This window comes from Thermobia domestica, chromosome 2, assembly GCF_964235325.1.
Source record: "Thermobia domestica chromosome 2, izTheDome1.hap1.1, whole genome shotgun sequence".
In the NCBI taxonomy this organism is placed as follows: domain Eukaryota; kingdom Metazoa; phylum Arthropoda; class Insecta; order Zygentoma; family Lepismatidae; genus Thermobia; species Thermobia domestica.
In genome coordinates, this window is record NC_137455.1 from 49,927,257 (window position 1) to 50,071,435 (window position 144,179).

General features: G+C 35.7%; 2 protein-coding genes across 2 annotated transcripts; both read left to right on the top strand.

Moving 5' to 3' along the window:
* The first annotated feature begins 15,294 nt into the window (after positions 1-15,294).
* On the top strand, positions 15,295-65,387 carry Hel25E (ATP-dependent RNA helicase 25E). The gene is made up of 10 exons (XM_081741171.1): positions 15,295-15,447; positions 28,124-28,341; positions 29,252-29,472; positions 40,395-40,578; positions 43,410-43,528; positions 45,397-45,528; positions 53,097-53,243; positions 55,672-55,809; positions 56,853-56,970; positions 64,754-65,387. The coding sequence occupies exons 2-10, from the start codon at positions 28,137-28,139 to the stop codon at positions 64,765-64,767; spliced, it is 1,278 nt and encodes a 425-aa protein (XP_081597297.1). The 5' UTR covers positions 15,295-15,447; positions 28,124-28,136; the 3' UTR covers positions 64,768-65,387.
* Positions 65,388-112,845: 47,458 nt separating this feature from the next.
* On the top strand, positions 112,846-136,378 carry LOC145671991 (MORN repeat-containing protein 3-like). The gene is made up of 5 exons (XM_081741176.1): positions 112,846-113,175; positions 120,764-120,918; positions 125,575-125,734; positions 131,779-131,966; positions 134,460-136,378. Exons 1-5 carry the CDS (start codon positions 113,031-113,033, stop codon positions 134,556-134,558), a joined length of 747 nt encoding a protein of 248 aa, XP_081597302.1. The 5' UTR covers positions 112,846-113,030; the 3' UTR covers positions 134,559-136,378.
* The last annotated feature ends 7,801 nt before the right edge of the window (positions 136,379-144,179 follow it).

The window sequence follows — 144,179 nt, forward strand, 5'->3', positions numbered from 1 at the left end:
TTTCCTTCTGTTGATTTTTTTTTTTTTTTTTTTTTTACATATAATAGAAGCATCTTTTGTTGTTATGCTACGATAAATTTTTATCAAGCTGCTTGGATAGATAATTGCAACAGCCAAAATAAATTTTATATATTCTTTTACAAATTAGAGCTGTTTTCAAGAAGCTTATTTTGGACTTTTTGTTAAACTTGACGAAACAACCTTTGGTTGGTAAACAGATCTATTTGGAGAACAGTGATGGAAGTGCTTTTAAAATGTTCGAAATAGATGACAGCATTAATTTCCAATAATAACTGTAAACTTTTGAAATTTTATTCTGTATATGACCACACAAATAGCATTTTAATTTCGATTCGTTTACGGTAATAAAGCATTTTGTGAAATGTAACGGAAATACAGAAGGTGTCTTCTTTGCGAATTTCTCAACATTGATCTATACAGCTGGGTTTAATGTTTGTGTTTAAAACCCGAAATATAGTTTGGGTACTATATATAATTGAAATTACAGTAATTTCTTAATTTCTTACTAAATGAAAGTTCTTTATTTAAGGTTACTTAATATTAATTAACATATTAAAATACACTAATACTATATAATGTGTGTATATGTTGTATATATATTGGTAGATAAAAACATCACACAACTTGATACGAATACACGCACACACACACACACACACACACACACACATGCAAAAAAAATCCTGGCGATACAAGTAGTTGACGGAGAAATGATCTCAATAAATTCCTTCAGATTGGAAGCATTTCATACATTAATGGAATAATAAAAATATCAATAGTGTGGTCACACTCAATTATTAATTATTATTATTATCAATTATTATCAATTATTTAAGTATAGTTTGGCTTAAAATTGTATCAAAATAAAATCAAGTTTTAAATTTGAGAAAAAATAAAGAAAAATGTAAACAGTAACATGTAATAGACTATTGCACATGAATTTGTTATTGTTTTAATGTAACACCGTCCAGACACAAGTCTGCAATATGTTGTAAATAGAGAGTTAAAAAAATCAAGTAAGCTTAAAATTAAAAAATGATATTTTGTAAAATCAGCTTGTCAACAAAAAAAAAAAAACACAATTTAGGATATGACATAATATGCAAATTGGCAAAAATAACTGTCTAAAAATTTTGGTCATAGCATGACAATAAAAAAACAAACGTTTTCCAATAGCTGAGGCAACTGACGTCAACCCAAACATAAAATAAATTCCATCGTCTAAAACACCATAATAAAAACCAAATCTTTGTTAAATTAAAATCAAAAGTCAACTAAAAAAGTCGCGGTCATAGGATCAAGACCAAACGGTCGCAAGTAATTAGCTTATAATCAAATAGCAGTCAATGAGCCAAGCATTCTAAATACTTAAAAAATCTTCCAATGGCTATTACTAAGTTCCACAATCACCAGCTATAAACTATACGTTAAACGTTCCAATTCAATTCCAAAAGGTGGTTCAGCTCATTGTCCATGTTCCAACCTAAAATCAGCTCCAAATATGTGTTCCTCAGCTATATTATTGCCTATAGCTAAATACTCCAAAGTTTAAATACTAAAATCTAAAAGTGTCCATTCCTTACACATCACACATTACACGTTATTAACTAATCTAAATACATAACTTCATTTAACTAATAAAGTGTTTGTTATTCAATCAACAATTCTCGCAAAACTAATATAAAAATTGGTTTCCAAGCCTGTCCATTCCAAATAATGGGCAGAAGCAACTTTCTTGCATCACCACGCAAAACATCCCCAAATTAAAGGCACAATACAAGCAGGTTAACAATAGTAATGATTCTGAATCTGAAATGGAATAATTTAAATAATGAATCTGAAAAAGATGCAATTCATTGGGTTAAGCTCTGACGGCTTAAACCCCTATTACAACTGTTTGAAGTTTGAAAATGTTATTCTCCTTCTTTATCTACATTTTTAATATTCCCGCAGAAACAGCAGCTTGTATGTGTCTCTTCATTAGTCTCATTTTCATACCTTCATTGTCACCATCGTGATTGATTCGATTAGGTAGAAAAGCGGGATTAACTAACCAAACTTATCACCATCAAAACGTCAAACAAGTACTTCAGACTTTGACCGGTTTTGAATTTGAAAGTGTTCCTACGTATATAGTAAGTCACTACTCGGTACCTTCTATATCACATTGTCATTAAGAAATCATATTGTAATGATTTTATAGGTAGAGACAAAATAACGGTCCGAGCGAGTCTTTTCCCTTTCACCAATTTATTATAAAAATTCCTAAGTACAATGTCTTCGTGTAACGTGGGTTCCTGTCACCACGGCATGACGCGTCCTCAGGTTGCGGATCGAGGAGAAGACCTCTAGATATACAGGTACTGAATAAGCAATCGCGGACAGACTACAAGGAGTGGCCCTCCAGCTTGGGGATTTGGGTAAGGCTAACAACCTCATCCTGTAAAAAAAGAAATTTGTTCAGAAACATTCACAAAAGCCTCGGACAAGGACTGATAACTTGGCACGACCTCAGCAAAAGAAAATGGACATGAAATTTGAAACATGGAATATTAGAAGTCTTTATAGGGCAGGCGCGTTAAAATCCGTAACATGCGAGTTAGAGAAGTACAGGACGGACCTAGTAGGAGTTCAGGAAGTTAGGTGGGAAGGAAATGGATCAGTGAATTCCGAAAATTTTATGTTCTTTTACGGAGAAGGAAATAAAAATCACCAATTAGGAACAGTGTTTTTCGTTCACAAACGAATATTACCAGCAATTAAGCGGGTTGAATTTGTTTCTAACAGACTTTCTTTTATTACTCTCAAGGGTCGGTGGTGTGATATTATTGTTTTAAATGTACATGCCCTAATAGAAGATAAGGATGGCGATATATAAAATACAGTTTTTATGAAAAAGTGGAACAGATATTTGACCATCTCCCGTGATATCATATGAAAATTCTATTAGGTGATTTCAATGCGAAGGTAGGACGAGAGGATATTTTCAAACCGATTATAGGGAAAGTAACGACAACGGTGTTAGACTCGTGAACTTTGCAACATCCAAAAACCTAATCGTGAAGTGTACAAAATTCTCGCATCTCGATGTTCATAAATACACTTGGACCTCACCAGACGAAAAAACACATTATCAAATTGATCACTTTTTAGTAGATAGAAGAAGGCAATCTAGCATAATTAATGTCCGGTCGTTTATAGGGGCTGATTGTGACACTGATCACTACCTGGTAGCAGCGATAATACGAGAGAGATTATCGTTGAATAAAGGTAACATTCATTGTCCGAAAACGGAGAGATTCAATTTAAAGAAATTAGAAGAGAGATAGGTAAGAGATGAATACCAGATTGAATTTTCGAATAGATTTTCGGCTTAGAAGATTCGGAGTGCACTAGTGTTGAGGATACTTGGATTGAAATTAGAGATAACATTAAAAGTTCAGCAAAAGAAAAATTGTGACACGCGGAAACCAATCCTGCCGAAGCATGATTATATGCTGGAGAATACTTATAGATGAAATCATACTTCTGCGCTAAATGTTGCAAACGAGCCGCTCCATGTACTGGATGTTGATCCCAATATAATGTTGTAAATGCTCCGATTTTTAGAATGATGTCGTGTTCTAAAAAAATCTCTATATTTTCGGCATTGATTGCGTCCACTGTCTTTGCAATAACATAACGTTTAGCTAATTCTTTGTATGTATTTATTTCGTCCCTCTTTGCTTGGGAATGGCCACAGTTCATCATATACCCATGTTGCTACATCTCCTACAGGGTGATGCCTGTTTCTTTTCTGGTAGCTTTTTTAATCTTTGACAATCTGGGCACGTGCGTATTTTGTGAGCAAGGTAGTTCTTAAGGTGCGGGATATAAAATTTCTTTATAGCGGTTTTATATGTTTTTGTGAACCCAAAGTGAGGACTCGTTGTTTGGCGGTGGAAGGCTGTAAACCACAAGTAGGCTAGCAACTTGAGTATACATAAAAAATGTAATAAACCATAATCATGATGATTTTGTTTTCTGTATAATATGCCGTCTTTGAGACAAAAATCTTGCCGATTTAACTGTGGAAATCTTGTCAGATTCCTTTCTCTCTCAGACAGAGATGTCCTTGTAATTGTCGTCCTTACATTGTTCTCTTGCTATTTTTGGTAGAAGGTTGTTATTTTCTACTTGTAAGGTATTGACTTGAAGACTATTTGATCTGAAGGTATGATAATCTTCACCTTTTTCTTCGCTATTTTCTTCATTCTCTTCTTCCTTCATGATGTCTTTTGTTTGTTCAAGCCTACTAATTATGTCTGTGGGATGTTTAGACCCTGGTAAATACTGTATGTTGAAATCATAATCGGCTAGAAATAATTTGTATCTAGTATACTTCCCAATTTATCGGTTTGTGTATTCAACGTAGCTATACATTTGGCATCCACATAGAGATTGAATTTTCTATTTAGTAAAATGTAACGAAATATCCGCAAGGTATATATGAGCGCGTATAATTCTTTTTGTCTTTCTGTTCTGTTTTGGTCAATCTCCTAGAACAGTAGGCAACTACCTTCTCTGTGTCAGTTTTTGGGTCATAACAAGCGAGTATTCTTCCTATTTGAATCTGGTTCGAGTCAGAGTGCACGCATATTTCTAGAGAATCGTCGAAGTGAGAGAGTGAAGGAGCTTGTAGTATGTCTTTTTTCAATTGTTCAAAGAGGGCATCATGCTCCTTTGTCCATTTAAACTTAGATTTGGAAGTTACTAATTGCTGAAATGGTTCGATTTTTATTCTGAAATCTTTATATGTGCTCAAGATATTAACAAAACCCAAAGAAACTTTTGAGAATCAGTTTTGTAGTTGGCTTTTTGAAATTTCTTATTTTCCTTGCTATTTTAGCTTATATATTAATAGCGTCTCCACTCACGAGACGTCCTAATACGTGAAGCTCTTGGTAACATAAGTGTGTCTTCTTGGGGGATGCACGAAAATCATGTTTTCTAAGCTTCTTAAATAGTAATTCTAAATCCTGTAACTGCTGTGGAAAACTGTAAGCGCTACAAATCACATCATCCGCAAACCTGGTAGTCCTATTGGGCAGATCATCCAAAATCATCCTTGTTACGATACTGAGCTCTTGGCTTGAGGTCCGATGACCCATCGTGCACCTCAAAAATTCGTATGACTTTCAGGCGTGATTCAGCTCGAAGATCATATATTTACGACCCTTAGGATGCAGCAATATTTGGTGATAAGAACTAGAAAGATCGATACTTGCTATGAATGTTTTTCCCTTTAGAGAGCTTAAATTGTCTTCTGTAGATTGAAATGAAATGGAGAGATACTTGGTATACATGTTACATTTCTGTAAATTCAGAACTATCCGAAATTCTTGTGTGTTAGGTTTGCGGAGCACCAGGAGTCGAGAACAGAATTCATTGTTGTCTTTGGGTCTAATTATTTTTGCATTAATGAGTTCTTGAATTTGCTTGTATACCTGGTTCCGTATATGCAGTGGAATTGTTGGGAAATGGTCATGAAATACAGCCAACTTAGAAAGCCTTATCTTACGGACATATCCCCTAAAATATCGTCAGGAGCATATGTAAAAACATCCCTATATTTGAACAATAATTAATAAACTGCTTGGTTTTGCCTTTGTCTAAGTTGTGGTTAACGTCAAAGAGCTCTTTATTGCAAAGTTGTTCCGTGTGTTTTAACCGTTCTTCAGTCTCTTCTTTTGTTGTAAATTGATATGCTTTTTCTAGAAAATTTGATGTTTCTAGAGCGTTAAAAGATATTTCATGCCCTTCCACTAGAACCGCCACTGGGGTATTCCTCTTTATAGTGACACTGTTACTATTAGGATTTGAGATTAAAATCGTCATTTTGGTTACGTCTATGTTTTGGTCCAGAGCATTTAGTCTGTGTTTCTCGAGTACTCCAGGAAGCAATGATGCATACAGGAATTCTGCATCAGCTGTTTTTTCGCTGCCACTTGAATGTATGTGTGTGAACGTGGAGGAAGTATTATCTGCTTAGTCACGTATAAACAGTCTTGGTATGGTTGCATTACAATGCGAGTTGTAAAAGCTGACAATGTATCTTCCTTGTTTTCAGCTGGTAATTGATGCTTCCGTGGACGTTTACAGCAAGAAATTATATTCTTAAGTCAATGGTGGAATGCGTACGTTGGAGAGAGTCAATTCCTAAAATTATTGGCATCGTCCTATCAACTATACGAAAGTAATGACTAAATGTTGTTTGTCCTAATTTAAATGTTATTAGTGCTATTTGTTTTAAACAAATATTTCTTCCTCAAATTCCTTTCACTGTTCCGGTTGGCAAGGATTCTAAAGGCCATACCGAAATCGTACTTCCGGTGTCAATTATTGCGTTTTGGGTTCCTGATTTAGTTTTAATTGTTATGTTCGATCTATTATTGTCGTCTTCTAGAGTGATGTTTTCGCGTCTTTCTGCTAATTGTTCTGATTGTTTTTCTATCACAGGGATTTCGTAAGTTATGTCATTGTGATCACTAATTTCTATTTGCTCTTCCTCATGTTTGAGATGATGTTGGCTGTCGGCCCCCTTGCCAAGGGGCGGCCTTACAGTTTTTTGGACGTCTATAACAAATGGAGGTTCCATGCCCGCGTTTTCCACATATCGAGCATACTAATATTTGATCCTCTGCTGGTGTGGTCTGCTGACTGTTCTGGATTTGTCCCTGTTTCTTTCTGTATTAGGGTATTGATTATTTCCCTTCTTATATTCGTGATTTCTATTCTTTGGTTGATTGCCATAGCTTGACTGCGCTATCACTAGTGATAATTCTACCGTTTTATTGGCCAAGGTCATGTTGTGGAGGATTTTGCTTGTGGTGGGGAACTGTTTTCGGTTCTTGACTCGTATTCTGATATTCTTGAGGATTAGGTGCTGATGGTTGAGAGGTCTTTAAAGATCGATTCGATTGATAAGTTTTAAATTGCTGTTGGGATGCAGGTACACAACTGTGCATTGGTTGCAAAACAGGTTGCGTCTGTATAGGATAGGTATGATGATATGGTTGTTGTATAGGATATGTTATTTTTGGTTCAGTTGGTAATACATATGATAGATTCTGTGGGTTAGGTATAGGGTTTTGGACGTATAGCGTGTGCAGTGTTTGTGATAGCTCTGCATGTTCTCTTTTCCGCAAAAGGTCATTGGCAGCTTCTAAAGTGTTCAGTTTTGTTTGCAAAGCGTCTACTGTTTCAAATCTCTCTAATGCGACTTTGTTAAGAAAATCCCTTTGTAGTCCTAAAGATAAACTATGCATCTTTAGTTCTTCTGACGCATCCGGTTTTAACTGCCTAGTTGCTCGGAGTTTACGCAGAAAATATGAATCTATGGCCTCATCTGTTCCTTGTTGGACTTGGAATAGTTCCTGTTCCGCCTTGTATGATGGAATCTTCGGCCTACTTAGTGCAACTAATTTAGATTTTAAAGTATCATAAGACATTGTTCCGATTTGATTTAGGTTCTTAAGTTGTAACACTTAGTCTAACGCTGTGTCCTGTAGGTATATAGGCAAAATTTCCTTCTTTTTGGCTGGTGACCGTGATTGCGTGGTTGCCATGTGATCGAACAACATGAACCCTCTGTCATGTTTGTATTATTTCCTCCTAATTTTCGCAATATTATTGTCACGAATCAACACATTTCTTGCTGCTAAATCACGATGAATAAATTGCTTTCTTCGAGTTATTCCATGCCACTTGCAATCTGAGCTGCAATGTTTATCGGATCACCAAATGGTAAATTTCGACCTTCTTCATTTCGTAAATAATCTAACAAGTTTCTTTCATTCATATATTCTTGGACAATATAAATAGGTTCCTCTTTCGAACACACATCATATAATGCAACCAAGCGATCATGACGGAATTTCTTCATGATGGCGGGTTCTTGGAGGAATGCTTGAGTTGACATAGTCCCCTTCCTAAGAGTTTTCACTGCCACTTCTGTGTTATTCCTCAATTTACCATACCAAACTTCACCGAAATTTCCCTGTCCTAATTTCCTTTGAAGTTGAACCTCTGATCGGTCTATCTCCCACTGATCTCTCAACTCGGGAGACAAATCCCATATTTGTGGCTGTGGCTTTGTTTACCAGACCTCGTGTCCGGTATAAAATCGCACTCAGGAAAGGTAAATTATAAAAGGGAAATTGAGACAATGAAATTTAGATAAATTTTGATACTGACATTTTTAGTTTTGTGCCTGATAAAAGTTAATAAAAAGAGCGCCCCGTATAAAACTCCGGTGCCTATCACCATGTAATGATTTTATAGGTAGAGACAAAATAACGGTCCGGGCGGATCTCTTCCCGTTCATCAATTTATTATAAAAATTCCTAAGTACAATGTCTTTGATTTACAAAGAATAAATTGTGTATTTTCTTCTTATTGACCAAATGAAGGCGATCGGTGTTTTGCACGGTGCTCCTTCTCTCAAAGCAGTCTCCAAGGCACCTGCAAGGTTTTGGAGAGTCTTGAAGGAAAAACCCCTCATCCCAAGGCAGCTTCATGAGGTTTGGCTGTGGTGAGGATCTCTAGTCCATTGCGACCTCAGATTAAGGAAAGGTGTACCCCTAGTCCAATGCGACCTCGGAGCAGGTGTTGGTTAGTTGATCAGTGGTCAGACTGATAGTTGGTTCTCCTCAGGCTGCGCTTTTATAGAAGGCCTCTTGGTGGTTCATTTCTTCTCGGGCTCCGCCGTGTTGATTTCGTGTCTTCCGTATTGACATCTCATCTGCTTCATTGATTGTAATCAGTAACACGTGTTGTATTGACATGTGCTTCTGCTGAAGGTGGGAATCCTTTCAATACATAATAACTTTTTTTTTTTTTAAAAAAAAGTAATAGGTAAAAAGTTGTTGTGACTCTTACTAAAACGTTCGAGTTGCGAGCCGAGCGAGCAAGAAAATTGTTTCCAAATCTATTTCTTTGCAAACTGACAGTAGTATTGATTTAATAGAGCGCCAATACTTTACGTTCGTTCCACAATTCAGGGGCAGGCCCATGCTGGGGTACTGACGAGGGCGGTGGACAACTCTACCGAAAGGGCGCCATACAAACGTGAATGCGAACATTATATATATTACCTGGTGTATATATACCTGGTGTAACTTAATTAATGTAGTAAATGTTGGGAGGTGATTTTTGTCCCCGTGATAAAACGAAATGTATAGACCAACCTGCGTGTAGAAATGTCTCGCAGCTATGATCACCCAAAAATTTTCGGGAAAGTGCACAAACAGCAATACTCGACAACAAAATCGACTCGATCAAAATCGGACAAAAGTGAATGTCCATTATTTTTAGTCGTAAATTCCCTTGGTGTACAATTGGATGTAATGCAGTGGCGGTGCAAGGGTGACTCCCAAAGAAACTGGAGTATTCCTTCTAATAGTTTATCAAATGTTGAATGAGGAAAGTGAACAACAATCAAGTACAAGATCTCAACAATCAAAATAATAGTACATCGTTCAAATTAGAACACTTAGAATTCCAAAGAAAGAGAGATACACATGCATGATTGTTCTACTTTGTCTCAGCATAGAATAAACTCTCGGAAGAAGAATTTAAATGAAACGAAGTCTTTAACGTATCACAGTTATATCTTGTAGGCTAATGGTAACGGATGTTAAATGAACAGCTTCCTGTCCAAGTTACGAGTGTGTGAAAATGAAAAGAAAATAACTTTGATCCAAGTAAGGTTTAAAATGACTGTGCATAGGACAGTCAGGCGGCAAAGATCACGTACGATGAACGAGATTACAAAAGACTCTTCACATGACAACAGTGATTCCCATAAATTATGTAAATCTGATTTGGGCGAAAGTAAGCTGCATAGAAAGGTTTCCTCCTCGTAATGCCATGAAAGATAATAATTCCGAGCACAGATGCAATGAAACTCGAGGAAACACAAACTGTTGTGCATGTTGCACAATGATACAAAGAAATATAGTTTCAAACTACCGATTTATTCTGTTTCGTACAAAGTAGGATAACTGTGAAGTACTCAGAGGTACCTTTATAGTTCAGTATTTGTGGAGTGCAGTATGTGTGTACGAGACAGCTGTGAAGAATAACAGTTCACAGTCTGATTTCGGAGATGACTGCCACAGCTATATTAATTCGAGCAATAAGTTCTTCGGCTGTCATGGCTGGTATTGCATGTAAAAGCCGTTTCATACCCACCAAAGAAAAAAAGAATAAATCAAGGGGCGTGAGGTAGGGTGAATGAGGTGGTCATGACACTGATCCTTCTTTCCCAATCCAACGATCTGGAAATGTTTTATTTAGGTAGGCCTGCATATTCCTGTCAAAATGTGAAGGTGCATTGTCATGCTAGGATTTCTTCTGCAGTCTTATGTTCAAGGGCACATGTTCTTACAATTTTGGGAGAACATTACGTAAAAATAAAAGATACATACTCCCAGACAGTCGGGTCGGTAATATATTTATATAGATCTTACCACAAAATTATCCACTACCGCACCGCACGCTCACACTAAATCTCTGCTGCTGATCGTTCACTAGGGTTGCATGTGGATTTTTACGCCCTAAACATGGCTACTGTTAGTTTCAGGATGGTCTTTCATCATTCCAACTACGTTGTCTTCAAATCCACATGGTGCGATTTCCTCCGATTTCACGTAGAGGAAGAGCTCCTTGACTAAGCGGTAGGCGTACACGCCTTTGGCGTAGAAGACCAGGGTTCGAGTCCCGGATGGAGCTCATGTGGTTTGGATTCCACGTTAATCAATAGCCTCGCTGCTGAAAGAGATGTTTCACTAATGGAATCAACTCAACTTCACGTAGGGGAAATTGAAGAGACCCTATTTCCTGAAAGCGAATATGGAGGCGTGGAAAGAATACACGGAAAGTTACTATCCTTTAAGGGCGACGTCACGATATAAATGCCTCGGCTCTGGGCTATTTCTTCTTAGCCTCTCCATAAATGAGGTGCATATCTGCCAACTGGTGGACAGGGTAACTTGCCACTGCGCAGGCACGTATAGATTAATACAATTAATTTTGCTTAAACACTAACGTCTATACTTTTACATAAACGTGAATACCTGGACACAACCCTCTACCGTTGAACGCAATACTTCTATGCTATTGTACAGCAACTCCACACGTAACACCATAGCATCGGTCTATGTATATCACTCACAAGTTGCGTAGATACCTACTGCAACAAAGCGAAAGTAATTGACGCCATTCCACATCAAAACTGCAAGACAGCCTTTTGCGAGTTAGGCTAGTTTTAGACGGAAGCATTTCTCGTAGCAAAAATCGTATCATCGATATCCTACCGTGTAAAGTAGCAAATGCTATAGCATTTCTCATGCCATGGCATATTCTATGGCATTTCTTGTCGATAGAACCTGCTCTATTTCGTAGCATTTTCCCTAGCATTTCTGGTCCGATTGCAGCGCCGTGGTGTGTTAAAAAGAAGCAAAAGATTTTGTCAAATATCCATGCTCTTTGTTTTGTGTGGGAAATTGAATTGTAGTAAAGAAAAATGAGTTGGAGCAGGGTTACTATTATTATGTTGATTAAAAAATATGAGGAACATCCTTGTTTGTACAAAGTTAAAAGCGTGCAGTTTCACTATACGGATCCACACAGAAATTCATTTAAATAATCTTTCTCATTTCATTTATTGTACCTTCAGCAATCATTTTTGAGGTGTGCTCTTGCATTCTCCGGTGCAGGTTCACTTTAACAGGTCTGCTGCAAGACAGCTGACAACGTGTAGTTTTATTATACTGATCCATAGTATAAGTGGTAGTAGGAGGAGGAGTAAGTAGTAGTAGGTGTAGTAGTAGTAGTAGTAGTAGTAAGTAATAGTAGTAGAAGTAAGTAGTAGTAGGTGTAAGAGTAGAAGGAGTATATAGTAGTAAGAGTAGAAGTAGGAGTACTTAGTAATTGTAACAGTAGGAGCAGGTGTAGGAGTAGGAACGGGTAGTAGTAGTAGTAGTTGAAATGGCAGTAGGAGTAGTAGAGGTAGTAGTAGTAGTAGCAGTAGTGGGAACGAGTTACAAGCCCCGAAGGGGTTGATTGGATTCTGTTCTCGATACAAAAAGGGGAAATTACAGACTTGCCAAAATTTTATGGCACCTTATTGAAGATTACGTGCATTTCATGTTCGACTTTAATTTTGTATATTTCCACGTAAATACGCATCTCAGATGTAAGTGCACACCATATTTCCATTACTTATACACTACTCTATTAAAATATTAGAAATTTCTTCTGTAAATTTTAAAATCTATGGATCTGTATAGTGTAACTGCACCGTTAAAAGTCCTTTTTATCATAATAAGCATATGCAAAAAGTGCTTTAGAAGAAATAGTGACTGAAATATCTGTTTTTAGATTTGGAGCCATAAATGCGCTCTTCTCCAGTGGTTTGTTTGTTACGTCACGACAAAATGCTTATCAAAATGCTACCGTGTAAAAGCACAATATACTTTTGATGCCATAGAATATTATACGAGATTTTTGGCAGCATATCTGCTACGAGAAATGCTACGATAAATGTTTTCGTCTAAAACTAGCCTTACTCACAATTAGCATACAAGGGACAATAGTTCCGCAGTGTACAACCAAAGCATCATGCTCTTAGTCAAAGTACTATGAGCTGCGCACGTGCTGCTACAGGTATGCAAATGTGCCATACTATCTTTCCTCCTGTACTTTCCTCGTCCAGCTCCGAGGTACATCCGAAGGTTGAGAAAAGATTTTTCCCTCATTTTTTGGATGTAATTCCTACGAGCTTTCTTCTAGAAAATTTATCCAGCAGTGACAAAATCAACATATAAGTGGGCTACACTAGAACGCTTATTTTGGTATATTAACAATAGCAATATAGTTTTTCGTAGCTCAGGGGTAAGGGGCGCTTTGCCAGCTCCAAGGGAGGGGGAAAAACCCTTGAAAGTTTCCTGGAAGAAGATCCACCTAACGGATAAATCAAGTGTACTATCCCAGCGCATTTCTTTTTATCGTTATGCAACGTATACATCTCGTGTTTCGTCCATTCTTGTTGCTTCTGTGCACAGAAGTATCATATTCCACGGAATTACATATTACTATTATAAAACTCTTTAATGCAGCTTACTTTTGCCCAATATGTATTCACGCAATATTTGGGAATCCTTGTGTCATGTGGAGAATCCCTTGTATACTCGCTCATCACATATGATCTTTGCATTTTTGGATACTATATTTTATTTTTCTTTATGCCTCCTGACTGTCCTATGCACAGTCGTTTTAAACCGAATCCGAATAAAATTTATCTTTTACATTTTTACACACTCGTAAGTTGGACAGGAAGCCGTTCTTTTATCATCCGTTACCACTGTGATACGTTAGAGTTCGTTTCATTTAAATTCTTCCTACGAGAATTTATTCTAGGCTGAGACAAAATTGATCAATCACACATGTTTCTCTCTCTTTTTTTCGTATTCTAAGTGTTCTAATTTGAACAATGTACTATTATTTCTATTGTTGAAATCTTGTACTTGATTGTTTTTAATTTCCCTAATTAAACGTTTGATAAAATACTTAAAGGAATATCCCAGTTTCTTTAGGAGTCACCTTGAGCTGCCACTGCATTACATCCAATTGTACACTAATGGAATTTACGACTAAAAATAATGGACATTTTCTTTTACCCGACTTCGATCCGACGTTTTGTTTTTGAGTTATGGAAAATGTTTTATATTTTTCCGATAATTTTTCTGGTGATCAAGGTGCCGAATCGAGAATTTTACACCCAGGTTAGTGTATATTTTTTATTTTATCTCGCTGTCAAGAATGACCTCTCGACGTTTGTTATATTAATTAAGTTACACCCTTATATATACGGGGCGCCATTTTATGTATTAAAACAAAACAGGGATGCACACCCTGGGCGAGTAGTTATTTGCACCCCTGTATTAAAACCACCGAATAGAACTACATGTTCTAATTGCTTCACTGGTTTTATACATACTTTTTTGTGATTGTAATTGTACTCTTTTTTTTTTTCCTATTCACTGCCAATAGCAACTGTATGAATGTATAACATAAATCTGGTATACAGAAGAATTTTTTAAAAAATATTTATAATGTGAGATTTCGCAGCCCACCTTTTATAAGGGCGCACTGTACCTTTCACAGGATCTTTGCCAACAGCCACTGTATGAAATTACTATACTGAACTGGTATGCAGAAGCAGTGGTGCCCACCCCCCTCATGTCCATGACGCACCCCCCTCAATTGTCTATCCGTAGGTGTTCTTCCATGAAAAAAAAATCTTTTCGATTAATTTTTACATCCCCTCAAACATATTTATATAGATTTTTAACCCCCCCAAATATTTCAATGACGCAGTTTGCGTCATAGCCCCCTTGTGGGCACCCCTGTGCAGAAGAACAAATAAAACGACTGATCTATAATGTGATGTTCCGCAGGGCACTCTATGCGCAGGGCGTACTGTATCCTTCACGGGTTCATTATCAATAGTAACAGTCAGTGGCGTATTTAGGGGGGGTCTTCCGGGTTTAAGCCCCCCCCGAAATCTTACTTATTATAGTAAATTATATGAAATATCTTGCAGAATTTTCACATTTTCAGGCAAAGCCCCCCCCGAAAGTTAGCAAAGCCCCTCCCGAAACAAAATCGTAAATACGCCACTGGTAACAGTATAATATTCATTGAACAAAACTGTACTATACAGAAGAATAAATAAAACCGTTTATCTTTGATGTGGTTTAGCAAGAGCTCCTTATGTAAAGAGCGCATTGTACTTTATCACGGGTTCTTTAACAATAACAACTATAAGAATTTATTATTTTTAAAAAAAACTTGTACCTTTATTTATAATATGATGTTTCGGAGGGCGCACCGGAATATGTCCGGGTGTCTCGGTGGGCTAGCACGGGCCTGTTCAGGGGTATGAAAGCAAAACCAGTTTAATCTATTTTTATATTTTGTCAGGGAACGAAACATAAGTTGCTCCTGTATGCTTCAGCATTGTTGTTTTTTTTTTGTTTTTGTTTTTGTTTTGTGGTCACTACTTAATGTAGGTGAGTAAAATCTACCACTAAAGAAAAGCAATTGTTCAACAATCCTGAAACATAAGGGAGTCACTTTTATTTCGTTTCCTGACAAAATTGAAAAATGAATTTAGCAGGTTTTGCTTTTATAGCCCTGAATTGAATGCGGTATTATCTATTGTCTTCGTATCTTGTCCTGATTTGAGCATACTCGCCAACTTTTGGGACAATTCTTTGATAATGGAGTGGTATCACTGCTTCCGCTTCGCATCCATCTTGACGTGTAAGGTGAATAAGCGTGAAGTTGTGCAATCTTCGAGGAGGAAACTGTACTTAGTAGGTAAGTAAATATATCCAAATATTTTTATTGCAATCCATGTGTATTTTGTAAAACTTTTGTTAATTAATATTGACTGTTAAATTAGGTTGGGGACTGTTCAATATTGAGACATATTTGATGCATATTTAATGTTAAATAGAGTTAGCGTCATGCCATTTTGGTATATGATGCTACATAAGTTGTTGCAGAAATGTGGAGGAGGGTTATTTCTGATATATTTGTTGAAAGTATGTTTGGGAGAAAATATGCTCTTATAGAGAATGGTATATAAATAGTAAAATAGTAATAGTATAGTATATAAATAGTATATAAAACATTCATTTTGGAGTAATGTGTTCTTCTGTTCAAGACTGGACATGAAATTTCGAATCTGAATCTAAATACAATTCGAACGTAAAGGAAATAAAGCCAAATACATAGCGCTAAAACAAACTGACATGGCCGAAGATTCGTAACTTTTTTTTTTTTTTTTTTTTTTGTGAATTAAGAGTAAACAACTTGGAGAGTAGAAAACTCTATTTTTGTTGAACAGCCAGTTGAAGAAGGTAGCTAGCTAGCTAACAACGGATTTTGTGCATGTCTTTTACATACTTTTCCTCACACGTAAAATTATAAGAAAGTTTGATTTACCGGGAAAATGGTGTTTTATTTGGATATAGTATACATGAAGCTGCATCAGTTCCCGAAGGAGCAGGATATCATACTTTTAGGGATTATTCATTGAGTATGTACGAACTTACAAAGGGGGTTACAAAGCGACTTTTATTTACTTATCGACTGATACGAAAATAAAAAAGAACGTACCTGTACTTTATATCTGCATGTGTAGTGCCCTTGTATTTTATCTATGGCTATGTGTATGTGGGGGGGGGGGGAATTTAACGCATATCGCATGTCTTGTGCACATGGATGCTTACTATTACACTACGTAGAAAATTTATGGTATTTCATGTAGAAGTGGTAATAGAACACAAGAAGCGCAGATCAGGGGTTCTCATGTATACTATTACCTTTTATTTTTTTGTTTGAAAGATTTTTTCTTTTGTTTTATTGTGGAAGTGGGGAAATTATTCCGAGAATTAGACCGCCAAACAAGAGGACTGGGACTATTCTTTTAGGTCTTATTGTGCTTCTGTCAACATGAAGTTCGTGGAAAGTGTAATAATGAAATTGAGTAGGCGAATACGAACTTTCGTGCAGATTGATAGTACGGATCCGTACATTATGAAATACTCCTGTGTTTGGAACATTTTACAATTTGATTTGAGCTTTTCCACGAGCAAATCCGTGTCGGCCGTAAAAACACAAGGTGCTTCGATTATTCACATACTGGTCTATTAGATTATTACTAATTTATTCTGTAAATTTTAGAAATTTTGCATCCACAACTACAGGTACTTACCATATGGGCGAATACGTTCATACTAGCTTCGACGGTAATTGTTAAGCTTTGGGGAGCCAAAAGTAACAAAATACAGGATGATTTACAGGGGAAATGAGTTGATACTGGTGTTCAAGTAGTCAGAAAAGTATCGTACACAATTTTTTGAAGGCAGCAGGGGACCTGTGCGATCCGTAAAGATAACGAAGTGATTGCTCATTTTATATCGAGAACAGAACCCTACGAACCCCTGCGGGGCTTCTAACCCTACTATTACTACTACTACGTATGTTATGGATCCTAATTTAACGTACGGAACCTAAGACTACTGAATCGGAATAGAATATCGCAGAAAAGTAGATGAAAAAGCTGGCCCCCAAAGCTAAACAGTAGCCTACACTACTGTATTAAAATATTACGTATTTCTTCTGTAAATTTTACAAATCCGTGCATCCGTATAGTTAATCTATACCCGAACTATGGCTAAGCAAACATGACCGTGAACATAAAGGTACTGCCCCAAAATGGGATCACTCATTATTATCGTTATTATAATCTTCAGTTATCGATTCTGCTCTCGTTAGATAACAAGAGTGGAAATATTCCAGTTTTGAAAATTTGTATGCAGACATTGACTCAGTTGTAAGGGGACACCCTTATTTGTTGCCAGGTCATGTGAGTTTGTACTTTGCAATGGGCAATATCGCGGCCGTGAGTTTTCTAATGGCTTCCTAGTTTCGTGCACGTTCTCATTCTGGGTTAAGTTCCGTAGGTGGCCTCCAAAACTGATAGAATTACTCGAAATTAAAGCATGAGAATTGAAGAAGGCAATAACGATTATTTATACGGTGGCAAATTACGGAGAAAAATTAACTTTAGTCTTGAAATATATGAGGGCACGTAATGAGGACATATTAGGTAAACACAATAGAGCACCACTTCATAATATCACTGTTCAAAACAGCTAGTTTAAAAAAAAAAAAAAGTTAAAGTATAAGTGTTCGTAAAATCTTGATGAACACACATTTGTGAGTTATCACGTTTCACACTATATTATTCGTATTATATTCAGACCTAATTTTCCGTCATTACTCAGATTTAATACAGAAGCAACTTATCAGTTTATGAATGTTTCTTTTGTAATTTTTTCAGGGTGGATTGATTTAAATCAGTCTGATTTAAATCACTTGATTTTTTAAATAAAAATCGTTGGTTTAAATCGAATTCCGAAATAATTAAAGTGAAAATGAGTAAAATCCCGTTTCTGTTCTGTTATTTCGATTATGGAAATTAATAATCATAATACAATGAGACTCAAATGTACAGTATAGTATGAAAACAAGTGTCATGCAGAGGATGATTGGGGAAAATTCCGTTTTGAACAGGTAACGGAGCAATCCTACTTTCTTTTCGTAACATTGTGTTTGGGTTTTAAAATCGTTTATTCCAACGGGGAAATCACCATCGACATTTAAGACTAAAATTGTTTTTCAGGTGTGTCTGTTTCCGGATAATAGGGCGTATTTGGAGGGGTCCTATCCCCTCCATTTTTTTTTTTTTAATTTTATAACGAGGCGAAATTTATGTATTTCATGCCGCAAGCTAGTTCTGAGTTTTTATAAATAGGCCCCTGCCAAATATCTGTAACTTTTGTGAAAAAAAGTGTCATTTTGGTAAACGTTGCTGTACTTTTTCCGTAATGCTTAAGCTTTTAAATTATATCACCTAATTTTACATTTTGCATTCAGAAGACTGAAATTTTGCACACTCGTTCAATGCACCCGTTAACAATTTTCAGATCTCTGCGTGGAAACAGCGGGGCCTAGAGGGGCAAAAATGTTTAAAAAAAATATTTTTAACGAAAAGCTTTTTTCGTGATTTTCCCGCCTCAGATGGAGACATGAATGATACCGTTTGAAAGGCTATTCTGTATTCTGAAGAAAATGATGTACATACTATGCTCCTAGGATAAATAGGATGTCTCAGGAAAGTGTTAACCTGAGATCCTGTTTTATAAGGGAATCGGGTATTTGGGGAATATTATTTTTCGCATGCTTACTTTTGCTTCTACAAGATGAAATTTTGCACATTTACTCAGTGCACCCTTAGTATTTTTCAGATTTGTTTCAGATCTCTCCCTTAAAACAGAGGAAGGGGTCCGCAGAGGTAAAAATTTAAAAAGAGAGATTTTAACAGAGAATTCCTTTTTTCGTGATTTACCCGCCCCAGATATATGATGGAGACATTTGAGGGGTACCGTTTGAAAATTTGTTTTATTCTGAAGAAAATAATGTACAAATCATGATCCTAGGATAAATAGGGATGTCTGAGGAAATTTTTATATTACATCTGGGGCATTGTGGGAATATTCTTAGCTCATTGTTAAATAGTTTCCTCACCCTTACTACTCAAGATAGAAGCTTGAAATTTTGTATACACATGTAGTATACCCCTTAGTATTTCCCAGTTGATTTGAGATCTGTGCGTTGACGGGAATCCAGAGGGGATCAAAATTAAAAAAAAAAAAATGTTTAAGAAACGCAGATTACTTTCAAAACTTCCCGCTTCAGGGACATGATAGGGTAATGTGAATATTACCGTTACAAAAGCTGTTCTATTCTAAAGGGAGTGATGTATGTACCATGATCCTAGGATAAATAGGGATGATGCTGTAGCTGCTTGATTAAAAGTCTATAATTTACCTTTAAAAAGAGCCATAATTTAAAAGGGGTTAAGAAACATTGTTTGGGATTGATGTAGGTACGATTGGGGATAATTCAAAATTCAAACCCAATACTTTCACTTAAATTGCATAATTAGCATTTAATACTAATTCCTAATGATTTTTATTCAGTTCACGACTTGTATTATACGAGGAAAATGATTTAAATAAAAATCAGCAAAAATTATTTTTTTTAACATGATTTTTTTCCACCCTGGATTTTTTGTAGTTTGTTATTATGTAGTTGCAATCAAAAGAAAATTCTAAGTATTGTTTCGTTTTAATAATGTTTACTATTGATAAAATACATCGAAATGCCGTACTTTTTTTTTTTTTTGGGGGGGTGTCATACAAATCCTACTAGAGGCATTTATTGAAATCAGAAATATCTTTTGTATCTATTTATGTATAAATGGTCAGAGCCAAAGTGGACTCAAATAATTTGTATCTTGATTCACCTTTCTTACTCATATACAAATTAAGTCGTCGTATTTCTTTAACTTGGACTAATAAAAGTCGTGGTGAACTAACTTGAACTAAATTATTTCTTCTGTACTCTGCAGTATTTTGAAATATTCTATATGTAATTCTGTATAATGGTTTCACTTGTGCAACTGATTATCTTTTTTGCTTCTGAATTGACTCTTGGCAGTTATATTAAGTATGTAAAAATTAGTACAACGTATTTTTATCAGGAGTCCTTTGTGAGAGTCAGCAGACTATCGCATTTGTGACCAATTAGTCCCGGTTCCGAGTTCAAACGGAGGATAATTTCTCTCGGATGTAAGCCGAGAAGCGGTTTGGATTCCTGGGCTTATGTGACCCCCTCTAGCATAACCCGGTTGTTGCATAAGAACACCAAGGCGAAACAATCTTATTTCTGTCCATATGTAATAAAAATACAGAAAGCAAATTATTTAAACCAAGAAAGCCGGGTTTAAAACAAAAAACAGAATTTTTGTTTTTTTCAATAAAAAACATATTTTTTGCCAACTTAGTTCAAACCCACCGTCTTAGTAACTAACCTAGATAGTGTGAGAGCATATAAGTACTGCCAAGTTATCACACGTAATGCGTGTGTTTTTATGCCGTATGAAGTTTTTCACTATCGTTTATGCGTATACTCACCATCGCTGACGTGCCTGCTCCATACAGACGTGCTTCCGCACGGGTTTCCCAGTTGCGTTCCTGTACTGACTGTTAGAAATTGTTCATGATTTCTTAGTGGTCATCCAGCATGAATTGGTTTGTGTTATGACATATTGCCACTGCTTTCGACAGTTCTGAATGTGACAGAGTATGCAACATTGAACATTTGAAAGGTGCTACTTTTTCGCAGTATTACAATATGGATGCATATCTAGTTAGTGAAGAATAAACAGTGCAGAAATCAACAAATACTTGCGAAATAAAGTTAAAACTGAAGTAGGGAAACGAAACAGGAATGATTGAATAGGGTATATTAACAATAAGTAAATAGTAAAATTAACGTTTAAAACCGTTTTATGATGCTCCTATGACGGGGGAACCTTTAGCAGAACCTTAGCCCTTATTCTGATACCAGTTCCTTCATAATGGTTCACTTTCGTTAATAATTTCATATTTGGAAAGTTGATCAGTATTGTGATATTGTCGTAAATGACAGTTTCATATAAAATTGTGGTTTCGAGGTAAAAGTCGCGAAAATGGGTTACAAGAGATTTCTAATATTTTTCAGTAGTTATATTTGTATTATGAAATGTATCTGGGTGTGTGTCGGTAGAGTGAGCGAGCTTGATTCCACTTGTTATTCACCTATCTTGGTTCCACTTGTTATTTACCTACCTTGGTTCCACGTGTTCTGTGTGAAATTTTGATTTTCACTCAATTTGTCTGTCAAACGATTACAAACCAAGATCATGTTATTGCTTTAATATTCCACAATGCAAATAGCCCAATAAAATTAATTAAAAAAAGATAAGAAAAAAGCAAAACTAAAAAATTCTGATTAAAGTGAATTTTTGTTGAGACCTTAATGTTTTTAGCAGATCCTGATAAGTTCGGTATCTTAATTTGAGGCTTTTTTTTTTTTTTTTTTTTTTGTAAGGGGTGGGAATGAGTGAGAAGCTAGTTTTGTTAACATTTCGTAAATTTATATATATATATATATATATATATATATATATATATATATATATATATATATATAGATAGCCTATAATTTCTTTCTTTCAGAGAGTAGCATTGGTTTAGGTTTAATAAACAGACGTCCCGCTTTTTTCTCTTCTTTCGACCTCAGCTGTTTCACTATTTCTGAAATCTTTTTTTTTTTTTAGCCATAGTTCTTGTGCAGAAAACATCATCACGTGGCTTCAGGTGCTTTTAATTTTTACGAGCCTTCTAAACTGCCAAATTTTGTACAGTAGTGTTTGATTGCTGCATTTAAGAGCTTGAAAATCGCTTTCATAGATACCCAAACATTAACCTGCCTTAAATGTTTCATGAAAGACCAGTATTTCGGCTTTAAAGTAGAACAAACAGCAACTTTCTATCTTTTGAAGTAACAGTACAGCAGAATGTCTTCTACACCAATGCAAACATTAATTTTGACGTGCGACAGTGAAGAAAAGAATAATCTAAATCTTAGATGGCAAGAGATGAAAAATCTATTTCTCTGTACATGTAATCACGGTAAAACCTTGAAAATGTTAGAAAAACACCTGATAATCGATCCTCTCTTTTCCCGTTGATGATTTAACGTGGATTAGCTCTAACATCTTTGTCAAATAAGTGAAAGAGGTCGGATAGCTTCTAAGGTACCATGGGTGTGTACCACGGAGAGATGCAGCCGAAAAAATGCTTGGTGTATGATATGCGAGCTAATATGATTACCACAGAACACTGCACCTACCTGTAGTACTATGGACGACATATCTAAAATTATCTGAATCCACACCAAACGCACAGCTATCGTGCACGCCATCTACCACGAGTCAAGGAAATGTTTTAAGAATGGTACTGTTTATCGCTGATTTATTTTGGAATCAACGTAGAGGCTTCCTATTGAAACTAGTGAAACATAGGAAAGAAACTAGTTTTCACTTATTACAGCGCCATCTATTATAAATTGAAGAACGTGTTTCTAATAGAATGTGCTTTTCTCTGTAGAATCCAAATTTACAATATGAAATTGGAATCTCCATTTAAGGTTTCAAAGGTTTCTGCCGTGAGCGGGTTAATTTTATCACGTAAACTTTCCTTCCGAACTTTTTACTTCGAATATTTTGTCTGTCGGATGCTAATTTTTGCAGATACAATATTTTGCAGTCTCCAAATTAAACCTACAGTTTTCCTCGTTGGTAAATTTTCGAGATACTTGACGAAAAACTAGAACTCCTCTCCTCTTCTTTCTATAAAACAAATATCCACGGCTGAAATTCAGGGTATTTTTCAATATATGCTGAAGACATCAAAGTTGAAGTCTTCACAGAAATCCGACTTGGTCGGAATTTTTTCAGAGTCGGTCTAATAGTACTGGGCCACAACACCAACTATAGTTGAAAATACCTTACCAAGGATTACACTGGTTTGGATTTCTCATCTTCACTGTATTTTTTTTTTTTTTTTTTGAGGGGAAGGGAGAGAGTAATGTGCGTTATTTTTAGGTTTTCTTGAAGTCGCAGTACTCATGTCGTCATATTTAGTACAGCAGTAACGAAATAGTATTACTAAAGGCATAAAAAGTATGTTCTCTCTAATACGAGAAGCTAAGCAAGTTGTTTCCTATTTATTGAGATTATTCCATTGGAAATCGCACGATTTACCACAAATTGGTTGCATGGCTTTTTTTCCTGATTATTTGCAGTTCAATTGGGAAAACCCACGCCCAGTGTATGTCCAATACAAAGCCCTTTTGGCATTGGAACCGAACCACAAGAGGTTATTGTTTTAACGTTGAAACACCAAGGTCTCAAAAGAAAAAGCTTTCTTTGCTATGACAGTTAATTATTTTAAATTGTTCTTCAGAAAAAAAATCCATCCCACTAAAATCTGATGGCCACATCTAAAGCTTCAACACACGCCTTGTTCTACCAATAACAGTTTTATCAGTACCAGACGTGTAACTAGTGAAAAGTGATTTTGGAAATGTAACCAGGCTTCCTTCAAGAAAAGGTTTACAGAAGAAAAAGATGTTAAGGAGATGCAGTGGACACTATACAGTGCAGTGCCCTTCACAAGAATGACATGTAATCGCAGTTTAATTTATGTTTGCTTCGTGAGAGAGAATGTGGCAATCTTCGGAAAGGTTTCTCTCCCCTACTCGGAAGCGTGCCTAGAAAAAAATTCGTTCATTGCAGTGTAATGAAGTGGACATTCCGCAAATGTGGTCTGAAGCTAAAGAGTCGAAGGAACGGTCAAGGAAGTGAATGATGAAAAAAACTTCATTGCAAAGGTAGAAGGAATTGAAGAACTCTTAGAAAACCCTCATATACCATGTTGTCCATCACATACATACATGCCATGGCCTAGAATCGAACCAGTGAATCTTGGATTCTGAAGTGAGCAATTTATCATTAGACTCTCTACTTCTATTATCACAAGGGTAGGCACATCATCAGAATGTACACTTCATGGTTATCGCTAGTTGTCCACGAAATGAGATGAGAGTTTAGTTTTATCGCGAAAAGTATAGTGAAAATACAATATTATCTCGAAAAGGCGTATTTGTTTCTGTGGATGAATTCTCTCCTTTCTCGTCTCGTAGGCAATACTGTTTTGCACACAGTAGCATTACATACACGCAAGGTGATCTATAATTATGGTGTCTGGATACGCTGTTATGTGTGAAAATTTAACATTACTGTCGGGGCCGGTGGCAGGAGGCGATCGGAACTTTTGCGGCCACTTGTGAGGGAGTCCCACCACAGGTCACGAACATAAAAAGAGATTATTAACGATGCTATCTCTACCGAAGGTTGCCCGAATCAAACTAAAAGAATAATTAATAAAGGACCACGAAAGGTCTCAAGAATATCACTGACATTAAAAATGTAATGTCTTAGAGAGTTGGCTGACATTAAAAATGTAATGGAGCTAAGCAGTCTCTTGGCTCAACAGTTAATCATTAAGGTAAAGAGGAGGTCCGTCCTGTTCAAACAAGGTCCGACCAACAAGGCTGTCGGCAAGGTGGTTTGATAGAGAGAGGAACAGGATAATTTGAATGCCTACGTATGACAATAACATCATCAACTAATCACAAAGTTCAAGCACGAGTTTACGAGATTATAAGGGAGCCTTGATTCAAGAATGTCCCGCAGGTAATTGCCAGCACTTTAGGGCAGTGGCGGCTCCAAAGGGGGTCACTAGTTAACGTGAAGCCCACACAACAACGAGATTAATTAGCATACCAAAATAATAGACAACTAGGACTCGTGCAAAGAAATAAATATTTGTAGCGGGACGACAACTTATAATTAGGCACGTATTATACAACAATGAATTAAAATAAAGCTAATGCAATGTAAACAAGATTATTAACACAATTAATGGACCTCAAATACATAAACTTCACAAGACAAGGTCAGGCTTGGCTATACTTAAATAATTCAGCCTAGTAACAATTTAATCGATAAAACAATAAAGTGGAAGAGAAAGTTGCCGCTAACAACCTTAGTTGTAGAATCACTTTATAAAAACACAAACATTGAAATCAGATATTGGGTGCACAGAAGTAGACGTGATTCTGAGTCGAAGCGAGGAATCAAGATGCACAATTAAGATCACTAAAACAATTTAAATCACTCACCTCGCAATTGAACACCTACGAAGATGAAAGAGTTCCAAGTGGCCTCTGGAGATATCGTCGAGTCTTGTATAAGTCCAGTTGAGCTTAGCTTGGCAACAAGATGTTCGCTGCGACCAAGAATTCCCAGAAGGTGTCTGTATTGGTTCGAGCGGTAAAACCAACAAGATGCTTTCACTTCCTACGGAGAGTGAAGTCCTTTCTCCAATCGGAATTCTCACGGACGAATGCAGAGATGGTACGGTGGTCACAACACACAGGAGGGTGATGGGTCACCCAACTTCCCAATCCACAGAAGATGGAGTTCAGTCCTCAACAGGCGTGACTGGTGTAGTGGTTCACGTAGGATCAAGAGAACAAGAGAGATGTGATAATAATAGACTTCGATGAACGGCTTCTTCGGAGGTACTTTCTGAGATAGTGTGAGAGTAGGTGAGATCGTACTTTGAAAACTTTAGATAGGCGTTTTAAATGACTGGAACGCCAAGTTAGAAGTAGTATGAGTTTTATTGTATGTTGCTTTTGTACAGCACAGAAGAGTTGATAAGCAATAAGTTGTTATACAGCAGAGGTAACGTTAGATGACGTTAATTCCAGTGGCGTATGCGTGAAATTTGAGGGGTCAGAATATGACCGATGTTAGAAGAGAAATAAGGGCAGTTCAACGACGAGATCGAATTACGACTGCCTGCATGTAGTAGTAGTAAACTTACTAGAAACAAAGTTCAGCACAATAACAAAGTTCTTGCTGTATTGCACACACACGAAATAATTGTTGAGATGGTCCTTGGTAGGAGAACGGAGATGACGGAGTTCTCCACAACACAGTGTAGTAACACTAGTTCGTACCGTCTCGAATAGGCGCCGAGCTACGATCAAAGCAACAAGTAACAATGTTCTTAGAGTAAGAGCGAGAGCCCCATACAATAAGTATGCGTTGGAGCGAAGAGTAGCTGACTCGTCAAGCTCGCGCTAAGTCGACGGAGAGGTCCCTCAAAGGGACGTCGAACAGCAAGACGGCGACACAGTGAATTTTTCCCCCAGAGAACAGCTTGTAAAGCTATTTTGTATTCAGGGAGTTTTTTCACACGTTACGTACGTGGGAGTATAGTAGGGTGATATCTTTCCAAAAGGGCGGATGCTCGTGTGCAATGAAATTAGTCTTTACGTTTAGATTGGATACTGATAATCTAAATGACTATTTAGGGTGTTAACTAGAATAGTCACGCATGCGCGTTATTACAAACAGTATAAGGCTTTAGCGTCATATAGTACATAATATCCAAATTAAAAGTCAAAGGTTAATTTGATATTATAAAGGAAATCAGGCTTTATCAGGATTTTACAGGTTTCTTAATAGTCTCACAATAATACCAAAAATACAAGTGTTCCCAAAACTACGGTGTCAAAATAGACATATTTAGTATTTTTGAAGTGTCAACTTCGGCGCCAAAATGTTAGTTATACATCTACCATGTTTTTGAAAACATCTGGGCTTAAACAGAGAACAATGAGAGTATTCAGAAAATAACATCAGACTCTCAGATAAGACACAAGGGTTGGATATTCCCTTGCACGTGCAGCGAATCGAAGGTTATAGGTTACCAATTTAGATCTGTTTCTCAAGATGCAAAGAGGGGAGAAAAGATATGAGTTTCCTCTTACGAGACAACAGCTAACTTTAAGTATTCGTCTGGCTTAGTTATTCCACAGAAAGAACAAAAATATAAAGAAAGAAATTTAACATTGAATAATACCTGCAGTAATTAGATGAGACTAGAGCAATTAAACGGTTTTTAAATACTAATTATGAATTTGATAACAATAAGAAAAGCAAAAAATTAGATCGGCCCGAAGGCGCCACAGGTCGGACGCTACATTACGTATACTTTGGGTCATAGAGAGCTCTTTTTCCAAGAATTCTGAAAACCCTGCTCACCCCTCTAAACTTTCCGCTTCTAGTCTTCGCGACACGTGGTAGAGATTTATGATTCCTTGTGACTAAAAACCAATGTTGCCTCAATTCCTTTCCTCCTTTTCTTTTTCATAGTTGAAATATTTATTATTTATTTATTTATTTTTGTTAACTGAAAATAGGAAGGAAAGCTTTTTCCTTATTTTGCCGGACTTAACTACACAAGTGGATCAGAGGTACGGCAACACTGAGAGCAGGAGCTCATATGCTCGCGTGGACTAACCGAGGGTTGTGGGGGTGAAAAGAAGCAGTGGTTGAGGAAAGAGCCCTTTAAAGCTGTCCCGATGTATATTATTATTATTTGAAACTTGTTTTATTCACAGCTACCATTAGTTTGAAGATACGAAGCGTTATCTCGCACAGAACGAAATTTCTGCTTTGTATTTTATTTATTTATTTATTTATTTATTTATTTATTTATTATTATTATTATTATTATTATTATTATTATTATTATTATTATTATTATATACTCTACATGAAAAGTGGTACATTAATAGCTGGGATTGATACATACATTTTTAGAGTGAATTTGTTGAAAATGAAAAATCCACTTGCCAGTGGCGAGTACTTTCTTACGTTTGGCGAGTAGTGTGTGTAAACACTGTGCAGAATGGTGTGGCTAGTAGATTTTTTGGCTGACTAGTACTTGCAAGATTTTTCAAGCCCTGTATTTTTTTTTTTTTAAAGTGATTTTTGTGGATAGTATCATGTAAGTAAAAAGAACTTTAAACTAAAAGCAAGATTGTTATGTAGTAAATTAGTAGTACAAGGATAGGAATGTGCTGAAAGTAAAATACATGCTTTCCCTTTCAGACACGAGAATAAAATGGCAGATAACGACGATCTTCTTGACTATGAAGATGAGGATCAGCCAGAACAAACAGTAGTAGATGGCTCTAGTGATGCTACTACAAAGAAAGAAGTAAAGGGAACCTATGTTTCCATTCATAGCTCTGGATTCCGTGATTTTCTTCTGAAACCAGAAATACTACGTGCTATTGTAGATTGTGGTTTCGAGCATCCATCAGAAGGTAAGAATTGTGACAAACGCAACGTTTTTATAGTTTTTGTGGTCTTATGATGAGGGTTATTACCGTTCATGCTATTACTCTCTCCTGTCTTGGTTATGATTGTGGGAGAACGACTGTAGACATTGTCCGTTTGAATAAGCTTTTAATTTATAATGGATATCTTAAAATGGTTGTTAACTTTTTCATAGGTAAGTCGCTGAGTATCTGATCAAGGTTTCTTCAAGCACAGTGATGCTTTTAACTAACACGAATATGGTGACTGAGAAAGGTATTCCCCCACTGAGTGTTTGAAGAATTACGAGGATATTTTTCGTTCTGTATGCATAGTCTTCGTGATCGTATTGTCCCTCTGTCGACATGTTTGTATTTTTTTAAATTATTATTTTGGATTGCATTCTTTAGACTGCAGCTAAAAGTATTATTTGTTTTTTTTTAATACCCTTCTTAATTCTCAGCATAGTATGTTTCAAGTGTATGCTCAGTTTGTGTATTTAGCTTGACTCTTTGAAATATAATTTTTGTTGATATCAAGAATTTTCAGAACGGCACAGTTCAGTGATTCATATGATGCAGTACATGATTTTCAGTATTTAATGAACAGGATACGATTCACAAACGATTACGTTTTCCATTTTTTTTTAAAAATATTTGATATGTTAGGAGGATAGGTTAGTGATTAGATAGGATAGGATGTGGGTAGGTTAGTAATTTGATGGATATCCCTGAACTGTACGATAAATACCTTGAATTTGTTTGTTCAGTCATGTCATCCGAAATTGCGTTCCAAGATAGGGTGGTGAAAAAAAAAAAATTACTGTTAATATGTGTAAGAATGTTTTTTTTTACTCTATACTAAATAGATCACGTTCTTGACATAGGAGGCGACGTAATCTTTTTTCTTGCATTTCAGTTCAACACGAATGTATACCACAAGCTGTCTTGGGAATGGATATTTTATGTCAGGCGAAATCAGGAATGGGGAAAACAGCGGTCTTTGTTTTGGCAACTCTTCAGCAGCTTGAACCGACAGAGAATCAAGTATACGTGTTAGTTATGTGTCACACGAGAGAACTTGCATTCCAGATCAGCAAAGAATATGAAAGATTTTCTAAATATATGCCACAAATTAAGGTAAGTAGTCCTTGGTGGTTGAAATTTATGTTCAGTTAGAATTGGAGCTATTTCTGCTTTAAAGTCTCAGTCAATATTCATGCCTTTTGGTAGAATACTTGTTAAAATCTGCCTCTCGCCATTCCCCAAAAAGCCTTATTTTATGGTAGAAATGCGCTTGACTATAACAGATTGAAAATCTTGGTAGTTTTGTTCGTGGTACAGTTGCTAACAGAAGTGTATAACTACAACATAAAATGTATGTCAGAATTTAACAATAATTGACAAAATCCTTTCTAACCATATTCCGTGACACACGCGATCGTGTCATTCCTCCCGAGCTTAGATTTATTTTCTTTATTGTCTGCATAACGTAAGTTGGCCCATCGAACTCAGTAGTTTGGACCGATTTGTTGGATGGAGGGACACAAGTGCGTTCGAGAAAAGTCTGTCCTACGGCCAGATTACAGGTCCGAGGCCAAAGGCAGAGATTCATGGAAGGCCGCCACTGAGTTTATCACCATAGACGAGAAAGCAATATGTTGGAGAAGCGAAGATTCAAGTATCCAAAGCCGCCTGGCTAAGCGAAGTCGTCACTTGCAGTAAGGAATCTGAGATACAGCCTAGTGTGCGCGTCCATAAGAGGACATACCGAGTGCCGTTCAGCTGCCTCTCCTTCCATAACTCGGGCCGAGATTTCAGCTCTAGCAACCAAAAGATAAGGACATCAAGGAAGACACCAGTGTTATACAAAGTACTGTGCTCGAGTTTCCTATTCTAAAGTCAGTCCTTTCATTCTTCACCCTTTTTTACTTTCCCCCATACATATTGTAATTGCTGGTTTTATTTATGCATACCTGGTCGTAAGTTAGTCAAGGTAAAGTCCTGGGCAGTTTTGTCAACCAAATCCCCCGACACCCGTGTGAATTGCGATTTGAGACTAACTGCTGTTTTGACAGCCTTATAAGCGTGCGATATTGTATTTTTTTTTCTGATTCTGTTGGAAGCAAATGAGCCCAACATTTACACATTATCTTTGAAAAATAATGTCTCTCTCTTAGGTTAGGGAATGAAATCAGGAAATGAACATTTTTGTCGGGAAATATTCAAAACTTCCCTCTGATATTTCCGGTCTTCGGAAGTATTCAAAATACAATTCCACCAACAGAAAGACTACTTACTTGCAGTTCAAATGATGTATAAGTTATATTTTTACTTTAATTAGGACTTGAGTTATATGGGTGTAAGTCTACCACTGCGCCACGAGAAAAATCTTATAAAGGGTGAAAGTCACAAATATAATTTTCTGCCAAATCAATATTGATTGAGATGTGAAATTTTGCATGGGCACTTATTTTATAATAAAAACAAAGATTTTTTTTTTTTTTTTTTTTTAAATCCACATTCGTACGTTTGCTTGTAAGAAACACCCTGTTTGCCACGCATAATTCAACCTTAAACATGGATTTTAGATCCTCGCCTCGGTTTATATTCATGTAAACATGTTCAGATGTTTAAAGAGAGAAACTTGATTTATAGAACTGGATTCACACTTGAAAAGATAGTACAGATCGTAATTTTAAAGGTTAAGTAGATGCCGAGGTCATCTGATATAGGTTCGGATTTTGATCGCAGGTGCTGGTTAATTTTTCTCTTTTCATAACATTTGTCAAGGTGCAGCTTGAAAAAAGAGTGGAAAGTAAAATAAAATGAATATTAAATTAGAATCTTCTGTCTCTTTGGAGACCATGGTTGAAATTACCAAATCTCATTAGGTACAGCGGCCTTTCTCATCCTTACATATAGCTCGTTTACATATTTCTTTGTATTTCATTTTATCTTTGACATAATATTGGCACTTGTAAGTGAACTTGGCTCTAAAGGTGATTGTGAGCTCAGTGATGATTTCTATTGGAGTGAATATTTTCAGTGATCATGTCGTTTACAGAGCTGAGAGCACATTATCACCATATAAAAAAATACGTAGTAAAATGTAGTTTCACTTTTTTTTTCTTCTTTCTTGCTAGTCTTAATTCTCACATGCGTTTATGATCATGAAGGTGTCTATCTTGGAACTTGGTAACAATGAAGCAGTGTTATTCGTATGCTGCTAATGTTAAATTTACATATATCCTGTGTATTTTGGGCACCAAAACATTTGACAGTACACGTGATTATCTTACATTTTTTTGTAAACTCTTATAAAGACGACATTTACTGTTGTTTTGGAAGGTCAACAGGGTTTGAAAAAACCCAACCCACCTGGGCCCATGTGGGTTTTTCGGGTTTTATTGGGTTTTTTCGGGTTTAATTGGGTTTTATCGAAATATTTCAATCTCTTTGGGGTAAAAATGTTAAAATATGATTTACATTTCATGAGTATCATTGTCACAACTTGCAACAACTTTCTATTCACTGCTGTTTTGAAAAAATTGCCGCCATTTTGAAATTTTATATTGGATCGCCAAAAAAATCTATACATCGAATTTAGAATGTGTTGTGCTTCTACTCTCAAAATATCAACTTAAAAAGTCCGAAAATTGCACCTTGTAGCATGGATAACCGCTATTTTGAAAAATGGACGCCATTTTGAAATTTTATGCCGCCAAAATATATACAGCTAATTTAGTCTCTCGTGCTTCTACTTTGAAAATTTCAACTTGAAAGACCTAAAATTGCGCTTTGTAGCGTGGATATCAGCAGCGGCGCAAATTTGTCTTCAACATTGGGGGGACGGGTAAGATATATGCATGCGATGTACAAAATATTTATGAAGACGAAAAACAATGCTGAGGAGGATTACCAATGTCGGTCCCGGCGTCCTCTACATGGGACATAAAATATGACGACATTATTATTGCTTTATAACTTTAAAATCCGACCGGCAACATTGAAAACTATTCACAAGGGATGATCCAAATATGATCATTCCCTGTAAACAATTCTCAATGTTGCCAGTCTGATTTTAGAGTTGTAAAGCAATAATAATGTCGTCATATTTTATGTCCCCTGTGTGGGACTCCGGGACAACATGGGTAGGGGAGCAGAGCTGTCTTCAACATTGGGAGGCGGTCAAATTTGAGGCTTATTCTGGGAGGTATCAATTTCATCTCACTTTCCTTTGTGACAGTTGGACACAAATCATCACATTTCTTCCTAAAAGACACATATCCAATCGGATTATTGAGGGGGACATTCCAAGATTGTAGGGGATATGTCCCCATCATCCCCCCGGGATTTTCGCCAGTGGATATCTGCTACTTTTTTAAAAAAAGCGCGCCATTTTGTAATTTTACGTTGGTATGCTGCCAAAATCTAAACAGAAAATTTAGTGTCTCTGGTTTGTATCCTGAAAATTTAAAAGTCCGAAAGTTGAACATTGTGTGGTAAAGGCAGACAAACTAACAAATGTAGATCGAGTCATCCTAGGAGCCTCAGTGACGTTCGCCAAATATGAATACCAAATAGAAATATTAATTTAAAACAAAGTCATAATTCATCAAAATGTCTTAAATATTTTTCAACGTAAAATAAATGGTCTTTCGATGCTTTGTGCATTCAATTACGGGAATCACCCGAGCACTTGTTGCAAGACCGTTCTTTTCCGAAAATTAATTTAAAATAATTAACAAAGTTAGGCCTAAAATTCATATTTTATAAAGTAAATGTTTCAAAATGTCTAAAATGAAATGAAATATCCTCCAGCGTAAAATAAATAAATTTATTGTTGAAGTATTCACTTTCGATGCTTTGTGGGTTCAATTGCGGGCATTTCCCGAACACTTCCTTCACGATGGGTTTTCCCTGAAAATGCAGCTTGCTTTAATGTACATCAAAACTTCCATTAATACTGAAGTTTGAATGCAGCACTTGAAATAGTAAGCATTACGTAGTCTTTGGAGCTCCGAGCATTAAGCTTCTTAATTCTGACAAGAATTTTTACGATATTGCTGGTGTTGATTCTACAGAATGCTTATTTGAAGGCTAGCAACAAATGACTGAACTTAACTGTTGTTGGAAAACCAAATTTTACTGTATACTTTTGTTACCATCCAAAGGTAAGAAATAATACTAATAGTTTTACTAATGTATTTACATATTTACTGTTAGTACCGGCACCTATGACCATAAACCCGTCAACGCATGAGGGATAACGTCCCTCGGCGGCGCCGAGTCAGAAAACACACTATTCACGGAGAGTATTTTCTAAAATATACAATCGCTTACTTTACTTCAAATAGGCTATAAGCATAATCCGCACATTAATTTGTTCCATAATTATCACAAGCTAAGGTGAGGTTATTTATTTATTTATTCAGTGCATTTAGAGCTTTATAAAGGTCTTATGTTGAATATTGTTGTCTATCTTAACATGAAAGCATATAATTCGCCCAAAGAAAGTTTAAAATCTGATAAAAATAACTTTCAATGTGATCACCTTAGTTGTACGAATAATACAATAACAAAAAAGTCAAATACCCAGGTGGGTTTTAAGATGGGTTTTTTCAGGTGGGTCCAACCCGAAAAAACCCGGTGGGTTTTTTCGGGCTGGGCCCACTTGGGCAAACCCTGAAGGTCAATGAACCTAAGTAAAAACTGATTCTCTCTTGTACTTTTAAGCTAATAGATAAAATTCAATGAAATTTTGCAGCATGCAAATATCGATAGGTGGACGTTATTTGACATTCCACAATACCACTTGATTAACAGCGTTGCCAGCCATCATATATATATACTAGCATCAATTACCCGCTTCGCTGGGTTAAATTAAGAAAAAATAGAAATAGATTTCGTTAGTCAGTCACTTTTTTACTATTACTAAAGCGCTCCTTGATATTGATCATTTTCGATGATTGTTATAGATCCACTCTCTTCCCCATGTTGCGGGCCACGGCATCGAAAGTATCATTGTTTATCTCAGCTACCCCGAAAAGTATGAATTCGATACTGATATTGTCATTTTGATTTATATATATATATATCCCCTCCTTTAAGTAACAACGTCAAAGTGTAGTGATATGAAAATCATCTCATGTTCGAACTTCATCTAGGTTGAAAATTTGATCGAGATCGGTCAAGTGGTTCAAGAGTGAAATCACAGTCAGTTAACGTTGAACCGTCAAAGTTAAATCATCCCAAGCCCGAACGTCATCTATGTTGAAAATTTGATCGAGATCGGTTGGGTAGTCCAAGAGTTAAGTTTTATTTATTTTTATATATGCCCCCTCCCCTTTATTTATTTTTATATATGCCCCCTCCCCTAAGTTCTATCGTCAAAGTGATATAAAAAAACGCTCCAGGTCCGAACTTCATCCATATTGAAAATTTGACTAAGATCGGTCCTGTGGTTAAAAGCGTGATGAAGTCACGAAGACAGTCACTTTTATTTTTACTTTTATATATATATATATATATATCCCCTTCCCCTCCCCTTCGTTGCACTGTAAAAGCGAAGTGAAGAAAACATTCCAGGCCCGAACCTTATCTATGTTGAAAGTTTGATCGAGATCGGTCGGGTGGTCGGGTTCAAGTTACTAACAGTAAGTTTTATTCATTTTCATATATCTTCCCCCTCCCCTAAGATTTTATTCATTTTCATATATCTCTCCCTCCCCTAAGATCTGTCAAAGTGAAATGATAAAAAACTTTCCAGGTTTGAACTAGATATATGTTGAAAATTTGATTGAGATCGATCGAGTGGTTCAAAAGTAATTAATTCACGAACATAGTCATTTTTATTTTTATATTTATTAATTTTTGTATATCCCCCTTCACCCCCTCCCCTACGTTGCTCCGTGAAAGTGAAATAATAAAAATCATCCTCATCTGCATAGAAAATTTGACCCAAGTTCGGTCGGGCGGTTCACGAGTTAAGTTTTATTATTTTTTTCTGTCCCCTCCTCCCCCATCCCTAAGTTCTACGTCAAAGTATATAGCTGAAAACACTCCCAGACAGAACCGCATCTACGTTGAAAATTTGATCGAGAGCGGTCGAGCGGTTCAAGAGATTGAGTAACAAACATAGTCACTTTCAATTTAATAATATAGATTTAATGGCACTAGCTGGTTGTTACATAATTTCAAATTTGTGGAAACGAAAGTTACAATATCACGTATTATTCATTGTTAACGACGGATGCTAGAGCACCACAAACATCCGTAAGTATCAGTTTTGGGAGCCTCTACAACAATAATAGTGCAACGGAGACAGACATATTAATGATGCACATCTGAAGCACCTTATTGTCTGTTACTATTACCATTAACAAGTAGGAACAAAGTCTCAAGGGATTGAAAATTTGACTTTGTTTAGTAAGTTTTAGTTCGGAAAACTTCTTAAGTATCACATCCAGTCAGATGATGACGTACAACACAGATCATAGTGCAGTTTACAGCAGTTTTGATCTCAATCTGTTTTAAAGATATGAAAATTGTTAAAGTTCGCAGCATTTTTAAAATTATGAAATTGCGAGAACTCGTTTAAATTAACTAAAATTATTGCTGTAATGCTACAGAACCAGACGAAGAAAACATTTTAAAAGGATTTCTCACAACTACGCAATTTTAAGCAGTATGGATCAGGGTGGATTGATTTAAATCACTTGATTTTTTAAATAAAAATCATTGATTTAAATCGAATTCCGAAATAAATTAATTTAAAGTGAAAATAAGTAAAATCCCATTTCTGTTCTGTTATTTCGATTATGGAAGTTAATAATCATAATACAATGAGACTTAAATGTACAGTATAGTATGAAAACAAGTGTCATGCAGAGGATGATTAGGGAATGATTAGGAATGACTAGGGATGATTAGGGAAAATGCCGTTTTGAACAGGTAACGGAGCAATCCTGAACATTTAAGACAAAAATTCTTTTTTGTGCGTGCCTGTTTGTTCCCAGATAATAGAGCGTATTTAGAGGGGTCATATACCCCCTCCATTTTTTTTTTAAATTTTATAACTTTAGGCGAAATTTATGTATTTCATGCCGCAAGCTAGTTCTGAGTTTTTAAAAATAGGCCCCTGCCAAATATCAGTAACTTGTGAAAAAAAAGTGTCATTTTGATAAACGTTTCTGTACTTTTTCCTTAATGCTTAACCTTTTAAATTATGTCACCTATTTTTAGGTGATGGGTAGAATCTTCATTAGTCGATTAAAAGAGTACCAATAAGGCTTTTTACTTCGTTTTCTTCAAGACTCGAAACATTTTAGAACACGTTACATGCTTTCACGCCTTTCTGCGTTGAGGCATAGTGTGTGATGACGTCATAAATTTAAAAACATATTTTTTGTTATGCGTATTATTATTATTATTATTTTTTGGCGGGTTACATTTTGCATTCATAAGACTGAATTTTGCACACTCGTTCAGTGCACCCCTTAATAATTTTCAGATGTTTTCAGATCTCTGCGTGGAAACAGCGGGGTCCAGAGGGCAAAAATGTTTTAAAAAACTGATATATTTAACAAAAAATAGTTTTTTTTCGTGATTTTCCCGCCTCAGATGGAGACACATGAATAGTACCGTTTGTAAGGCTGTTCTATTCTGAAGAAAATGATGTACGTACTATGCTCCTAGGATAAATAGGGATGTCTCAGGAAACTGTTACCTGAGATCCTGTTTTATACGGGAATCTGGGGTATTTGGGGAATATTATTTTTCGCGAGAGGCATTTATTGAAATCAGAAGCATCTTTTGTAACTATTTATGCATAAATGGTTCAGAGCCAAAGTGGACTCAAATAATTCGTATCTTTATTTACTTTTCTTACTGATATGCAAATTAAGTTGTTGTATTTAACTTGGATTAATAAAAGTCGTAGTGAACTAACTTGGACTAAAATAGTTCTTCTGTACTTTGCAGTACTTTGAAATTGTCCATATGTAATTTGTCTGAGGAAATTGTTATATTACATCCGGGTCATCTGGGGCATTGTGGGAATGTTCTTAGCTCATTGTTAAAGTTTCCTCACCCTTACTACTCAAGATAGAAGCTTGAAATTTTGTACACACATTTAGTACACCCCTTAGTATTTCTCAGTTGATTTTGAGATCTGTGCGTTAACACAGGGGAATCCAGAGGGGATCAAAATTAAAAAATCCCGATTACTCTGAAAATTTCCCGCTTCAGGGACACGATAGGGAAATGTGGATGTTACCGTTTCAAAAGCTGTTCTATTCTAAAGGGAGTGATGTATTTACAGTGATCCTAGGATAAATAGGGATGATGCTGTAGCTGCGCGACTGAAAGTCTATACTTTACCTTTAAAAAGAGCCATAATTTAAAAGGGTTAAGAAACTGTTTGGGATTGATATAGGTTAACGATCGGGAATAATTCAAAATTCAACCCCAATACTTTCACTTAAATGGCATAATTAGCATTTAATACTAATTCCTAATGCTTTTTCTTCAGTTCGCGACTTGTATTATACGAGGAGAGATTTGATTTAAATTAAAAAAAAAAAAATCAAAAATTAATTTTTTTTCAAAGATTTTTTTTCCACCCTGGTGTAGATATGGATTGAGATAATAAATTACAGTAAACAGCATTGAGATCTTTACTCTTAATGTAAACCATATGTGATTGGATATGATATTTATGTAACAATTTTAACAGAATAAAGCTTAAAGCCAAATTTTCTGTTTTGTAACTCTGTTCCTGTTTATTAGAAATGCGTCATATCATTGTCATTATGGTACTCCGATGTATAATGACTTGTCTACTTCCTTTGTGTTATTACTATCGTAGAGATCTCCAAAATTTTGATGTTTACCGATGATCGTGATAATATGGCGTCAGTTTGTAAACTGAAAAATAAAGATGTTAATCTAAAACTTCGATATCATGCAATTTAAAATAATAATAATCTGACGTAGCGTCATTTTTTGAAAAAGCAATATTTATCCTGTCAATATTTGCATGTTGCAAAATTTCATCGAATTTTATTCATTAGTTTACCCCTTTGGGGATTTTATGGTACAATTTGTACCATACGCGTTTTTCATGGTACATTGCGTTATAACTCTCCTATTTGAGCTTTTTCGTCCGGGTTTTTTTGTTTTTCAAGTCCAGAGGCATTGTAGAAGACAGTACGTATGGTTTCACACCTTCCTGCGTCCAGACATAGGTGATGACGTCATAAGTCTAAAATATATTTTTTATTTATTAAGCCTATGTTCAATATTTTTTGGCGCGCTTATTTTTGCACGTAGAAGATTGAAATTTTGCACAAACATTCAGTTCACCGAGTAGTATTTACCAGATTTTTTTTTTCAGATTTGTGAGTTAAAACAAGGGGGAACCAGAGGGTCAAAGGGTTGAAAAAAGGGATATTTTTACCCCCAGAAACCCTTTTTTCGGGATTTTCCCACCTTATATACATGATGGAGACACGTGAGTCATACCGTCTGAAAGGCAATTTTATTCTGAAGAGAATGATGTGCGAAACATGACCCTAGGGTAATTAGGGATGTCTCAGGGAATTTTTTAAAAAAATCTCTCTGTATACGGGAATATGGTACATTGTCGGTATATATATTTCTTGGCGGGCTTACTTTTGTACCTAGAAGATTGAAATTGAGCATAAACATTCAGCCTACCTAGTAGTATTTATCAGATTTTTTTCAGATCTCTGCATTAAAACAGGGGGGTCCAGAGGGGCTAAAAGTTGAAAACCGGGACATATAGACCCAAAAAAATCCCTTTCTTTGGGATTTTCCCGCCTTAGATACATGATGGAGACACGTGAGTCATACCGTCTGAAAGCCAGTTTTATTCTGAAGAGAATGATGTGCGAAACATGACTCTAGGGTAATTAGGGATGTGTCAGGGAATTTTTATCAAAATATACTTCTGTATAGGGGAATATGGGGCAATGTCGGCATATATATTTTATGGCGGGCTTATTTTTGCACCTAGAAGATTGAAATTGTGAACATTCAGTCCACCGAGTAGTATTTAACAGATTTTTTCCGGATTTATGCGTTAAAACAGGGGGGTGGGGTCCAGAGGGGCTAAAAGTTGAAAAAAGGATATTTAGACCAAAAAATCTCTTTTTTCGGGAATTTCCCGCCTTAGATACATGATGGAGACATGTGAATGGTACCGCCTGAAAGGCAGTTCTATTCTGAAGAGAATGATGGGCGAGACATGACCCTAGGGTAATTCGGGATGTCTCAGGAAATTTTTTCCCTGAGATCATAGTGTTTCGTGGTAATTTGGGGCATTGTGGGAATTCTTCATAAAATTTCTCCCGCCCTTACTATTCAAGATAGAAACTTGAAATTTGGCACACACATTCAGTATACCAAGTACTATTTATCTGATTTGTTTTAGATGGCTACGTTCACACAGGGCCGCTCCAGGGGGGGGGGGGCAAAGTGCGAGAAAAAATCTTTCCCTTTGACATTTTTCCCGCTCCTGGTATATGGTATGAGCATGCAAGTGGTACAATTTGAAAGCCAGCTCTATTCTGAAGAGAATGAGGTATGAACCATGATCCTAGGATAAATAGTGACGATGCAGTAGCTGCTTGACTGAAAGTAAAAAAAAAATTAGCCCAAAAAGCCGGAATTTAGAGTCGAGAAAAATGGTCCTTCCTATTATACTACTCATATGATTAATACGTAGGTAATAAGTAGTTGTTGCATTAGACAAAGCATGTTATGATCTGTAGTAAGTATTGCTTCAAAATACACTTAATTTCTGTAAGTTGTCAACTTTTCAATGATTCTATTATGACCAACATAGGTTTCACTGTATATAAATTCTTAATTAAAAGTATTCCGCTATTAATTGTACGTTACGTGTAAAGACTATTCGTGGAATGCGTGAACATCGAAACTGCATTGTGATAGAGCAATTAGTTGTAAGGCTATTCATAATTCAAATCGGATCAAACGTGTTTGAACATAACGTTTTGTATTTCTTTCCAACGTAGGTTGGAGTATTTTTCGGAGGACTTCCGATACAGAAAGACGAAGAGGTGTTAAAGAACAGCTGCCCTCATATTGTTGTTGGTACTCCAGGAAGGATACTGGCCCTTATTCGTTCCAAGAGGCTGAATTTAAAGCATTTGAAGCATTTCATTCTTGATGAATGTGACAAAATGTTAGAGCAACTAGGTAAGCTTTGGTTTCTGTCGAGACATTGTTCGGTAAATATATGTATAATGCTTTTTTTTCTTCAAGTATTAGTTTCATTCTTCAAGAAATTAGTAATTGAAAAGTCAATTACTGCAATAACCGCTGGCTATTTCGTGATGTAGTGAAAAAATATATTATTGAAATTTAAATTACAATGTTTTGGAGCACTGCTAGCACTTTCAGCAGCTGAAGGAATTCTTGTTTAGTCTTTGATGTGGGAAAGAAGCCAAGAGTGCTCCAAAACATTGCAGGACAACTTCGTAATAACTATTATAGTTATTAATTACATACGTAACGTTTTTGCATATTGTGTGCTCAATGATGATTTATTTAGATTGAGTGTTTTCAATGATCATGTCGTTTACAGAGCTGAGAGCACATAATTACTGTATATAAAAGTACATAGTAAGATGTTTTAATGGGCATGTAGGAACAGTTTTACTGTCTTAGTTTTTTCTTCCTTTTCTTTCTCTTGCTAGTTCTAATTCTCTAAACTTTCCAACAGTGTACGTTATTCAGTTCAGTGTGAATGTGAGAAGGAATGATTTCTTTTCGAGATTATTTTCAGATAGAATTGAATACCCCATAGTTTAAACTTAAAAAAAAGTTTTCGTAGGCATCTTTAAGTGTTAGCGAGTGAAAAGTGGTTGTGTTCCTGTCATTATCGAGTATTCCACAAAATAGTAAATTAATTCCTGAAGACATAAATAGTATCTTTTGAACATAATACTAGGAGGCAACGGAACCTACCTTCCTTGAGTGGAAACCTGTACATAATTGAAAATAATTACCGTACCGTTCCGTGATTTTTCATGTAGTTTCTTTTTTCTACTTAAGTATTAGGAACACCTGTGATACAGTAAATGCAGATTCACAAACGAAATGACAATATAATATTCTTAATGGGATATAGCACATTAACATAATATTTTTACGTACGTACTTTGATTTTTAGAAGGAATGATTTAAAGAAAGACGTTAGTCTGTTTTTTTCTATTATTTGTATCGTAAGGTTTCGGTAAGTCTATATTTAATGATTCTGTTTCACAAAATCTACAGAGAATTGTCTATCCAGGTACTCTCCTCTGTAATGTCTTATTACCTAGGTAGTATCCTTCCAAAATTTAATTTTTATTTTTATTTATTGTAAATGAAATATATATTGGTTATTTCACTTCTCTTATCTGTAGTTAGTCCAATATTCTTCAACATTATTGTAACCTGTATTAAGCGGAAACTCATCAAGGAAAAACGTTTAAAATAGGATTCCTTTATACACAGGTTCCCAGCATTCCACTTTAAGCTTTAAGTTTGTATATAATCTGCAGTGTATTTTAGGTATATTACATTATATATATATATATATATATATATATATATATAAAATTTTAATTTTCCTATCAAGATGAGGAATTTCCATTTTAGAGAGCTTTAAGGGCAATCTCAGCAATAAATCCTAGATACTCTTAGTATTGTAGCTTCTCCAAATTATTAGGTTTAGGTTTTTTTTTTTTTTTTTTTTTTTTTTTTTTTTTTTTTTTTTTTTTTTTTTAATAAAGTAAATACAGAATTTTTGTTGCTTGCTGTCTGCATATTTTAGACTAAGGTAAGGAAAAGTATTTGGCAAGATTAAATATTTACACTCTGCATATAGCTGCTCCACAAAATATAGATCTTAACGCAGCACTTAGCTGTTTTTAATTGAGTATAAACATTGAATTTCAATACACCCTGTCCCTAGTAAATACTTAGTGGCTTAGCGTAGCACAGTCGCTAATGCTCTCGCCTGTGGTGCGAGTAGTCTCGGGTTCGAATCCCGGTAGAATACTCGGTCGAAAAAATGTAACAACTTTTCAGGCCAGCCAACTTGAGTGAAGTTTTTCTTGGGTTTCCCTCATGTCCACTCGGCGAGCATACTAGACAAATGGTAGTACTGTATCTAACATGTAGGTCCCTTCCTCCTCTATTCCTTTGTTGCTTTTCCCTTTCCTGGATAGTATGCTCGCCGAGGAACGTCATCTCATACATGACGGGCTTAAGAGTCTTCATCCCGGCGAAATTAAAATACCGCTAATTTTACAGTAATTATGTGATATCTTCAAATAGATAAAAGATAATCGAAATGTGGAACAAGAGCGCCCTAGACAATATTATTTTACATGAGAAACCGTTATCACGACTCACTTATCTGCTTTCGATTTCGAGCCATTTTGAAAATTGGCATTTATTTTCGCGTTTCTAAACAGCTGAAAACGGAAAGCCACTAGCTGACTTGTGATAACGGTACCTCACGCAAAATAATATTGTCTAGGGCGCTCTTCTTCCATATTTCAATTATCTTTTATCTATTTGAAGATACCACATAATTACTATAAAATTAGCGGTATTTTAATTTCGCCGAGATGAAAACTCTTAAGGCCGTAGCTACTGGTAATGACCAGAAATTTTGTTTTAATACTTTTCTTTACCATAGTCTTGAGAATGCCGACATTTGTCAGCGAACTTCGAAGTTGAATATATTTTAACAATCTATAATAATTTAGAGAAGCCAGAGTAAATATCTTGTGAGTTTGTTGAGATGGAGTTTCCCGTGAGACTTTGACATTGCACAACAGTGTACTGCGATGGAACGAAAAGAAATGTATTATTGAAATTATATAAAACAGCTACATTAGTAATAGCTTAAATTTATTTAAGATCATATATATATATATATATATATATATATATATATATATATATAGCCTAAATTGTAATTTATGAATGCTTTCAAGACTTCTGTTTCAAGTTGGTTTATTATTATTTTGCAGATATGAGAAGAGATGTTCAAGAAATCTTCCGCAGCACTCCCCACGAAAAGCAGGTCATGATGTTCAGCGCAACATTGAGCAAGGAGATTCGACCAGTCTGCAAGAAGTTTATGCAAGATGTGAGAATTATATTTATTCTTGTAGTCGAAACACACGTAATTCTATACATACACTCCTTTGTAATTGTTTCAAAATTCCATTTTCGGTTGTTATTCCTGATCAAACTTCCTATCCTAGTAGTTGTTCGGGGGAGGTGAGTGGAGAGAGAACAACGATGAGATCAGATATCCTTGTCCTTAATCCATGAGCTCCATTTAAATGCATCCTTTAAATCCCTTATATTTCGATCCTGTCAAATAAACAACAAAACCCTCCGACGCATTCTATAATCTTCTAACATCAGCTATCATACACTGCACTGTAGTTTAAAATAAATACATAAACAGCGAATTGTTAAGTCCCTTGGCAGTGGTATGGGTGGGTTCATATAAGAAGATCAGAAGAATTGAAGAAAGAAGATTCAAGAAAGAAGACAGAAGAACAGAAGATGGGAATAAACGGGGAATGGTCTCTTTATTCGTTCATGTTCAGTAGCATATTTTGAGTTCATTTTCTTTGGACAGTGCTACAGTGCTTTCAAAATTGTTAGGTAGTTATCCCATCATCTTATCATAAATAAAAAAGGACGAGAAGTGCGTCTTAACACCGAGAGGTTGCATCGAGTCTATGAAGCATTTCTCCGACGTGGGTGATAACATGTGGGGTGCGTTGGTTAACCATGAGCGGGCAGACATGCCATGATCCTTTGTCATCTCAAGGACGAGAGGCTGGTCCAAGTGTGCCGTTCTTGGAGGCATCTCGAAGAACCGTATGTAGAAATTTAGGATTAGTTGTATCCAGGTAAATGTAGCGTACTATGAATAGTGTTAATAATTTAGGGAGAAAATGATCAACATGAAGTTGTGGATTCAGCTTATCATTGGTCTACAAAATCATTTTAAGTATATTACACACAGAGAAAAAGTAGGTACAATATAAGGTTATTTCTACTCAGATATGTCTGAATTTGTAGCTCATAAGTAGGATGTTTGTACATGTAAATACATGAACTAAAAAAGTGACTGGTTTTAAGAAATGAGAATTGAATTTGATTCTGATCATAAGAACTTTTATTAAGGTCTTATTCCCTCTGTCTAGCTTGTTCTGAAAACAAAAATAAAATTAAAGTCCACAGAATTTAATTGTAGGGCATGGATATATTAAAGGGGACGGGAGCACAATTATAATGAATTTTAGTCCAATTGAATTGAATACGCAGTTGTGGGGGATTTAGTTGATTGTGTGAAAAACTTTAAACTCGCTGCAATGAATGTCAGGTAGGTAACGTGTATTCAGGGGACGGGGCATGAGATTTCGAAATGTCTTTGGAATTTTAGAATTACTTTTATCAAAGTGCTAATAGACTAAGAGTGCTGATTTCATTTCTGACAATGAGGGACACAAAACGATTTTTTACAATTGAATTTTAAAGAGTAATGGAAGTACATTTGACTTGTGATAAAATTAGCTGAATCCATTATTTTGTATTTCGGGTTTTAATGAATTATTTGATTTTGTGATGCGGTGCTTTTTATATCATTAATGTTATAAGTAAAAATGTTCAGTAGATTTAATCATTCAAAGGAGGTTACCTTTATTGCATAAATTTCAGACTCTAAAGTATATAAGATTTTTTTTATATAATTGCCTGAAAATTATTTGGTTTTTCATTAAATTTTTAACATACACAAATGATGATATCAATAGATAGGGACATCTGATGCAAAATGCAGAATTAATCTATCCTGATGTGTTTTTTTGAATTGTTAATGACATTTTTATTTTTTGTTTTTATTTATTTTTTTTAATGAGATGGGTTTTGAGTCCTCCGTAGCCTGGGTTTGGGGGAGGGCATACCCTTTATGTTTTGTGAACTTATATTTTGCAGCCGATGGAGGTATATGTGGATGACGAGGCCAAGCTTACACTGCATGGTTTACAGCAGCATTATGTCAAGTTGAAAGAGAATGAAAAGAATAAGAAATTGTTTGAGTTGTTGGATGTTTTAGAATTTAACCAGGTAAGTAAGTTGTACAATTAAAAGAAGTTTTGAAATCTGTAGTAAATAAATAAATTTCATAATTAAAAAAAAAAGTCTTAATTTGTTCTGGAAAATTGAATTCAGTAGACTTTGTGAGATTAGTTATTTAGATTATTTCGTAATCCGACGGGTTGATTTGGATATTTGTATTGAGGACTTTTTGAATTTAGAGTTTAATCAGTTTTTGAAGATAAAGCCGTGTACATATTCCACCTATAATTCTATCTTAAATTGAAGAGCAGTTTTCAAGGAAGATTAGTACCTTCAGTTTTTGGTAAATTACAGATCGGTAGTTTTGCAGATATATTGATGAAAATACGAGTTACCTTCGTAGTTTACGATTTCGAGGTTGATCAGTAAGTAGCGCGCAACAGTTTGTGAAAGAAAGTGTAATAAGGAGATACTAACTCTCTCCATGGTCTGTGGAACGTAGTGTTTCGATGCCGCGTTCACAAAAGCTCTGTATTGGCTTCCAGTTTTTACTTTGTATTCCTATTTCTGCGAGATTAATCTCAATATTGTCCTCCCATCTGCGCCTAGGTCTTTCTATTGGTAGTTTTCCGATCGGATTTCCAGTTGAAACTTTGAAATCGTTCTTACGTTCTTCCATTCTGGCTACGTGACGTGCAAATAGGCATGATTATCGTTTTATATATTTTAAGCTTCAAATTCCTTGATAATTCGTGACGACAAAATATTTCGAACTGAATAACAACTCGAATTTCTTCGTGGATATAATTTTGGTCTGTTAATCCTCGATATTTGAAAAATCTACTTTGTAATAAGGTAATACATAAAAATATATACAAAATATAGTCTCATATTAAAGTTGCTTTTCAACATAGCCGCTAAGTCTCTTAACACATCTATCGCGGCAGAAGTTCCAGAATACATTGTCCATAGGAGTCCGTTGTTTGGGAATACAGGTTGACATTTAAAAATCCGGCCATCGATAATCCGGTTCATTTAGATATCTGGCTGGATTTTGGAGCCCATTTTTCAAATTTACCGCGCCTGTTTCCTGGAGGCTTCCTGTGCTTTGATGGTGGTGTAGTTCATAATCAGTTGAGTCTTGCTTGCATCTGTTAACAGGCATTTCTTCTCAGTTCTAATTTTGTCATCTATTTTGCTGAATTTTCTTCCTTTAAAGGATTGTACAAGTAATTATTTTTTGGTAAATATGTAGAGTACATAGAACTATCCGAAATACGGCATTCCTCAGGTTCGGAGGCTGGCGGATTTTTGAATCTCAATTTTTATAGCTATCTATACAATCCGATTTTACTTAGTCATCGCAATTGAAAGTGACCGGCTAAGAATTTCTTCATCGGGCTAAAAAGATATAGTCTGAAGGTGCCAGATCAGGACTGCACGGATCGTGCTGGAGCACCTCCGAACCATACTTCCTACGAACAGAAGTAGCAACATAGGGCCACGTATTGTCATGGAGGAGTTTGACATCTCTAGCATTAATGTTAGGGTATTTGTGACGAAGCCTACGATGTAGTATTCATGCTAGCCCCGCATGTTAGAAAATACATCACTAGAACCTCTTGCATATCCCAGAATACAGTCACTAGCATTTTAGTCACCTTGGATTTCTTGGGTGAGAAATCAGTATGTTTCCATTTCATGGATGCCAGCTTTGTTTTAGGCGCGTAATGATAAGCCCAGGGCTCATCACCAGAAAAGCATTCCTTCACAGAGTACTGTGCCAGGTGGTCCAGCATATCATTATTCCTGCCCTTGTCATCTGTGAGGTTTTTTGGGACCAACCAAGTACTCAGTTCACGGGATTTTCATCAACCACATCATACCCTGTACCATACGAAGTGTTGAACATGTCCAAATGTTCAAAGATAGGTTCCCTAGTCATTACAAATTGACTGTTGGCTGGATATTACGAATTGTCTTCAATGGCGATAATATTCTGTTCGCTTCATGCTGTTACTGGACGTCTGTCACGTTGTAAATTTGCAAGATTTATACTCAGTGGCAACTCCAGGGTCCTATAAGAGGAAGTCACATCAACATAGGAGCGAAACCGGCTTTCCTTTTTCACCCCGTAAGTCCCACCTCCCAGCTTTGAGGCCTCTAATAATTTATTTTGAAAGCATTCTTTAAATTCTTATGGGAGGCAAAGTATCACAGGAAAAATAACCACGAATTGCTAATCATATATCCAGTATTATTAACTTGCTGATGGTAATGTTTGCATGGAGCATTGGAATGCTAGCTTGTGTTAAATTTCGATTGTTTCCACCTTAGTTTTCAGCAACATGATTCACACGTTCTTCTGCCAGGAATAGAACCCCGGGATTTCATGCATTTACTAACCACATATCTATGAGGAATGCCAAAATTGCGTGCAGTTTCGCAAGCGTACTGGGGACCGAATTTACAGAACCTCCTTAAGTGGCAGTTGATCCAGATTCACAATAATTTCGACCTTCAAGCTACTGAAGATAATACAAATTCATGTTTATGTAGCCTCTTCGTAATGCTTCATTTTATTTTTTTGACCACTATTCTCTGCTTCGTGGTATTTTATAATTGAATTAGAAGTGTAACACTTACGAGGGGAGGTGATGAAAAGTTCGTAACCTAACCCAGAAGTAGTGTACGTGGAATAATGAAAATTCACAGTTATTTTAGATACTCCCCTCGAAGCGCAATACACTTCTTGCACGATCCTCCAATTTTTGCAGACCAAAGAAGACTGTTTCGTAGCACCAATCATCTTATCAGATCCAAAATGATGTCTCTTCAGGTTTCGAGTTTGGGGAATAAGTAATATTTGACGGAACCAGATCTGAGGAATTAAAAGGATGATTTAGACGTTGAAACCTTAGATCATCCAATATCAGTCTTGTTTTCAGTACTTCATTGACAGGGGTATTGTCCTCAAGAAACAGAATTATTATTATTATTATTATTATTTCAATTTTATGCGGCATGGCACTTTCATTTTGTCTTTCAGTTTGTTAGTAGTGCAGAGTAATATTCTGCATTGAATGTTTGACCTTTGGACATATAGTGTGATTACGACTCTTACCTTATCTCAGAAGAATGTTTCCCAGCCGACTTCTGTCTCTTGAATTCTTGGGGGGAAGGGGGAAAGAACCTGAATGCCATTACTACGTTTATGTTGTTTCGTTTCGGGATCGTAGTGGTACAATTTGTGACAATTTGGTCGACATTACGGTCAAAATAGGATACGGTTTTCCTTGATGGCCTCTCATGGTTTTGATCTGTTGACAGATTTTTGCGGAGAAATGCCCACAATCTCTGACACACTTTTGCTGAGATCTGCGATTTTCAAGAATAATGCCATGAATTTCATCGACGATTTCGGGGACAGTCACTGTTGTTGGTCTTCCTGCACATGAAATATCACCTGTTGATGCCACGTTTAAACTGTGCAACCTAGTTCTTCACGACTGTCTAAGACAGTGTGTCCTGTAGTGTTCCATTGATTTTCTCAATTTGTTTCGGTGACCCCCTTGGTAGAACAAAAATTTGTTAACCCTGATCTCGATCTCGATGTTCGTGAAATTCGCTATCTGGACACACATGAACACTTCAGGGGCCTAAAAAACAAAGAATTTCGTTACTAATTTGAAAATTTGCATTTGTACATACAAATAATGTTTTATACATTTCATTATTCTATCTGCTCTCCTCTTGGGTTAGGCTACGGGATTTTCAGCACTCGCTCTCATGTATTTGTGGCTTCGCATGCATTCTTTCATAGTAACATTTCAGATTAGATTAGTTTAAGATGTACTTCTAGTATATTCATACGTTCTTTAAATGCATTTTACAAAATGTTAAGCACACATGCATTAGGTATTAAATTCGAAATCCTAAAGTGCACTAAAAGTTTTTTTTTCTTTATTTCATAATTATTTATATTTGTGCATTGTATTTTATTGAGCACAAATCTTCATTAAAACCTATTGCGAAGCACACTTTCTCCCTTGAAATAGTGACTTATTCTTCTGCGTAAAAGCAGAAAAAAATTCTTGCATGCAGCGAGCGAAAGAGCTTCGACAGGCAACGCCGTATTCCCTTCTCTCCCGTCTGCATCAAGGAAAAGAAATATTTCTATCAAGAAAATTGTGTAATTACACTGTACGTAAGGCCAGGCGCTGAAAGGGCTGTTTTTTGACTGCAGCATACGCTAGAAAAAATCAAGCGAGAACACGTGAACAGAAGGTAACATCAAGCATTGAAATTTATGGTATATTGCTATATCTCATGGACATCAAGGTTGCAAACTCTATAACAACTGAAATTTTATTCAGGCTTTTCTCATATACATGAATAAATGCCAATAATTGCTCGTTTGTTTTTAAATATTTGTTTTTCATATTAATTGGGGAGGCAAGTGACTGATTACATTATAGAGACGTCCCTGTTCACACGACCCTCTTCAAAGAATTTGCACCAACTATAGATGTTACTGCTGTCCGTACTGGCATCCCCATATACACGCAGAATTTGCTTGAATTTTACTCGGTTTTTCTCCTGTTGCCCTTGAAAAATTTCTTTTCTGTTCTTCACAAGTAGATTACATGCACCATCTTTGCTCAGTAGTCATGCTTTTGCTACTAGAGGAGCACCTAAGCGAACAACTACCGATTGCAGTGCGAACTTAAAAGCATTCTCTTTCAATTTTCACGTCTCAGATCAGTATAATTCCGCTTGAAAAATTGTGCATTACTTATTGATTTGTCCTGGTACTTAAATGAAAAAGATAAGAAAACAAAAATAGTTGAGTTTGTTAATCGTTTTGTGTAGTAGTGCACAATCTGAAACTGCCAACACTTAAGTTACAAATGTGGCTCAACCTGAATAGGCAACAGTCAAGACTATTGTGTAGTGGTTTCGTGGGTGACAATAAGAAAGTCATTGAGAGCTGAAATGTTTCGACTAGATAGGATGCAGCAAAGTTCAAACCAGATTTGCTTGGGTATATATTTGTGGCGTAAACAGAATGAATTTTAATGCATTGCTTTTAGTTTTGTCTCACGGTTATTCCCTGAAGACTAATCTTCGAAAGTGAATGAGTATGAAATAATCGCTGAAATGAGAATGTGGGAGGAAACTGATACGATGTCCACCACAAACTCATGGCCTACGTTGAACCAGGAACCCCCTCGCACCAGAAGTCGCTGTACTTCTGAGCCACCATGCCCTTTCCAGTGCATTGTCTGGCCACAAATGCACTATTAGACAGCAGTACACACAATTTTTCAATTCTTGCTCAGCAACTTCATAGTGTGTACTAATGAACTGACTGTTGACTATTCCGTGATACTGATTGCCTTTGATTATTGTGGGTTGATTTGTGACTGCGTTGGTCTTGTCACTGCTAGTTATACTACCTATACTACCTAGTTATATCATAAATACTGTCACAAAGTTTGGGAGTGGCGCTGTAAGCATCCGGAGTGGCACAGTGCTGCCATCTGTGTATAAAGCGGAAGATACATGTAGTGTGTGTTTGACTGTTCATGACGATGGAGTGGAGCGATTACGAAAATCGTGTAGCAGTAATTGCACTATAACAAGGTCGAGAAGACAGCAGGTGAGATTTTCAACCTTCTGAAACCCCTACAAATCAGCAAGAGATTCGTGTATCGCGCGATACAGCGATACACCGAGACTGGAACGGCAGCTGACCGCGCAAGAAGTGGGAGACCACGAACAGTACGAACCCCCTAGGTCCAGAAAGCAGTCGCAGCAAGAATTCGAAGAAATCCTGTTCGAACACAGTGTGATGATTGCCGAATTGAACATCAGCAGAAATTCCATGTCTCATGCTCAGGAGTGACCTACATCTACGGGCGTATAAGAGGTGGACTTGTCACTTTCTGACCCAAACATTAATGCCGCAGAGGGTCCTTAAATCAAAGACTATTGCGGCGTTATGCCAACAATCTACACACAAAGATTCTGTTCACTGACGAAAAGGTGTTCACAATTGAGCAGGCCTACAACGCCCAAAATGACCGTGTGTATGCCACGTCATCTACTGCAGCTGCTGAGGCAGCTCCAAGGGTTCAGAGGGCACATCATTCTGCCTCAGTGATGGTTTGTTGGGGAGAGCTACTCAGGCACAACCCAGCTACATTTTTGCGAACAAGATGTTAAAACATTTGCCAAGGTGTACCAGGACACAGTGCTAACACCTATGGTGAAACCACTGTCTGCTACCATGTTCCCTGGAGAAAGGTGGACCTTCCAGCAGGATTCCGCCCCAGGCCATAGAGCGAAAACAACCCAGGACTGGCTGGCACGGAACGTCTCCGACTTCATTTCTACCGCTGATTGACCTTCTAGCAGCCCGGACCTTAACCTGTTGGACTACAAACTTTGGGCAGTTCTTCAGGCAAAGGTCTGCCATAAACGGCATCCATCTGTCGACAGTGAAACAATCCTTGACCCGAGCAGTGAACAATTTTCCCATGGACTTGGTGCGTAATGCCATTGACCAGTGCCGGACAGACTTCGTGCCTGCATCAAGGCCAAGGGAGGGACATTTCGAAAAATGATTCGTGCGTCATGTGTACAACATATCAATGTAGAACATGACCAAAATAAATTTGCTTGGTGTTAATACTGTGTTATTCACATTCAAACTTGCTACAGTATTTATGATGTAACTAGGTATAATATGCGTCTCTCACTTGGTCGAGAACACTCCTCAGTGCTGCGGCAGAATTGGCTCTAATCTCGTAATAATTTAGTACCAATCATCTCTCCAATTTCCCCATCATTTGAGACAGGCTCTACGACGACACGGCGTGACCTTACGAGTGAAGCGAGTGATCGCGTTTTGCATCCAGCAAATTATTGCAGATTTTTCAAGATGACACCCAGTTTGCTGTAATAGTCATAGCATGCGGAACCGAGGGAAAGTGCACTTTCCGCGGACCAACAGAGCCAGCAGTGAAGACCTATAGACACTTTAGTTGCTTGTGTTCTGCGATGAGCGCTCGACCTCCCACAATACGTCCACACTCAAATTCCGTCTGTAGAGGCACTGAGCTTTCGTGCGCTACCCTGATACATTTCGAACGTTCACTCCCAGTTGGAAGCAGTGTAAAGCAAAGAACACTTAACCAAACTATTAGCACGTCAACCAAGTGCTAGTAACCATGTAAATACGGTGTTTTTATGTCGCTCCCTTTCGGATTTTTTTTTTTTTCTACCGGTGTATATTCATAAAATACTTGATGCAATATAAACATGTTTATGGCCTTTCTAGTAACAATGCAGATGTAGCATAATTTCTGGTCTTAAACAAATGTGACGCGCATACAGTTTGCTCTTTCATTCATGCGAAGCAGTATAATAGTTTTCAAACACAATGATGATGAATATTATCATGAAATCAGTGACTGAAAACGGTATTCCCCCACTGAGTGTTTGAAGAATTTTTTTGCTAGTAAACTAAGAAATTTAGTAGATTTGCGAATCTTGTATTCTATTTTTATTTTATTGGATGAGGAGAACGTATTATTTTCTCTTCCGAATAGGTCGTTATTTTTGTGAAATCAATTCAGAGATGTATGGCACTGGCTACCTTACTTCTGGAGCAGAATTTTCCAGCCATCGGTATTCACAGGGGTATGGTCCAGGAGGAGAGATTAGCTAAATATCAGCAGTTCAAAGATTTCCAGAAGGTATGTATATGTGACTGTGTATTGAATTAGGCACTGAATTATTTTGTTCGTACCGAAACATATTAAGATTTGGTTTTTGCTACTCTATCGGATCTAAAGAATACGACGTTTAGAAATACACAGAATATGTTGGTTTGGAATTCATGTAATAAGTTTTACGATTTCTGCGTGTCATTTTGTAGCATTTAATAAAATTTGATAAAATGTTCGGGAACTACAATTATTATTGAGCAATTCGATTATTATTAGTGTCTTTAAATTATATTGAAGAAGATAATTTCAATCGAAAAAATCATTTACAGGGTTGAACGAGCTTAAATGTATTATGCAAAGCTGAAAATTCTAGATTGCTTAATATCGTCAGATATCTAATCAAATATATACGAGGAGAATTCAAAAAGTAAAGGCACATTTGAGAAAAGATGTACTGTAATGATAGAAAACTGAAACATACCTTATTTTTGTACGTAACCCTGGACTTCAATGCACTTTTCCCAACGTTTCATAATTTTTTTTTTTTTTTTTTTTATTCCGTCAGAAAAAAAATGTTTTTCGGTTGTATCTGTAACCAATTTTGCACCGCATCAATGACTGATGGTTGACGTTTAAATTTATCTAACTTTGGCGATGATGGGTGTTTCCAAACCATGCTTGCAGCCTTATTTTTCGGTTCGGGATGATGTACCCAAGTTCCTCAGTCGTTGAGGTTGATGGCCGTGCCGGATCTTTCATAATCACATAAAGAAGTTCTTCCCTGTTGGAAACTCGATCCATACGTAGATCTTTCTTTGCGATAAACAGCTGTCACCATACTGTGCTTGCATTTTGACGAATAATGTCCGCAGGTTTCATACCTTCCGCGTACAAAAAGCTAATCACTGCTCTCATTTCCTCCTCGGTGCAGATCGCCAATGGAGCTACCATGTTAATGGTCCGCTACACCAACGATTAATGCAGGAGTACGAGCGACACTTCTCGAAGTGTTGCAAACTACACTCAGCGCTGGTTACTAGCAATGTTGCCAATCCCTGGAAAGAGAAATTGCAAATGTGCCTTTACTTTTGAATTCTTCTTGTACAGCGGGGGGCACTTCTAAATGGTACAGCCATATGGAGATTTACGGCTAAGGTGTACCATTTAGAAGTGTCCCCCGCTGTACATTGTATTTTATATTCGAGAATTTTCGTGAAACTGGTATTTAAATCTTGCTTTTGTGCATTGTTTGAGCTTCGATCTCGTGTCGAGTCAGTTAGCATCGTTACTAATAGCAAATGTAGCTTCGCCGGAATTATTGTTATTTTCAGTCAGTGTCGATAGTAATCTTATCATAATCATCTCTACTAAGATGATACAGCAGTTGCATCTGAACATACTGCTAGCTGATTTCATGGCAGCTCAGGGATAGTCACTTGCAGTGGAATCCCTGTAACAGACTACACGTCCTCTCACTTTTATCAGCACTTTCCAGAATTTTCCAGTTTCGCAAGAAATCATGTGTTGATGGTTGACGGACCGTTATTTATATTGAATATCGGCAACATCGCTCGTCATCCGAACCAGCCACCATAATTATCTTAATCCCATATTTTCCTTAAAGGTATTTCAGTAAAGAAAATTTGCATTAAATCCCTGTTTGTAGACACATAAACATAAGTGATTGATGTGCTTGTATTCGCATTTGTTGTATTAGTATTAAAGATAATTTTTATTTGCAATTTTTGTGCCATTTTTTTTTTTTTTTTTAATATGCATTTACCAATACGTGTGATATTAGAATAAACAATAAGCTGTGACTTGAATTTCGGTTGGTCCGCCGTATAATGTACTAATTGTGTTACTAGTTACGCTTTTATTCCTGTCCCGTCTAATAAGCCATCAGCTTCAAATTATTCTAGGCGATTTATTGTGATTTTAATGTTCCAACGTTGGATCCTCATCGTGGCCAGTAAACAAACACGCAGTACACCAGTTGTTTCTGATAGAAACTCCCAGTGCTAATTTGGATTGAGTAGAATTAATTGTTTCATATAGCCCGTTTACTGAAAAGGAGTGTACAGTCCGCAGAAAAAAAAAAGAAGAAAAAAAACTGCAACATGAGCATGTAAGTTTATTGTGAAACAATGAAGTCTTTTGCTTCAAAATAAGTGTGCAGGGGAGGACACCGAGGTTTCTTCTGGCGTGATTCATGCCACTTAGACATTATGTTGATTCCCTGGACTGTTAGGTGTGGTTTCACAAACTTACATGCTCATGTTGCAGGTTTTTTGCTGCGGACTGTACAACTGATCACTCCAGTATTGAAAGTATTGAAGCATCGTAAATACATGAAGAGCGTATTCTTGTAATCAAATTATAATTTCAGTAGCAAAAGTTTTTGAAACGTGTGATTATGTATATTTGTTATGTGACTATTAATTATTATTTTTAGCGAATATTGGTGGCTACAAACTTGTTCGGCCGAGGAATGGACATAGAACGAGTGAACATTGTGTTTAACTATGATATGCCAGAAGATTCAGACACATACTTGCATCGTGTAGCTCGAGCTGGTCGCTTTGGTACAAAGGTATGTATGCTTTAGTTATTCTTGGTAGAAGTCCGTTGCTCTTGAAGGCACGCAATCAAAACGATAATAATGAATGTTGAAACTTTTTATATTTGTACATGTAGTACACTATTCAAAAGTAATTAGGCACTCTTGTGATAAAGAAATTTATCCTTACCAGTAACCTGTCTTTACGCACAAAGCTTGTATACGTAGTAAACATTGTTTTAGGAGCAGACAATAGTTCGAAATTCACGCGTAATGCGGAGCTTAACAGAATTTTTTAGACCATTAAGATGTATTTACTACCTGTCAAGTAGGCAGATTGCAGCAAAGCTCAAGCGGCCGAAATCAAGTATAGCGTTTGTTTTGCGAAAGAGAAAGGTGAAGAAAGAATTTAGTCTGCCAACTGGAAACGATTAAAAAAAAAAATCATTCAGTTGACCCAACTTGAGTAACCTTTATTCCATTTAGAATACATAGCTGAATACTTTTTTCAAAATATTTTGAGTAATTCAGTCAGTTATAGGTTAACGTTGGCTTTTTCGAACATGTTTTCTACCAGGATTAAGAATTTCGGTATTAATTCATTGTGTGACGTGACGTAATTCGAGTGAAGATCTCATACGAAGTGCAGCAATTTCCGGACTGACGCAAAATTTGTCGACTTTCAATTAGCCAAGTTAGAGAATATTTCGAGTTCCATATCGATGTGCTTGAATTTAGAATATGAAATCTTCGTTCTGTTTTGGATATTAACAATCAAATAGATTAATATTCCGTAAAGTTTGTGACGAGGGTTTGTTTGGATATTAACTGAATAAATGTCTAATAGATTAATATTCCGTTAAGTTCGTGCTTTCTGGACAAAGTTCTGTTTAGAATTGATCTTTTTAAGTTATCTTAAATTTCGAATAAATTATGACAGCACTGTGATGAAATATTTAATTTTGATATTATGTGAGAAAATTCTTCGAACTCTCTCTCTGATGTGCAATATTCTAAATAAAGTGTAATGTTAGCCCCAATATATTGTGAAGATTTACATTTTTCTGTTGTTTCAGGGTTTGGCGATAACATTTGTAAGCGATGAAAGCGACGCAAAAACTCTGAATGAAGTCCAAGATCGGTTTGATGTTAACATTACAGAGCTACCAGATGAAATCGATTTGTCATCTTACAGTAAGTTGTTAATGATTGATATATTATTTAGCTATTTTTAATTGTAGTTAGATTCGTTTTTAGGAAAACGAAAAGTATCAAACTACTGGTGCACAAACACTTCGTATGTAAGTAGATGCGGATTTTCACCACTATATCCAGCAACCTAGCTAACTATTGCAGTGCACTGCATTTTCATTATTTGCAGGGTGTTAGAGTAGTTCACGTATTACAGTTATATAATAATAATTGTTCAATACTTGAACTACTTTTTATGAGATGAACATCGATGGTCGAGTTACTTGTAAATTCAATATCAGCTTCATTGTAGCTGTTAATTTGTCTGTAATTACTTCGAAGGAAATCTAATCTTCATCCCTTTCATTTCTCTTTTCTGAAAGTGATTTTCCGTAGATACCCAGATGAATGAGTCCCGTGTTCGCTAATTTCTTATTACAAAACGACTTCAACAAATTCCAGATTCCAGCATCTTCCCTGTTCTGCGTATGTACGAGGCATTGCCTCTCTTTTACTACTACACTGCTAATTATCTTTTTCCCGTTTTATCTACGTACTTTCATCATGCGTGTTCCTCGTCTTCCTCATAACAGATTTGGTAATTTTTGTATGTAGGGACTATTTAAGTAAGCGTTCTTTTATACATGCCCATACCAGCTTAGGATTTTTTTTTTTTTTTTTTTCGTTTGACGGACGATCTTATGATAGTCATTTCTTACTCAATATTGTATTCCGAGAATGCTTTGTAAGTCTCATCTGTTGTTTTGACCTGCCATATTCCAAGTGTTTGCAAGGTAGGTTGTTATAGGGGTGAAATAAGCGTCATCTTCTTGCCGTGACAGTTGGACAACTCCAATCAATGGAATTTGTTTTCTTTATATATATATATATATATATATATATATATATATATATATATATAATTTCAAAGTGCGTCAATTTCAGTTTGTAGTAAATATAATACCGTGTGCGATTTTATTTGTATCATTAAAAAATTTCTGCTAGTTTGTTACCAGGTAGACTATTTTTAGAAATAAGGAATTATTCATAAAAAGTAAGTTGTCTCGTTGTTCTCAATCTCGTCTAATGCATAAGGAATTGTTTCGTTTGTAGTTTGTGTCTAACCGTTACATACAACAAAGCATCTAATTAGAAAGTAGTCACTGCATTTTCGTGGGGTATTATGGCGAACTATGAAGTACAGATGATGACAACCATAGATAGGGACATCTGATCATTGATGCAGATATTATCTATCCTGATGTACTTCATAAACCTAGAGGTTTATAATACTTTCGCAGCTTTTTATATTCCACTATGCAGTACTGAGTATTTAAAAAAAAAAAAAATACCTTTCCTTTCTGTCGCATCACTTTCTTAAATCTTTCGGCGGTATTCAGAAAGAATTCGTTAATCAAGTGTTAGTTACACGATTTGTGTAGTATTAGTTCTGTACTAAGAAGGGGTACTTTTCGGTATTCAGTCTGCTTGGAGTTCATCTAAGAAGTTGATTTGGGTATGATTAACTAATATAACCCCAATACATTGGCTAAGAAAAATAAATGTGGAAACTACGGAAATCTAGAGTGCGCATGCGTAGTGTCTGTAAAAATGAAAATATATGAAATTCGAAAGGTTTCCTTCGTAGTTTATCACAGCAACTTATAAATAGTTACGAAATCGGATTATAATTAACTTATTTCTGAGGGATGTATTTATACAGGAATAAGTAGAAGTGAATTAATATTAGCAGCAGTAGAATGGTTATGTTGTAAATTATAAGAAAAAATAAATGATCGATCAGTTGTATGTATCGCTCAGAAAACTGGAAATTTTCTACTTCTCTCTGTGTTCACTTTAAGGCCGTGTCTAACGTTTTGAGCTGAGATCATCAATCCCTATGTAATAACATGGTGAACTTTTTTCCAAAATATTATGAAAACTATTTGTCTTATGCAGTTCAAACTTTCTCCAGATGTTAACCTACCCCAATACATGTTCACTTTTTTATTTTTAATCTAGCTCTTATAGTTCATTAATATTACATTTTAAAAATAAATCTGACAACGCCGGAAATAATATAAAAATAAATACAAATTCAGGTATTGGAGAATCGCCAGGGTTTCTTTTCCTGCTCGTGAAGTTGCTGATACAATCTCTCCTGATTCATTCACACCATTGTTCCTCACTGATCTTCAAAAAGTTGGCAGGGAAGGATAACAAGTTACGAAATGAGAAAAGATTGTTCATCTAATAATGTGGAGAGTGTATATCTTTGGAGTTATGTTAGTTGACAATCTGATCATATGGTTCGGAAGAAGAAAGGGTTGCGGAAAGCAAGACTGGCTGCTGTCAGAAATGAGACAACCTTATCTGCCTACACATCTTTTTACTTGTATTTTATAACAAGCCTTGTCAAACAGGATGCACTTTCTCTATTTTCATTTTTCGACCATTTGTCTTGATTTTTGCGCGGTGAAAACTGTGAGACACAACAGACGAAACCCAAAACTAAAAGCAGTATTATCAATATTTTGCTTTCCAAAATAAGGAATATAACTTTAAAAAATAAAACTTGTAACTTGAAAAGAAATATCTGGGAAGATGAAAGAACAAATCATGGAATTTCAGGCGTGTGCCTAACAGTAAGATACAAAATAAATAAATATTACAATATTTCTGTGGATCTAGATCATTTGGACCCGACATTGGCATTCCAAGGATAAGCAAGTGAAATATTTTTTCACTTGATTTTGACTGAAAACCTGATTTACAGAATTGATTGAAAAGTTCGGTGGAAAACAACGATAACTCTAATTTTAAAACCGCGTGAGTTGGTTACAGGGTTACAGAAAACAATAATAACACTCATGTGAGCTGAATTGCTGAAAGAATTCGATTAAAAAAAAAAAACCATTGAATATGCTGTTGTTTCAAACTTGAACTCTTTCGACGCTCATATGAGTGTTATCGTTGTTTTCCCCCAAATTCTTCAATTTTATATATATATATATAAAGTACAGGGTGATTCAATAAGAACGTACCAGGCCTATATCGCAGCTAATACTGCACGTAGAGCCTTCAAACAAAAAATTGCATTACCAAATCGTATGTGTAGAATGCAATAAAAATAGTAGCGAGACCAGTGGCGTCTCGGGAAGACTTCTTTCAACGGGGGGGGGGGGGGGCAACTTCAAAATTTGAAATATAAAGTGGTATAACTGTTGGAATCGTTCGAAAGGATATTAAATGTCATGCAACTTTTAGAGGACAAACTTTGTCATATCCTTTTCCCAGTTAACCCATAAAATATTTACTATACACTTGGAAAATAATATTTATAATAAATAAATGACAAGGCAGAACATAAGTGATTTTATTTATTTTGAAAGAGGAAAAGAAACATATTTAAGCAGTTAGTTCCCGGCTTAATATAACACTTGCGTCGAAGAGATATGTTCACAGTTCGCTCATCATATAATTTAATTAGATAAAAGTGCAGAACAAAAATGGAGTGCCACTTTATTTATTTATATATTTATTTATTTATTGAAAAATTGACGTGTAAAATCTGTTAATTCAGAAACTAAGAATTTATGTAGGCGAATAACGTGTAACTCATGTAACTGAGATACAGCGCTAAACAGTTTGCCCCATCACCATGATATTGTTCTATGTGAACAATGCAATGAACATAAGTATTTAGTAATATTATGAAGGTTAATTTACATTTATGCACTAATAATTATAGCAAATATATTCTGATCAGTGCCATATTTAGGGAGGCTATCAACTCGAAGCCCCCCCCCCCCGAAATAATTTCATTATTATTTTTTGCATTATACGCACAACCCAGATGCATCTTACTCATTCTCAAGCCCCAACCCCCTCCCCCCCCGAAACAAGATCCTAAATTTGCCACCGATTTTGATATTTGAATTGGTATTATAAGCAGTAATACCAATAGCAGTAATAGGAAATTCAAACCTGAATTATCACAGAAATAAGAACACGTAAGATCTTAATAACTGTAGTCGTATTGTCGAACGAAGTTTCAAAGAGTTGACCTCTTGAATGAAAATGTCATAGATACTTGTTAATTTGCATTTGAAACTAACATCTCTACAAGTGCATTGGCAGTTTATACTGGAAAATATTTCACTGTGGCGCAAGAAAACAAAAACTGGATATTGTGCCTTTTTACCTTTTTAAATTCGAGACGAGGGAAGAAACACAATTATCGTATCGTTTTCGAGACGAGAAATTCTTCGAATCCTGTGGGCAACAATAATTCACCCAAGTCTTGCATCTCAAACACTATTTTAGTGTCACATGATTCATATGTAAAAAACTACAAATTAATAAAATGATGGTACGAAAACAATGAAGAGCATTTATCTACGTTTAAAATATACAAGTCATTACACAATTTACTCCAATAATAAGTACGGTTTAAATGTTGTTATATCACACTATTCGTGGACCAATCGTGACGCAGAACGGTTGTGATAATTTCCAGTTGAAATTAAGAAAAACAATTAGGGCATTTTTTTTTTTTTTTTCATAAATTAACAAAACGAAAGAATAAAGTTTCGATACAAGAGCGAAAGAAGCCTTCGAGGATCGAGACAAGACAAGATCTATTAAATTTAGTAGACGAAACGAGAAAACCTTATTTGTCGTCTCGTTTCATAGAGAACACTATTTGAACGAAATATATATCACTTTTTCTTGTAGCGACTACCTGGCAGATGTTGGTACATTTCTTTGCATGAATAATCAATGTTATGGCATATCAATCTGCAAGCATATAATCAATCTTTACGCTATTATTGAGAAATAGAGCACTGTAGAATGCATTAGGTTATTATTTAGAAATGAAATCTTTGAGTTTTACGTCCCACAGTTATGTCGGCAGGCTAAAGAACACGGTAATGATCAGAATGAATGAAATGGTGGAATGAAGAAAGTTTGAGCAAATAGGATAACCCCGAGAACATTCATACACATGGTGTTTGGCCACCACAAAGCCCACTTGGCGCGAGCTGGGATCGAACCGGCCACCTCACACACCAAAGGTGAGCTGTCAGATATCGAGTAATTTTCAGAGACTGTAATTTTCGGGAATTCATACAGCGTCTCAAGAATAGGTTATCTTTCTTCCGTTAACCTTGCATTCAAACCAGAAGTGGAAGAAATCAACCGTTTTCGGTTTTAAAGTTGATCGCCATAAAACTAAATTGGTAGTAGATAACGACAGTTTTCGAAAATCGATTGAGCATCTGAAGAAAAATACCATCTTCACCTGTATCTCAGTATTGAAACAGGAAATGGTAAAACAATTTCACTCTTCCGGTTTCAAGCTCCATAGAGCCCCTCGGGGCTATGTGGATAGTGTATGTCTTGTTGCGGGAGATCCGAGTTGAATTCCCGGCGGGAGCTCATGTGGTTCGGCTTTCACGTTAAGCTGTAGGTCCATGCCTTATATAGCCTCGTTGCTGAATAGGACGTTAAATTGAAATCAAACCAAAACCAAATCCATAGGTCCATAGAGCAAAATCGATAAGTGATACCAAGGAGTTTTTTATGTTCTCACGATTTTCTTGTCCCATCAGGAGAATATCAGCAGGATAATGTACTCTCCACATATGCTCTACCCGACTTCCACATTTCATTGCCTTTGTTTAGGTATAAAATGGCCTTTCGGCTCCATCTGATATTTCTTTCTCTAAAATAAGTATTAATTAATACATGTAAAATGTACTCGTCAGTTAATCTCTGTGTGTCTAACACAGCATTTGTCTATTTCTCAAACCCACTAGTCTTGTAATGTTTTTTGACAATCCATCAAACAACATGAAGTAGAAATACTAGAATAATAGTAAAATTTATTTCTAAGTACGATTGCCGACACCTATAATTTGCCTTGTCTTTACAGTATACGCAAGTGTAAAATATTTGATTTTGATTAGTTTCACACTTGTATTACAAGACTAGTTGTTTTCAAACGTAGGCCCCTGTAGTCATGTTTGATTAAAAAGAAAAATGGGTTCTCAATGCCACTCAAAATGCAGATACGTAAATAAAATATATGTAGTAAAAGAATAGTAGAGACCGTTCTTTATTTTTACTCATTTCTAGATTTGTTAGACAATTTTGATACGAATATACCTAACAGAGAGTAAGTACTAGCATTTAGTATATCGTCCGTTTTTTCTAACAATAAGACTTCTTATTATGTTATATAACTAAGAATTAATTAATTGAAACTATTTATTATTGAAACTATTTTACAGTTCGCTATCCATCACAATAGAGTAAATCCTCAGATTTCTATGCAAACTTTTGTCAGTTGATGCGACAAATAAGCGAGTTTGCATTTCAGTTCACTATATAGTTCAAAACAATTTTTACAAGATGAACACTTCCCTCACTTGAAAGCAACACAGATAGCTTTTCTGAAACTTTCGTATGTCATTAGTTCCAATATGCCTCTACAGGTAACGATTCGCCGAGATGTTTGTTACGTAGTATCAATGAAATCTTTATGATCTATGAAGAGAGAGAAAACTGACTTTGCTCTTGTCTGCTGTCAATCTGCATTCCATTAGTATCTTCGTCTGCGGGGACAACTCAGAGTTCACGCACGTGACATAGCGGGGGGCAGAGAATGAAAGAAACTACTGCTTAGCCTCCTATCTGCTGTTCTGCGTTGTTGCCACATAAAGACCGTAAGTTAAACAGCTTTTAAATGGAAGAAAATTAATTTTTAATTAGCGCGCTTTAATATTACCCCTACCAAAAAAAAAAAAAAGTGAACATGCAATATTAATACTAACAAACATTTGGACGAATTTTGAAAAGTATAAAATAAATAGTTTTCATAATATTTTAGAAAGAAATATGCCATGTTATTATATAGGGAAATCCCATCGCATTTCGAGTGTTGGACACAGCCTTAAGAGTACTCTGCTTAATAGCTAACTTCATAGTTAATTCACCCAATGAAGTGAAAGGAAAGAAAAAGACAAGTAATTAATTACCTTTGTATTATAATGTAAGGTTATTGTGGTTAAACCGTGGCTAAACCAGGGTACCATCTGCTCTAAATTAGTCACATGTGATTAACTTAGTGAACTGCTACGTGCTAATGAGATTCTGAATACTTGGATAAGGATGCGTTAGTTAAACCCTTAGTATGGCGCTAATCATAAGGCAAAACTGCTCAGCATAAGGCACATTATATCTGTTACTACAGATTTAGAAAGCAGTAAAACTGTTACTGTACCAGCATGTGCTTGCTTTTTTATTTTATTTATTTATTTATTGTTGTTTTATTGTCCCTCTGTTACCAGCCTGAAATTACATTAATTTAGTAACAGTATAGTAGCTTGTCACAAAACATTAGCAGCTGAATATATTTTTCGTGGTTTTGTTCACGGTGGAGGGAAGAACAAAAATAATACCAATGCTTGGTGAACTTTCAAGTAATACTGCTGTTACCTGCAATAAGGTGCCTGTTAGGGATTCGACAAAATGGATTTGCTGGTGTTACCGTGTAGCTCGTGTATTTGCTCTATTTATATGCATTAATATTAATTGTAATATAAAACAAAGGAAGACTGTCATGTACATTCAAAATATACTTTATTTATTTTTTATATATATTTACTTATTTTGAAGACCTGTGGAAAATAAAGTTTAATGATAAAACATTAAGATTGGTAGAAAATTTTAAGATCACTAAATAATGTTAAGTAATTATACTTTTTCGCTTTCCTTTCAGTTGAAGGACGTTGATCCATCTGCCCTTGATGTTTTTAAGAGTAGATGACCAGTGTTAATAAGAAGTTGAAGTAATGCGTGTGTTTGTATTGTCACCAGGTGTTTGAAGCCTTGGTTCTGAACTATGTTTGTTATTCATTCATTGTTTCAGACTAGCTGCTGCATTTCCATGTTCTAAACAAATGTATTCAATTCAGTGAGTGCGAGAAAGTAATTTGAACTGTGTGTACATGTGCATTTTGTGGTTGTTGTTGACCAGTTTCTTCAATGTGATAATCCAATGACAGAAGCATTTTACTGAAAATGACAAAAACGTGTATATTTTTCCTCGGCTGAATCGTCGTGTATGTGGTTGTGCGGATGTGTATATGACTCTATCACATAATCACAGCAGTTGTTACGTTGCATTTTTCAAGGAAGTGACATGATTTCTGATGGTGAGAAATCATTGTTATTTGGTGATAAGCACTAAGAGTATGACATGTATGTTTGAAGTCATGTGAATAATTTTTAAAATGTATTATTGAAACTAGCATATTATTTCATGAAATTTCATACTTGTGTAAAACATGCATAACATTTCCAGTGTTAGATAAATCTCATTTCATCAGATAAAAGTTTCATGTAGGAAGAAAGTGTTTTATTAATTTTTACCTTGAATGCGACTGTTTAACTTACCTAGACTTGTTATTATTGACTGAAACTGCGCATTCGAAAATCCGTCACTGGAGTAATGCAATATACTGTATTACGAAAAGAGAGTAATTTCCGGAACCTGTCACTCGATTTGATTATTGCTTTCTCCATTAAATACGTAGGTATATAGTTAAAGGTGAATTATTATCTTTTAACTAATATCGTAAAAGGTAAAACAAGGTGTGTGCATGCGGTGAATTATTATCTTTTAACTAATATCGTAAAAGGTAAAACAAGGTGTGTGCATGCGATTGATTCTGCTAGTATATATGCATTTTCACCCGTCCAACAAATACACGAAATCGTTTGAGATAAACAAGATGTCAACCAATTGAATGAATTTTTAATATGATGATTTTTAAACGTGTTGCATAATTACAATAGCTTTTGTAAGATAAATGAAGAACATATCCGTTTTGTTCACAGGTACATTATGGTCGTGTACCATTGAACAGACCCTCTTGTATCTTTGAACAGTGATAATTACAATGTTTCTGCGGCAATAATATAAAAAGTAGCCACAAATATTAACAGTTATAAATTGCAATAAAAGGTTTAGCTATAAAAAGCTCCCCAGAATTAAAATTTTATCAATTAAATTAAAAATTGAAAAGAAGTTCTAACAAAAACTTGTGAACAATAAAGTTGAGCATGTACAACTCTTAATATTGTTATATAATAAGCGAATATATAGAAACTACTTAAAGTTATAATTAATAGCTTAATATCCTAACCTAACCTATATAAAATATATCAATTGTTTTAACTACTTACATTGTATAGCTTTAAACAGTATTATTTATCGTTCAAAGGTACACGATGCATTATTGTTCATAGGTGCAAGAGGGGTCACCATTACGAAAGAAAGTTCTCTACTAGCTTAAATATTGAACAGAAGTTAAAACTAAAAATATCACTGTATTCACCAATGATTCTACCCCAAGTTTGGACCAATAAATATCACAAGTTGCGAAAATCGAAGAGCACAAAACTCAAAATGTAACTACAAAAAATCTTCGTTTTTGGGGTGAAAAAATTAAAAGGAACATTACTCGACACAACACACAGTAAACAACAGCCAAACGCGTTTGTAGTGCTTTTTTTCATTTAATCTTTCAAACGAATTTAAACACTGCACCTAGATAGCTCTGAATTCGAGAAAAGCACAGGTGTTCAAAGGTACATTGTTTCATAGGTACAACGCCTTCCCCTATAATATAGAATGTCTCAAACTTCATGTATAGGGTTTCTTTCTATACACAGGATATAAACGTTACGTTCACTTAACACAAAAAAAGAGCAAGATAAATGTGTTAATAGTGGGAGAAGTTTTTTCTGGGTAGTTGTACATAGCTTCAACGAATTTTTCAATGTCATCCGATACATATTACGAATATATTTTATCTCGAAAGGTGGGACGAAATCAGCGTTGAAGATGCATATTTTTATTTCTCTATGTCGTCTTTCCTCAACCATAGGTCTGTGGGCAGCATGGAAGTTTTAAAAACTTTTCTCTCTTTTGGGAGAGCTGTTTTATACTTTGATAAGGTCTCTTCTTCGTAACTTCATGTATATATTACATCCTTGGTCTTCCTGTTACTGATTTTCCATATGCCTTTCCCTTTATCAGTACGGTGATTCAATCGGCGTGTCGAATAAGATGGCCAAGCATGCTGTTTCTTCTTTTTCCTATTATCTTCATGATCTGTCGTCCTTCATTAGCTTCCTTAGTAAGTCTTCATTCCTTTTCCTTTCGGTCCATGATACGCGCAGCATTCTGCGCCAACACCTCTTTGCAAATGCTTCCAGCTTGGATATTTCAGCTTTTCTCAGTGTCCACGTCTCTGATCCGTAAAGCGCCACGCTCCATACCAGGGTCTTAATAAATTGTTTTCGAACGTCCAACGACGCATTTCTTGATGTTAGCAGTCCTGTTTTCCTATTGAATGCTTGTATAGCCTGCGCTATTCTTGGAACGCTAGTCCGACTTCCTAAATAGAGGAACGTCCTAACGTCTTATTTTCTCTCCCTCTAGCCATTCGTTATCCCTTCCTGTCTTGCTTTTGTGCACTTTATCACTTTGGTTTCCTTATCTCCATTTTGCATGTTTTTTCCAGTTGGTCATTCAGGTTTGGAAGTGATTTCTACAATTCCTTTTTGTTCTCCGCTATCAGTGCTGTCATCAGCAAACCTTATTGTGCTGAAAACCTGGCTATTTACTTCTACGCCTTTCTAGTTTTTATCAAAGAATCCTTTCATAGCCTCTTCTATATAGACATTGAACAGGAGAGGTGAAAGTCTATATCCTTGCCTCTTGCCTTACTCTACTTATTCTTGCTTCCTACTGATCTCTTCCTATAACAGCTGTCTGGTTCCTGTAAACTTGGTATATTATTCCCCTATTATTCTTCTGTCTCTGTAATCCATCTTCAGATTCTTCAACGCTCTGAACATATTCCAGCTTAGAAGAGAGAAACGCGTAGTACATAAGCAGGTGCGAACGTTGTATACAATCAATCAAATCTAATAATAAACTGAATGAAATCAGTTGGTAGTAACTTTAGCCCTTTTCACTTGCATTATTTGTATCATAAGCACTTTTTTTTTTGGTCAGAAATAGTAACTGAACACCTTGTTTTTTAAATTACTTTATAAAGAACTCCGGTATATAGGGTGTGGACCAAGGTCCGTCGACCCTACTGTTCCTTTCCTCTTTTAAGGTCGCGTCGTAACTACCCTTCTTTGAAAACCGAAGATGCAGTAAAATTGTGACGTCACGGCGGGAGCAGAAACAGCTTTCGCTCAAGGTCCTTGTCATTCACCCTTGCTTGTTTCTTTGATTTTTGCAGGAAAGTGAGTGATTCTTGCTTTCCTGTATTAAGAAAACTGGACATGCTCGTGTTAGCCTATAAGCATGTCGAATTCTACACTAAGTACTTGTCGCAATTATAGTAGAAATACTGCGGGTTCCAAAGTTATTTATCATGTATTTCCCTCGGATTTTTTGCGGAAAGTTTGGCAAAAGAAATGCTGTCGGAAAGACATCTTTAAAGTTGAAAACGCCAGCGTCTATTCCGATCATTTTAAATTATGTCCGAAGCTTATGGACATAATTTAAAATGTGAGCTTCTAAATATTCTACCCAAGAAAAAGTTTAAACAAGATGTGCCTTCACTAAACTTACTATTGCCATACGGAACCGTGTTGATGTAAATAATGTAAGAATTAAATGTACGAAAGTTAGGTGTTTAAAGAAAAAACAAATCAGACATTGGGGTGCAGCCAGATGAAATAACTATTGTGACTGAAACAAAAAATAACTCTTTGTTATTTTCCGTTTGTTCTGTGGAGAGTGAGGGGCATAAACCAAAAGAAGAGCTCTCCTTTTTGCGTAAAGAGAACGAAAAACTGAAATCTAACAGTGTGTACAAAGCCAAAATAATATGTTTACAAACGAAGTTAAAAGAATTGGAAAGCAAATATAATAAAGAATAATCAAAGTTCTAAAATATAATATTGTGATAGTTTCAATAAAGTGGTTAATAACCAGGTGATGATATATTACGAAAAAGTTTTACACTAGGCCAAGTATATATGCTAATAAATGGCAAGAAAAAACTCAGATGGATTGATTAAGATATTATTCGTGCATTAACGCAACACGCCTCATTGATAAATTATACATTCATCTGCGGTTATAAGTTCGAATCCCCGTACCCAATGTGTCAACATTTCGACGTTGTATGCAAAATTACCGTTTTTTTTTTTCTGGTATTCTTACCCCAGTTTTGAAAATTTTGACTTAGCAAGGGCGCTGCTTAAAGAGTCTGGAAAAATTTTCAGTGCTTATATTTGATGAATTAAATGTTAATAGGCGCGTATGCTATGACCAAGAGGTTTATTTATTTTTAGGACCACACAGAAATGTCCAGGTGGCAATGATTCGAGGCTTAATAGATGTGTGGAAACAGCTAGTGCATTATGATTTCGATAAGACTATGAAAAGTAAAAAATTACTCTTCGAAATTATCGAAAGTTGAAGTCTCAGGATTCAAGATAGTTGCGATTCTTTCGAAGTTCAATGGTGGCAATATGAGGCTATGTGGTCGTCTCGTTTTACCTTCTTCCAGGTGGATGGAAGCAATAAAATAGTATAAAGTTATATTTCGAACATTTCACAAAAAACTGTGAATCGAAGAAAAGAAAAAGAATGTGATAGGCCTACCATTTTATGTCCTAAGAAAGACAATTCGCTCTTGAAACTATTCGACAAGGCTGACATACTTCAGAATTCGGTTTTTGAATAGAAAAACACAGTAACTCCGCAGGATGAATGTTCTTTAAGATAGTGGATGCAAAGCTATTCTTCAAGTGCTACTCAATGCTATAGTGAGTACATATTGTATCTGTATGTAGTCTATTTTTATTGCATTTAAAAATGTGTTTTCCTTTGCAAATCGCTACGGCGGAACATAGGCTTAGCACACGATATTTGTCCCTGCTTCACCGCAGTGACGTCACACTACAGCTGGAGAAAGTGGCTACGCAGAAACGAAGTTATGAAGGGACCTGTAAAAGCGCGGAACAGTACGGTCGACGGACCTTGGGTGTGGACTACACGGAGGAAAACCAACAGTAGTTAGTCCGTCGACCCATCAGGCGAGCACAAGTCAATATTTAGATTGTCCGTGATAGACCGGAAAGGGTTATTAGTGTTGTTTCATAAAGAGTATCAAGTAGAAGTGTTCTGCTACGTACTTGTTGGTTGAAGGGAGAATTGTATGTGTATACACATATTAATACAAAGGAAAGAGCACATTTTTTTTTCTATGAGATCAGATTAAAAATGGTATAAAATTTCTTGGATTGTCTGTATCATTGGGTACTTCATTAAAAAAAAAAAAAAAATCTTATTTGTAAAGTAAGCAGCCAATATTCAGAACGAAATCGTCCCAAAAAGTGCAGAACTTGTACCAAGTGGCTAAAATCTTGTATGTGCATCGGCGAGAACTCATGAGATTCAGATTGCACCTTAAATTGTTGGCCCGGGTATGTAAAAGGACTTTAATAAAACTCAACCAACGGCCGGTTCGATGGTTTGCATCCCTTTTTTAGCACTGGGACTATGAGACTTTACCTACATACTAATGTAAGATCCGAACCGCATTAGCTTCCTCTGTGAATCTTCGTTGGGTCTTCCCGACCAAAGGCGTGTATGACAACTATATAGCCACAAGTGAGCTACTGCAGCTCGTGTTAAGCTTTAGGTCTACGCTCAATATAACCTCGGTGCTAGAGTGATATTAAAACTTATTATTATTTAACAGATTTTAAGTATTGGCATGGAAAGTTAATCATTAGATTTAAAGAAATCAATCAAGTTTTTAATTTAGCTTGACCAGAGGTGCCCATTTCTTTTATGCAAGAGTATGTATACTCATCGTTGCTTGTTGCTGGTCATTTCACTTTGCCAAGTAAGCTTGATGATTTATATTATGCAACTCTTCTTTTTCGCATGTGTTGGATTGTTTATTCAGCTGAATACGTTGCTAAGCCTATCTTTAGTTAGATTTTTCTGCTAGATGAATTCGAAATTGGTTGCACAGTCGTAGTCGTGTACCGTACAACAACTTTCGTGAAAATATTCGGAACAAAGGTTGACAGATAAATGAAAGAATAATTGAACTTACATACACGTAACTGAATGTAGTGCGAATAAATGGATATGTTGATAGATTTTTCTTCCAAGTCTCGTAAAGGCTTCCAATATCCTATTTACGCGAGCCGCACGTAAAGATTATTTCGGAACAAGCAGCCTTCAATCCCAAGAAATGCATGGACCACTCACAGGGCTTTATCATTTTCCAACACTATCTAAATGCCAGAAAACAAGGGACGACCCTCAGTTGACGGATTATATATATATATATATATATATATATATATATATATAAAGAGGATTTACACTGTTACGTGGAATATCACGATATGTATCTAGACGGAACTTTGTACGGTAGAAACACATGTCAAATGAAGAATTAGTCCGGCAATTCTGACAATTGCGCAGTTAAAGCTTAGGAGGATGGGATTATTGTGTGGTGTGGTGACCAGTTCGGTTTCATGAATGATGCCTTATTTATTGTAATTTAACTTGCCATGCTCCTAGGCTAAGGGAGACAGTTGCTTTATCTATAACGAAAAAAAAAAAAAAAAAAAGTTTTACTCCTGTCGACTATCATGGGAAAATAGAATTTTTTCGAGCATTTGTTCGAAAACTATTCGAGAAGCCATCGATTATAGTTTTGGATAATGCCCCTACCACATAAGTGCATACAGGCGGAAATTTTGCACAGATTACGCCCATAATTGATTGGAGGAACATTAAAAATGGCCAAATCAAAGTGGAGAATGGTAAATTTGGAGATTGCATCCAAAGTTTTGGGAGAGATTGGCACCCCTGCTCTACCACAGTCGTATATTTAATCCCAAGTTTTTCGTGGAGAAATATTCTTAATTATGTGGGAACTTTCGATATCAGCATACCTAGTCCGGTTCCTCTAAGTTAATGAAGAACCATCCGCGAACGACAGAAGAATTGAGTGTTTTCATGTTCTTTATATCCGTTAGCTGTGAACAATTTTGCTAAGTAACCAATAAAATTTGCATCGCAGATGTCGCGCCACACCCGCGTCAAAGAGAAAAATGTTACTTAGACGGTTAACGCTTGTCCTTTGTTTTGATGCTTCATGAAGTAATCAATTCAACAATACGAGCAGATAAATGTTAAAAGAGCAAAACAGGCTGTTATGTACGACGAGCTCATTTTTATGTTGTGAAGGGAAGACAGCTATAAGAAGATTGAAGTGATGGACTATGTCTTCAAGAAAAACCCATCACTTGTTTACTTTGACACAATATAAATGAGCTGAGCCAATAAGAATGATGTTACTAGAATAATGAAGTACGCCGAATGAATGTGTGTTCTTGTTAAGTGGAGAGGGACTGCAGAGTAAACAAAAAATGTGGTTCAGTATGCGTGCAGATTCGAAGTATTCGTGCAAATTAAAAATATGGAGGCTACTAAATATTAATGTGTTCCTTGATATCAGTAATTTCATAAATGCATTCTGTTTTTATTTTCTTACCGCGTGCCCACCAACAGCATAATGATTTGCAATACGGGATACAAACAGATATGCTAAAAAAAAAAAAAAAGTACTCCAGTGCCTACTACTAACTTCTACTAGGCAGACTAACACGAGATGATTTGTATCGACCCAGTGGAAAGTGAGGATGTCGGAGAAGCAATTAGGGCCAGGACGCATAGACCAGAGATATAATAGATTTCTGTGATCACCGTACTGCGGTCGAAGTTAGAAAATAGAATAAACCTGCTACGTTTTCTGCTCTACTTCGAAACAAATTTCAGCAAAGAAGCATATTACTCCTCGATTGTCCATAGTAGTAATGGGGTGACTTGGCCTCACTTTTTGGCCCCTGGGTCCCTGCCTCAGGACCCATGGTCCCTGGCCGGGGTCAATGACCTAGGGGTACATAGGACCACCCCCTACCTTGGCCCGGGGTCAATGACCTAGGGGTACTTAGGACCACCCCCTCTAAATTTTGGCAGGGGTACCTTGGCCCACCCCTTAAATTTTGGAAATTGCCCAATTTCAACATTGGGTATTATAGTATAGGACCCTAATATGTACTATGATAAATTTGGGTGGTCCACCTCATTCCCGACGTCATGCTGACCAACCAAATTCATACAACTATGTCTGATGTGCTGACGTTTGAATTCATGATTTCATCACAATTTCTGACGAATCCGGCTGTGTACTAAATTCAAATTGATGACTTCGACCCAAGAATCCTTTGTAACATAAAGATACAGATCCAGTATTTAAGAAATGCAGCAGTTCTTCTTGTTTTGATGCCTCCATGGGAAAATATCTTGCTGGTAAAATTATATTCTTATCATTTTCAAGCTTCACCACGATTCTTAATCCAAACTTTGTAGGTATCATTTGGCTAGCTAAGATTCTATGAGGTACATTCTGTTGTAAATCAGTAATCTTGGTAAATGATTTCATCACATCACGTGTGTTTAGAAACTGCAGACAAGTAGCCATGATGACGTTATCATGAATACTAACTCGGACGATACTTATATATGATGCAAAACTGATGACGTTGCATTATCGTGTTCTGACGTGTACTATTGCACCATAATGTTGCCAGAGGTTTTTGTTCTAAACAGTTCCGGTTCTTTACTAATGAGTGCACAAACTTAAAATTTTGGAAACGAAAAATCCAAACAAAATTTTGAAACGAAACAAATTTTCAAACAAAATTTTGAAAAAAATCGAAACAAAAAATTTGGAAACGAAAAATTTCAAAACAAAAATTTCGAACAAAAAATTTTCAAACAAAATTTTGAAACATAAATTTCAAACAAAATTCTGAAACAAAAAATTCAAACACAAATTTAAAACAAGAGTTTTCAAACAAAAACTTTCAAACAAAAAATTTTCAAACTAAAAAATTTTACGTTTCACGGTTAACCGTCAAACTTTATCCGGTTTCTAACTATTCGATTAACAAATAAACGGTTTTGATCATATTTATCAGTGAGTGCAAAATGTTGAACGAAACCAAGATTTTTAAATGTTAAACAAAACTTAAAACTGAATGCAGCAAAGATTTGAAAATCAGCAACCAATCAAATTGCACGAAAGATAGTGATCAGCCAATCAGATTGCACGAAAGATAGTGATCAACCAATCAAATTGCATCAACAATAACTTTGCCAGTGTTGTAGCATATATTCCCTTAAGACTATGAGTCATAAGATTCAATAAGGTTAGCTATGTATCCCTGTACACTACCTCATCAAGGTCAATCACGTGGTACATCGTATTGCTTACGTTTATATTTGGCTGTAATAATCAATACCAATGACGCATTCTCAAATTATCCTACAAAGTTTAAATGTACCAATGTCCTGGACTCCTAATCCCATCATAGGTCAATAACTGATCACGTGATCCTACTCATATTTCACAATGATTTACCCAAAGAACAATTACCAATTATTGATATGACAATAAGAAATGTACCCCTCCCAAAATTTAAGATTGGTACACAAATACACCTGTGTCTTATGAAAAAGTAATAAATCCTGTACTTATTCAATAATAAAGCCGGTCAATAACCTTTAAATTTTGAATATTTGGCCATAAGAGGAATACCAATGGGTCCTAGAAAACGTTTACCGAATTTTGTTATTTGATAATTCCCAAATTTAAAAGAGAACATAAACATATAGAGGTAACAAACCATATAACGTATTAAATAGGGGTCAATAACCTCCGAAATTTGATTTTTGGTAGTTCTTTACCCATGAAAGGGAACGATGTGGACCATCCAAATTTATAGTAGTACATATTGAAGACCTGTACGAAGATACCAAATGCTTATATTAAACGATTTCTAAAACTGAGTGGATGAGTCAAGATACCCCTCCCAAATTTTTTAAAGGGTGCATCAATGTACTCATGTCTTATGATAGGAAATGAACCTATATACATGACCATATAAACATATACGGTAATAAGACCGCATCAAACGGGATAAATTGGGCCAAAAACCAAACACGTGATACAACATATTGCTTATCTTTATATTTTGGCAATTTTTTTTTACTCATGAAAGGGAACAAGGTGGGCCACCCAAATTTATCATGATACATATTAAGGTCATGCACTATGATAGCGAATGCTTAAATTGAAAAATTTCCAAAATTTAAGGGATTGGCTGTGGTACCCATCCCGGGGTGCATCAATGTACCTATGTCTTATGATAGAAAATGGACCCCTATACAAGACCATATAATCATATTAGGTAATAGGACATCATCCAAGGGAATAAATTAGGTCAAAAACGAAACATGTGGTTGTACTAAAATTTGGCAATTTCGTACCCATGAAAGGGAACGAGATGGACTACCCAAATTTATAGTAATATATATTAGGGTCTTATACTATTATACCAAATGTTTAAATTGGGCAATTTCCAAAATAAAGAGGTGGGCCAAGGTACCCCTCCCAAAATTTTAAAGGGTGCATCAATATACCCATGTCTTATAATAGGGAATGGACCAATATACATAACCATATAATCATATAAGGTAATAGGACCTCATCCAAGGGGATAAATTGAACCAAAATACCAAACACGTGGTTGTAGTAAAATTTGGCAATTTCGTACCCCTAAAAGGGAACGAGGTGAACCACTCAAATTTATCATAATAATACATGTTAGGGTCCAGTACTATAATACCAAATATATAAAATGAGCAATTTCTAAAATTTAAGGGGTGGGCCAAAGTACCCCTCCCAAATTTTTAAAGGAGTGCACAAATGTACCTATGTCTTATGATAGGGAATAGACCCCTATACATAACCATTTAACCATATAAGGTAATAGAACCTCATCCAAGAGGATAAATTGGACCAAAAGACCAAACACGTGGTACAACGTATTGCTTACGTTTATATTTTGACAATTTTGTACCCCTAAAAGGGAACGAGGTGGACCACCCAAATTTATCATAATACATGTTAGGGTCGGTACTATAATACCAAATGTTTAAATTGGGCAATTTCCAAAATTTAAGGGGTGGGCCAAAGTACCCCTCCCAAATTTTTAAAGGAGTGTACAAATATACCGATATCTTATGAAAGGTAATGGACCCCTATACATGACCATATAACCATATAAGGTAATAACATCTCATCAAAGGGGATAAAATCGACCAAAAACCAAACACGTGGTATAACGTATTGCTTACGTTTATATTTTGGCAATTTTGTACCCCTAGAAGGGAACGAGGTGGACCGCCCAAATTTATCATGATACATATTAGGGTCCTGTACTATAATACCCAATGTTTAAATTGGTCAATTTCCAAAATTTAAGGGGTGGGCCAAGGTACCCCTCCCAAATTTTTAAAGAAGTGCATTAATATACCCATATGTTATGAAAGGTAATGGACCCCTGTATACGCCCATATAACTATATAGGGTAATAATACCTCATCAAAGGGGATAAATTAGGTCAAAAAACCCCGAAATTTAAATTTTTGGCAATTTTTTACCCATGAAAGGGAACGACATAGACACCCAATACTGATAGAGGTACATACTATGATCCTAGGCTACCACACCAAATTTTTAGATTTGGCAATTTCCAAAATTTAAGGGGGGTGGTCCTATGTACCCCTAAAAGGGAATGAGGTGGACCACCCAAATTTATCATAGTACATATTAGGGTCCTATACTATAATACCCAATGTTGAAATTGGGCAATTTCCAAAATTTAAGGGGTGGGCCAAGGTACCCCTCCCAAAAATTTAAAGGGGTGCATTAATATACCCATATGTTATGAAAGGTAATGGACCCCTGTATACGCCCATATAACTATATAGGGTAATAACACCTCATCAAAGGGGATAAATTAGGTTAAAAACCTCCGAAATTTGAATTTTTGGCAATTTTTTACCCATAAAAGGGAACGACATAGACACCCAATACTGATAGAGGTACATACTATGGTCCTAGGCTACCATACCAAATTTTTAGATTTGGCAATTTCCAAAATTTAAGGGTGGTGGTCCTAGGTACCCCTGCCAAAATTTGGGGGGTGGGCCAAGGTACCCCTGCCAAAATTTAGAGGGGGTGGTCCTATGTACCCCTAGGTCATTGACCCCGGCCAGGGACCATGGGTCCTGAGGCAGGGACCCAGGGGCCAAAAAGTGAGGCCAAGTCACCCCATCACTACTTTGAAACGAAAAATTTCAAAACAAAAATTTCGAACAAAAAAAATTTAAACAAAAAATTTTGCAACAAAAAAAATTAAAAATTTTCAAACGAAAAAAATTTCAAACAAAATTTTGAAACAAAAAATTTCAAACAAAAAATTTGGAAACGAAAAAAAATTGAAACGAAACATTTTCAAACAAAAAATTTTGAAAGAATAAATTTACAAACAAAAAAAATTTCAAACAAAAATTTGAAAAAAATTTGAAAAAAAAATTTTCAAAAAAATTTTTGAAACAAAAATTTCAAAACAAATTTGAAACGAAAAATTTTCAAATAGAATTTAAATCAAACAGTGATCAGCTTTCACGGTTAACCGTTAAACTTTATCCGGTTTTTAACTATTCGATTAACAAATAAACGGTTTTCAACTATTCGATTAACAAATAAACGGTTTTCAACTACTCGATAAACAGATGAACTGTTTCTTTCCTTTTCACACCAGTGAGTGCAAGAATTTACAAACTAAAACAAAAAAAAATTTGTACTCGCTTTAAATACGCATCATTTTTGAAACAAGGTGTTAGTGTTCATCATGGATACACAGTGGAAACATCCATTTACCTGTATTCTCGCAGGGCCTAGTGGGTGTGGAAAAACGTATTTTGTGAAGCGATTACTGTCACATCTCCCAACCATGATCATTGCAAAATTTCGTAAGATATACTGGTATTATGCAGAATGGCAAGACGTGTATGCAACAATGCCAGTTCCAGTAGAATTTCACGAAGGACTTCCACGAATGAAAGATTTTCAGCCTCAAGATGGACCACATTTGATTATTATTGATGACCATATGCGAGAAGTGAATAGTGATATTGTTGATATGTTCACAAAAGGATCACATCATCGAAATATTAGTGTGATTTTTATAACACAAAATGTATTTCATCAAAGTAAAGCAAATAGAAATATGAGTTTAAATTGTTCGTATTTGGTGTTGTTTAAAAATCCACGTGACAAGTCACAAATCAAGCATATGAGTTATCAAATCATGCCTGAGCATCCACTGTTTCTACAAGAAAGTTATGCAGACGCAACAAGAAATCCACATGGTTATTTACTGATGGATCTTAAACAAGATACACCCGATGAAATGCGATTTCGTACAAATATTTTTCCCGACGATTTGCATCATTATGTTTACGTACCAACAAAACATGTTTAAATTATTGTGCATGTGAAAAGAATGATTTAGTCTGTCACGATGTCTCCTACAGTGAAACACGCTGATCTGCTACGTGCTCTGCACAAAGCTAAACCAAGATTGCGTAAAGCTATTATTGCCAATGCAGACGCTTCATTAATTCATAGTATTTGTGAATGTTGTTATAATGTCTTAAAAGGCAATGTTCCACTGACAAGTGCGCAGAAGTCAAGATTAAAGCGTTACAAGAACACGCTCCGCTATCTGGTGGACAATACAAAATCATTGGATAAAAAGAAGAAACATTTAGCCGTACAACAAGGAGGATTCTTACCTGCATTACTTGCACCTATTGTAGGAAGTGTGTTATCCAGTATTTTGTTTAAACAATAAACATCATGGAACATAGCAAGAAGATGGTTTTAGTGCCACCAGAAATGCTTCAACGAATGCATGCATCATCATCCCGTGTGAGTGAAAATCGAGAATCTAATCTCGATCGTGAAATGCAATCTATATTGAATACATCGTATCCAAGTGATGAAGAAAAATGGAATCAGTACAATAGAATATTACAGAAATATCTTTATGTGATACGTAAACAAGAAGAACCAATACCACTTACAATTACATCAATGAAACCTGATGGTGACGTCCCGAATGTTGGCGATAGCACGAAACAAGAAATTTTAGCCGCAATACCACAAATGTATCGTAAGAAAGCCGAACTACTATTCCGTCGTTTAAAACAAGATGACGCAATTACGTGGGATCATAAAGGAACAGTGTACATCAACGATAATAAACTACATGGATCCAATATTGTAGATTTAATGTGCGATGTGACTCGACCGAGGAAACATTCTAATCCTCAAGGCTGGGAATTGTTTTGCAACTACCTTGCATCGTCAAACACACCTCAAGAATTGATTGGTAATCCACGAAGATTAAACTATATTGTCAACGATATCTTATGAAAGGTAATGGACCCCTATACATGACCATATAACCATATAAGGTAATAACATCTCATCAAAGGGGATAAAATCGACCAAAAACCAACCTTCAGCAACTTCATTGCAGCAACCATGTAATATGCAATATCTGTATAGGCAAGAAGCACTTCCTTCTCATCAAGATTGTTGAGGTATCGCGGTGTTGGAGAATATTTTGACAGCTATGGCCTTCCTCCTTATGTACCACAACATGTTGCATTCTTAAAACTTCATTGTATGTACTATAAATATAATAATAGCCAAATGCAAAGTCTTGGTTCATCCGTATGTGGCTATTATGCCCCTTGTAATTATAGGATCTCATCAAAGGGGATAAAATGGACCAAAAAAACAAACACGTGGTACAACGTTTATATTTTGGCAATTTTTGTACCCGTAAAAGGGAACGATGTAGACCATCCAAATTTATCATGATACATATTGAGGACCTGTACTATAATACCAAATGTTTAAATTGGGCAATTTCCAAAATTTAAGGGGTGGGCCAAGGTACCCCTCCTGGGGGTGCACAAATGTACCTATGTCTTATGATAGGGAATAGACCCCTATACATAACCATATAAGGTAATAGGACTTCATCCAAGGAAATAAATTGGGCCAAAATACCAAACACGTGGTTGTACTAAAATTTTGGCAAATTTGTACCCCTAGAAGGGAACAAGGTGGACCACCCAAATTTATCATAATACATGTTAGGGTGCAGTACTATAATACCAAATGTTTAAATTGGTCAATTTCCAAAATTTAAGGTGGTGGGCCAAGGTGCCCCTCCCGGGATGCACAAATATACCCACATCTTATAAAAGGGAATGGACCCCTATACATGACCATATAACTATATAGGATAATAACACCTCATCAAAGGGGATAAAATCGACCAAAAACCAAACACGTGGTATAACGTATTGCTTACGTTTATATTTTTGGCAATTTTGTACCCCTAGAAGGGAATGAGGTGGACCACCCAAATTTATCATAATAGATATTAGGGTCCTATACTATAATACCCAATGTTTAAATTGGGCAATTTCCAAAATTTAAGTGGTGGGCCAAGGTACCCCTCCCAAAAAATTTCAAGGGGTGCATTAATATACCCATATGCTATGAAAGGGAATGGACCCCTGTATACGCCCATATAACCATATAGGGTAATAACACCTCATCAAAGGGGATAAATTAGGTCAAAAACCCCCGAAATTTGACTTTTTGGCAATTTTTTACCCATGAAAGGGAACGACATAGACACCCAATACTGTTAGAGGTACATACTATGGTCCTAGGCTACCATACCAAATTTTTAGATTTGGCAATTTCCAAAATTTAAGGGGGGTGGTCCTATGTACCCCTGCCAAAATTTAGGGGGTGGGCCAAGGTACCCCTGCCAAAATTTAGAGGGGGTGGTCCTAAGTACCCCTAGGTCATTGACCCCGGGCCAAGGTCATTGACCTTTGACCTATGACGTCACAAAGGTCGGGGTCAAAGTCCAAAGTGAGACCAAGTGGGGCGATTACTACTTCCATGATTGTTTATTAACAGAGTGATAACAAAATATCTTTTCGCCCGCATTCGCATCAGACAGTTCTAAGCATTCCGGTGTATTACACACTCGGTTCTATAGGAAAAAAACGAAAAACATCGAGCACGTTAAGTACGCTGCGTGCATTCTAACGCGTTAATGAAACCCAAGGCTTAAAAGGTACGCCACTGATGAACAGGCAGCTTCATCATTTAAATTGGAGTTAGTATATTGATAAAATTTATTCCACAGGTTTTTATTTTGTGATTATTTTTTGATGGATGCTCAATTTTACTTCGATTACGTAAGCTATCGTAATGAAAAACTAAATAAATGAATAGTGTGTATCTAGTCTTAATGGGATACATATTACTTAGTAAATTAAGAAAAGGAATTCGAAAGTGATAATGCTCACGTAGTTTTTTGTGTGAGGTAACAGTTTTTAAGTATAAAAAGACGTTTGTAGAACGGAAAATCCTGTTCTGAAAAGAGAGTAGTATTCAGGGCCTCACTGCAATCCAGGAGCCCACCGGGAAGGTATTTTCTAAGGGGCCCACTCACAAGTACTGCCCCCCTTCACCGACAATGAAAGAGAGTCCGGGAGTGTCACTCGAATCAAGTATGCTGAAAAGTCTTAACATTCAGATTTAAAACTTTTTTTCAGGCAGTAATTTCTCCCGTGACACTAATGTCCAATTCATCCTTTTCTTGCAACGGTACAGCGGGGGACACTTCTAAATGGTACAGCCAGATGGAGATTTACGGCTAAGGTGTACCATTTAGAAGTGTCCCCCGCTGTACAATTAACTGCACAAGCTCCATTACTTCTCCCTCCCCCTAAAACAACAATGGCGCACCTGATGCATATAATCTCGGGGCCATGGATAAACGACTGTTTTTCCTGGAAGAGGAAAAACTCCTCTGCCCTCTGTGGCTTAGCAACCGCAAACTTCACTGGGGTTCGCGGAGGAGTCAATGCTGCCAGATTTCTAAACAACTAACGAAGGTTTCCTTTTTGAAAAGGATCGTCTTTCCTTCAGAATGACATGAGGGAAAAAAAAGTGTAAATGCCTCTAAAAGAGTAAATATTCATTCTTAATTCCTACAAGTGTCTTACTTTTGGTGCTGGGTTATTTTTATTCTTTCCTCTTGAGCTCTATAGTTTTCCGGATTTTGCAAAGCATAACAAAATGAATCACATCCTTCTAATTTAAACATGATTGTTTTGAATTTTATATGTAAAGGGAAAAAAGAGAGTTTGACTTAGGTCGTCTTCATCTATGAATGAGCAATAACACACACATATAAAGAAGTTAAAACAGTTTTTTCTACTGTTTTGAAAATTAAAGAAACTAATAGAAAGAAGGAAAAAATCTTAGCTTAATATGCTTTCTCAATAAACTTCGTTCCTTATAGAAAGATTCAATTTATTGTTTATAGCCAACAATAGTTCACTGGCGCAAATCTCGGAGGAATGAGGGAACATGTCCCCCAATATTGGAATGGGGACTGTCCCTTCCAATAATCCGATTTGAAATGTGTTTTTTGGGGGAGAAACGTGATGATTTGTGAAGACATTCTATGAGACTAACTATGAATTTCCTTATTCCATCAGAACATTACGTCATCTGTTAGATAGTGTGGGGTTTTCGTATAAATCAGTGCCAAGAAAAAGCGCGAAATGTGTGTCCAATGAAATTATTGCTTAGAGATACCGTTATCTCGAAGAAATTAAAGCTTACCGTTCCGCGGGATACTGTGACGTATACTTAGTCGAAACTTGGTACGATAGCAACACGTGCCAAATTAAAAATTGTTCCGACCCTTGACAATTGCTCAGTTGCAACTTCGGACAAAAAAGGGAAAAGGATCGTTATTATGCACTTTGGTGGCCGATTTGCTTTTGTGGATAGTGCTTTATTTTAACTTACAAGAAAATGTCTGATGCTCCTCCTGTCGATTATCATGGGACAATAAAAGCAGAAATTTTCGAGCATTGGTTTGAAAACTCCATACTAAAACGCTTAGAGGAGATATCTATCCACTGTGCTCCTTCCCATAGTCGTGTAATTAATCCGAAGCCTAATACTTCGTGGAGAAAAGAAACTATTCTTAATTATATGCGAATCCACAATAGTGCCATATCTAGTCCGGTCCCGGTAATACGTGTTCTCCAAATTATTAATAACTGCCTGCGAACGGAAAAAGAAAAAGGTACGCAATTAGACGAACTGGCAGCATCATATGGATATGTTTTAAGATTACCTCCATTCCATTGTGTACTTAACCCAATTAAAACGGACGGTACCATCAAAAAAGATGAAAGGCGAACCCCTAGCAAAACTGGCTGTCTTTATTAAATAGTGCATTCAACAGAATTAGAGGTGACAATTGGAGAAATTACATACACGTGGAAGATATTGAAGACAGTTGGCAGCAATCTTTAGTTAACTCAAGCAGAGTTTTAGTGGATCTAACATTCGTCAGCAGACAATTCTGACAGATCAGGAGTAGCACTTTCCCAGGAAAGACAGTACTCCATAGTTTTTAATATTCTCTTATTTTCGTAGATGATGCACCTTATAAAATTTGTGGTTGGTTACTGTTCAATTTTTTTTTTCTTGTTCAAAATATTTGTATTCCCGAATGGTCGAACATATAATTGCACGTTTCTACAGAATTTCCTATTTAAATTTAATTTATTTTTGCGTTAATTAAAATATTGATATATTTTATTCCAAGTTTTTATTTTGTAACATGATAACGCTTGCTCTTGTAGAAGAATTCACATACAGTTAGAGTAATACGTGGCAGTTTTATTTTATTGCCACTAATAATACAATATATTTCTTTTATCCTTTATGATTCATTACCCAAAGACCGAAAATAACATAGAAGCAAAGTTATCTGACATACAACCAACAAAGAAGTGAAAGTTTTAGGAGGGCTGAAAGTAGTCGAAGACGAATTAACCCTAGCTACAGATTTGATTTCGATACGAAATTGGTTAAGAAACCTGGGCGATATGTATCTTTAGTGCTAATTAACACCTACCCCTATAAAGCATTTAAATTTCTTATTGCTAAATGTAAAAGAAGACCAAAATTACTTTTAAAAGTCAAGAATATAAAATTACTGAACGATTTTTTTTTTTTTTTTTTTTTTTTTTTTTTTTTTTAGATGAAGTGAAAAAGAATTATTTGAGAATCAAGACAAGACTTTTTCAAACTTATGGGGCGTTTACACTTAGTCGATTTAGTCGCACGACTAAATCGACTCGCTGCATTTGCCACTAATGGGGCGTTTACACTTAGTCGATTTAGTCGCACGACTAAATCGACTCGCTGCATTTGCCACTAAATCGAAGCAACTAGGCCGAATCAGATTGATGGATGTGTTCAATTATTTCAACCACAGAAAATAGAACGTCTTTTAATTCAGTTGCCAGTCGATTAGTCGCCTTCGATCAACAAGCGATTAAGTTGAAGTCCCGTTTACACGGTTGATTAAGTTGAAAGTGACGTCAATTCAACTGAATCGAACGCAAATCGACTAAGTGTAAACGCCCCATTAACAAGACGTCTCTTCTTGTGGACAACACTAGTCAAGATCGAGTTAAATTGTTTCCGCGCCTCCAATTGGGATAATATACAATAAATCTAAACAACATTTCTTTAATATCGCCTATTTATTGGCTTCAATGAAGAGAACCATAAATCCAGCCCAAGCCACTAACCTTAGGATACGTTTTCATGTAAGACATTTGCAAGCAACTGCATTATATTGATTTCAATACAATAATAAAATATTTACATACAAGTCACCATTTTCACAATAGCCTGTTTTATTTTAAGTTTAGTTTACTGACAGCTTTATCAACCAAGTGCTAATCAAATTGTAATTTTCTGATATTTTGCACTAATATTTGTTTTTAATTACCTGGGACTTTTTCTTCAATAAAACTAAAATTATAGGTATAATATTATAGAAAATGACTTCTTTCCCCTTCTCAGCAACGGAATTTTTAAAATAAAATAACTTCAAGGATTCGTGACATACTCTATTCTTAGCAAAAGCTATTTGAACCTCTTTTACTCCCCTATAAGACATAGTTCTAAACAATCTATTCTTAGTCCTTGATTTCGTGACAAAGGAACATTCTTACAAATTCATGTTTCTATGTATAGTAGTTTGACTTAGTTATTGATGAGTAAGTCATTTTAATCTTTTTTATATAATAGTGTATGTCTTCTTTTTTTCTTTTAAGAAAAAAAAAAAAGATTCATGTTGAGTTTTGATATTTTCGCCCGATTTGAATTATGTTGTAAGTAATGGATCATTTAACATTTTTCTTACACGATTCACGCGTCAATACGTTTCTACTACGGTTTTCTCTGTGGCTTTCTCTAGAAGAGAAGAACATATGGGTCCTTATGTAGAGTCATTCTGACCCGTGATTAGTGCCATATTAAAGAGTTCGACTAACATATCTTTCCTGCAGCAGTCAGGCATTTAGTATGATGCTAATCATACATCAAAACGACTCTGCATAAGGCCCATGGTGTCCAGACATTTTCAAGAAAAAATGTGACAACTTTGTCCTGCAGAACGTGCGGAAGGGGCTCTTTCTTACGAAGGGTATGGGTAAGGGACGCATATCAGTGGCCGCGACTTTAGTAACACATAATAAAGCATTTGAAGTAATTATAACTTATACAAATTTAGCACTTCTTCATTGTCCTGTATTAACAGTAGATTCCTGACTTTGTAAAGATGATAGAACGAATGATATTCTGATGTTCTATCATTTCTAGATGCAACTCAAGCTGAAAGTATGCACTGCGGAGAATATGTCTTTCCCCCCTACTTTCATATAAGTGAGGTGACATTGCTGTAAATACAAAATTGTAAAGCGTGTGTATTCTGCAAACTTTTAAATGTCACAGAATCATTGAACGATTCAGAATTCTTACCTTGTTGCAGTGTTTTAACTCATGATCTTAGAATCTTACTGTTATAGATAGGAGAGGCTCATTTAACACAGAAGAAAATCCACAAAATTCTGATACTGGCAGTATGCACAATTCAAAGCAAATGTATAGTACATTGTACTTCTTTCGCACAAGCCAAGACCACGGACCCACAAGGGACTTAATTCACACTGAACCACACAGTCCTTAGGAAAACCCATACATAGGTAGATCATTTTAAAGATATGAATGAATTGATTTTATTTATTAAAATACATAGTTTAAAACGTTACTTGCCTGTAGCATATAAATATTTGCCTTTTTTCTTCTCTTTTTTTTTTTTTTAAAAAAAAGCCGAGTTTTTATCTTTTGCTTCAGGACTCCGTGACCAAAGGGTTCCCAAAAATTTTTAAAAATTACTGGAAACATTATCACCATAAAAGTTTAAAAAGCATGACATGAGTCACTCATATACAATTCGTGGACCCTCTTGGGCATGTTGACAGAGGGTTCATCATAAAACTTTTTGATGGGGACCCCTTGTATTTTCACCGCTTCAGGGCCCCCAAAGGTCTTAATCCGGCTCTGTATTACAGTGGCGGCTTTAGCAGGTAGGCCGGGTAGGCACGGACCTACTCAAAAATTTTCAGGAACTTTTCAAGGGTTGAATTACGAAAAATGTGAAAGACTGTTTTTTAACATAATGGACTGGCAACGCTGGTCCGGGCTTAGTTGACTATATTGCTGGTAATCAACGTGTTACCATCCTCCGTAACGTTATTCCCGTATGCAAGGAGTGCGTGACGTGTACCTTTTTTGTATAATTTACCTATACTGCTACTTACGATAGAAGGCGGAGGGCCTACTAAAAACTCACCGTCCAGGGTCCACCGGGAAATTTCCCAGTTTCCCGCCTGGCCAGTACGGCCCTGGTAGTATTGCACCAAAGTAAAAATAAGAAAAACAAATCACTACAATTAAAAACAACCTAAACGTACTTTCTTCATGAAAAATGTCTCCTTGATGAAAATGCAAAGCTTACGATTATTTAGTGAGTAACTAAAAAGAATTTTTCATAAAAACTGATACGCACTAAAAGGTTATATTCAGGTGAATGTAACCTTCAGTGTGGGAATGTGTTAAAAAAAGGTAAGAGAATATAAATGTATAAATCAGAAGCAGTTCGTGAAGGAGGTCATACTGATAAATATTAAATAAATTTTCATTTGAAACTAAAGGATAACGGTTGTTTATGTGATAAGATTTATTCAACAATTAGTACATTAAAAAATGTTTTTGTTAGTTTCAAGATATTTTTATTGCTATGATTTCCTTTACGTGTCGCCTCTGGTATAAATGTTTTTATGCATGTTTTATTTCTTTATTCAGAGCTACGAAGTGATGTTTTAAGAAAATAATTTTGGAACAGATGTTGAAATGAGCACAGATAAGTTTAATGTTTTTTTTTTTCTATCTAGGCCTCTAAGGCACTACGGAAAAAATGTAAATAAACAGATACGGAGTATCCAATCTTAATGAGAAACAAATTACCTAATAAATTAAGAAAAGGAATTTTAAACTGGCAATCGTCATGTAGTTTTTTTTTTTTTTTTTTTTTTGCTAAAGGTATAAGTTCTTTTATGTATAGGAGAGACGTTTGTAAGAATTAGGCATCCTGCTCTGAAGATATAGTAATCTCGTACAAAAGTACAGAAAAGAGATTATTTATAACCAGGGGTAAAGTGCATATGAAAAGCTAGGGGAACGCATGACGACACGTTGTCCCCATTCCTATCTTTGCCCATTGTAATCTTTTAGAAAGTAGGGGGACGCCACAGATATTTTCTGAAAGTGGGAAAGGGGTTCAGCTTCCTCACTTATTCCTATATATATTAGGATGTTCCTTATTTTGGGTAATTTCGTGTTGCGATACGCACCCTCCGCCAAATGTATTATCGTCGGTGAAGGGGCGAAGTGGCGTAACTTGAAAAATTACGTTTTTGAGTTATGACTACCATTCATATAGGACTAACCACCTCTGTTACCTGTCAAAATTTCGTAGCTGAATTCCCACTGGTTCCGGAGATAAAGCACCTAGCACTTGACTATCTTGAAATTTTCGATATAAAAAGAATCTGCGCAGGGGCGTAAGTAAGATAAGCCCGTTCGCCATTTTTTGTTTCTTCAGTAGCTGCTAAGAAATAAAACCGCGTACGGGCGTAAGCTTATATTGGTAAAGTCTTTGTCGGCAATGCCGCCACAGAAAGAGAAAAATACATATTTTTCAAGCTTTGTTGACAATCCGCCAAGGTTTCTTTTGTTTAAAAGTGCGGAAACAATTCAATCAAAGTAACAATAGAATATTTACGTAGTGGTTTTCTTCAGTTTTCTGTACTGATTTATGATCGTATTCCAGTTTTCTTAACTTAGAATATAGAATAATAGCATTGTGCAGCTGGCTTTTGTTGGAGGAAGTTGTTACCAAGATGGATGTGCTAGTAGAGTGGGATACTGAAGGACTGAATGTTGCAGCAAATAAGGAATTGGTGTGTGTTTCAGGGAAGGAAATTACTGTTGGTTGTCGTGTGAAAATGTATTGGTTACCGGATAGAAAGTGGTATTGTGGTATAGTGAAAGACACAGAGTGTTCCGAAGTGTCAATGAGGAAAAATGAAACTGCAACAAGTGGTGACACTGAAAGTGAGAATTCTGAAGATGATGTTCCCCTTATACAATTAATACAAGGAAAGAAAGTAAACGAAAATTTAAGTTTAAATCCCACTGATATTCTATATTGTGATGGGGACGACTCTGACCTTCATCCAACATATAAAGCGGAGTGTGAAGTACGAGGTTGTGAAAAGGAAGTGTTCAGTGCATGTCCATTGTGCAGTATGTTGTTGTGCTGGAGACATTTCGACAAACCATTGAATTGTGAAAATCAGCATAAACTCTTTGAACATTCGTGTAATGTGAAGACACAAGTGAGAGAGAAATGCGGAGGTGATGTAAATGTGGATCCACAGCCAGAAAGTTACGAAATGGAAGGTTCTCTTAGAGAAGAGGAGCATTTATTGAGTGAAGAAAAAGGTTGTCGGAAGAGAAAGAGAAGTATTGCCAAGGATTTGCGAAGCAAGGGTGAATCGTATGTTAGCCCATACACAAAAAAGTTAGTTCCGGGAAGAAATGTGAAAGAAGATGTGAAGGAAAATGTGAAAAGTTTGGTAAAGAATGCTTTAAAATCACAGATGCGGAAAGACAAAAATTTGCAGGACTTTTATGCGAGTGGTGACCTTCAACTTCTGCGAGCATTTATCAACAGATATGTAAAGATTTCTGACGTTAAACACAAAACTACGCAAAATGAAGAATCTCGAAGATAAAAAATATATATATATATATATATATATATATATATATATATATATATATATATATATATATATATATATATATATATATATATATTACTTTTTACCAAAGAAGGAAGATGAAGTGTCCGTGTGTAAAACCATGTTTTTAAACACAATTTCAGTATCAGAGAAAACTGTGCGAACTGCTCTAGCTAAAAGAAGAGACTCAGGTATCATTGAGAAAGAAGAGAGAGGAGGAAGACGTCAGAGCCAACTGGAAAGGGATAAACTAATAGAGAAAGTGATAACAGAACACATAAAAATATTTCCAAAAGTCGAATCTCACTACTGCAGGAAAGATACGAAAAGACAGTATTCAGATTTGACAAAAAGTAAAATGTATAGAATGTTCATTCAGGATCATAAAGATGAAATCACTCCCTTGCCAACTTACCAGACATACAGAAAAATCTTCAAAAGCATGAACCTTTCTTTTCATCGACCGAAAAAGGATACATGTGGTCTGTGTAGCAACTTTCTGGAAGGAGATGAACAGAAGAAAAGTGAACTAGCTGACAAATATCAAAAACATATCGCCGAGAAAGATGCAGTAAGAAGGAAGAAAATGGAAACTAAATATTCACCGGACTTCCAATGTAAGACTGTTGCTGCAGTGTTTGATTTGCAACAAGTCATTTATCTTCCAATTTCAAATGAAAGCAAACTATTTTATAAAAGACGACTATCAACATACAATTTGACTGTGTATGATCTGAAGACAAGGGAATATCAATGTTTTGTTTGGCGGGAAGGAGCAAGCCACAGAGGTGCATGCGAAATCTCCACTTGCCTACACAATTTTCTTCGTGAATTGGATGAAAAACAAGTTGAAGAAGTTTACTTGTTTGCTGATGGTTGTACAGGGCAGAACAAAAATTCAATAGTTGCAGCCATGATGCTCTACACTGTTACTACGGCGCAGCATATCAGAGTAATAACTCTAAATTTCTTTGAGTCGTACCACGGACAGAATGAAGAGACTCTGTTCATTCAACCATTTCGACGGCACTAAAAACAGCTGGAAATGTCTTCATTCCAGCACAGCTACTACCAATTTTTAGACTTGCACGATCTGCTAAACCATATACTGTGCATTCTCTTGGATACAATGATTTCTTGGATTTCCAAGATGTCGTTTCTAATCTGAGGATCCTATCTGTAAGGAAGGATGATAATGGTGAAGGAATTGACTGGACAGACATACGAGAACTAATGGTGAACAAGGATCAACCAGACAAGATTTATTTCAAAGACAGCCATTTAAATATGGTTTATCGAAGCATCTCGCTACCAAGGAACGTTATATTCACCAAAACTCCGAAGTGTCTTCACTCATATCCCTCCAAGATTCCACCACAGAAGTATGCTGATTTAATGTCTTTGTGTGAAGGAGATACGCCTCTAGTGAGAGTCTTTCTACAAAAATCTTCCACATTGAAAGTTATTAAAAAAAAAAAAAAGAAAGAAAGAAACTAAAATTTGCTATTGTAACAGACTTTACAGTAATATAGTTTTTCTCAGTTTTCATGTTACAATTGTACTAGTGTTACTATATCTTGAATTTCGTTATCCATTATTCATTTCTGTAGTTTATTCATTTATTTCAAATACTATGTTCAGCAGCACTGGTAATAGATATGATTGTATGAATCGCCAATAAATAAATGTGTGAATTTAATAGAGTTATTATAATAGTTATTACAATAACAATTATAATAAAAAGTTATAATAATAGTAAAAATATATTATTATATTATAATAATTATTAAATGCTTCTTATTAACGGAGAAATTTTAGAAAAAATATCTCTACATACCAGACCAATCTTATTGTTCGCATTATTTGTGGGGCGTAACTTTAATCTTGATCTTTAAAATGAAAAGGCGAAAGGGCGTAAGTGATTCCAGCACATTCCAGCAGAGTTTTCCAGTAGAAATTAAAACACTTTTAGCACGTAACTTTTTCCTTAGATGTAACAATAATCATACTCTTATTGTACAAAATTTGAAATTTATATATTAAAAATCAAATGAACACGAAGGTATTACGTTCAACAAAAAACTTTAAATCGTTCTCCTGAAAAATCGTAAAAATCAAGATACGCCACTTCGCCCCTTCACCGACGTTATATGTGACCATAAATACGCATTAGTGAAATAGCAGCTCTCTACGAGAATGTTAACCCGTGCCGACTTGACGACAAAGTCTTGAAATGGCGTTTTTACATTATATAATTTAGAATTTCCAACCGAGATAATGGAGAAACTAAAAGAGACAGAGAAACGAAACTTTGCACGAAGCAACTAGAGAAATTTTGAACCCATTAAAAGAAATCGTTTGTTCGGTAATATTGGCAAAAACCGGAAAATGTAATTTAAAACTATTTCTTGGCCTGATGCTAGTAATCTTACTTGCTGTAACATGTCTGCAGCATACACAGGGAGTTTCAAAACAAGACCGACAACGTTTGGGAGGTGATTCCTGACACCAAGATAAGACAAAAAGTATAGATCATCCTGGGTGCACAAATGCTTCCTTTCGGACTTGAGTTGCCGAAAACTTGAAAAAATGAACTTTAAAGGTCCATATCTCCAAACCTATGGGACCTATAGTAGTCGGGTCAAGACTTCACTTAGGAACTAGTATGTGACCTATCCAAAAATACATGTTTCAGAATCCTAGGGTACTCACGAAGCATTTTTTATAGAGGGAGTTTGGCTACGGTCATGTAATATGAAGTACTCTCCAACTGTCTCCATAAACATTGTTGCGGAAGTACCGCAGGATTCTGAAGCATGTATTTTTGGGAAGAGCACATATTAGTTCTTAAGTAAAGTCTTGACCCGACGACGGTAGGTCCCATAGTTTTGGAGCTATGGACCTTTAAAGTTCATTTTTTAATGTTTTCGGGAGCCTATAACTCCGAAAGGAAGCTTTTGAGTTGAGTTGATTTTGAGTTTAACGTCCCGTTTCAGCAGCGAGGCTATATGAGACATGGACCTACTGATTAACGTGGAATCCGAACCACATGAGCTCCCGCCGGGAATCGAACCCGGGTCTCCCGCGCCAAAGGCGCGTACGCTAACCGCTTAGCCACAGAGGAGCTCAAAGGAAGCTTTTGTGCACCCACGATAGTCTATCTTTTTTGTCTTATCTTGGTGTCAGGAATCATTTCCCAAATGTTGTTGGTGTTGTTTTGAAACACCCTGTATATAATATGTATTTCGCTAACGGAAAAAATTATTTAAAGCAACAATTCTATTTTTTAGTTTTCTGATTTATGGTAAAATCCCTCTTTATTCTTTGTATATTTTTCGAATAACTCAAAAAGAGAGATGATCTTATTTACATATAATACACACATATACCGCACAAGTGAGTAAATTTGAGCAGCGAGAAATATATTAAAGGGTTGAATATGTAAAACTTCCTTTCGTTATTACAGACTAGCAGAATACCCGTTCATCGCACGGGGAGAATACGTTCCATTTTTGGCACAAAGGTCACCAAAACTGTCAGCAATGAACTTATGGAGCCCCAAAACAATGAATATGACACTAATATCGGTAATTTTCAACACTTCATGATGGCAGGTTTGTACGTAACTGTAAAAGTTCTGTAATTAATGCACATCCACGAATAAACGATATAACAAATGAGTGCAGACTACTAATTTTCAACTAGCTGAACCTGCGCTCTCTACACAGCACATCATTCACATATGAACAATAATATCCATATCATTCCTCATATCTGTACATGTCTCTTTACAGATACAAGTGAAGGACGTTTTGATAAAAATCGGCAAGGGTTATCATAAAGGGGAAATTTTTTCGATTATTTTTTTCAATATCTCGCACCATCCCCAAGATTTCAGCCCACTTCTGGTTTTAATTTCTAATTCATATATCACCAATGTTTCTTTCGTTTTGCATGCAGTATGTAATAAGTAAATAAATTACATGCACAATTAATTACGTCAGTGATATACGGTGTTCATTGAGCAAAACACTCCAAATAATGAAAATTCATCTTAGACTGGAGGAATGGTTATCCTTCGTTTTTCATTATCATTGGACCATGAAACAAACACCTGAAAGATATACAAACCCTATATTCAACTATGTGATGTTGGAACATATAACTCGTAGGATCTGGTGCTTTACTTTAAAAAAAAAAGTTCAGTACTTCCAGTGTACCCCTAAAAATGTAATAAAAAACTAATGGTCATGTTTTTTTTAAATGTTCAATTAGAACTGGACAATTTAACAAAAATTGTAATCGACCAGTGAAAACGGCACGTTTCTAGCACTTACGAGTTTCTAGATCTCATTGTCGAAAGGATTGGAGACAAACCTATAAACTTTTCTGTGGGGACAAACATATAAACCTAGTGTTTTAATATATAGATAATAATTGGATTAGTTTTATTTTTGAGTGCTTTTTCAAAATATTCGCATTATTGAATTTTCTGAAATATTTTTCACGCGTTTGAAAAAAAAGATTCCATTACTTGTAAAATTACAAACATTTTTATTTTTTCAAATTTTCCACTTTTTCCGGAAAGAAATCGAAAAAAAAATCTGTTTTTTACCAACAGGTTCAAAATTTCTGGAAATCTTACAACACTAGTTCAGACACACTTGTACTTTACCCAGCATTAAAGTCTAATATTAGTTCCGACACAGTTCGCTGCCTGTCCTGCTTTACCAGTCTGCCCAGCCTACGATGTCCGACATCTGTAATGAGGCCGGGGGCGCCCAACCTCTCGACGTTTGGAGGTCGTTTCGATTTGGTTTCGACACTTGTTGAAGACATTCACCACAGCACTCCTCGAACACCCGACAAGTCCTGCAGTTTCCGAAATTCTCGTGCCGAGTGTTTCTAAGTGAATACTTTCTTCAAAATAATATTAAAAATTATAGAAACATTTTCGAGATATTCAAGTCGAGTCGAGATTTTTACGAGCTGACTCGACTCGTCTCGAATTTTACAAAATGTGTCTCAACTCGAATCCGAGTCGAGATTCGAGACATGTCTCGACTCCTGCGCATCCCTAAATATTGTTACAGGTCACTTTGAAGAGTTTCATGTGAATGGTTATTTTGGTAGTTAATGGTGCACCCCCTCAGACAGTCCTGGATCCGGCCCTATATATATATATATATATATATATATATATATATATATATATATACATACACAGTGAAACCTCTACTAACGGACACCTCTATAAAGCGGACACTCTCTAGTACGGACACGGACAGTCTTTTCTGTCTTTTATAGGTATTATTTACCTCCGTATTACGGACACTTTGTCTAGAAACAAGTTGAAAAGTACAGTAAAAAAACATTTTTAGTAATTCATACAGGTGTTACCCAGGAAGCACTGTGACATTTTGCCTACTCAACTGGCTGCTCAGCAACCCAGACAAAGTCTGTATAACAACACTCTCATGTCCTTTGCTTGCATCCCACTCCCACCCAAGCTGTTTTAGACACAAAAGTGATTGACAGTTGCCCGCCGTTTGGGATGACACGTTAAACTACTGTCCCGCTGGAATCTCTAACCAAGCAGAAGACAAGTTTAGTATTTTTTGCCCGCGGGTATACATATTGTCTTAAAAAAGACACTTCTGGACTGCAATTAACTCACAAATTAAAGGGACATACTGGAAACGTAGGAAGTAGTGGTAAGTGTAAAGTGCAGACAAATATAATATCTTATTTCCATGTTGTGCCTCGTACATAGAGTATTGGATGGCGGAGGTTAATGCAGGTACAGTAACATTTGGTAATATTCGTAAATACAGGATTCATTTATTTTTTTCTAATTGCATATTACCTTGTTTACTGATATAGGTAAGAAAATATTGAAACCTCTGCAAGGCGGACACCTTTCTATAGCGGACAACTATTGATTTCCCACGGCTGTCTGCTTTAGAGAGGTTTCACTGTATAAATATGTATAGTATAATTGAGCTCTGATGATTGACAGACAAAAACCTTTCGATTTAATTTAAGATTTATTATATTATGGTGTAATTCTTCATTGTTTTTCAAAACAACCTAAACAGCATACTTTCTCATGAAAATATTCATATGCATCTTACAGTACATAGATGTAAAGTTTAATGTCTGACTGAATTTCTTATTAATACGATATACAGTACCTGCTTGTATAAACATTTTTACTTTTTTTTTTTTATTACTATCATGGACGAAGGAAGACCTATCTTTACCCAGTCCCTTTTGATCTCCATCCTTCAGTAAACTTATATTATTTTTGTGGGTAGAAATAAAAATGGGCAAACCTCCCCTGGAGAAACATAAAACGTAAAATTTATAATTTGCTGTCGAAATGCTAAACTTATGGCTTTTGCGCAACGAGTGTGTAGTTTAATCGGCGGAGGTTCACATTAAGGCAGAGGTTTCACACATACGCACATGTAAATACAGTGCTCGAAATCTCCGGGCGCCAAGTCGCCATGGCGACTGGAAATGGATCTGGTGTCTATCCTTCATGTACCAAATTGGATTTACATTATTACAGCGCCTGGTTTTCGCAACTGGCATCAAGGCCAGAAGAATTTTTTCGACCATCATATATATACAAAGCCAATCATCAACTTTTTGTTTTCACTTCTTCATCGGTGTCGAACTGCTGACCGGCGACAAACTGCTTTAGGTCGGGGAATAGGTGATGATCACTCGACGCAAGATCCGGGCTGTACGGTGGGAGATCCAGTAGCTACCATCCAAAAAATATCATTAACTCTAGAGTTTGAGCAGCAGAATGAGGACGTGCGTTGTCATGCAGCAACAAAACACCAGATGACAATAGGCCACTGCGCTTATTCTGTATAGTATGTCGAAGCTTTATCAAGGTCGTGCAGTACGCAACTGAATTTAATGGTTGTTCTTCCTGACATAAACTCGACTAATAGGGCATCATTGCGATCCCCAAACACGGTACTCATAATCTTGCGTGTAGATATTGTTTGTTTGATTTTCACTTTGATTGGAGATGTGTGTCGCCATTCCATTGATTGCCGCTTCAATGATGGAGTCATGTGAGAAACCCATGTTTCGTCCCCTGTGACAATGTGGTCTAATAGTTGATATCCTTCCTCATTGTATCGGGTAAAAAAAAAAAGTCAAAGTACAAGCCAGTCTCATCTTTTTGTGTTCCTTCTTAATCAGTCTGGGAACCTATCGTGTGCACAGTTTTAGGAATTTCATGATTTCAGAAACGATTGTGCACAGTTATGACCGTGAAAAGTGGAAATTGAAATGACAACGTGGAAATCGTGGAAATACCAGTTTCCATGGATTTTTGGCGTCAACTACACGCACCAACTCGTCTGTGATTACTGAAGGTCAGCGCGATCGCAGTTCATCATGAACATTGTTCCACCCGTTCTTGAACGATCGTACCGATTTACGCACCTTGTCACTCATTGCATTCTATCCGTACACCTCACATATCTGGTGATGAACTTCCACTACTGACACATTCCTTGCTGTCAAAAACGAATCACAGACCTTATTTCACATTTAGCGAGATACTGAATTTGACGAAACATTTTAACAACCCACAGTGAACCATACATACTGACGCTACGAATGGAACTCAGTGTTCGTAGGTTTCTTTAAGAACATTTCCCTCGACTGGCACAAAATGTTCCCTTTTCTTATCAAATTTTCCCTAGTTCCTTGAGTATCCATTACCTATGACAGAAATTACGTGATAAGACTAATTTAGCTATATTAAAGGAAGTATTTGTTTTATTAATTTGGTTTTAGCTTCTATTTTTCGTTTACTTTTCATTCATTCTTTTTTCTTTTTCTTTTCTTTTCTTTTTTCTTTTCTTTTTTTTTTTACAAAAGTATACGATTACACCAGCCAAGTGAAATTAAATCTTTCAGTTTAACGTCCCACGATTATTCGTGCAGGCTAAGAAAGACGATGATTAAAGCAAGTGAATGATGATGGAAGAATGAGAAAGTGGGAGGAATCGGAAGTACCTCGAGAAAATCCACGGACACGATGTTGTTTATCAGAAGCTTACTTGACTGGGGATCGAACCAGGAACATCACACACCAGAGGTAAGCTCTCTACCACTGAGCCACCATGCCCCCATCTAGCCAACAATGAGTAGAATATGAATTATGCTACTTTCAGCACACACACACTATTGCTATGTATTGGTTTATTTCTGAAGAACACAAAAATTTAAGCATTCATATTGGTAAATCAGTAAGCTAGAGAATTTTCCTGAATTTTTCACGTTTTATCGAAAAATTCCCTCTTTGCCTTTTTGCTAAATTTCCCTCAAACTACAAACACTGCTGAAACTGGTGTCGCCTCATGCCCTAGGTATGTTGGGAGACAGCACGTGCGCATTTTGACAGAAACAATAGGCACAGTGAAAACAACGGTTGAAGATTGGCTTCTGTCACAAAGGGTGATTTCTGCGACGTAACAGGGACGTGACCATAATTTCGTAATGGGGGAGTCCGTGATATGAAATACTGTGGTTATCACACCGGAGATTTGGAGTTCAAAACTGAAGATTATTAGATAAGTTTATTATTGCTATTATTAGTAGTATTATACTTATTTCTACAATTATCAACTTATAACGATTTTTTTGTAATATACAATAATTTTAAAAACAAGAATCGATAATTTTGTTCTCTGTAGTTGGCAACTGTGATACTTACTTATCTACATACGTATGTACACTCATGTCCAAAATGATTGTCGCATATCTATAACTGTCTTCTTGTAAGAATATAATTTGGTAATGCTTTTACAAGGTACTTTTAACCCTTTGGGGATCCTATGGTACAATTTGTACCATACGCGTTTTTCATGGTACATTGCGTTATTTCTCTTCTATTTGAGCTTTTTCGGCCGTTTTTTTTTCCAAGTCCAGAGGCCTTGTAGAAGACATTACGTATGGTTTCAGACCGTCCTGCGTCCAGACATAGGAGGTGATGACGTCATGAGTCAAAAATTTCTTTTCTCATTTTCTAAGCCTATGTTCAATATTTTTTTGGCGGGCTTATTTTTCTACGTAGAAGATTGAAATTTTGCACAAACATTTAGTCCACCGAGTAGTATTTACCAGATATTTTGTTCCGATGTCAATGCTAAAACAGGGGGGGAACCAGAGGGGCAAAAGGGTAAAAAAAAGGGATTTTTTACCTCAAAAATCCCGTTTTTCGTCATTTTCCCGCCTCACATACATGATAGGACCACGTGAGTCATACCGTCTGAAAGGCAGTTCCATTCTGAAGAGAACTACTGTCGAGTTATTATCCTAGGGTAATTAGGGATGTCTCAGGGAATTTTTAAAAAATATACTTCTATATAGGGAAAAATGGGGCATTGTCGGTATATATATTTTTTGGCGGGCTTATTTTTGAACGTAGAAGATTGAAATTTTGCACAAACATTCAGTCCACCGAGTAGTAGTAGTAATCGCCCCACTTGAGGCAAATTTGGACTTTGACCCCGACCTTTGTGACGTCATAGGTCAAAGGTCAATGACCTTAGCCCAGGGTCAATGACCTAGGGGTACTTAGGACCACCCCCTTTAAATTTTGGCAGGGGTACCTTGGCCCACCCCCTAAATTTTGGCAGGGGTACATAGGACCACCCCCCTTAAATTTTGGAAATTGCCAAATCTAAAAATTTGGTATGGTAGCCTAGGACCACAGTATGTACCTCTATCAGTATTGGGGGTCTATGTCGTTCTCTTTTATGGGTAAAAAATTGCCAAAAATTGAATTTTCGGAGGTTTTTGACCTAATTTATCCCCTTGGATGAGGTGTTTTTTACCCTATATGGTTATATGGGCGTATACAGGGGTCCATTAGCTTTCATAACATATGGGTATATTAATGCACCCCTTGAAAAATTTGGGAGGGGTACCTTAGCCCACCCCTTAAATTTTGGAAATTGCCCAATTTAAACATTGGGTATTATAGTACAGGACTCTAATATGTATCATGATAAATTTGGGTGCTCCACCTCGTTCCCTTCTAGGGGTACAAAATTGCCAAAATATAAACGTAAGCAATACGTTATACCACGTGTTTGGTTTTTGGTCGATTTTATCCCCTTTGATGAGGTGTTATTATTCTATATAGTTATATGGTCATGTATAGGGGTCCATTACCTTTCATAAGATATGGGTATATTTGTGCACTCCTTTAAAAATTTGGGAGGGGTACCTTGGCCCACCCCTTAAATTTTGGAAATTGCCCAATTTAAAACATTTGGTATTATAGTACCGGACCCTAACATGTATTATGATAAATTTGGGTGGTCCACCTCGTTCCCTTTTAGGGGTACAAAATTGTCAAAATATAAACGTAAGCAATACGTTGTACCACGTGTTTGGTCTTTTGGCCCAATTTATCCTCTTGGATGAGGTTCTATTACCTTATATGGTTATATGGTTATGTATAGGGGTCTATTCCCTATCATAAGACATAGGTACATTTGTGCACTCCTTTAAAAATTTGGGAGGGGTACTTTGGCCCACCCCTTAAATTTTAGAAATTGCTCATTTTATATATTTGGTATTATAGTACTGGACCCTAACATGTATTATTATGATAAATTTGAGTGGTTCACCTCGTTCCCTTTTAGGGGTACGAAATTGCCAAATTTTACTACAACCACGTGTTTGGTATTTTGGTTTAATTTATCCCCTTGGATGAGGTCCTATTACCTTATATGATTATATGGTTATGTATATTGTACAACGACTTATCAAAAAGATAGTCGTAAACCTGGTTCGTTTGCTGAGGTAAAAATTCGAAGTGGTAGTATTTCTTTGACATTAAAAATATTAGCTTCGATATTTAAATACCATTAATCTCACCTTTTTAATAAAACTGACAACGTCTATAACCGATGTTAAACTGGTTTATTATTTGATATAACTTATAATATCCTTTTCTTAAAACTGTTGAGTACACAAACTCACTGACTAGGTAACCTTAAAACATATCCATATCAACAACTATCCCATAATAATCACTTACATATATTAAAAACATTCTTCTTTTGTTAATAAGAAATGAACATTCTACTAAGTATAGTGCATATGTATGAGTACTTTCTGCCCAAGGTACAGGTAAATATTACACAAACCAAAGTATTTTGTTGTATAAAAATGTCGCTCGACAAAGGGACTGAATATAAAAGTCATGAGTAGGCTTGGCTTTTATCTTCAAGAACCACTGGTCCGTTTACATTAGTGTTTTTACATAACATATGTCCATCATATTTTAATCGCACCTTATATATCTATTCATTATATTTCACATATACATATATATATAAATACATTCATAACAATTCTTTCATTTCATCAATATTTATCTTTAATTACATTAATTATATTTATTTCATTATTATCTACTATATTATTATTACATTTTCTTATTAAAAATATCGTCGCTTATTTAATTAGTCGTCGAAGGTTGCGATTTCGAAAAATGTAAAGGACAAACGTGGGTTACAAATAATATTAATCTTTACGGGCGCATTAAATAACAAACAAGTCAGATGTTGCATTTAAAGGTATACATAGTGGCACTAAGATGTTATAATAAAGAAGAATCTTATTTAAGGTAGTCGTTGAATAATTGATTTTATAGAATGGATCTTATTATTAACATAATCTTTGACAATTAAATTTTCAACACAAATCAATCAAATATAAATAATCTTTGCTTTTAATTAATTATAAATCGAATTATAATTCCTCATATTAACAAGAAAGAATAAAAATCATTTGAAAATTAATTTTCCAGTCTACTTAAAACTCTATTTAAGCATTTCAAGTAATTTTAAGAATCGTTTTCATTATTGATATTAACACATAAACTTTAAAAATGAAATTTACAAGAATCTATAACTAACATGAATTTAACCTAATTTCAGTAACGGTAATCAGGTTACATTCGAACTTGCATACGGTTCTAATAAAGTGCACTGTACTGCGCTATCATGATTAGGTTCTATATGATGTCGTACATGTCTTTCATCGTGATTCTGATTTTGGTATGAAGTCCCATCTCTTGATCTCCACTTACGTCTATCCACGTAGTTCGCTGCATTTCTGGAATTTCGCTCAGTACTTCGATTATTTTTATATCTACTGCTGTTGAGTGATCTGACATCATAATTACCATGATTAGCTAGGTTAGGCGGATTCCCTACATAACCTTGTCTATTTTGTTCATTGGTATTGCTAGAGTATACTCGGCTTAGGTTAGGTTCTGTATTATTCACACTCCGAATATTTAAATTCCGAACAGGCACCAAATGATCTGAATTATTCTTATTTTTACCTATTCCTGATTGTGGATTCATGGCATGGTATTGAGTTTCGTAGCATTGGACAAGCATCAATAAATGACTGAAACTCATACACTGTGTGGAAAATAAGATCTGTTGCAGTTTAAATGGAAGCAAATTTCGAATCGATGCTATTATTCTCGATTCCGATTGCAAAGGATTAACGACCTTTAATTCGTTGTAGACATTTACAACAAATTCTACAACAGATTTGTGCAATCGAGGATTGAAGTGTTGATTTCTAAGAGTGGCATCTCTATTTGCCAGCAAAAAGTCATTTTCATAATTAGCGATCAATGCCGCTTTGAATTCCTCATATGTACTAATGTGATCACGTATTGCCTTAAACCATAAGGAACAAGGTGGGAGTAATACATGGGGTATTAATTTCATATATTGGGATCGATCGATGCACATTATATTGCATTCGTCTTGGAATTTCTCTAAGAAAGAAGTAGCATTCTCATTACACTTACCACTGAATTTGCTCATAGCTCTAATTTCACTCATTTTAACACTTAATTTTACCTTCTTTTTCTCATTCCTTGTTCTTGTTGAGTGATAGTTCCTATCCGTGACGTGCTGTGTCGTGACACCATCTATGTTTCGCTCATCAGTACTCTTCGGACAACTTTCTTCTAGTATAATATCCTCATCGGACCCCGGCGAAGGCGAGTTCATCTCTGGTGAGTGGGGAAACTCAAAGCGATCATTACCCAGGTTATTACGGTAAATGTTGTCTTTAGCCTGTAACGTTCTAATCTCTTCCTGAATAGTAGCTAACAACTGTGTATTTACACGTATGTTATTAGAGTTGTTGCTGACCTGGATCTTTTGCTGTTTAATGGAAGATTCTATTACTTCTAAATCTTTTTTTACAGCACAGATTTCTTGATTTTGGTGATTGTGCTTTTCCTGACAATCATCGGATATTCTTTTTAACTTTTCCTCGAACTGTGAGGATAGGTCGTTCACCACCTGGACAATTGTTTGTTTCGTTTCATCTGATTTCTGTTCTATCCGTTCTATCCGTCTACTTAATTCTTCATATTGCTTGTTAGCTTCGTCAAACTTCAGTTCTATCTTCTGTTCCATGGTCTTGTTAGATTCGTTGAACTTATGTTCCATGATCTGGTTAGCTTCGTCAAACTTCTGTTCCATTCGTCTACTTAATTCTTCATTTCGCTTGTTAGCTTCGTCAGACTTTTGATCTATGGTCTGCTTTAATTCTTCATTTTGCTTCTTTATCTCGGTAGACATCTGCATTAATTGTCGCTGTAAAGCTAACAAGATATCTTCCGATGACAAACCTGGTGTTACACTAGTTTCACCTTGGTCACTAGTATTTGATTCATGCTGCATTGTTTCGTTGTCCATTTTTCTTATGATTACTTTACCACTTCGCAATATGGTTAAGTTCGTATTCATTAACTGTAGTAAAAGTAAATTCAACCTTACTCTTCTTCTTCGGGAACTGAATTTACAATTTCCCGGGTGAGGTAAACCAAATTTTTACAACGACTTATCAAAAAGATAGTCGTAAACCTGGTTCGTTTGCTGAGGTAAAAATTCGAAGTGGTAGTATTTCTTTGACATTAAAAATATTAGCTTCGATATTTAAATACCATTAATCTCACCTTTTTAATAAAACTGACAACGTCTATAACCGATGTTAAACTGGTTTATTATTTGATATAACTTATAATATCCTTTTCTTAAAACTGTTGAGTACACAAACTCACTGACTAGGTAACCTTAAAACATATCCATATCAACAACTATCCCATAATAATCACTTACATATATTAAAAACATTCTTCTTTTGTTAATAAGAAATGAACATTCTACTAAGTATAGTGCATATGTATGAGTACTTTCTGCCCAAGGTACAGGTAAATATTACACAAACCAAAGTATTTTGTTGTAATTGGTCCATTCCCTATTATAAGACATGGGTATATTGATGCACCCCGGGAGGGGTACCTTGGCCCACCTCTTTATTTTGGAAATTGCCCAATTTAAACATTTGGTATAATAGTATAAGACCCTAATATATATTACTATAAATTTGGGTGGTCCATCTTGTTCCCTTTCATGGGTACGAAATTGCCAAATTTTAGTACAACCACATGTTTCGTTTTTGACCTAATTTATTCCCTTGGATGATGTCCTATTACCTAATATGATTATATGGTCTTGTATAGGGTCCATTTTCTATCATAAGACATAGGTACATTGATGCACCACTTTAAATTTTTGGGAGGTGTACCACAGCCAATCCCTTAAATTTTGGAAATTTTTCAATTTAAGCATTCGCTATCATAGTGCATGACCTTAATATGTATCATGATAAATTTGGGTGGTCCACCTTGTTCCCTTTCATGAGTAAAAAAAAAAATTGCCAAAATATAAAGATAAGCAATATGTTGTATCACGTGTTTGGTTTTTGGCCCAATTTATCCCGTTTGATGCGGTCTTATTACCGTATATGTTTATATGGTCATGTATATAGGTTCATTTCATAAGACATGAGTACATTGATGCACCCTTTAAAAATTTGGGAGGGGTATCTTGACTCATCCACTCAGTTTTAGAAATTGTTTAATATAAGCATTTGGTATCTTCGTACAGGTCTTCAATATGTACCACTATAAATTTGGATGGTCCACATCGTTCCCTTTCATGGGTAAAGAACTACCAAAAATCAAATTTCGGAGGTTATTGACCCCTATTTAATACGTTATATGGTTTATTACCTCTATATGTTTATGTTCTCTTTTAAATTTGGGAATTATCAAATAACAAAATTCGGTAAACGTTTTCTAGGACCCATTGGTATTCCTCTTATGGCCAAATATTCAAAATTTAAAGGTTATTGACCTATCTTTTGATACGGCTTTATTATTGAATAACTACAGGATTTATTAGTTTTTCATAAGACACAGGTGTATTTGTGTACCAATCTTAAATTTTGGGAGGGGTACATTTCTTATTGTCATATCAATAATTGGTAATTGTTCTTTGGGTAAATCATTGTGAAATATGAGTATGATCACGTGATCAGTTATTGACCTATGATGGGATTAGGAGTCCAGGACATTGGTACATTTAAACTTTGTAGGATAATTTGAGAATGCGTCATTGGTATTGATTATTACAGCCAAATATAAACGTAAGCAATACGATGTACCACGTGATTGACCTTGATGAGGTAGTGTACAGGGATACATAGCTAACCTTATTGAATCTTATGACTCATAGTGTTAAGGGAATATATGCTACAACACTGGCAAAGTTATTGTTGATGCAATTTGATTGGTTGATCACTATCTTTCGTGCAATCTGATTGGCTGATCACTATCTTTCGTGCAATTTGATTGGTTGCTGATTTTCAAATCTTTGCTGCATTCAGTTTTAAGTTTTGTTTAACACTTAAAAAGGTTTTTGAAATTTTTGTTTGAAAATTTTTTTGTTTGAAACTTTGGTTTGAAATTTTTTTTCATTTGATATTTTAGTTTAAAAATTTTTGTTTCGAAATTTTTTGTTTGAAACTTTGGTTTGAAATTTTTTCGTTTGAAATTTTTAGTTTGAAAATTTTTTCGAAATTTTTGTTTGAAATTTTTGTTTCAAAATTTTTGTTTAAAAAATTTTTTGTTTTGAAATTTTTTGTTTCAAAATTTTGTTTGAAATTTTTTCGTTTGAAATTTTTAATTTTTTTTCGTTTCAAAACTAAAAAAATATTTGTTTGAAATTTTAGTTTAAAAAAATGTTCGATTTTTTTTCTGTTTAAAATTTTTTTGAACATTTTTGTTTCGAAATTTTTGTTTGGAAAATTTTGGTTTCAAATTTTTAAGTTTATGCACTCATTAGTGAAGAACCGGAACTGCTTAGAAGAAGATTTGGTTTGAATTTTTTTCTTTGAAAATTTGTTTCGAAATTTTTGTTTTGAAATTTTTCGTTTCCAAATTTTTTGTTTAAATTTTTTTTTGTTTCGAAAGTTTTGTTTGAAATTTTTTGTTTCAAAGTTTGGTTTGACATTTTTAAAAGTTTGTGCACTCGTTAGTAAAGAACCGGAACTGTTAGAACTAAAACCTCTGGCAACATTGTGGTGCAATAGTACACGTCAGAACATAGGGTTGTACTTGAAATGAAAAAAAAAAAAACACAATTCATTCAAATGGATCATTTTATTACACTCCACATACATCCATACCAGATATATGATCTGGATATTGTCGATACAATGTATTTTGAACTTCTTGCACTAGTTTGTCTTTAGCATATAATTTTAATTCCAATTGAAGTCTTTTAAGGTCTATTGCAATATCAATTGGTGGAAACTCAATGTCCATTTGATCACAAATAAACTGTTTATCAATACAGGTATGCACCCACGAACGATGTTGACAACCATCACAATATCTAGATACATGTTGTACAATATGCATAACACATTTTTCAAAATAGTACTTTTTCAGGAATATACTTGTTTTGTTGCACACTTCCACTGCATGTTTAACACACTGAAATACGCTGATGAATTTGTTCCATTCTGTTTGCGTTAGATACATCATGTTGCGAGGGACATGGAATGTACTCTTTTTACGTAACAGCACCATCTTCTCTTCGAGGACTGTACGTAGCACCACTTTATGATTTGAGCCTAATGATTTGACTATGGTCACATTTAGCTCATCATGAAAATAATCGTTCATTTGGTCGATTCGTGAACATAATATTTGCCATTCTTCACAGGTCAGTTGTACACCAAATTGTTCTGCTTTGCCCAATCGAATCACTGGTTCAAATGTTCTAGCACTGATACCAATCATCACATGTTTTGTTTGAAATATATTTATTGGATAATAGCTTGCGAAGATGAACTCTTTATCGTTAGAAGTACACATCTTTCCTCCTGAAAAGCACTTGCTCAAATGATTTCGTGGGATGACAGTGTATTGGTTAATTTATAGAACTACGGCTGACGTCATAGGAAAGGAATGTGCTGACGTTTGAATTCATGGTTTCATCACAGTTGCTGACGTCATGCTGACCAACCAAATTCATACAACTATGTCTAATGTGCTGACGTTTGAATTCATGATTTCATCACAATTGCTGACGAATCTGGCTATGTACTAAATTCAAATTGATGACTTCGACCCAAGAATCCTTTGTAACATAAAGATACAGATCCAGTATTTAAGAAACGCAGCAGTTCTTCTTGTTTTGATGCCTCCATGGGAAAATATCTTGCTGGTAAAATTATATTCTTATCATTTTCAAGCTTCACTACGATTCTTAATCCAAACTTTGTAGGTATCATTTGGCTAGCTAAGATTCTATGAGGTACATTCTGTTGTAAATCAGTAATCTTGGTAAATGATTTCATCACATCACGTGTGTTTAGAAACTGCAGACAAGTAGCCATGATGACGTTATCATGAATACTAACTCGAACGATACTTATATATGATGCAAAACTGATGACGTTGCATTATCGTGTTCTGACGTGTACTATTGCACCACAATGTTGCCAGAGGTTTTTATTCTAAACAGTTCCGGTTCTTTACTAATGAGTACACAAACTTAAAATTTTGGAAACGAAAAATTCAAACAAAATTTTGAAACAAAACAAATTTTCAAACAAAATTTTGAAAAAAATCGAAAAAAAATTTGGAAACGAAAAATTTCAAAACAAAAATTTCGAACAAAAAATTTTAAACAAAAAAATTTCTAACAAAATTTTGCAACAAAAAAATTTTCAAAAAAAGATAGTGATCAGCCAATCAGATTGCACGAAAGATAGTGATCAACCAATCAAATTGCATCAACAATAACTTTGCCAGTGTTGTAGCATGTATTTCCTTAAGACTATGAGTCATAAGATTCAATAAGTTTAGCTATGTATCACTGTACACTACCTCATCAAGGTCAATCACATGGTACATCGTATTGCTTACGTTTATATTTGGTCCATAGGCTGTAATAATCAAAACCAAAGACGCATTCTCAAATTATCCTAGAAAGTTTAAATGTACCAATGTCCTGGACTCCTAATCCCATCATAGGTCAATAACTGATCACGTGATCATAATGATTTACCCAAAGAACAATTACCAATTATTGATATGACAATAAGAAATGTACCCCTCCCAAAATTTAAGATTGGTACACAAATACACCTGTGTCTTATGAAAAACTAATAAATCCTGTAGTTATTCAATAATAAAGCCGTATCAAAAGATAGGTCAATAACCTTTAAATTTTGAATATTTGGCCATAAGAGGAATACCAATGGGTCCTAGAAAACGTTTACCGAATTTTGTTATTTGATAATTCCCAAATTTAAAAGAGAACATAAACATATAGAGGTAATAAACCATATAACGTATTAAATAGGGGTCAATAACCTCCGAAATTTGATTTTTGGTAGTTCTTTACCCATGAAAGGGAACGATGTGGACCATCCAAATTTATAGTGGTACATATTGAAGACCTGTACGAAGATACCAAATGCTTATATTAAACAATTTTCTAAGACTGAGTGGATAAGCCAAGATACCCCTCTCAAATTTTTAAAGGGTGCATCAATGTACTCATGTCTTATGATAGGAAATGAACCTATATACATGACCATATAACCATATACGGTAATAAGACCGCATCAAACGGGATAAATTGGGCCAAAAACCAAACACGTGATACAACATATTGCTTATCTTTATATTTTGGCAATTTTTTTTTACTCATGAAAGGGAACAAGGTGGACCACCCAAATTTATCATGATACATATTAAGGTCATGCACTATGATAGCGAATGCTTAAATTGAAAAATTTCCAAAATTTAAGGGATTGGCTGTGGTACACCTCCCAAAAATTTAAAGTGGTGCATCAATGTACCTATGTCTTATGATAGAAAATGGACCCTATACAAGACCATATAATCATATTAGGTAATAGGACATCATCCAAGGGAATAAATTAGGTCAAAAACGAAACACGTGGTTGTACTAAAATTTGGCAATTTCGTACCCATGAAAGGGAACGAGATGGACCACCCAAATTTATAGTAATATATATTATTGTCTTATACTATTATACCAAATGTTTAAATTGGGCAATTTCCAAAATAAAGAGGTGGGCCAAGGTACCCCTCCCGGGGTGCATCAATATACCCATGTCTTATAATAGGGAATGGACCAATATACATAACCATATAATCATATAAGGTAATAGGACCTCATCCAAGGGGATAAATTGAACCAAAATACCAAACACGTGGTTGTAGTAAAATTTGGCAATTTTGTACCCCTAAAAGGGAACGAGGTGAACCACTCAAATTTATCATAATAATACATGTTAGGGTCCAGTACTATAATACCAAATATATAAAATGAGCAATTTCTAAAATTTAAGGGGTGAGCCTAAGTACCCCTCCCAAATTTTTAAAGGAGTGCACAAATGTACCTATGTCTTATGATAGGGAATAGACCCCTATACATAACCATATAACCATATAAGGTAATAGAACCTCATCCAAGGGGATAACTTAGGTCAAAAGACCAAACACGTGGTACAACGTATTGCTTACGTTTATATTTTGACAATTTTGTACCCCTAAAAGGGAACGAGGTGGACCACCCAAATTTATCATAATACATGTTAGGGTCCGGTACTATAATACCAAATGTTTTAAATTGGGCAATTTCCAAAATTTAAGGGGGGGGGCCAAGGTATCCCTCCCAAATTTTTAAAGGGTGCATCAATATACCCATGTCTTATAATAGGGAATGGACCAATATACATAACCATATAATCATATAAGGTAATAGGACCTCATCCAAGGGGATAAATTGAGCCAAAACAAACACGTGGTACAACGTATTGCTTACGTTTATATTTTGACAATTTTGTACCCCTAAAAGGGAACGAGGTGGACCACCCAAATTTATCATAATAGATGTTAGGGTCCAGTACTATAATACCAAATATATAAAATGAGCAATTTCTAAAATTTAAGGGGTGGGCCAAGGTACCCCTCCCAAATTTTTAAAGGAGTGCACAAATGTACCTATGTCCTTTGATAGGGAATAGACCCCTATACATAACCATATAACCATATAAGGTAATAGGACCTCATCCAAGGGGATAACTTAGGTCAAAACCAAACACGTGGTACAACGTATTGCTTACGTTTATATTTTGGCAATTTTGTACCCCTAAAAGGGAACGAGGTGGACCACCCAAATTTATCATAATACATGTTAGCGTCCAGTACTATAATACCACATATATAAAATGAGCAATTTCTAAAACTTAAGGGGTGGGCCAAAGTACCCCTCCCAAATTTTTAAAGGAGTGCACAAATGTACCTATGTCTTATGATAGGGAATAGACCCCTATACATAACCATATAAGGTAATAGAACCTCATCCAAGAGGATAAATTGGGCCAAAAGAACAAACACGTGGTACAACGTATTGCTTACGTTTATATTTTGGCAATTTTGTAGCCCTAGAAGGGAACGAGGTGGACCACCCAAATTTATTATAATACATATTAGGGTCCAATACTATTATACCAAATATATAAAATGAGCAATTTCCAAAATTTAAGGGGTGGGCCAAGGTACCCCTCCCAAATTTTTAAAGGAGTGCACCAATATACCCATGTCTTATAATAGGGTATGGACCAATATACATAACCATATAATCATATAAGGTAATAACACCTCATCAAAGGGGATAAATTGAGCCAAAACAAACACGTGGTACTACGTATTGCTTACGTTTATAATTTTGGCAATTTTGTACCCCTAAAAGGGAACAAGGTGGACCATCCAAATTTATCATAATAGATGTTAGGGTCCTATACTATAATACCCAATGTTTAAATTGGGCAATTTCCAAAATTTAAGGGGTGGGCCAAGGTACCCCTCCCAAATTTTTAAAGGAGTGTACAAAGGTACCTATGTCTTATGATAGGGAATGGACCCCTATACATAACCATATAACTATATAGGGTAATAACACCTCATCCAAGGGGATAAATTAGGTCAAAAAACCCCGAAATTTGACTTTTTGGCAATTTTTTACCCATGAAAGGCAACGACATAGACACCCAATACTGATAGAGGTACATACTATGGTCCTAGGCTACCATACCCAATTTTTAGATTTGGCAATTTCCAAAATTTAAGGGGTGGGCCAAGGTACCCCTCCCAAATTTTTCAAGGGGTGCATTAATATACCTATGTCTTATGAAAGGGAATGGACCCCTGTATACGACCATATAACTATATAAGGTAATAGGACCTCATCCAAGGAGATAAATTAGGCCGAAAACCAAACACGTGGTATAACGTATTGCTTACGTTTATATTTTTGGCAATTTTGTACCCCTAAAAGGGGACGAGGTGGACCACCCAAATTTATCATGATACATATTAGGGTCCTGTACTATAATACCCAATGTTTAAATTGGGCAATTTCCAAAATTTAAGGGGTGGGCTAAGGTACCCCTCCCAAATTTTTCAAGGGGTGCATTAATATACCCATATGTTATGAAAGCTAATGGACCCCTGTATACGCCCATATAACCATATAGGGTAAAAAACACCTCATCCAAGGGGATAAATTAGGTCAAAAACCTCCGAAAATTCAATTTTTGGCAATTTTTTACCCATAAAAGGGAACGACATAGACCCCCAATACTGATAGAGGTACATACTGTGGTCCTAGGCTACCATACCAAATTTTTAGATTTGGCAATTTCCAAAATTTAAGGGGGGTGGTCCTATGTACCTCTGCCAAAATTTAGGGGGTGGGCCAAGGTACCCCTGCCAAAATTTAAAGGGGGTGGTCCTAAGTACCCCTAGGTCATTGACCCTGGGCTAAGGTCATTGACCTTTGACCTATGACGTCACAAAGGTCGGGGTCAAAGTCCAAATTTGCCTCAAGTGGGGCGATTACTACTGTAGTATTTACCATATTTTTTGTTCCGATGTCAGTGTTAAAACAGGAGGGAACCAGAGGGCCAAAGGGTTAAAAAAGGGATATTTTTACCCCCCAAAAATCCCTTTTTCATGAATTTCCCGCCTTAGATACATGATGGAGACATGTGAATGGTACCGCCTGAAAGACAGTTCTATTCTGAAGAGAATGATTGGCGGATTATTGTCCTAGGGTAATTAGGGATGTCTCAGGAATTTTTTTCCCTGAGATCATAGTGTTTTATGGTAATTTGGGGCATTCTGGGAATTTTTGATAAAAATTCTCCCGCCCTTATTATCAAGATAGAAACTTGAAATTTGGCACACACATTCAGTATACCAAGTACTATTTATCAGATTTTTTTTAGATGGCTACGATCACACAGGGGGGGTCCAGGGGGGCCAAAGTTCGAGAAAAAAAATTTCCCTCCGATATTTTCACTTTGACATTTTTTTCCCGCTTCTGGTATATGGTATGAGCATGCAAGTGGTACCATTTGAAAGCCAGCTCTATTCTAAAGAGAATGAGGTATGAACCATGATCCTAGGATAAATAGTGACGATACAGTAGCTGCTTGACTGAAAGTCTAAAAAATAGCCCAAAAAGCCAGGATCCTTTAAGGGTTAATACTGATACTATGTGTATAATCGAGAAATGTATATTTGTGGTAAATTTCATAGGAAAAGAATTATAAATAGGAAATTTGCGATTATACACATACTAACATTATAAGAAATACCGGGCGAATTCTTTATCAAAATATATTTCTACAACAACATATTTATAGACATGCGACAATAATTTTGGACATGACTGTACATACATACAGGTCAAACGGAGGACTTTTTTTTTAAAAAAAAGGTTGATTCAAGAAATCTTGATGGATTCTAAAAACTGTAAAATTAGGTCATTTCACAAAAAAGCCATTAAAGTATCTTAAAGTCTCTCTATGACATTGAAAAAAAAAAGACAACAGACTTGTGTAAATAATCTTTATTCAACAGGTGTTTCATAGACGTTGCGTTTACATGGAAGTCATTGCCTAGCACCACTGAAACAATCGATCAAATGGTGTATATGTTTCCATAGCAACACACAGCCACCAAAGGCGTTTTCAAGCCTTGTCCCGCACAAACATGTAACCAGTACAATCTAAATTATTTTGTGTGAATAGTATTAAAACGAATGTTACAATTTTGAAATTGTTCAGTTATAAGTGCATTACAAAATATACATCGTGAAAACGATCAGGAATTATGCCGTTTTTGAAACCAAAATTATGGGAGGAGCCAAAATGGAAAAAACTGCAGAGAATGGCCCAGCTAAATGGGACAATGCATTCTGTTTTCCAAATCAACGGCGATTATTATGTTGGGGACTGGAAGGACGATCTTACACATGGTAAGTGCAACAATGTTTTAATTGTATACTACTTTGTTTTCAATATTCAAAACCCGTGACGTCACAAATGTGAAATATATTTTAATAGTGGTGTGCACAATAAAAGCAGTCGAAATTTCTTTTTGTTTTGTAAGTTGGAAGACTTTACCATCTTTTGCTTAACTAATTTCAACCGCAGCCGATAAGAGAAACTCTTGAGCCAAAGAAAATGTACACCATTTTTCAAGAAAACTTTTTTCGGTGATTCAGCAGAAGGTGGTCTAAAATCTGCCACCTAATATATATAGCCTCTCCGTTCTCTCTCTCTTTTTTTTATCTCTCTCTAAAAAGGGCAAATTTATACTTTTTCGTTTTAAAACCTATTGAAAAGGTTGTGGAATTAATTAGATAAGTCAGCAGCTAACAAAAAATGAAATATTTGAAAACGTTACTAAAAATATATGAGCGCTCAAATCTGTCAACGACAGGATTTATAATTACTCTCAGCATCGGATTCCAACTCCTTTTATTTGCATTTTCTTACTTTTAAACATTATTTCACTTACAACTGATTTTCTGTTTACTTTTACAGTTCTATACCTTTGTTCTCCTTTCATATGTTAGAGCTCCTCCGTGGCTAAGCGGTTAGCGTACGCGCCTTTGGCGCGGGAGACCTGGGTTCGAATCCCGGCGGGAGCTCATGTGGTTCGGATTCCACGTTAATCAGTAGGTCCACGTCTCATATAGCCTCGCTGCTGAACGGGACGTAAAACTCAAAATCAATCAATCCTTTCATATGTTACATCTAGGGTGACCAAATCGTCAACTAGAAAAAACGGGACACCTTTTATTTCTGGATAGGTTGCTCCCCTAAATATATTTTTTTAGCCTGTCCGTTCTCCTTCTCTTTTTGTCTCACTCACACAAAAGGCAAATTTTCACTTTTTCGTTTGAAAACCTATTGAAAAGGTTGTGGAATTAATTAGATAACAAGTTAACTATCAGCAACTAACAAAAAATGAAATATTTGTAAACATTACTAAAAATATATGAGCGCTCAAATCTGTCACCGACACGATTTATAATTACTCTCAGCATCGGATTCCAACTCCTTTTATTTGCATTTTCTTACTTTTAAATATAATTTCATTTACAACTAGTTTTCTTATTACTTTCACTTTTATAGTTCTGTACTTCTGGTCTAGGGATGGTATCGAGACGAGACGAGACGAGACTTTGTACAGTCTCGGTCTCGTCTCGGTTTAAAAATAGTTGTCTCGGTCTCGGTCTCGTCTCGAGTCAAAAATCGCCGTCTCGGTCTCGGTCTCGTCTCGGTCAACAAATGCTTGTCTCGATCTCGGTCTCGGTCTCGAGGGCCAAATCTCGGTCTCGTCTCGGTCTCGTCTCGAAAGTCTGGAAATAAATAGGTGAAATTAAAATTGTAAAAGTATTATTATTATAAAGTGTGTCGTTTCTGCTTTTTATTTTTGGCCTTATTCTTGACTTAGAATTATAGTATGGTGTACTTCTTCAGAGCTAATTTGCTAGTGCTGATGCCTTCCATGCGTGTGTTCTAGTTTCAATCATCAGTGGGTATATCATATCTGGGATAAAATTCTAATAGTAACCCATATTTCACTTTCAGCAAAAGACATTCTCATATGGCCTCAGTACTGCCTATAAATTAAACTCTATTAAATTAACTTCAGTACTATACAGTAGTTTATTTCCTTCCTTAGAATAAGAATTGTTCAATACATTCTAACGGATAACGCAACACATAGCAGCATGAATGTATTTAATCGTACCGAATTTGAAATTTTACAATTTCTCATTTATTATCCAATACATTCTGTTTTGACTGTCATTTTAAAAGCATAATATAACGTTCATTATCTGAACAAATAGGGTAAATTATTACTACAATATATTTTGTTTAAAATTGATCAAATGCTTTATTACCGTTTTACATCTACGTGTTTAATTGACACCTTATAACACAAAATTCCTGAACTTTGTGATGGGGGCTACGGCACTCATCTTTGCTATGTGTGGCCTCGGGTTGCATCACGAAACAATTAGATTCAAAGTCAGATGTTTCGCATAGTTCGCGTCTAAATTTAAGTACATTCTGTTTCTTATACAAGTTCCTAAAGTTGTAATGCATTACATACGCATACGTATATTCACTGCCGTAACATAGATTAAACTTATTCCTGAGCTCTTAGAGGTGCATATGATCTTTATTCGAGAAAATCAATCGTGCGTTCATTACGTTGAAATTTTATATTGATTGAAAATTACTTGCGAAACATGAACATACATATTATATAAGTATATAGGTAATTCGAGCTAGCTGTATCTATTTTCTCTCTCTCGCTAAAACAAGTTATTCTTAGCTTTCTAGTTTTCTTTTGTATTCATTTTCGTAGTTTTGCAGCAACATGAAGTATTAAATAGTCAAAAATATATTTTTTTTTCGCTGTATGACTTTCGTTAAATTTTGGATCCAATTTTATCCTACCTTACCTAGTAAATTTATACAGTATATATATCCAGTCACTTTTTGGTCAGATTGAGTTAGAATATTTTTTTAATAGACTATGTTCTTTCTAGTGGTGTAATAATGTAAGCCTAAAGCCATCTTACTACTTTGTAACTACTTAGTATAGTTTGAAAAACAGTATTATAGATCTTAGTTAAGGAACCGATTTTTCGCTTCTCCTGTAAAATTACGAAATTATGACTTGGTTTAGTTTACCTCTGAGGTCTCGATATAAAATCATCACCATTATCATAATCAAGCATTATCAATCCACTGCTGGATGAAGTCTTCCCAAGTTTTCTCTACAACTATCTATCTTGAGTAATTCTTTTCCAGGTTAATCTCCCGTGGTTCCTGATTTTGTCACAATTTCTTGTATGTTGACATTTCCTAGGCTGTTTTTGTCACGTGGTATCCAATCTAAAATTGCTTTCGTCTATCGATCATAATTTCGTCTTGCAATATGTCCATAACATTTTCCGATCTATTTTAAAAATTATTTCATTAGTACCAGTCATTAGTTGCCAAATAATTCATTTCTATATATTTGGGCTACAAATAGTTCATATCCTCTACTTTTGGAGCACAGACACGCTACTTTTTGATCTTCGGATCTGGCAACACTGACTCAATTATTTAAATCAACACAATGTAAGAACCCCCATTTGCTGTAATGGCTAGTACGCTTGATTTTGGTTCGCATGGTTCCGAGTTCGATTCCCAGTGTCGGTAATGTTCAACGACTGAAGTTTTTCGGATTAAACTATGATCAGTAACTCCACGTCTCCTTTAGCCGCCCTAGCATAATCGTGAAACCTTAAACTAAAACAAAACAAAACAAAAATCAACACAATGTGTATTACTAACTGTAAGTCTTTGAATAATTGCATATAGCTATCGAGTTTGAGGTGGTCGGTGGTCAGTGGTCAAACTATAACAAATGAAATGCAGTTAGGGTGTAATTGAAAGTTTAATAAAGCAGTGTTTTAATCTAAAAAATACACCAGGCCTAAGGCTTAGGGAGAACAACTAGTGCTACTGAAAAGTTGTCAGTTACGTTTAATTTCAGTTACAATTTGCTTTTACATGTACTGCTGGAACGAAAACTTTGACAATAACATTATAAGTAGCCCAAAGACTATGAAAAATATCGTGTTTTGAAAACATTCTTGCACCATAAAACAAATTACGAGTAATTGTAAAATATTTTGCACTTTAGCTACGTTATTTGCACTATATTTATAATAATATTTAGCAATTTATTTAAGTTCGCAACACTACTTAAAATAATGTAACTGCGACTTGTTGTAATTAAAACTACTGAACACTAATGTTATAATGTTCCTGCCATTTGAGTTATTAGAGATCTCCAAAATGTTGATGTTAGTGATATGTATTGTCCTTTGTTACACTGAATAATATATGTGCTTTTGTGGTTTAATTTAATATCTAAATTAGAAATATGTAGAGCTTTTTCGTGGCTAAGCAGTTAGCCTATGGCGTGAGAGACCCGGGTTAGATTCCCGGCGGGAGCTCATGTGGTTTAGATTCAACGTTAATCAGTAGGTTCAGTCTCATATAACCTCGCTGCTGAAAGAGGCGTTAAACTCAATTAAAAAATGAAATGAAATTTTTGAGTTTTACGTCCCACGGTTATGCCGATTAGGCTAAAGGAGACTGTGATGATGAGAGATGAATGAAATGGTGGAATGAAGAAAGTGGGAGGAAACGAGAGAACCCCGAGAAAACGCACGCACTAAACTAAATTAACTAAACAGAAATATGTAATATCAAACGCAGTGCAATTTGAGAAATTACAACTTTATGTTGCGTTGGCAACATTGCTTGTTTATCTAGTGGTATTGCAGAGTATCTGGAAGAATTTCCCCTTCCATATTTCACACAGCATGTTAAAAAATTCAGCATTTTTAATATATATGACTATTATATATAACTAGATGAAATACCCATTTTTCGCATGGGACCAGTATTTGTAAGTCAAGGCCTGTGGGAGTATCACTATCTCAGCAACCGCGAAAACTACTGTATGCATTTGACACTAATATCGGTCATTTTGTATTATTTTTGCATGTCTGGGTACCCCCTCCCCAGCAGGTGAACCCCGGCCCGCATGCACTGGTAGCTGAATTTGAAAGTCATCGCTAATGGAAGTGACACCATTGATCTCAGCGACCGCAAAAACTATACATTTGACACTAATATCGGCCATTTTGGATTACTTTTACATGTCTCGGTATCCCTCCTGTGAACTCCGGCCCGCAGCTGAATGGGGTGAATTTGGAGGTTAATGCGACCGGAGTTTCACCATTGATCTCAGAAAACGCGAAAACTATTTCACACTAATATCGGTCATTTTGTATTATTTTTTAGTCGGTACTCCCCTCCCCCGCAAGTGAATCATGACCCGCATGCACTGGCAGCTGACTTTGAAAGTCATCGTTAATGGAAGTATCATCATTCATCTCAGCGACTGCGAAAACTATGTATTCGACATTAATATCGGTCATTTTCTACTACTTTTGCATGTCTTGGTAAACGCCCCTCATTCAAAATTAAAAAAAAAAAAAAAAAAAAACGCTTCTTCTTGGTCTAAGGCCTGGGACATGATACTTGTCACTCAAATTTCGTAACTCTTGGACTCTCGTCTGGTCCCCAGGCCGCACACAGGCAATCACAAAGACAGACACGCAGACACACAGACAAACAAACTCTTCCTTTTACTTATATTAGATATGATATACAGGCAAGGATACAAGGGGAGTGTTAAAGGGGTTATACCTCCCCTTGACGCTCAGCTATACACTGTATAAAATGGGCCTCAATCCTACTTCTTTCTTTACATTGGGTAAAATGTCAAACTATGCTTTAGCCCCTCCCTCGATCATATCCTGGATCCGCTAGTATATATATATATATATATATATATATATATATATATATATATATATGTTTAGAGAGGGAGAGAGAGAGACAGATGACTATACACATCAGCAGTGGATTTTGTTTCGGGAGAGGCTTGAGAACGAGTAAGAAATATTTGTGTTGTACGTGCAATGCGAAAAAAATGATCACAAATCTATTTCGGGAGGGGCTTCAGTCCGATAGCCATCCCCTAAATACGCCACTGAACATTAGTCAACCGTTCCCATATTACCTAATACAGCAATGAAAGAAATTTTGAGTAAAGGTCAATCTTAATAGTTGTCTATATCAATATTCGAGACGAGACCGAGACTTTCGAGACTGACCTAAGTCTCGTCTCGGTCTCGTCTCGATTTATAGAGGTCCGTCTCGGTCTCGGTCTCGTCTCGGTAGATAAAAGGCCGTCTCGGTCTCGGTCTCGTCTCGGTATATAAAAGGCCGTCTCGGTCTCGGTCTCGTCTCGATAATTCGAGACGATACCGAGACGAGACCGAGACTAGTCTCGGTCTCGGTACCATCCCTATTCTGGTCACCTTTCGTAAATGAAAGTATGTTACATTTTAGTCAAATCACGGAAATACTGTACTGTACCGATGACAGCTTCTCAATCTTCCACCGATCGAAACAGAGAGTAAAAGCAGGTTACATTTGTTCTTCATAAGACTTTCAGCCCTTTGCACTGTCGTCTGCGGAGTAGGGAGGCCTAGGAGGGAAAACAGTGCAGGCACCACATCCAATATTGCAAACGTCGTAATGACTTTGCTCAGTAATTAGACATATTCCAATATAATGACATAGCATAGAAAATAATAATATAAATTAGGAAATTTTAGCGATTCTAAAGGTTTTTTGTACCCAATGTACGTAAATATGGGACATTTTTGGCGTCCCGGAAGAAGTTTTCGGGACACCGGGAATGGTAGTAAAAAAACGGGACAATCCCGTTATTACGGGACGGTTGGTCACCCTAGTTACATCTTACAGGAGTATTAGTCAAATCACTGAAACACTGACACTGTACTGTACTGATGACAGCGCCTCAATGCGCCCAGAGAGTAAAAACAGGTTACATTGTTCTTCATAAGACTTTCAGCCCCTTGCACTGTTGTCTGCGGAGTGGGGAAGCTTAAGAGGGAAAACAGTGCAGCTACTACATCCAATATCGCAAACGTCGTAATGAAGTTGCTCAGTAATTAGACATATTCCAATATAATAACATAGCTTAGAAAAAATAATGGGACCTTTTGGCGTCTTGGGAGAATTTTTCGGGACACTGGGAAAGGTGGTGAAAAAACGGGACAATCCCGTTTTTACGGGACAGTTGGTCACCCTACTCTAGAATATTCCGACAGTCTTCGCACACATATTTAGTACCTCAATACAAGAAAAAAGTTTATCCATGACTTAGGTCGGAAAAGTCTAATTACGAAGATGCACTGATTACAAAAGTCTAATTATCGAGATGGTTCCAATTTGAGGTAATACTTTACGGCCAACTTAGTAATTACCGTAAACTGCGTATAGCTACTTTGGCCTTTTAATGGCAACTTTGGCTCAAAGGAAAAAAAAAAAAAAGATTTGATTTTTTTTTACATGGTTATTATTTTTTCTACCAGTAAGAAAAGTTGTGGATCGAAGTATTACAACATTGAGAACACGTGAATATTGGCGCTAGTGATTTATTTCCGGAACATGGGAAGCAAAATGCTAGCAACTGTTAGCAAGTAAACATTATACAGGGTGGTCCAAAAGTAGGTATACGCCCCTGCATTGATCTAGTATAACATTCTAGTTTATGGGTTTATTTGCTTTGTTTGTTCCGAGCTTAAGGTATAAGTAAAAGGACATTAAGAAGAAATAATAAAGAAACTAAGTCTACCTGATGGATAACAATAAGAAATTAGATAAAATGCAATGAGTAGCGAGAGATGACTTTTTCATTTAAACTCAGTGTTCCAGGAATAAATTCCATATCCGCACTTGGCGCACTATGAAATCTGAAACTGGAAGGGAGACATTCGGTCTCAGTATTGCATCCCCATAGTTTGAAAGATTTCCGTGGTTCTACAATGTGAAACAGGAGACACATACTTTATTCTTTTATTCTTTTGATTTTTGCAGGGAAAGGTCGGTTCCACCATTTATCGAAACGTGTGGTATATGAAGGTGACTACGCTTATAATTATAGACACGGCTACGGATGTCGTTCTCTGCAGCAACCCGATGGAGAATACGTCAGAGAATATTCTGGAGATTGGTGCTGGAATAAAAAATGTGTAAGTAATTATTAAAAAAAAAACAATGTACAATAAAATATCAATATAACGAAATTTTGGGGACCTCCGAAATTAGTTATGGCATTAGTGCTGTATTACCGGACCAATTTGCAAATCGAAAAAAAGTACGAAAATGTACTGCATTCGGTTATTTTAGGTTGGATTATTGGATTACATTAAGTTACGTTAGATTACGTTACATTAGGTGTGCAGTATTACTATACGAATCCATAATATAAGTAGTAGTAGTAATAGTAGTAGTAGTAATAGTAGTAGTAGTAGGAGGAGGAGGAGGAGGAACGGGTTAGAAGCCCCGCAGGGGTTAATTGAATTCTGTTCTGACATGAAATGGGCAAATTAAAGACTTGTCCAAATTTTGCTGTACATTTTACAATCTAGTATGGATCCGTATAGTAAAACAAGTGTACCTCTCCGCGAAATAGTCCATCCGCCTCCATATACAGTGCCGCTTACAACATCAAAAACAAGCAACAAATACAACCACTTTCTTACCTTTTACTATTCCCCTTACCTGAATTTCACTCATTCTTCCTCAAAAACTTAAGTAAATTATTCAATTGACCCAGTAAATTTCCTAAAATTGGTCCGGCGATTCAGCACTTAACTCTTAGTTATAATTTAATTTTCTCACACTAAAATAAGTTCTTTGAAGAATTGATGTTATATTCACTGCAGGATCTACATTACATCGACATGACTTAACAGACCAAAAAAAAAGTTTATTAGATGTAAGAAAAATATCTCTAAAAGAAGTAATTCTGAATGACTAGCTGACTGATGACATTCTAGGGCAAGGGCGCCGATCCTGGAAGGAAGGGGGCGGATCTCCCAAAGCTCATGTGAGCTTCCCGTATTGTATTTATGAATATACAATATTTGGCATAATTTGAATGCAATTTGTCTTAAAATTCTCATATATATACCTTCTGCATCTGAATTTATAGAGAAATCGGCGCCCTTAGTCCAAGCCAAACCATAAAGGCTTGAAACTTTAAATTTGGCCAATGCATAGGATTTGTGACGTGACGTACCACTAAGGAAGGAGTTTTGGAAATTCAGAGATGAACGTGGAAATAGATGTATTGTCCATCGGACACATTCCATAATGAGTTATGTCAAATTAACCCAAAATTTATTATTTAGTTTGCGAAAATAGATATAGTACTTATAATGATTTCTTGCATTGTGTTGCTGTACGCAAAATTTTGCAAAGGCTGGTACGGAATGACTCCTTTATCTCGGAGGGTTAGAGACATGCATTTGGTATATGGACTTTTCATGTTTCGGTAGGTTTTGATATTTGACCAAGAAGGGAAGAAAAGGGAGTGAAAAGGAAAAAGGAACGAGAATTGAAATAATAATAATAATAATAATAATAATAATAATAATAATAATAATAATAATAATAATAATAATAATAATAATAATAATAATAATAATAATAATTTTTTCGATATTGTCCGAAGAAGGATATGTTAGATATCCGAAACCGTTACGAATTATAATTTAAAATAAAGTGTGTTTTAAGCTTTGGTCAGTGTTTCTTTTGTTAAAATAATCAACCCAAAGCCATGGATAGTCTTACAGATGACCTATCGGAGCTTGAAGACTTTCCTAAGCAATGTAATTGCCAGATGTGCTTAAGAGAAATTGTATGTCCCTATAGAAAATTGGAAATATTGTGCTGTGACTTTTGTAAATATAAAAGTACTAGTGTGGACCAATGCAGAAACCCTTATAAGTAAGTCTTTATCTAGACTCTGAAAGATTTGCAATATTCATTTTAATTTTTGATCCTTTGTTTTTAAATTGTATCAGTATTATCCACTACGGCGTATTTCTTGAAAAGTACATACTTCTTGTGTTTGTAAAAATATCTTTTGGTCTTTGAATCCAATTTTTTTCAAAACTTGTATCTGAAAATACGTCATTGTTCCATTTTTTCAAATTTACAGTTTAATTTAGAACTATGAAATTTACTTTACAAAGCAGTAAAATGAGCAACCAAGCTGTAAATTCGGACCACTGGGTACGGAGATATACTTAGATAAAAATGTAGTAATTTGGCCTCCATCTTTACATATGGTAACCAAACGACTATGATCTGGATCATGTGTCCGTTTTTATCCTCGTATAAGTGTTTAACAAATCCTACAAGACTTAGGGGATATAAAACTTCACACGTGAGATGGGCTAGCGCCTGTAGTACAGATACACTATGTGATCAAAAGTATTCGGACACCTGGCTGAAAATGTCTCTCCGGTACTGCTGGAATTCAATATGGTGTTGGCCCATCCTTAGTCTTGATGACAGCTTTCACTCTCGCAGGCATACTTTCAATCAGATGCTGGAAGGTTTCTTGGGGAATGGCAGCCCATTCTTCTCGGGGTGCTGAACTAAGGAGAGGTATCCATATAGGTCGGTGAGGCCTGGCACGAAGTCGGAATTTCAAAACATCCCAAATGTGTTCTATAGGATTCAAGTCAGGAATCTGTGCAGGCCAGTACATTACAGGGATGTTGTGGTCTTGTAACAACTCCGGCACAGGCCGTGCAATATGAACAGGTGTTCTACAGTGTTGAAAGATGCAATTGCCATCCCCGAATTGCTCTTCAACAGTGGGAAGCAAGAAGGTACTTAAAACATCAATGTAGGCCTGCGCTGTGAGAGTGCCACGCAAAACAATAAGTGGTGCAAGCTCCCTTCAAGAAAAACATGACCACACCATAACACCACCACCTCCGAATTTTACTGTTGGCACTACACACGCTGACAGATGACGTTCACCGGGCATTCGCCACACCCACACCCTGCCATCGGATCGCCACATTGTGTACCGTGATTCGTCACTCCACACAACGTTTTTCCACTGTTCAATCGTCCAATGTTTACGCTCCTTATACCAAGTGAGGCGTCGTTTGACATTTATCTGCGTGATGTGTGGCTCATGAGAAGTCGCTCGACCATGAAATCCAAGTTTTCTCACCTCAGCCTGCCATAGTACTTGGAGTGGATCCTGATGCAGTTCGGAATTCCTGTGTGATGGTCTGGATAGATGTCTGCCTATTACACTTTAAGACCCTCTTCAACAGACAAGGTCTGCCTATACGCTTTTGTGCTGTACACGTCCCTTCACGTTTCCACTTCACTATCACATCAGACACAGTGGACCTAGGTATGTTTAGGAGTGTGGGAATCTCGCGTACATACTTCTGACACAAGTGACACCCAATCATTTGACCACGTTGAAGTCCATGAGTTCCGTGGAGCACCCCCTTCTGCTTTCTCACTATGTCTAATGACTACTGAGGTCGCTGATAATGAGTATCTGACAGTAGGTGACAGCAAAATGCATCTAATATGAAAAACGTATGTTTTAGGAGTGTCTGGATACTTTTGATCACATAGTATATATTGCTAGAAGATAAAAGTGGCGGAAAAGCTATTTTTGTAACAACAATTAAAATCATACCTGCTACTAGTTTCCCTTTAATATATAGCCTAGTTTTAAACTAAATTCAGTTTCTCGTATACCGTTTTAAAGCTTATTAAATTCTGTTTCTTTTTGTGTCTTATTAAAGTATTAAATTATTAACATTTTCAAGAAAATTACGAAAACAGAATAAAATTTTATCTTCAATTCTATTCTTTCCAATTTTTCGGGAAAATGGCACAGATATCACGAAAAGTATAAGAATACAAAATTACAGAGTGCAATGTTCTTTTTCCAATGGAAAAATGATGATCAAAATCGGTCCATAAATGGGCGAGTTATGAGCATTTAAAGAACTTCATGATCCGCCATGTTGAATCCAATATGGCGAGTAAACGACTATGAGCCAGATCACGTGACCAAAAGAAATTAACTCTCTTTTAAGTGGGTAATAACACCCTGCAGTCAAAATGAGGGACAGATAATGTACACATGACACAGGCTAGCGCCCGCACTATGTGAGTAGCATGCTTGACATATTCTTATATCATAATAACTACAAATCAGAATGTTTTTGGAATTATATTGGGATGTCCATATGTGTAGAATGAATGAACAGTTTGTTGCTTTAGAATAGAATATTTAATTATGACAAACAGTCAAACTGTCACCTCGAGTATTATACTCGGACATTTTGCAAATCTCTTAAACGGATGTTAGTTAAATGAAAATACAAAAAACTGAACTAAAATTTAACTTTGCGGACTCAAAGGTTTTAACAGAATGGATTTATTACAAAGTATTAGTTTTACTTATCAAATTGTAATTGAAATTGCTGTTATTGACGAAAGATTGAAAGCTTAAGAAATATGTCTTCTAGCAAAATTTACTCCAGAATTTTATGTTGCCAACTGAGACGAAAGTAAGAAAATAGATTAGTATGCATAAATTGTTATCGTTCTCACGTCGCATCTACGAGGTTCGTCCGGTCATTCTGAGTATGCCCATTCAGGCTTTTAGAGTCCCACAGCAAATTTTGGAATGTCATATTAAAATACAGACAATACCTTATTACTTTCAACAAATTCTCTAAAGTTTCATGAGAAATCTTTTAATTATTAAATGTTTTCATAACTGATCCGAAACTATGCTAGTACTAAGTAAATAATTGAGAATATTTGTTTTGTGCTTGTTTCTGCAGGGCCATGGATATCGTCATTACCAAGACGGAGGCTATTATGACGGTGAATTTTATAACAACAAGCGGGAGGGGCATGGGAAGATGTGGTATCCAGATGGGGGCTTCTATGAAGGGGAATGGCTGGAGGACAAGCGCCATGGATTGGGATTGTATATACAACGTAAGTGTATATGATTAAAAAGTACTTTTGACCAAAGATGTCCAATTTGGCTTAACCATACGCTCACGCTGTCAATCCGACATCACGTTCACTCGACCTCATACTCACAACACTCTCTCGACATCACGCTTACAACATCTTCTCAACGCCATGCTCATTCGACCTCACGTTCATACTCTTTCATTACCATGCTCACTTGATTCACACTCAACAACCTTTTGACGTCCCCCTCACTCGACTTCACAGTCAGAATATTCTTTCGACATCATGTTCATTCACACAACATCCTTTCAACATCATATTCACTCGGCTTCACGCTTGCAACATATTTCCGATATCATGCTCACTCGACCTCACGCTCACATTATCTTCACTCAACCTCACGCTCATAACATCCTTTCTACTTCACGCTCACTCGACCTCACACTCACAACATTCTTTTGACGTCACGCTCACTTGCTTGTATACTCACAACATCCTTTCGACATAATGCTCACTCGACCTCACACTCACAACATTCTTTCATCATCACGCTCATTCACATCCTTTCAACAACATGTTTATTTGACATGATCCTTACACCCTTTCGACATCATGGTCATATTGCATCCTAACAAGTAAACCTTACGTTTGGGTGAATCGAGTTGCTGACTGAGACACATACGAGAAAGTAGTACTAAATGTGGTCACTATTTCAGTGAAGTTGTAGGTGCGAAGCTCCAGGGGTTTAGGAGATACAGCTACCAGAACATCACATGGAAGTACAGAGTAGTCTTCATACAGTTGGAGGTAAAAGCTCTGTAAGACCTCTTGTAATGACAAAAGGTGAATAACAAATATATGGGTACATATTAGGACTAGGGGGAAGTCATATAGTAATGGTATACCTGACGGCGACCATCTTGAAATCCGCCATTTTGAATTAAGGTTAAGTTTTTAAAATAGGAATAGGGTCATGTGATACATGATTTAAGGCGCAAATTTAAGCAGAAGAACAATGGTGACGTTAATTTTTATTTACGCGCAATTGGTAAAAAGTTACAGAGAAATTAAATATTGTTGCAACATATGTATTAGTCCTTTACCCCACCTTGTAAATTTTGTGTTAATGATAATAATTAAATAAAAAGCAGGTGGATAAATATTAGGTCTATGGTAAGAGTTGCCTTGATGGCGGCCATGTTCAAATCCGCATTTTGAATCAGACAAAAGTTTTAAACAAAACGCATAACAGTGACACCTTATTAATAGCAAATTTTACCATAAATACAACGGTATAGCCATTTTTGCTTTATCATTAACCAGCACAAAATTAAATGGGAATAGAGTAATGCAATAGATGACTTGGGCTAGAAGTTATTCAGAAATACAATGGTGGCGTAACAAATGCTGGTTAATGATAAAGCAAAAATGGTTATACCTTTGGATTTATGGTAAAATTTTGCTATTAATAAGTTGTCACTGTTATGCGTTTTGTTTAAAACTTTTGTCTGATTCAAAATGGCGGATTTGAACATGGCCGCCATCAAGGCAACTCTTACCATAGATCTAATATTTATTCACCTGTTTTTTTATTTAATTATTATCATTAACAAAAAATTTACAAGGTGGGGTAAAGGACTAGGGTGCAGCGTTTTACCACTTTTTTCTCGGAATGAAATGTAATACCTGGCAAAAGTGGCCAATTCACATGGACATTTCAGGTATAGATTTTCTTTCAAATCAGATAATATCTTCTGTGAGAACTATTGCCTCAAAATTTCAAAATTTACCTGAAAATTACAAAAAATACCAAAGTTGTTCATTAATTTTAGTTATGTTAAAGTAAACATATTTTTGGTTAAATACATGTCAGTTGCTATGAAAACTGACATTCAAGTATAAAAATGCCAGTTATATGCCCTTGGGGGGGAAGGGGGTGCCTCCTCTGGGGCCAGAAAAGGGGGCAAATTCAGTACAGTTAAGCGGTTGTGCAGCTCCTCGCTCACCTGCCAATATAGCCTGGCCAAGTGACCCAGAGCCCACCATGTAGAGGTGGCTGCACCTAGGGCTTCTCTGCTAGGTCTATCCAATCAACCAACCATATGTTGGGCCGGATGAACTGATCCGATTAGTCACTGTCAGGAAAAATTGTCACAAATTGGGACTTTGATTGAAATTTAGATGCAGCTTGCCTAGAAAGTAAGGTTGACCTGATTATTCCGCCTCTAGCATCCCTGGCACATACTCGGGAGGCTTCTTCAGTGACAAATTCACTATCTCTTCTACTGCCACCGTGTGGCGCGGATGGACGGTGAAGGACCATTCTGGCACAGTGTTGTCAGGAAGTGAAAGTTTGACCATGAGCTGTTTGTTTGGTACCGTCCATAGAACTTACTGGTAGTACAGTTATTGAAACATCAGTGCTTTCCCAAAAGACCATTGCAGTGTAATCGTTTGCCTCAAGATTCAGTCTGGGAATGATGTTATATCTAATCGAGTTATGGAGATTCCCTGCTTCGTATTCTCGAGCACTAAGAATCTTATGTAATGCATCTTGTCGGACAGCAAGTCGACCATCAGTCATCATGGCGAGAAGAAATTTTCTGGGAGTGCAAAGAATGCATTCGTCTGAATGGATGAACGGATTACAGCCTGGTATTCCCTTGGTAAGTATCTAGACCTTGAATGGTCTCAAAGACGTGAGAGGACCATCAACAATGGAAGACTATGTTCTAACACGGCATTGCATAAGCACACAGACTCTAAGTATGAATGTCGCAATTTCTATTAATTTCTTGATAGGTTTTTTGTTGCAATATACAATGTTAAAATTCTTTTTGCGCTAATCAACCAGCTAGCTTTGTTTAGTTTGCCAGGGAACATAGAAACAAGCTCTTCCGGGCATGCTCTGGAGTCAAATACTTGAGACATCTGGAACAAGCATCTCAGGACCTTACTGAGTTTTCTGTGCTCTTCTGGACTGTGATGAGTAAAGTCACATTTTATTGGTTTGAATAGCAACACTGAAAGCTTTTCAGAGTTAGATAGTTTTGAAACTATGGGACGTGTGTAAGAATAGGGGCTTGAATAAGCGCCGTGAATATGCGTGAAGAGAGCTCGGAACAGCAGTTCATTAAAATGCAAGAGATAAATAGCCCATTGCATTTGTTTTCCTGCTAGTTCCTCTAATTTTCGAAGAACAACTCCATTCCAAGCATGTTAGTGTATGTTCAATCACACCCAAGAACCTCAACTTTATCAAAGCCAACTCTGAGTTGGTTCATGATGTATTCGAAAATAGCTCTGGTCTCGTCATGTGCAGAGCCAGAGGATGGTGTCACGTGACCAACGTATTGAGAGTTACGTTCAGCCAAAAGTGATGAGTGCTCTTCTCTAACGATGCCTGTGTATGTTTTAGTGTCATTCCTTCTATCATCAAAGTATAGGATTTTAATGGGATCATCATTTCTAGAACTTTCTTTTAAATTCCGAGCAAGTTTAAGTTTCGCATGCCTTATTTTGTTCCTGTCTACAGTTAAAGCAGATGTTATGTCGCTAGATTTTTGAGAAGTTTTAATTCCAGCCTTTGAAGCTGCCTGAAGCACAGTTGTTATATGTGCCGCAGCCTTCTCGCTTACATTGTATCTCTGAGCAATCATAACAGTTTCAGTAAAATCTACGAAAGTCGTTCCCAAAGTAATGCATCCTTTTTTTATGGAAACTAATGGAGATCATAACTAACAACAGCACAGTTAAATCGAGCAATATTTCAGCTACAGGCTCATTTTTCCACATAGTTCTCACCATTTGTTATGTACTTTTGCCAACGATGAACCAGAGCCTGAATGTCGCGCTTGTAAAAATCGGCATTCCATGGACTGTCTTTTGGATTCCAGCTCGTAGTGATAACACCACGTATCATCTTCATTGACGATGCTATCCAAAAAATTGTCACGTTCATCTTCATATTGGTCCAGCAGGTCCCGAAGGAAAAGGCAAGGGCGAGAAAAGTTGTAGAAACGCTTAATTGTACTGAATTTACCCTCTTTTCCGGCCCCAGAGGAGGCACCCCTATACCTCCCAAGCGCATATAACTGGCATTTTGAGACTGGAATGTCAGTTTTCATAGCATCTGGCATGTATAAACCCAAAAAGATGTTTACTTTAACATAACAAAAAAATGAACAATTTTGGTATTTTTTGCAATTTTCAGTGAAATTTTGAAACTTTGAGGCAATAGTTCTCACAGAAGATATTATCTGATTTGAAAGAAAATCTATACCTGAAATGTCCATGTGGATTGGCCACTTTTGCCAGGTATTACATTTCGTTCCGAAGAAAAAGTGGCAAAACGACCCACCCTAGTAAAGGACTAATACATATTCTGCAACAATGTTTAATTTCCCTGTAACTTTTGGCCAATTGCGCGTAGATAAAAATTAACGTCACCATTGTTCTTCTGCTTAAATTTGCGCCTTAAATCATGTATCACATGACCCTATTCCTGTTTTAAAAACTTAACCTTAATTCAAAATGGCGGATTTCAAGATGGTCGCCGTCAGGTATACCATTACTATATGACTTCCCCCTAGTTCTAATATGTACCCATATATTTGTTATTCACCTTTCGTCGTTACAAGAGGTCTTACAGAGCTTTTACCTCCAACTGTATGAAGACTATTCTGTACTTCCATGTGGTGTTCTGGTAGCTGTATCTCCTAAACTCCTGGAGCTTCGCACCTACAACTTCACTGAAATAGTGACCACATTTAGTACTACTTTCTCATATGTGTCTCAGTCAGCAACTCGATTCACCCAAACGTAAGGTTTACTTGTAAGAACTCACAACAATTGAACAAAATCAATGTACCAGGTATGAGGATAAAAATATGGGATTCGTACATGTCCCATTCTACAGATGTATTTATGTGAAAACTTCGAGATTGCTATTAGATGAGTAACTAAATTAGGATCAGCACATTTCTAGTCAGTGTAAAAAAACAGTTATTCTATTGCGCTGCCTTTACAAAGTAAAAGCTTACTTAATCTCTTCTGAAACACTGTATGTAACGAATGTACTTTTCCCCCCCTTGTTTGATTATTGTGACGAAGGCAATCTTTTTCGCCTTACAAATTTAAAAGTATACAAAAAATTCATAACTCATGCATTTGGTTTGCTTTTGATCTGAAAAGAAAAGAACACATTTTACCCACGCTGAACAGCAATAATATTCTGTTAATGTCAAGACGAAGGTACCTGTTTGATTCATAAAATCTTGAAAATGAAATGTTCGCAATACTTGCATCGTTAACTCACACATCAGTCAGATATTCATTCTTATGCGACTCGTAATAGTAAAAAAATTAACATGCCAAGGCACAGACTAAAACAAGTAGCGGGATGTTTCTCTACATCAGGGTCAAGGACATGGAACGCATTGCCTAAAATAATTAAAGACAATTAGTCATAAAAATACTAAGGGCCTAATGCAGTCATTTTGCCGTGTTATTAGCGTCATACTAAAAACCTGACTACTGCAGGAAACATATGTTAGTCGAATTCTTTAGTGTGGCACTAATCACGTGTCAGAACGACTCTGCATAAGGCCGTAAAATTTGACTTATTTAATGACCAGCGATTATCTTTTAGCACTCACTATATCTATAATTTGGTGTGATACTACGCAGTATTTCTTTCTTTTATCGTTGTAATGAAATTTTGTGTCTCACATACTTGAAATCTATCCTAGATTTAGATTACTTATTATTATTATTATTATTATTATTATTATTATTATTATTATTATTATTATTATTATTATTATTATTATTATTATTATTATTATTATTGAAATTGTGTTTACTTTGTATTTTTTATTAACTATCTTATTTTTAATTTGATTACAATCATTTTAATGTGACTTTTTATTATTATTACTCTTTGTTTTGCTTTTCTTTCTTTTCTCGGTGACAAGTGTTAGGTGTTAGAACAGCTCTGGTTGATTCTCGCCCGCTTTACTAATAATATCCGTGGGATATTAAATATTTTATTTTTTCTGCAGCTAATTTTAATCGCTACGAAGGTGAATGGAGATACGATATGAAGCATGGTCGAGGGAAGTTCTATCATTTGGACAGTGGCCAGATGCAGGTGGGAATCTGGGTTCGTGATAATGCCAGCTGCAGTAAAATGACGGATATTCAGTGGAGGCAGGCAGCTCTGGAACCAACCATCTATCCTATTCAGCGGGTAAGTTCTTAAAAACTAAACAGAGCTCAGAAAGGTTCTTAGATGTCTCTAGCACGTAAAAATTGAGGGGGTGACCAATACAAAGAATGATTGTAGACTCCAAATAAATTTACGTCAAAATCGTGAGGTAAATGGGAAGCTACTTAAACTAGCGGAATCGGTTTTCTACCTCCATCAGTACAATTAATCATAATATGGTAGGTCTCTTGCTACATAGGACCTATTTAGAATTTTTTATATGCTATTATCCTTAGGGAGCTTCGTTTTGATGTAGGAATTATATCATATATCTATTAGTTTTATATTTCTCTATACTGCTTGTTTTCCTTCCATCGTACCTTGTAACATGTCACTCAGAGTACAAGTTCTTCAAACATGTACTAACATCACATTCTATTTTTTCACGGTTATTCCTAATGATCTCATTGGTTTATTCTTCCAATTAACTATTTTTTTTTCATTCTCCTCAACTTAAAATTTCCAAGAAGACAATCTTTCTTGTCGTCTTTTCGCAATGCACATGTTTGTGCTCCCTACAATGTAATACCCGACAGTTAAAGTTTTTTCTAACTCTTTGTTCAATGCTTCACATAGCTTGTTTTTCATCATAGCTTTTCATCATAGCTTCATCATAGCTTCACATAGCTTGATTCCCACAATCAGCTTAAATGTGTTTAACTATTAATTAAGTTGTTTTTTATTTATTCTTTCTATTACATACGTTCGTTAATAATAATACCTAAGTATTGAAAACTAGCCACCTATTCTATTGTCTTTGTCCAGACTTCCACAAATGTCATAGCCTCAATTATCCAGTCACTATTGCTTTAATCTTTTACGTATGTATTTTAACCTCAAATAATTTTCAAAGTTTTTATTTATCTTTTCTGACATCAATTTGGAGAGTGACGCTTCCCCCTGTTCCCCCGCCAGAGATATTTGTGGAAAGATTGATACAGCAGGGTTGATGGACAAGACAAATTCTGAAAATAAATAAATAAACATACAAACATAAGCGTAACTCTGAAAAGCGTATTGGAATAAGAGAAAATCAGTTTCAGAATTGGAAACAAAACAAACCATAGAAGTTTATTTAACAATTTATTTATTTATTTATTATAAGAATAGGCACAAAGTCTGGAATCGTTGAGAGAAGTAATAAATAACACATTACGAAGAAATCAATCGCATGTCCGCCACCATTCTTAACAAAGTGCTTCAAACGTTTCACCATGTTTCTTTTAATTCTCACTTTGTAAGAATAAGTGTAGTTGTTTCAGTAGTTATCAACGCCTGAAAATAATTCAGATCTAGGATAATCACAGAATATTTTCCAGAACTAAGCACATGACAAATCCATGAGATTGAGATCAAGGACCATAGTACTCATTTCTTCTCTTTCAATCCAGAGTATGTGAAAGTGTTATCGAACCAATGATACAGTTATTTGATTCAGAACAAAACTATTCATTCAGATAACGTTGACTATATTCTACGTGGTGGTCTCTTGACGTATTTCTATAATTCTTTATAGTTCATCGCTATCCTTTCATTCAGAAACATTTATTTATCTTCTTCCTAGCACTGTCTGCTTTCTTTGAAGTATTTCATTAAAAGAAGGCGAAAGTTACTAGGAGTTAGGCTGGATTACTTAAAGCTTTCTGGTTGAAAATTTGTTGTCTTAGATATTGTATTATGGAATGGTGCATATTCCAGCCTATAGATATATCTGGTTCTTAGAATCTCCCCTTTTAGTTTCCAAACTATCATACGCATAAGTGTCGGATATATTATAGAGTGGCTACGTCCGTCTGTCTGTCGACAGGTATCACAGCAAAAACGGTAATGGATGTCGAAAATATGTGGTTTGTAATCGATTCAGTGTCACAAGAATAGGTATCATCTCAACCGTTAACCCTCCATTCTAACAGGAAGTGGTAGAAATTAACCTTTTACCGTTTCAATGTTGTTTGCCACAGAACAAAAGCGGTAACAGATATCGACAAGCGGTTTTTTAAAATCAATTTAGCGTCTGAAATAACCGGAAGTGGTTGCTACTAGTTTCGGTTTTAATGTTGATCTACATAGAGCAAAACGCTAAGCGGAAGCGAATAATGGCTTCTTCATATGGATTCAGCATCCAAGGAACAGGTTTTATCTTTGACTTTATCCTTCTATTGCAACCAGAAATTATAGATGTATTACTTCCACCTTTAGTATTGGATTCGCTTAGTTTGAAGTCTACCGTAATCTCACATTGTGAAACGAAACTCAATAGTTGTTCTAACAAAACTAGGGAATTATGGCAAACAAGCAGATGGCAATTGAAACAGAATTCAATGATTCAGGCAGAATGTTTCTGACTAGAGTGGCTGCGGAGATGGAGGGAACACATTAGCATTAACAATCATGTTACTCTATATTTTATTCTAACAATTTATGTTTGCTACTATAATATATGGTAACTTATTATATGTGTAATCATTTTTACAGAACAAACTTCAGAGTGCCAAGAAGGTGTACAAGGAAGCAGAGACATATTTTTTGGAGAAGGTGGAGGAGATCGAACTGGAACATCAAGATGAGAGCTAGTAGTCACTGAGTAAATGAAGATACAAATTTTCTTTTATTCAATTTACGTACAGTACAGTTATTTGTCTAACTTTTATTACATCGAAAGCAAAAAGTTGTGATAGTTCACTGATAGTGTTGTATTGGAGAAGACGTCTCAATCAGTAATTTATTGTATTTACGTGGAAATACAAAGTTAGCTTCAAGTTACCTTTATAACATGTCCAGGTATTAAAACTATTTGGTATTTATTTTGTATAAACGTATGTATGCAGGTTTATAACATCTATGTTTGTATTTGTACAATTTCTTCTCAGTCCTTTGTCTTGAAGACTGTCTTGTAGCGCATGTATTTGTTATGGTTATTCACATTTGTGTATGTTTATACTTGTTATTATTAGTGCAAGGGGTATCTGGTTCGATTCCTACTCATGTACATTTATGGTAGACAACATCGTGTCCATGGGTTTTCTCCAGGTTTTCCCACTTCCCCCACATTTTCATTTCAGCAAATCTTTCATTTTTATAGTCATTCACTTTCAGTACTCATTAATCTCCTTTAGTCTAAAGTGCATAACCATGAGACGTTAAACTAGAAATGCCATTTCATATTATTATTATTATTATTTACAATGGTGGTAAAAGAATAAGGACGTAAAGTAATTTTTCTTCCCTTAACTTGCAGTGATAAAATTGTAGTTTTTATTGATATGACTACCATGAAGATTTATTCCAATAACAGTAACTAGAATTAAATCAACGAAACGCAAAATTTGCGTTTCTAAGAAGAATCTATAAATACACTGACATAAACTATTTACAATCATATATCGACAGAAATTCATTTCCCTTCATAACATGCTGCAGAAAATTCAAAATACCATACCTCAACTGTAGCATCTTAAATTGTCATAGATTCTAAAAAATGGCACTAGATAATTATCATTTCTCCTTATTTTCGTAAGTAGTGGATCTAGAGGTGAAGAGACAATTTTAACAACTAGTTCCGGAAACCTGGGAAATTGTAACAACAGATTCGGATGATCCGATTGTATGACATCACTGGATTTCGTACAGTAGGTGACTCGAACTTAGGTCTGTACCTGAAGATATAAAAAGTAAACTGATGTTATGGAAAAATTAAGTCCAAATAAGTAATTTTAGCACTTCGTTACGTAATACTTTCTAAGTATTTAGGAGAGTGCAAATGGCGGCGTGATGTGAAGAAAAGTGTTTGAAGTGTGTACTTGGATTTTTAGTTCCTTACACGTTTTTTATAGCTCTGTATTCAACACACCTGGTCATAACTTATATAAATTCAATTTCTGTGAAATATCATAAAACAGTGAAAAATTACTTAAGTGTCACTAATATCTAGCAGAAATATACAGTATATCGCATATCAATTGAAAATCAGTGTTACTAATATATAAATTATCTAATAATTTATTATCAATTCATATCATACTATTTTCAAATAAGGTAATATTTCAGAAATTTCGACACTTGTTCGTGTCAGTATCTAATGTACACTATTAAAATAAAGTTATAATGCACTGCAAGAATAAATATAATTTCCTGAAATATATAGGCCTATATTGCAAATGGTGGCGGTCAAATACAGAATAATTATATACAGAATAAATACAGAATACTTGAATAGAGTAATTCAAGAATAATCCATAACAACTAATGCTTCTAGACAATTTTTAAAGTTATGACCACTACTGCCAAATGACTTTAATAATACTGATGTATTACATTTGTAATTAGTCTACATGTAAAAATATTTAAACATTTGTAGCACACTAGGACATAATGTCTGGTGCACCTTCTAAACATCAATAAAGATGATAAGTAAGTAAGTAAGTAAGTAAATTACCATGTTAGTAACCTCATTCGACATAAAAGGGGCATATGATAACGTAATTTTGAATATATTAATCAGAAAAATGGCAAACCTAAAAATTCCAGGAAAAATTATAAGAATTGTACACAACACACTAATTAATCGAAAGGTATTTATAAAGATAAACAATACATACACGCAGCCTCGTGAAACATCATTAGGATTATTACAAGGAAGTAAACTTAGTCCAGTATTATTCAATATATATATTCTTGACTTAATAAATAAAAAATGGAAGGACAGCTCAATAATATCATTCGCTGATGATGTCCTACTCAGTACCATTGCTACCAACATAGAAAAAGGAATTAAAATTGCAGAACACAATTTAAATACACTGGTCTCCTGGATGCACAGCAATGGATTTGAATTGAACTGGAACAAAACTAAATACATAATCTTTTCACGAAAAAAGAACAATCTTAAACATCACTTAACGTATAATAATATTAAATTACAACCGGAACCATATATTAAATATTTAGGCATGTATTTAGATAAGAGACTCAATTGGAATGAACAAATGCAAAATCTATTAAGGAGTTCAGAAAACCATGCACAACTCCTAAGATGTCTAGCTGCAAAAAAGTGGGGTAACAACCCACTTACCTTAATCAAAATATTAAAACAAGTAAGTATAGCAAAACTTCTATGTGGAAGCTTATTTTACAATAAAAGCAACAAATATTATAACAAAATAGAACAAACTTTATACAAAATTGCCAAAATTATTTTTTCACAACCAGAATTTTGTCCGAAAATAGCTTTATTAAATGAATCCAAATGTTTACCAATCCAACTAGAAATCTCGAAGATAACTAACAAGTTTATCTTAAATAGCTTCAGCAAAGCCAATTCAACTTTAATTACCAAACTACAAAAAATAACCATCTTACTAGAAAATAAGAAAATTCCATATTCGAAAAATAAACCATGGATTGTGGAAGCGTACATTAAATTAAATAAATACTATCAATATATACATAAATTACCATCCATTGCTTGTTATGCATGGAAATATTCAGTAAACATGGTACAAATAGAAGCATTGATTCCTTCATATATCAATTTAAAAAACATAGGCCTGAAAAAGCAATTATTTCAAAACATTTGGCAGTATAACATAGAAAAATTTGCTCAAGATCATTCTTTAATATATACAGATGCATCAAAATACCCCAACACCAATGTTGGGGTAGCTATGCATAGCCGAGACAAATACCACCATCAAGTACCAATTACCAAAAAACATGTCTATTTTTGATGGTGAAGCATTCGCAATAAGACAAGCTTTCTTATACATTAAAAAACATGAAATCAAAAAAGCAATAATATGTACAGATTCTTTAAGTGTAATCACTGCCCTATCAACTACGCATTGGAACAACAAAGTTTCATGGACAGTACTTAATATCAAATATCTTTATGCTACTATGAAGAAACAAAACTACTCAATAATACTGGGTTTTATGAGGGCTCATGTCAACATTAAAAATAGCGATATCATAGACCGAGCTGCAAAGAGTGCATGTAAAGAAGGAAACAAAACTTTAGTAAAACTGAATCCAAAAAAATTCTATCCAGAATTATCTAAAATATCACAAATAGATTTAAATGATTGGAAAAATCATCAACCAAATCTTTCAGGAAAATTATACTGGAATATTCATACTAAGAAAAACGAAAAAGAACAAATTCTTAAAACATGGAACAGGAGAGAAGTCATAACATATTATAGGTTAATTTTTGGAACGGCTTTAACTTCCTACAAATTATTTCAAATAAAAAAAAGGAAACGTATCATTGCTGGTGCGACAAAGGAGTCGGCACAATCAACCATATATTATTCCAATGCGATTCATATCAAGACTTAAGGATGGACCTACTAAAACAATTAATTAAAATTAATGGATATACTCCTTTATCATACAAATATATCATACAAAAAGCTACTAACAATTGGACTTCGATACGACTTATTTTTCAATTTTTGATAGCTACTGGAATTAATATTTTAAAAAAATGAATAAAAATACTTTTACACGCACAGAAGATCAATACTAATAGAAAGAAGAATATATATCTATAACAATTATTAACTTAACTCGTCATATATACGGTTAATACAAATTTTTCATTAATATTCAAGAAACTATATGACTCAGGAAGACTCAAACATTCACAAAATAAATATACATATATTTATGTAAGGAAAAAAAAACAGATAAAACTATTATTGGTCTATATAGTTTCAACTATTCCTTTGAGGTCTGGTCTTCAGTGCACGCAACATGTATCTTCTTCAAGGTTTTTACTGGACGCAACGAGTTAAAACTGTACATTAAGCAATGACTTTAGTAGAGATTTATCAATTTTTATTTTTTCAGCAATTCCAGGGCCATAGCGGACTTAACTACTACGGTGCCGCATCTCCTCCTATGTACAACCTCTGTATGAGGTTACAAGAACAAGAACAAGTTTCAAAAAAAAAATTGGTTACTTCATATAGCTTCAAAAATTGAATCAATAAAATAGATATTGAGATACAATTAAATACGAAACAATCATTAACAAAGATTAGAAGCATACATGGGTGGAAAAAATCTGATGCAGAAAACCAGCACTATTCATAGTGAAGAAGACAAGACAAGACAAATTACCACGAGGTACGAATTTATTTCGTTTTTTCTTTTTTTAAGTTTTTCTTTACTTTGAGAATTGCGTAAATCGACAAAATCATCTAGATATTTTAACCGTGTTATTGGTAGTAGATTGAACGGGATAGTTTTGGAACTGGGGGGGGGGGAATACAAAGTTAACCTAACCGGAAGTAACCTAAAATCACCTAGCCTAATCTAATACATCCTAACCTAACTTGAGCAAACAAAAAATACAGAAAATAATTATACCAAGAAAGTAGGAAATTTTAACTAAAAAAATTCTGCCCACCCCAAATCCAAAAATATACCGATTAAACTAAATATTACTTTACTTCAGTCTTAATTATTTACCATTAAATTAATAACACCTGTTTTTGTATCAAAGAAAGGCATTTACAATATCTTATCAAATACCGTAAACTGGGTATACTTTGGCCCTTTTTTTATTTTTAATTTTCAAAATTCCCATTCTAATATCTCCTAAGATTAGGGAGGTAATTTAATTAAGTTTATTCTTGTTAAAATGCAATCCTTTGGTATTCTTTTGAAAGCAGTAACTAATCAGTGTGACTAAGAATGATGATTATATTTCCAATTTTTTGATGCCATGCAAAAATTTTCATGGTTGAAGTAACTTTAGCCGATTTGTCAAAATGACTAATTAATATACGAAAGTATTATTGTAACACTATTTAAGAAACAGAATAGAAAAACGGGGTATTATAAACACATTGGTGAAATTATCAATGTTTTTACTCAATTTCAATCGAATGAGAAATATCGTTCAATGAAAATATTTGCGTTCTACTTGGGTGAACACGAAACATCTATAAAAGAACGCTAGAAATTTCTGAATACTTAAAATACATGCATTACAAAGATAGGGATGAAATCACTTTGTTCAATTTAGAGGCAAACAAATTATCATTCAATGAAAATTTCTCTAAGTGGGTGAATACTTAACTTTCAAAAATAAGACCATCATATTCTTCATTACGGTAGAATACACTTTACCGGTGCCAGAACTCAGTTTTAGGAAAAAATCTTGCAATTCAGGCACTGTATAATATTCTCTCTTAGAAGCTAGTGGGGGTTAATCTTCCTGATTACATCGCACCATTCGTACACCATTTCATCTTTAATATTTGGCCTTTTCCAACACAGAAAATATGGGCCAATGTTGCCCCAAAAATTGGGTCAATGTTACCACACTCAATTAAAAGCTTAATAGTTTGTGCGTAATTGAACAAGTATTTAAGGTGTTAGCTTAACAATGTTCGCTAATGAACATATTTTTATATTGCTAACAACTGCTAGCATTTTGCTTTCCACGTTCTGCCGGAAACAAATCACTAGCGCCAATATTCATGTGTTCTCAACGTTGTAATACTTCGATAGAAAAAAGTCAAATCTTTCTCTCCCTTTGGGCCAAAGTTGCCTTTAAAGGGCTAAAGTATACCCAGTTTACGGTACAGTATCTTGTGTGGGGCAGGGTGATGCCTTCGAAAACCTCTAATATAATTTTACGGAATACAAAATGCATTTAGACCTACTTATTTGTTTCTCTTGTGGAAAAAATTACTATGTATTGAAAAATAACTTGTAGTTTAACTTCCCGTTCCAGCGTCGAACCTGTATAAAATATAGATTTGACTTCCAGCAGAACCATAGCTATGGGTGGATGCGTGGGTGGGGCGAGCGGCACCTTTGAATCGCAAGAGGGCGCCGAACGAGGAAGCAGAAAGATAAGGTGTTGGAAATGAGTAAACGACGCGGCGACTCGTAAAAGTATTGGCGCTCTATTAAATCAATATTATTGTCGGATTGCAAAGAAATACATTTGGTAAACATTTTCTTATTTCTTCGAGCGTTACGACGTACATCCACCTTTGTTTTGCCAGATACCGTTCGTACAGCTTCCGGGCGTTGTACTTTCGTTCCTTTTGGTGGGCATCCGTGAGAAGATGGCCGCGAGCTTTCATGACTTTCTCCAGCTTGAGTTGATGGTGTAACGTCCGGCTCACAGTCCCCAAACACACGTCAAGACGATTAGCCATACACCTTTGTGTTGGCGGAGTTTCCTGCATTGCCATTTTGCGAAGTTTCCTCTGCATGGTGGAGATGGCCTTCGTGCATTCCCGCTTCCTAGGCAACTTCGTTGGTGATCCAAATGGTGGAGCTTCGTTGCCCTTGTACTTTTTAATAACATTTTTATTCCACTTAAACTGATGTTGCAACCATTCTTCTTGCACTGTTTTCTAATGACAGAAACACTAAAGTGGGCGTCATAAAGAGCCGCAACATAGCCTTCTCAAAACTGGCTTAGCTTGGGCGGCAGTTTGGTTACAGAGCGGAAACCCACACACCTGGAAACAAATTTAACACAACACTCACAACAATGGTCCTGTTTTGTGCGTTATTGTCGTCCGTGCGGAAAAACAACTCCGTTCCTAGGAAGCAACTGCACAACACTGCAGGACGCCACGAGCTAGGTGGGTGAGTCCATTCTGCCCGGGAAGGGGAAGGAACAAAATCGGCAGGGGTTTAAGGAGTCAGAATTTAATCCAACGAATTTAGTCTTTTCCAACGACTGATAATATCAGTGATTTTTTAAAATTCCATTGGTATATATATATTTACATATATATGTGTGTGTGTATGTGTTAGTGTAAAAAATGAAATGAAATCTTTGAGTTTTACATCCCACGATTATGCCGGATAGGCTAAACGAGACGATGATTATGAGAAATGAATGAAATGTTGGAATGAATAAAGTGGGAGGAAATGGGAGAACCGCGAGAAAACCCATGCACAAACTCCACTTGGCGCGAGCTGGGATCGAATCAGCGACCCCATGCACCAGAGGTGAACGTTCAACCACTGAGCCACCGCGCTCCCATGTGTTAGTGTATTTTTAATGTGTTAATAATAAGTAACCTTAAATTCAGAACTTTCATTCATTAAGAAATTAAGTATTTACTGTAATTTCAAAGATATTAGTAGCCAAACTATATTCTGAATTTTAAATACAAACATTGGTATAAATAAATTCTTCAGCTTCATCGAACAATATCGAGAAATTTGCAAAGAAGGCTCCTTCCTAATTTGTGTTACATTTCACAAAATATTTTTAGCGTAAGAGACTCGAAATAAAAATGCTATTTGTGTGGTGACATACAGAATAAAATTTTCAAAAGTTTAGATATTACTGGAAATTTAATGTAAGCCATTTTGAACATTATGAAAGCGCATAATTTCTATTGCATTGAAATTTCATTTCTTATCGATAGTATGAAATGTTGCAAATAGTTGTACCGTAAATTTCCATAATTGTTCTCCAAGTGAATCTGTATACTATCCAAAGGTAATTTTGTCAAGTTTAACAAAAAGTTCAAAATAAGCCTCTTGAAAACAGCTCTTACTTCTAAACGAATCGTAATGATCGCTTTTGGCTGTTGCAGTGCTCTGTCCAAGCAGCTTGGTAAAAATTCAGCATAGCATAACAAGAGCTCCTTCTCTTATATGAAAAAATAAGTAAAAGCTTGGTGAGATGAGTTGAGTATAGAGGGCACCGAATCCTGCTCCGTTCCGGGCGTCGAAATCTCTAGCTACGGCTCTGACTTCCATTGGAAGTATACATGTGATTTTGGCTCCATGCAGATTTACGTGCCATATAGCTATGGATCTACATTTTTATAGAGATTGGAACATTTATATCTTCTGAGAATCGAATCTGCGTTTCTTACACCAAAGACGAGATGCTATTTAGCCATGAACAAGCTCTATATAGTGATACATTTTCAAAACCTTATTTAAGTTTAAAACCACATTTTAAAATTTCACTTTACTAATGAAAATACCTATGAATTATCTCCATATTTTTCTCACGGTACGTAAACAGAAATTTCCGCAGAAGCTTCAAATGTTGGTTTGTTCTAATTTCAATAATTTTCCTTCACATTTTCAAGTTTTACATTTTACAGTAAAACTACTATTTGAGGTAAGTAAAACAAATAATTAAAACTAAGTAAGAAAAAAACTTCTATAAGATAATCATAATACATTGGTGATGTAATTTACATAGGAAAAAGAGTTTCTTCAACAATTTAGTAAAGCTAAGTACTTACAAATTTTTACTAAAGTGAAATTTATTTTATCATTCCTTCATCCTCTTTTACCTTCCGACAACATTATATTGCTTCCATGCTCGACTCATATGTCAGTATTACAAACAGATTTCTCATGTCGCAATTAAGAAATAATAAAGCGTGAAATGGTCACCATTATTACATAACTTATGGTGTTTATTAATACTGTTTCTTTTACGTCGTTCGTTATTACGCTTTTTTACTTCAGTCACTTCCGCAGTAGAACACTTGAACGACTGGACATAATATTCTAATCTCACTTAGTGTTCAATTCAAACGTATACTTGAAGGATTTCTGAAAGGATTTATCCAAGATTGAAAAGTGTGTAGGGGCCTATTGAGGGGAGAGGAGAAAGAGTAATGTTTTATTTGGGGAATACGTTATACTTTCACTAATGATTTGCAAGTATTACAGGTAGCAGTATCTTCGTGGGAAATATAGATTAATGTGTGACGACTTTGCTACTATGCACTAAAATATGGTGGTGTTAATTCAACACAATTTTAACACAGGCGAGTGGCTCCAGCACTACTACCACTGTTGCCTATTGTTTCAACACCAAGAGTTCGGAGTTGTGATTAACACAGGACTCTGTGCTACGATTTTATACAAAGACGGTTATACCATGTGTTGTTGGTAACACACCAGCTAATATGCTGAACAGAAGCTATTAACGTACCAACATTAATAACTGCAGTTCACAGCTATCTCAGAATCTTGTGTATCAGATAGATACATCGATCTAATAGCGTTGATACCATACCACCCCTATCCCTTTACCATTGCAAGCAGCGGTCTTTCAAAGCTGTGGCGCTGCTGTCGACAGGGATATCAGTTTTCCGTAGAGGCCTAAGAAGCAAGGGTAAAGTATTTCGAAGTAATTTTGTGCGTTACTTATAATCGTGCAATATAGCCCTAGTTGGT

Coding starts and splice junctions, on each gene's coding strand:
- LOC145671991 (XM_081741176.1), top strand. CDS start 113,031: ATGCCGTTTTTGAAACCAAAATTATGGGAGGAGCCAAAATGGAAAAAA. Junction 113,176..120,763: donor GAAGGACGATCTTACACATG/GTAAGTGCAACA, acceptor TGATTTTTGCAG/GGAAAGGTCGGTTCCACCAT. Junction 120,919..125,574: donor GGTGCTGGAATAAAAAATGT/GTAAGTAATTAT, acceptor TTGTTTCTGCAG/GGCCATGGATATCGTCATTA.
- Hel25E (XM_081741171.1), top strand. CDS start 28,137: ATGGCAGATAACGACGATCTTCTTGACTATGAAGATGAGGATCAGCCA. Junction 40,579..43,409: donor CAAAATGTTAGAGCAACTAG/GTAAGCTTTGGT, acceptor ATTATTTTGCAG/ATATGAGAAGAGATGTTCAA. Junction 43,529..45,396: donor GCAAGAAGTTTATGCAAGAT/GTGAGAATTATA, acceptor TATATTTTGCAG/CCGATGGAGGTATATGTGGA.